The sequence below is a fragment of the Lemur catta genome, chromosome X, assembly GCF_020740605.2.
Source record: "Lemur catta isolate mLemCat1 chromosome X, mLemCat1.pri, whole genome shotgun sequence".
NCBI classification, from domain to species: Eukaryota; Metazoa; Chordata; class Mammalia; order Primates; family Lemuridae; genus Lemur; species Lemur catta.
This window is the reverse complement of record NC_059155.1, coordinates 33,944,436-34,045,500: the sequence shown is the minus strand read 5'-3', so window position 1 is coordinate 34,045,500 and position 101,065 is coordinate 33,944,436. Positions and strand designations below refer to the sequence as shown.

Here is a 101,065-nt window from a genome sequence, read left to right as displayed (position 1 = left end):
CTGTCGAGCCTCTGTCCTAAGCAATATGTTTTCTTTAATGCTTTCCCCCTCCATCCCCAGCACACTGGCTAGCTGCCCTAAGCTGTTTGGGTACATGGGATAGGTTGAAATGCTTAAGAACAACTCTTCCTTAAAGGGATATCTGGAAAGAACATCATATTTGAGGATAATGCCAAAATTCCAGCTCTCTGATCTGTAAACTTTCAGAAACTGCTTATCTTTTGTGCTTGCTTTCTAACTAAGAACATATGAGAACAGGGTCCAAGGAATTATTGCTTCCTGGTAATACTAAATCAATACTAAATATAGAACATAAGCCTATTGGGCTTAAGGATCAGGAACGTTTGAAAATAAGCCTTTGTGTTAAATTATCTGGCTAACCTCTGAAATAAAAAATAATAGCAGTCCCCATGAGTGCTGTAGTTCTAAGTTACAAATCTTTTTCAATAAAATACTTTGGCTAATGTTATAAATACTAATTAGCACAAAATGTGATTTTGAGAATTAGAAAAAACTAATTTTCATGTAGCATCAATTCATCTGACTATATTCAATGTATTCTTGATTTAGAAACACAGAAAATATCTGTGTTATTTTTTATCAACAATTTATTGTCAGATATGCAGGTAACTGTTGCTTGAAAATAAAAAAAAAATTCTAGCAAATGAGCTAAAATCATCAGGTCAGTCTTAGATTTTATTCATACAAGGACAAAATGACTAGTTCAGCAACAAAAAGTTCAGATGATTTTATCTTGTTTCACATAATTGACCAGTTGTTAGACACAGTTATAATATTGGGAATAAGGGCCATCACATGACAGATAAAGGTTATAGGAGTTCTGCAACAAAACCGTACGTGACCCCTTCAAGTGTACTGAACCAAGCTACATATGACCCTGGACACAAACAAGCAGGCCCATCTGGCAACAATGGACAGTAATGAGCAATCTCTTACTTTTCAGAAAGCAAGATGAAGGGAAATGATTCACAGATTACTATTGTTAATACATACAAAACCTTTTGATTTAACCTTTTCAAGAATGAAATATAGTGCTCAGTTTCCCAAAGATAATTCATAGGCTACTCTGAGCTATAGTATGTATCAGCTTCACAACAAAATCAAAACCCCATAGAATTTTCTCTACTGTATTTTTTTTAAAGGCGCCATACCTCTTTTCATTAAAAAGCACTGTTCTGGAGTGGAGAAGCAGGCAAGTTTAATCCCTGGAGTGGATGGCAATTTTTATCAAAACTTTATACATACCTACTATGGCTTAGCAGTTCCACTCTTGAAATTTAGCTTAAGAAACTACTTGGATAAGAACATGAGGATGTATGTGAGACTGGAAAGAACAATTCCAGTTCATCCATACACTGAAATACTATGGAGTTGCTAAAAAGAATGTGAGAATCTAGACGTACTGACACCTTGTAATGTTGTTCAAATGGAAAAGATGCAGAACTGTAGGTATAGCATTATCCTATATATGTTAAAAAAGAAAAGTGTACATGTTATATATGTACAGAAGCACTTAGAAGGATATACATCAAATACTTCTGGGGAGTAGGCTTGTGGAGAAGGGGGGATTTTCACGTTTTATTTTATATACCTTTATATTTTAATTTTATAAATGGACCACATATTACTTTTTTAAAAATCAAGGTAAAATTCACATAACCAAATATTCACCCTTTAAAATAGTATAATTCATGGTTTTTAGTATATTCGCAAAGTTGTGCAACCATCAACCACTACCCAATATTTCATCACCCCAAAAAGAAACCCTATACCTGGTTAACAGTCACTCGTCATTCTCCCATCTCAGCAGCCCGACAACCACTATTCTACATTCTACCTCTATGGATTTGCCTCTCTGGACATTCCATATAAATGGAATCATACAATATGTGACCTTTTGTGTCTGGCTTCTTAGCATGTTTTCAAGGTTCATCCACATTGTAGCATGTATCAGTAATTCATTCCTTTTTATGGCTATTACTTTTATAAATAAAAAATGTATAAACAGACATTATTTTAAAAATACCCAGAAACACCTCACCCTTCTGTACAAATCACTTTTTTTATGAAATGGAGTCTTGCTCTGTCACTCAAGCTGGAGTGTAGTGGTGCGATCACAGCTCTTTGCATCCTCGAGCTCCTGGACTTGAGTGACCCTCCTGCCTCAGCCTCCCGAGTAGCTAGGATTACAGGCGTGCACCACAGTGCCCAGCAAATTAAAAAAAAATTTTTTTTTGTAGAGACTAGGTCTTGCTATGTTGCCCAGGTGGTCTCAAACTCCCAATCTCAAGCAATCCTTCCAACCTTGGTCTCCCAAAGTGCTAGGATTACAGGCATGAGCTATTATGCTCAGCCACAAATCACTTTATAGAAACTCAATGACAACAGTTCTAACTCTAGTGTCCATATTAAAGCACAATTTATTTATGTCTCCCCACTACCACTCCCTTAAACATGTGGTCTCTCAAGTCCCATTTAAAAGGTTACCCCCTCAAACTGTATTCTTGTTTTCATTATGTCTCTTCATTGAAATATTCACACAGTAGACCTAGTTAGCTCTTTGCCCAGTGGCATTTTTTTTCTCTATCTCTCCACCACTGCCCCACCCCCAACATAAAAACACACTTACAGCCACAAGAGGTATAGGCAAAGGTATAATTTGGATGTTTATGGATCTGCTGTCTTTTGACAAGGATCCAGGTCTGGTTGATTGACTTTAATACTCTTGACCATATGCAGAACATGTCTGCTACAGTGAAACACTTTCAAATGCCATCATTAACTTTTATAGTAACTGGTATTTTACAGTTTTCATCTTCTGAATAAAAATCACGAACACATTTTTTGCTTCATGTCATTAATATCCGGTTACCTCATTATCTGAACAAGGCAACATTATGTAATATTGGTTGATGTATAAAGCAGCACTTTGCCTCCACAACTGAGGACTCTTAACATATAAATATAAAGGGGATTGTTTTTCTCTTAAAAAGATAGCCATTTGCTGGCCATAGAATTTTCCTAAGAAATTCAACCAGGTTTATGCTTTGGAGTGACTTCAGCAATTGCTGGTGACTGCAGCTGGAAAAACAAAACAAAGCAAAACAAAAAACCAGCTGTCGATGGTTTCAATAAGCTTAAAGAGACCACATAACTCCCCATCTCCATATTTTTATTGTGGCAATTAAAATGAGACTTAATGGATTTTAAACACACACAGGCATGCATGTGCTAGGCGCTACTAGGTAATATTTGCAGCCAAACACACCATCCCATGTCCCCGCATTAATCACAACCTGTTACTTGATTTTTTTTTCCTCTGAGTAGTAATGCAGGTTAGGAATTGTGTGTATGGAATGAGCATATTCTACTCATTAAAACTTTCATTTCTGCCATGGACATAACAAACCTCAATATATGAGCACTGTACGAGAAGTAAGCTGTCCGTGGTAATGGGAGTAAATTTAAATCTATAAAGTAGAATCCCTTTATGACAAGGATATTAATCCCTATTACCAGTCAGACAAATTGTACTAGGAGTTTCGGTTTACTTTCAAAATCACCTTCTAACTAGGTCCCAGAGGACCCAATTTAAGCCATAGGTAACTGAACTATATAATGAAAGAACCAAAATGTAATGCAGTTCTATTGTACTTAAGAGATTGCTATTTCTCTCCACGATAAAACCTTTATATAGTGAAACTCTGAACTGAGTTCAAATTCACATTTTTTCTCCCATATTTTTTGAATGACAAATTATTAAACAAACTAGGCATTTCACCTTGAAATAAAGCAAGATTAAAAAGAACACAGTACTATTGCTATTATCAAATCAGCTTCATTATACATTTTCACAAAAAAGACATACAAATAATGAAATTCATAACTCATTTATTGAATGAATAGTATATGCGAGAATACCAATAAAAGGAAACTAATACTACAAACTACAATTTTGAAAATAAAGCCAATATAACAGGAACAAAATATACATAACATGAGAGGAATGTTTGATTTTTGACCCATAATGCATTCCTTATCTTTACAATTAACCTAAATGTCTGTCAGAACAAAACCGTATACCTTGGTCTAACTTTAGCGCTTTTTAAAAAAGCAACAACACTCTAGAACACTTTTTCTTTTGCTTTGAGATATTTGAGATTCACACATTTGTTCAAGTACATAGATTCTGATTCAATAGTAGATCTACAGATTTCTTAATATCTTGAGTAGCATGTACTTCTGAGCAAGTACTATCTGAAATTCTAAAATTGCTGATCCTTAAAATAAAATTTATTTCAGTTGTGGGTTTTTAATTAATTGAGATGAAAGGAAAATTCACCCCCCTTCCCCCCTCCCCCCAGGAACAAAGAGTTCTTATTAAAGTATAGAAACTCAAGTCTATCTTTCTACTCTAAAGAACATTTCTTACTAACATTTCTGGTAAGGCAATAAAATGCTCCAGAATAATCTTCAATATACGCTTGCAAAGATTACACTGTTTAATATCAATAACAAAAAAAAAAACAAGAAAAAAAAAGAAAAAAGGAAAGAAAGAAAAGACATTTCAAAATTTCAGGCTAAAATATGCATAAAAGACAGTTATGGCAGTATTTTTTGAAATGATGTAAATGTTATATACTTATCAAATAAGGTCATGCTTATTAAAACTACAGGTAAGGACTTAAGAGATGTACAGTAAATACACTGCTGAGGTCCATTTTTCTAAATATTAATACCACAATGTAATTACTACCCACAAGATGATGATGCTACTTGGGAACTTAAGTACTGTACAATTTTTACATTGTAAGGCACTTTTACTCAGCATGTGATGAAAACATGATTAGAGAATCAAAATATTAGAGGTTTACAACCAAAAGCGATTTTTCGTGTGACTTTGATTTACATTTCAATTTTAAATGAAAGATTGTTTAGCCAATCACACCACAGTGAGAAAAACAGGTAGTCAGCCACTTATCTAGCCAACCAAAAGGTAAAGTGCTATTCTGGTTGGCAGTGGCAGAAAAAGGGCTGAAGAAACCCATACAAATTCATACATTTTACTACATAACAAATCCATCAACTGACAGCTATAGTATTTGAAGTCCTTTACATAATTATTGACTGGCCATGATTACCCCTGGCACCTTCCATTTTTCCTAAAAAAAAAAATGATTACAGTAGTTGTCCAAAAATGAAGGAGCTCTGTTGTCCCATGGGTAAGTCTATGGCACACAATGTAAAAAATGATCTAGACACAGTGATTTAAAGATTTTAAAAAATAATGATTTTCAAGCTGTTGTAAGGAAATAAAGTACAGATCCTTTGGAAAAGTCACATAGCTTGGTAAACAAACATCTAGATCTGTTCTTGCACTTCAAGTCATGATGAATTTTGAAAATTAATCACATACACACAAAAAACCCAATGTCATATTAAGAGCAAAAGGAGAAAACATATAGGGCAACTCATTACTAAAGCTAGTTTCCTTCTAAAAATAACAATAAAAAATGGTTAAAATAAAGCAAGTATTGAGTCCCTTGATTTAAGTAAATGTGTGAAAACACACTTGATAAACGTGATCATAAGGGACTAGCAATTACAAAATCAATAATTAATAAGCACAGTGTAATTTTCCACCTGTTACATTTTTAAAATGCTGTTCTATCAGCTGCAGAATATCTCAATGTATAGTTAATATGTTATTTCTTATTTGCAAATCTGCTTTATTGTGGTAGATTAACTAATAATTCAGAAATCAGAATCCCTCCCCTTGGTTTGAGGTGCTATGGTAATATTAGGCAGACCACAACTAAAGTTTTTTTGGTTTTGCCATAAAGAAATATATAAATGTGCTTCAGCAGGTAAGTGGAAGAAAACATCACTAGCTAGAAATGCCAGTGTGAAAATCCTCTCTAAAAAGCTGGGTTCTTAGGCTTTCAGAAACAATTCTGATGATCAATAAAACACTGAGCCCTACCAGAAGAAAAGCAGGGCACAAAAGCCTATTTTATAGGTAACCAAAGCAATGACTGAAAACATTTAAAATATTAAATATAGTTTCTAAAATAGTGGTCACAAAATTAAAAATAAATACTGTTTTATGCAAAGACTGTTTTTTACTCCTACAGCACACGAGACCTCCTTACATACTTTGGGCCAATATGTAAAGTGTTCCATACAACAGGGCACTTGAGAGGAACAGGTTTGGGACATGGTATCTAAAGTCCTTTAGTGAGTGGTAACCCTTTAAACCTTAAAGAGTTTTAATTTGCTGTTGCCAGTTGTTAGTTTAAACTTGAAAGGATTCAATCATTTTGCCAGAAGCCCTCTGTATGACATGGAAACAGAAGAGGTGTACTGTCATGAGAATTTTGGCATAAGCACTGGAGCTCATAGCTTATAATCACCAGTTGCAGTTGCCTGAGTCCATGCTGGTCAGTGAGAACAACTTTAAGAGGAACCAAATGAAAAGCTTTAGCATACTTCTTGGAAGAGAGTTTTAGCATGTGCTGTCAAAGCCAAGAGAAAAAGAAGGTTCTCTTCATTTCTAACCTCTATTACTTGAGTGTTAAAAAAAAAAAAAAACACAAATTACCATGTGTTGCCACCAGTGGCACGTTTGCATTGTAAAGTAAAATTTGCTTATGCTTTCCCTTGAGTATGATTCCACTAAACAAACTTAAACACTCTAAACAGAACTTTGTTCAGTCCAGAAATATAGCTTAATCCATTTCAATGTCTGCTTTAACTGTTGACACTATACACAGGGTTAATAGTGTTTCAATTGCTTCCCAGAAACTGCAAACTACAGCTACGTAATATCAACATGTCAAACTCAGCCTTCTAGTGAAGGCTCATAAAACAAACAAGACATTTTAGGCAGTTCAATGAAGGATCTAATAGTTGGGCAGTAAAAAGTTACAAACCCTTTTTGATTTTAGAAAACAGTGAAAAAAGAATAGTAGTTATGGATGTCTTATTCATTCTCAGTTTTCTAACTCTGTCCCATTGAACCTGTTTAAAAGATGATAAAAAAATGTAAAATATCATGCTTGAGGGGCACACAATCAATATAATGTTATTGAGGGGTGAGAATATCTTACAGATTCAACATTACAACTACATTTATTCATAAAGTGGATAGCTTGTTTTTACGATTACAAAATCAGCTAGTTTTAAAAAAAACTACTATGCAAGCCTACAAAATCCTCAGCATTCTAATAACATGCTCTTAATTAAGTATCATAGGATTAAAAAGCTTACTGCATACCATTACTTCAATGTGTATTTATCAGTGTGTATTGTATCCTGACAACAGATCCCATATAATTAACTTTCATACCTAGTTTCCATTAAGTTGCTGCTGAGTTAGTTGTTGCTGATCAATTTCTACTTTTCCCCGGCTTTTATTCTCTCGTTCCTCATCTTCTTCATCTCTCTCATCATTTCCACTATGATTTTTACAATACAGTCTACAATGATGAAAGACAAAAATCTCAAAATGCTTTGTCATTGTTGATGAGAATACATTCATGCCATTGTTAGTAGGTGAGGTTGGTGCCTGTTTAAAATATGGGTTTCCTCATCCATACTTAAAAATATTCCACAATTAGTTACAGGACTATGTCTATCTAAAATATAGGAAAACATACTATAACTGAGATAAAAGTTCATCTGAAATAAAACCTTTGGTTTAGGATGACAGTTATATGGCAATTCCTCATTTTGCTCAATGGAATTAAAAGTAAAGTTTTTGACCAACTTGAAAATAACAACTTTCAAGTATATGGATGAAATAATCAAATTCTATACATTTGTTTCACATATAGAATTTAAAATCACATTTTAGGAAATATATATTCTATATATACTGCTGCTTTCTGCTCACATTTCATGAAACAATTTTACTCAAACCCTTCAAATGCCTTTTCATAATTAGTGTTCTGGCTTTCACTAGAATACCTTTCATGAGTCACTCAACAGTTTTCTGGCACTGCATTTGGCTACATCTCTCTTAATCTAGACTGGTCCCTCCAGCTTCTTGTTTTCTCACGACACTGACTTCTTTGGATGCAATCAGGTCAGACAGCTTGTCAACTGTAGCACACTCTGGATTTGTCTAATTGTGATACTGTTTTATTTGGTTCTCTCTCACTCTGTATTTCCTATAAACTGGAAATAAGGTCTAAGGGCTTGGTTAGCATCAAGTTCAACATTTCTTTTTTTAGTCCACTTTTTAGGTGATCCTGATACTTCAGGAAGCATGCAATTTCAAACTGATGCTGTGCTTGATCATTTGGATAAGGTGGTGGTGATGGCCAGATTTCTCCATTGTAAAGGTAGCTTTTCCCTTTAAAACTAGATACTAATCCTCTGGGAGGCTGAGGCAGGTGGATCGTTTGAGCTCAGGAGTTTGAGACCAGCCTGAGCAAGAGCGAGACCCTGTCTCTACTAAAAATAGAAAGAAATTAGCTGGACAACTAAAAATATATAGAAAAAATTAGCCAGGCATGGTGGTGCATGCCTGTAATCCCAGCTACTCGGGAGGCTGAGGCAGATGGATCGCTTGAGCCCAGGAGTTTGAGGTTGCTGTGAGCAAGGCTGACACCATGACACTCTAGCCCAGGCAACAAAGTGAGGCTCTGTCTCAAAAAAATAAAAAAATAAAAACTACATAGTAATCCCTGGAGTGATACTTTGATACTATGCTGTTCCACAACCTTTTATTTGGGTATATACACTGTACATTTGAAAAACGATCCTCCTGCCTCAGCTAGGAGGTGGCATGCGCCACCAGACCTGGCTAATTTTTCTATATTTAGTAGTGACAGGGTCTTGCTCTTTTTAAGATTGGTCTTGGACTCCTGACCTCAAGCAATCCTCCTGCCTCAGCCTCCCAGAGTGCTAGGATTACAGGTGTGAGCCACCTTGCCTGGCCAAAATTCATTAAGTTTTTAATAAAAGCAGTAATGTAGGTGATTTGGGGCTAAGAAGGGTAGGCTGATCTGAGCTCAGTTTTAAGTCAATTATACACAAGATAATAATGAAAAAATGCTTAGAAAACATTCCCTGGATGCCCTTTGTGGTAACAAAAGATAAAAGATGATCATACAGGAATTTCACATGTCACAAATAGATGATCTAAACTAGGTCTAACATTTGAGTAGAATAAAAGGCAGGGGTGGGGTTGGGGGGCACAACAGTGGACAACAATAACAACCGACTTCAATCTAGTTTTGCTCATTATTTTTCTTTTTAGTCTTAACATATTTTCAATAGGGAGAATTTGTACTTTTCAGATGCTACACATTGGGAACTATCTCTCTGTTTTTAATCATATGGGACTTTTACAGGACAACTTATTGGCATTCTTCGACAAGTAGGGGGAGAAAGGAGGGAGTACAGTAGGAATTGCTCCATATTAAAATAGACTTAAAAGACATATCAAATGCAATCGATGAACCTTGTATGTATCCAGATTTGAAGAAATTAAGTCTAAAATGACATTTTCAAGACAATTGGGGAAACATGAAAATGGATTCAGTATAAGATGATACTAAGAAATAATTGTTAATTTTACAAACTGTGATGATGGGATAGTGACTAAGTAAGAAACAACCATACTTTTAAGAGATACATAAACTGAAGTATGTAGGGATAAAATGACAAGAGATCTGGGACTCTGCTTTGACATACTTCAGGAAATACAACAACAGCTAAAACAACTGTGGCAATAACTTGGTAACTGCTGATATGGGAAGCTGTTATACTATTCTATTTTTGTTCATATTTGAAAATCTTTTCAATAGAAAGTCTCCTCTAAAAGGACAAGTGCTTTGTTGTTAGAACAAATTTTAATCTTTGTATGTCATTATTTTTCATTTGTAGATTATTTCCCATAGGCCCTTATGTGCCCTTTACCAGTCTAGGCACCAAGTTCAGAGGTGTCAACCAGTCAAACAAGATCCCTTCTGTCACAGAACTCACTTTTCTATAGTGAGAGACTGACATTTAAGAAAAATTCATATTTAAATACTTTTAAAAGTACAATAAAGACAATGAGGGCCAGGCGTGGTGGCTCACGCCTGTAATCCTAGCACTCTGGAAGGCCGAGGCGGGCGGATTGTTTAAGCTCAGGAGTTCAAAACCAGCCTGAGCAAGACAAGAGCGAGACTCCGTCTCTACTAAAAAAATAGAAAGAAATTAGCTGGACAACTAAAAATATATATAGAAAAAATTAGCCGGGCATGGTGGTGCATGCCTGTAGTCCCAACTGCTTGGGAGGCTGAGGCAGGAGGATCACTTGAGCCCAGGAGTTTGAGGTTGCTATGAGCTAGGCTGACACCACAGCACTCTAGCCCGGGCAACAGAGTGAGACTCTGTCTCAAAAAAAAAAAAAAAAAAAGACAATGAAACAGGATAAATATAAATAAAAATCATTATATACTCCTCCCTTGCCTTTTGCATATGAATATAGGCAGGATCCAGAAAGGGCTGGTAAGCAACAAAAGCCGCATTTAGGAGAGGGGAAAGCCAATTCATTCAGAAATATTCCTCCTTGCATTTCCTCCTATTTTTTTTCATTCTTCTCTCCCCAAACTACCTGCATATGTACTCTTATTTGAACTCAATAGTCTCTGTCTGGAACTCATATTATAAGCAGATTTTAGAAACACCTTTCAATGTGAAAAAAATTTTTTGAAAAAGCAATTCAAACCATCATGGATCCCATGCAAATACTTTTGCTTAGAGAGAGTCACTGAAACATGGTTTTCTAATAGTTAGAAAGTAAAAACAGGTTGGGTGTGATGGCTCATGCTTGTAATGCTAGTGCTTTGGGAGGCTGAGGCAGGAGGAGGATCACTTGAACCTAGGAGTTCGAGACCAGCATGGGCAACACAACGAGACACTGTCTCTACAAAAAAATAGAAAAATTAGCAAGGTGTGGTGGCACACACCTGTAGTCCCAGCTACTTGGGAGGCTGAGGCAAGGGGATGGCTTGAGCCCAGGACTTTGAGGTTGCAGTGAGCTATGATACTGTCACTGCACTCTAGCCCAGGCAACAGAGTGAGACCTTGTCTCAAAAAAAAAAAAAGTAAAAACAACTTATATGTCTAAAAAAGAACCAATAAAACAAACTGATATACCCATATAATGGAATATTATACAATCATTAAAACAGACATAAAACTGTTTAATGTCAGAAACAAAGTCTCAGATAAAGTGGAAAAGAGATTATAAAACAGTAGATATAAGAAAACCTTGTTTTTATTAATATATACATATACACAATCATACAAACATCTAGAAGAAAATATTTCAAAAGATTTAAAATTGTTATCTCTCGGTGGTCGAATTGAGGTTGACATTAAGTTTTTTTTCTTATCTATATATTTTTTTCCAAAATAAAAATGGATAATTATTATAATAAAAATGTCTAAATAAAGTTAAAATTTAAATACAATAATTCTTCACATAATTTGATTTGGGATGTTTAAAATGGGCCTGTTATTTTAAAATGTTAATGGCTACTTTAAATAATAATATATGGCTCATGAAAATATTCAAATGTAACAGAAGTATATAATGGAGAATATAAAATTGCTTCTCCTCCTCCATCTCTATGCAACTAACGAGAGGTAATAACTGGTAAGTTTGCTGAATATGCTTCCAGAGAATTTTCTATGTATACAAAACATACACACACAATGTAGAAGGACACCCCAAGGTTGTATGAGCAGAAAGATGGTAACTTGGGCCCCTGAAGACACTGAAAAACTACGTACCACATCTGGACTGCTTTCCTCTGCACGTCTTTTAGGTGAAAAAACAACCCTCTATTTTGTTAAACTGCTGTTTTTTTCCTGTTATATAAGGTAAACCTAACCATTACAAATAGAATATTATATCACATTTACTCTTTTAGATAAAATTATCAAAAAAATTGGATTTGATTAAAATTACATTAAATTTATAGATTAATGTGGTGAGAACAGGTATCTTTTAATGCTGAGCTTTCCATCAAGGTACATAATATTATTTCACCATTCATCTGAATCCTTTGCAAAACGAATTTTTTTCTTTTTTTTTTTTTTGGAGACAGAATCTTGTTCCGTCACCCTGGCTATAGTGTGGTGGTGTCATTATAGCTCATAGGAACCTCAAACTCCTGGGCTCAAGCTATCCTCCTGCCTCAGCTTCCCGAGTAGCTGGGACTACAGGCACTCACCACCATGCCTGGCTATTTTTTCCTATTTTGAGTAGAGACAGGATCCTGCTCTTGCTCAGGCTAGTCTCAACCTCCTGACTTCAAGCAATCCTCCCACTTTGGCCTCCCAGAACATTAGGATTACGGGCGTGAGCCACTGCATCTGCCCAAAACGCAATTTTTTTTAAAGATATAAAAGGTTCACCTTTAGTGTGTGTATGTATGGGGGCTGGGAACGGTGGACATTTTTCCTTTACATTTTCTAACTAGTTATTACTGGAACTGTTTTTCTTAAAGTCATCTCATATTCAGCAACTTTACTGAGCTTTTGTTAATTTTAATAAATTCAGAGGTGATGCCTTTGGATTTTCTTGCTAGACAATGATATCAATAACAAAGATTGATCATTTTATTTATTATATGTTTTTCTTTCTTTTCTTGTTGTGCGAGCTTAACCCACCAGAAGAGCATTAAAAGTAATGCAAGTAGTTGGTGCCCTTGTCTTGTCCCTAACCTGAATGAGTGTATTTAGCGTAACGGTTCTCAATTACAGGTAAACATAAGAATCACCTGGGAGTCATCGAAATACACAGTTTGGGCCTCAACCCAGACCTACTGAATTTAAATCTCCATGGGTGGGGCTCAGGCATGAACATTTTAAAAGAGGGCTCTATCCAAGTCCAGGTGATTCTGTGGCTCACACCTGGTTAAGAACCATTGCTTATTTACTTTAACAACAATAAACAAACTATTTGCTGTTGTTTTCTCATAAACACCCTATTAAGATTCCTAGTTTACCAAGCATACTCTTGTTATCTTACTTTAAAATTCAGAAATTGATATTGAATGTTATCAAATGTATTTTCACCATCTATCAGGAAAGTGATAGGATTTTTCTTTATAAATATAATAAATCACATTAATGTATTTCCTAATTTTGAACAGTCTTTAAATTATTAGAATACAGAGCTGGATTTCATTTATTATTTTATTTAGGATTTGTATATATATACATATTTATAAAAGTGAGATTGGTCTACAGTTTGTTTTTCTTTTGATGTATCTTCATTAGGTTTGGTATCACAGTTATGCAAGCTTTACAGGATGAACCAAGTAGTTTTCCTTCTCTTGCTATGTGCTGGGCCTCTTTAAATAACATTGGAATGACCTGTTCTTTAAAGGCTTGACAGAACTCATTTGAAAAACATTTGTGCCTTTATTATTAAACAAAGTTTGGCAAATTTTATAATACAGCAGTAGTACCTTATGCAGGCACTCAAATGACTAGTGACTGCTTGTGTAAACTGCTTTTTACAAAGAATACTAGACTACTCTGAAGTCATTGATTTATTGCATACTGGGCACATGACAGTAAGGAAGTGCTTTATAACTCTGCAAGGCAAATCGAAAGTTCAGGGATCCCTACCAACTTATTCTACATTTAATTAAACAAATGGAACCATTATAGATATACACTGCCACCACTAGCCCAAGGCAGCACAGGTAAGCGGAAGACCTATAAAAAAGAGAGTGACACACAATCCCAAATCTCCAAAGCTGACTCTCTCATCATCTTTCCAAGAGAATCTTTTGGCTTCTATCTTCACAACTACATCTTATTTTAAGCTACCAACAATTCTCACCTGGACCATCAGCAATGGCTTCCTAACACATCTCCCCATTTCCACCCTTGCTCTGTCCCACTGGAGAGTCTCACATATGCTGTTCTTTCTGCCTAGACCACCCCCCACAATGTTCACTTTTGTCCTTCCTATCTCAGCTCAAGCACTATTTCCTTCAGAAAATTCTTAAACACTCCCCACTATATACTAGGTTAGCTCTTCCTTCTTATATGCTCTCATAGCACTTTGTAACTTCTTTAGAGCACTTATGTAGTCTGTAACTGTCTGGCCATTTAATTAATAGTCCTCTCCCAATAGACTGTAAGCTTCAATGAGGACACAGTCTCTGTCAGTTTTGATCACTAGTGTATGCCCGGCTCCTAGCACATTGCCTGGCACATAATAAACATAATCAACATTGGATGAATGAATACTAATCCAGGGATATGTAGTCAGAGGAAAATGCCAATTGCCGTACTCATTCCTTATATAATGTGCTCAGTATTCTACACTTGATTAAACACCACCTAAGACTACAGATCAAGTAAACTAATACCATCTATTTAAGGGCGGTTACTTACTGACATGTTTAGGGAAATGGACAATTGTTTTCTTACTTGTAAATTCCTCGTGACATATTTTCAATGTATTTAGCTTTGTCTTGTACTCCACAGTGGTAATGATAAGTCTTAACACAGGCTTTTATTTCACATCCAATAGTAGCACCGGGCTGACTGCAAAGTGTACATTTCTGTTTAAGAAAAGAAAGAATAATCATAAGCAGTATTTCAAAGTTCATGCAACCTTATTTATTCTATTTTAGTCATATTTTGCATAAACATTCTAGTTTACAAAGAAAACAGCAGCCATTTCCTGTTGAAAAAAGTACATTGAACTTATTATACAGCATATAATTAATGCTGCAACTTAAACTATACTTGAGAAACTTAACTAATATTAAGTGATCCCCTGATATTTCCATTATTTAATATTTGTAAACCACCAGCTTGTTAAAAAACTGTATTAACCATCGGGGGGTTGACATCCAAATATAGATAAGATGCACCATAATACCCAAATACACAAAAAGAATGAATACTTTAGTGGTTGACTTCTTTCTACCCTTAGATCAGATCCTTTTCTCTTATAATTGGGGAAAAGAATGAGAAATCAGGAAAGCAGTCCCCCCCCAGAGAGGAAAAACGACAGAAGAAAACTAACAGGACTAAAATCTCTTCAAGATTTCTCAATATGGCCTAGATCAGCCTTGCCTAAAGAACGTTCTGAGATTTAAAGGCACCTGTTGAAAAAGGATTTCACAGTCAAGTAAGTTTGAGAAATGGTAGGTTATGCAGATTGCTTTATTGCAGAACTTCTCACCACTGCCTGTTCTCCAGGAAGGGGGGTAAGGGTGCAGGAGGCATAATAAAGTTTCCTTGGTTATTGAACTCTAAATGCACTTTTATTTTTGGAGGAGTGGGGAGCATCTTGATGGACTAATTTCCTTTGGAGCACACATGGGGGAAATGCTAGGTTAGTGTTTATCCTAACCCTCAGTGGTGCAGAGGTAAACAATAAGGTGATCAAGAGAATTGAAGTGTTATCCTAGTCACCGATTTGGACTTTAGCTGTATGATACATCATGATATGATGAAGTAATTTTTCCCTATTTTTTTTTGGTACTGTGTGTTCTGTTAAGAGTTTCATTTTAAAAGAGAGTAATCAAAGCATCAATAAACTGAACTGGATCTAAATGGAACAGATAATATCAATAATTTTCACACCTTCAAATATGCAGTTCCATAAAGAAAGGGTCATTTCTAATGGATGCAGACAAGGATCATAAATATCTGAAACCATTACATGAAAGACTGAAGGGGAACTTCACAATGAAATCAGACTCACCACCTAAATCCAAGGATCAGACATTGTGACCTGTCTGATGTGAAACAATATGGATGATATAGTTCCAACAGTGAAGTATTCTCACCCCCCCAAAAAAGTTGAAACTGAATCTAACCAAGCCTGTACATATACCTACCACTTTAAAAGAAAATATGGCGGACAGAGGAACAAGTTAAATAGTATAATGAAAAAGCAAACAGACAAAAAATGTGGGACATTCTACAGGACAATTCATTTTCTTCAATAAGTCAATGGCATAGAAACAAAAACAAAAACAATGCAGAAAGGGAGAAGGGACTGCCCTAGATTACTTAAGGGATATATAAGAACCAAATGTAACATGTGGTCCTCTGTTGGATCTTGAGTCACATAAATCAACCCTCAGAGATAGTTTTGGGACAGTTGGGGAAATACAAATATGAACTGGGTATTAAATGACACTGAGGAATTATTGTTAATTTATAAGATGTAATGACATTGTGGTTAGGGAAGAAAATGTTCAATTATTAAGAGATACAGGCCAGGCATAGTGGCTCACGCCTGTAATCCTGGCACTCTGGGAGGCCGAGGCAGGTGGATCATTTGAGCTCAGGAGTTCGAGACCAGCCTGAGTAAGAGCGAGACCCCATCTCTACTAAAAAAATAGAAAGAAATTATATGAACAACTAAAAACATACACAGAAAAAATTAGCCGGGCATGGTGGCACGTGCCTGTAGTCACAGCTACTTGGGAGGCTGAGGCAGGAGGATTGCTTGAGCCCAGGAGTTTCAGGTTGCTGTGAGCTAGGCTGACGCCACGGCACTCTAGCCTGGGCAACAGAGTGAGACTCTGTCTCAAAAAAAATTAAAAAAAAATAAGAGATACATACTGAACTATGTAGAGGTGAAGTGATATGAAGTCTGAGCTCTGCTTTAAAATACTTCAAGCAACAAGAATAAAAGGCATACATGAAACGAGTGCCGCAAATTCTTGGTAACTAATGAATCAAGGTGATGGATAGATGCGTATTACTAGTCTTTCTAATTTTGATATGTTTGAAAATTTTCACAACAAAAACATTGAAAAATTAAAGTCATTCCAAGCGACAATTGCTGTCTTAAAGAAAAGACTTTGCATTCCACTGACATTTTATAATATTTAGAAGCTTTAAATGAGTAATTAATAAAAATGTCAATATTTCTTAAAGCTACTTATTAATAATTCAGTATGTTTAAAAACACGAGACTAAGGCACATTTTACATTATTTTACAAAGGAAACTTTAAAGCTATGATAAATGTTTTAAGGGACGTAACCATTTATATGCAATTTAAACAAAGTCTTGGAAAAAAATTAAGCAAGCTTACACAATATAACATTTTAAACTTAACAAAGTTTGTCACATTCATATCCTCATTTATTTTATTAAAGGGCTCCCAAATACCTTGAAATATAAATCTTCTCAGTATAATTCTCTTAAGTAATGAAGTTACACAGAAAGAAATAAGTGTCAGTAACATTAGCATCCTTTATCATATTACAAATAAGTTAAATATATAATTTTATTTAACATATGAATGACTTTATATTCAATTTTTTGATGACTGGATAAATTTGAGATATGTTCAAAATTTAAAGCAGAAAGTCAGGAGTAATGTTACATAACAAATATAAAAACCACAGACCATTCTTTTTCCTCGCTTGATCTCCTGAAGTACAGTTTTAATATCAAAATCTCCAAATTCTGCTCTTGATGTTGTTGTGAGCTGGACCGTGCCAGAGGAAAACAACTAGAGGAGAAAAATGCAGTAATATTAACACTCAGAATCCTTACGAGAAAAAGATTAAATAAAATAATAACAAATGTGTTATACTATTTTAATTTCCTGAGAAAGATGATTTTACCTCAATAATCAAGCACTAATTCAAATATTTTTAATATATTCACATGTCTGATTAAAATATAACCCCAAATATAGACACTGAAATCAAACTAAGATTGCCAGTGTGCAGCCAAGATTAAATAACCTGCTTGAAACAATGAAGATTTCATCCATGTCACCCTGTTGTCTCAACTGTTTTACATTTCCACAAAGTTTTAAAAAATAGCTTAAACTGGCAAATTTCATCCATAGATACAGATCAGAATCACCTGGGAATTTTTTCTTCCAAAATAGACAGGTCTAGATCTACTCCATGGGGTCCTAGGTGCAGATATTTTGGCAAAACCTCCCCAGGTAAATCTGATATGCACTCTGGTTAAGAACCTCTGATATAAATAACATAATTTTAAAAGCTAATCATAAATGGGATGAGTAATTCAATATAACCTAACTCAAAAACATTCATGTGTACCGCAAGTCAGGCCTGGATCTAAGGATGCTAAGATAAACACTTATCCTCATATTATTCTTATCTTCAAGAAATTTGAGAGTCTATTAGGGAAGATATGCTCATAAATGAATAATTGCAATACAGTATGTTAAGTACTAGAACAGAGATATTTATTAGGTTATAGTAGAGGCCTAAAATATGTTTCAGGACATGTTTATAAAGCTGAAATTTCACACTTATGAAATAATTAACTATGGATTATCTTGATTATGGTAACTATAATTAGAATTGCTTCAAATCCTACTAAAACATAAAAGCTATTATTTTTCAAAAGCTAAAGTTTACTAAGATTTGGGATTACCAGACATACTATTCATAACTCTAAAACATTAATGCTGGGGGTAAGTGCTATATCTGGTTACTAGCCAAATGATTTTCAAAAAACTTGGGCTTAAAAGAATATAACAAGAATCATGCTTACCATGCACTTATAATGTGCAGCTGCCTTCTTGGCATTAAATATATGCAGTTTTCCTCTTGCTTCATTTTCTTCCTCCCCTACATGACAAAATCCACATTTAGGCCTGGTGTCACTAGGGCTGCTTCTGTGTGGAGATCTATCTCTCTGCAAATATAAAAGAATAAAAGAACTTTAAAAAATCCACAAAAATATGCTATTAGTATTTCAAGTTTATTTAACATTTCAAATGATGAACTTTACCTATAGACACAGTTTAAATGAAATAGTCATAGTGCTACAAAAAGTAAGAATCCAACACTTTTCTACTTACATAGGAACTACTTTCCATTTCATCTGTTCCATGGGAGGATGTGGACCTGGTATCTTCCGACAGCCCTTTCAGATTAGTTTTTCTTGGCCTTCCTTTGCGACTTTTCTTTTTATTTTTAGGTGATGAGGGCTCCAGTTCATGTTCATTAAAACTTTCTTCTAAATCAGCTGCTTAAAAATGAACAAAAGCTTTTTATAGACCAATCTTAAAATGAACATTAGTTCCTGGGTCCTTAGCTTTATCCTTATAAACTGTCTCCAGAAATGAGGAGAAATGGTCTGTGGTATGTTCAATATAGCAACCTAATGTTTCAGATAAATGTAAAAAAAATCAAATCCAAAAAAACAGTTTAATAAATTAATATGTAGAACTAGCTCTTGTATTATTTCTTTTAACTACACGTTTCAAAGAGTTTTATATCACACTGTTGGTGAAATTAGAGAACTTACCTAGAATATAAACTTACTATAACTTGGAAAACTAAGTGAAAATAAAGTAGGTATATCTGCGCTAGCCAATCCAGTAGCCAATACTAATAAGTGGCTTTTAAGAATTTAAATCATGCCCGGTGTGGTGGTTCATACCTACAATCCCAGCACTTTGGGAAGCCAAGACGGGAAGATTGCTTGAGGCTAGGAGTTCAAGACCCCAACTCTTATCAAAAACAAAAAGTTAGCCACTGCTGTGTAGTCCTAGCTACTCAGGAGGCTGAGGCAGAAGGATCGCTTGAGCCCAGGGGTTTGTGTTTACAGTGAGTTGTGATCAGGCCATGCCACTGCACTCCAGCCTGGGTGACAGAGTAAGACCCTATCTTCAAAAAAATTTTTTTAAGTCAGTTATAATTAAATAAAATTAAGATTTCAGTTTCTCAGTCACACTGACCACATTTCAAGAGCTTATTAGCCATATGTGACTAGTTGCAACTCTATTAAATAAACAGCACAGATAAACACTTTCCACCATCGCAGAAAAGTTCTGGACAGCATAGCTCTTCAAACGAAAACTGAATGAACAGATTCAACAATGAAGTCATCTACAATTGAACTAACTGATCAAATAATTAAATAAATATTAAGCATAAAAGAAATTTCTAGCATAAGTAGTAAAAAGCTATATTGCAAGTTAGTTGTGTATACTTTAATGGATTAAACAAAATTCATGCAGAAATTTTAGAATTGCATTTATCAGAAATTTGAAAAGAATTTCTATCATTAATGGAAGGTGTTTCATTCAGTTATTCACTACAAATATTTTATTTATTGAGGGCATACTGTACCCAAAACAATGTATTTAGTGTTAAAAAAGGTATAAAAACCAAGTGTTCACTTGTCTTAGGGTCAAACTATAGAAAGTTTTAGGCATAGCTCTTCATTGTTTTTTCCTTTACCATGCTATTGATTATAATTCTAGAGACTAATTTCTCAATGAGAAAGCATATCAACTCCTATTCTCAGATGCTAATATCTTTCCTAATACTTTCAAGTTTTTTTTTTTTTTAGAAATAAACGCACATTTACTATGCTAAGAAAAGGGCAATTCAATTAGTATACTTGACTATATAAAAACTAAAGGAACTGCAAGTATTAGATTGCTTGTAAAAAAATCAATTTACATGAATGCAACTTCACGTAACTATGGCAGGATTTGAGAGGGTAAAGGGGAAAAGGTAAAAGTTACTGGATAGTGTTTTATAGGCAACAAAACAAATTCATGTGAATAACTCTTCCTGTGAAGACAGAGAAGTCAATTAAAGATGTTCTGACCTTAACACTATAGCAAATTTCATATCAGAACACACTAAATATATTAATATTCAAACTGACAATTTTTAAGACACAGAATTTCATTAAAGTAGTTATAATCACTTGCACTTGGCCAAAATTAAAAATTCTTAAAACAAAAAATCATAACCAAATGCCTCAATTATTCTGATATATATAAAACATTCAATTATATATATATAGATAGATAATATATTCAGTTATCTATAATAAAAGCCATACCACTAACACCATCATAACAATACATTATTAAACATCTATAAAGAAATTCCTTAAGAACTGATTCCATTATCAGGCGAACATGCTAGTTTTCCGCATGACATTATCCATCTGTCTTAAATATGGAATCATTCAGCATAAAATTTTACTTTAAAATTTTTTTATTTTTAATTATTACAGGTGCATAAGAATTGTAGAACAGCATAAAATTTTAAGGAACTTTAATAGCAATAGTAAAAGTCACAAAGGATTCATAGATTTAACTACATTAGACGTACAAACCTGAAAAGTAAAAAAGAAAAGTGGTAAATTAAAAGGCAAATAATAACTGGAAAAATATCTGCTGTACCTGTGACAAAGGATTAATATTCTTATGATATTGATAAGCTCATATAAAATTAAGACCAAAACAGAAAGATGGATCAAGGATATGAGATAATTCACAGAATATAAATAGTTAATAGACATACTTTAAAAATATTTAACTCTTCTAGAATCAAAGTACAAATTAAGTGACATATCATTTTCACCTATCAAAACAGAGCAGACTTTAAATAATTGTAAAAAGCTAAAAATTCAAAAAATGTGTTAGAAATAAAAATATCAAAGAAGTGTCCCTTAAATGGAGAGATAAACCATACTTCTGAATGAACAGGACTGATATTAGAAAATCAGTTCTCACTAACCTGACTTAGTAAAAATTCTGATAAAATGGGACTTAAAGTTGATTCTGTGGTTCTCTGGAAAAGTAAATGGACAAGAATACACAAGAATATCTTTAAAAAAAGATATCAAAATATACTATAAAGCAACAGCAGTTGAAATACTGGCACAAGAATAGACATATATCAGTGGACGAAAATAGCAAGTTTGAAAACAGACCCATATGCATGTGGAAATTTAGAGTATGATCATGGTGGTATTTCAGATGAGTGGGGAAAAGACATGATGGCACAAATGGCTATCCATTTTTTTAAATTTCAGCTTATTATGGGGGTACAAAAGTTTAGGTTATATATATTGCCCATGCCCCCTCATCCCCCCGAGTCTGAGCTTCAAGCGTGTCCATTCCCTAGACAGTGCACATCGCACTCATCATGTAGCTATACACCCATCCCCGCCCCCCAGCCCCCATCCCCCCGAGTCAGAACTTCAAGCATGTCCATTCCCTAGACAGTGCACATCGCACTCATCACGTAGGTATACACCCATCCCCTCCCCCCACCCCATCCCCCCGCAGTCATAACTTCAAGTGTGTCCATTCCCCAGACAGTGCGCATTGCACTCATCAAGTAGGTATACACACATCCCCTCCCCCCAGCCCCCACCTCTGTCCGATACCCAGTTGGTGTTATTCCCAAATGTGCACTTAGGTGATGATCAGGGAAACCAATTTGCTGGTGAGTACATGTGGTGCTTATTTTTCCATTCTTGGGATACTTCACTTAATAGAATGAGTTCCAACTCTTTCCAGGAGAACCAAAGAGATGCCACATCACCGTTATTTCTTATAGCTGAGTAATACTCCATGGTATACATATACCACATTTTACTAATCCATTCATGAATTGATGGGCATTTGGGTTGTGTTCACATCTTTACAATTGTGAATTGTGCTGCTATAAACATTCGGGTGCAGATGTTTTTGTTGTAGAATGACTTTTGTTCTTCTGGGTAGATGCCCAATAATGGGATTGCTGTTTCGAATGGTAGGTCTACTTGAATCTGTTTAAGGTATCTCCATATTGCTTTCCACAGGGGCTGTACTAGTTTACAGTCCCACCAACAGTGTATGAGTGTTCCTGTCTCTCCGCACCCACACCAGCATGTGTTGTTTTGGGACTTTTTGATAAAGGCCATTCTCACTGGAGTTAAGTGATATCTCATTGTGGTTTTGATTTGCATTTCCCTGATGATTAGAGATGCTGAGCATTTGTTCATATGTTTGTTAGCCATTCTTATATCTTCTTTTGAAAAATTTCTATTCATGTCCTTTGCCCACTTTTTGATAGGGTTGTTCGATTTTTTCTTACTGATTTTCCTGAGTTCTAAATAGATTCTAGTTATCAGTCCTTTATCGGATGTCTAGTATGTGAAAATTTTTTCCCATTCTGTAGGCTGTCTGTTTAACTCTCGTGACTGTTTCTTTGGCTGTGCAGAAGCTTTTTAATTTAATCAGGTCCCATTTACTTATTTTTTTTGTTGCTGTGACTGCCTTAGGGGACTTCTTCATAAATTGTTTGCCTAGGCCAATGTCTGTAAGAGTCTTTCCTACATTTTCTTCTAGAATTCTAATTGTTTCCCATTTAAGGTTTAAATCTGTTATCCACCGTGATTTGATTTTTGTGAGAGGTGAAATGTGTGGGTCCTGTTTCAGTCTTCTACATGTGGCTATCCAGTTTTCCCAGCACCATTTATTGAATAAGGAATCTTTTCCCCAGAGTATGTTTTTGTCTGCTTTGTCGAAGATTAGATGGCTACATGAGGATGGATTTATATTTAGATTTTCTGTTCTGTTCTACTGGTCTGTGTCCCTGCACTTGTGCCAATACCATGCAGTTTTAATAATCACAGCCTTGTAGTATAGTTTGAACTCTGGCAAATTAATACCTCCCATTTTGTTTTTGTTGCTTAAAATTGCTTTTGCTAAACGGGGTCTTCTCTGGTTCCATACAAAAGCGTAAAATTATTTTTTCTGTATCTGTGAAAAACGATGTTGGTAATTTAACAGGGATTGCATTGAATCTGTAGATCACTTTGGGCAGTCTAGACATTTTAACAATGTTGATTCTTCCGATCCACAAGCATGGTATGGTTTTCCACCTATTTACATGCTCTGTGATTTCCTTCCTCAGTGTTTCGTAGTTCTCCCTATAGAGGTCCTTTACCTCCTTAGGTAAATATATTCCTAGGTATTTTATTTTCTTTGTTGCTATTTTGAAGGGTATTGAGTCCTTAATTTGGTTCTCCGTTTGACTGTTACTGGCATATATGAATGCCTCTGATTTGTGTGTATTGATTTTGTATCCAGAGACTTTACTGAATTCATTGATCAATTCCAGGAGTCTCTTGGTTGACTCCTTGGGGTTTTCTAGATATAACATCATATCATCAGCAAAGAGTGAGAGTTTGATCTCTTCTTTCCTTATTTGGACTTCCTTGATTCTGCTCTCTTGCCTGATAGCTCTCACAAGGACTTCCAATACTATGTTGAAAAGTAATGGGGACAGTGGGCAGCCTTGTCTGGTTCCAGTTTGAAGTGGGAATGCTTTCAGTTTTTCCCCATTCAGTATGATGGTGGCTGTGGGTTTGTCATATATGGCTTGTATCATTTTTAGATAGGCCCCATCTATGCCTATTTTGTTCAGTGTTCTTATCATAAAAGGGTGTTGAATTTTGTCAAATGCTTTTTCTGCATCTATTGAGAGGATCATATGGTCTTTATTTTTGCTTCTATTTATGTGGTGAATTACGTTTATAGATTTGTGTATGTAAACCATCCCGGCATCTCTGGGATGAAGCCCACTTGGTCGTGATGGATTATTTTTTTGATAAGCACTTGGATTCGATTTGCTAGGATTTTATTGAGAATTTTTGCATCTATATTCATAAGGGATATTGGTCTGTCGTTTTCTTTTTGTGTTGCATCCTTTCCTGGTTTTGGTATCAAAATTATGTTGGCTTGGTAAAATGTGCTGGGGAGAATGCCATCCTTCTCGATGTTGGAGAATAGTTTATGTAGGATGGGCACCAGTTCTTCTTTGTAGGTATGGTAAAATTCGGGTGTCAACCCATCTGGTCCAGGGCTTTTCTTTTTGGAAAGGTTTTTTATTGCTGTTTTGATTTCAGATCTAGATATTGGTCTATTCAGGAATTCTATTTCTTCCTGGTTGAGCCTGGGAAGGCTGTGTGTTTCTAAAAGTTTGTCCATTTCCTCCACATTTTCCAATTTGTGTGCATAAAGATTTTTGTAGAATTCATAGATGATATCATGTATCTCTGTGGCATCGGTCGTGATTTCTCCTTTCATGTTCCTGATGGAGGTTATTAGAGATTTTTCTTTCCTGCTCTTGGTTAGTCTAGCCAGAGGTGTGTCTATTTTGTTTATCTTTTCAAACAACCAACTTTTTGATTTATTAATCTCCCTTCTGGTTTTTTTGTTGTCCTTTTCATTTAGTTCTGATTTGATCTTAATAATTTCTCTCCTTCTGCTGGGTTTAAACTGAGATTCCTTTCCTCATACTATGTAAAAAAATTAGAGCTGGATAAAAATCTAATCATAAACTATAAATGTAATAGAATAGATGAGAATATTTTTTATAATCTTGGGCTCAGGATACATTAAGAGGCCATAAAGGAAAAGATTGAGAGAGCTGATTAAAAACTAGTAATTTTTGTACAGCAAAAGGTACCATAAACTAAGCTAAAAATAAATTGGGAAATAATTTGCATATAGTGACAGTAAATTAATATCTATATATTATAGAGAGTACCTACAAATCAGTTTTAAAAAGACAAACCCCAAGAGAAAAATGCACAAAGGATAGGAACAGGCAATTCATAGAAGAAATATAAATCACTAAAAAAAACATGAACAGAAGCCCAACCTTACTAGTGATAGTGGAAGTGAAAATTAAATGAGATAATCAGATAGGCAAAAATTAAAGATTGACAATATCCAGCACAGGTATTAGAATTAGACACTGTTGGAGGGAGCATAAAGTGGGTAAGTGGTTTCATTAGCAAAGTGACAGTACTTATTCCCAATGTTAAATGCACAGACCTTTTGACTTGGCAACCCCATTTCTAGGACTTTATCCTATAGGGTCACTCTTATAAATACTTAAGTATATATATACAAGGAAGATTGCTGAAGTACTATTTGTAATCATGAAAAAAATAGACAGAACTAATTTTTATTAATAGACAAATCCTTCAATAAATTATGGTTCTATTTATTCTATGGAATATAACACAATTGTTAAAAAGAATGAGGTAGACGTGTAAGGGAAGGAGGTCTGTGATATATCACAGAATGAAAAGAGTAAGTTACATAACATTATGTGTATATATAGTATGATGCCACTGTATTTTTTAAAAGTATGCAAATGCATATATATGTAAGTTTATAGGTATGTAAAAGAGATTCTGGTAAGATATACACCAAACTGTTATTACTAGTTACTCCTAGAGAATGTGATTTGGGGGCGAGGAGAGGGCTTTTTAAACTACTTTAATTTTCATAGTACTTTTGTACTATTTAATTTTTAAAATAATGGGCAATATGCTACTTTTGTAATTAAAAGAATTTATAACATCCCAGGTAGTGAAAGGGAGGAAATCATCTACTGCTGATAGCAATTAACCTAGCATAATCTTTCTGGAAAGCAATATGGCAACGTGCATCAGGAACCTTAAAAAGTTTGTACCCTTAGGTCCAGTGATTTTAGTTATAGGAATTTAACCTAAAAAATAATTGAGAGCCAGGTGTAGGGGCACACACCTAAGTCCCAACTACTCAGTAGGTTGAGGTGGGAAGATCACTTGAGCCTAGGAGTTCAAGGCCAGCCTGGGCAACATAGAAAGATATAGCCTTTAAAAACAAATAATTGAAAATGTGAATACAAAGCTAGTCACAGCACCTATGTTTACATTTTCCATGGTTGCAACCCACTGCTTTTTTCCCCAACTTAAAATTGTGAAAATGTTTTACCATTTTAAAAAATTATTTTCCTTTTCTAATTATAAATGACTATTTGCATAAAAGAAGAATCTTCCCTTCACCTCTACTTCTACCTGCTCTGCACTGCCAGCTAGCTCCTTAGCCTCCTTCCTTCCTTCCTATGAGCTGTCCTCTCTTCCTCCCAGGTAATCATTATTGATTGCTACTTTTCTCAACCTCAGTGGTGAAGAGCCCGAGTTTGAATCTTGGATCTGCTATATACCAGGTGTCCTGGGACCTGAGACCTACCTCAGAGGGCTCTTGAATGAATCACATGAGTTAGTTCATGTACAGTACTTAGAATAGTGCCTGGCACATACAACACTCTCAATAAATGTTAACTATTATTTTCTCTGCATGTACAAATGTTTTTTAAAAGGATACACAAACAAGTGGCATTCTAAGCACACTATTCTGCAAGTTGCTTTTTCCACTTTAGCTTGACAACTTTCCATTTCAGTATATACAAATTCACCTCCTTCCTTGTAAGAGCTAATAATCTATTGTAACCAGGCCTCTGTTTTGTGATTTGTAAGTTTTCATTGTTTCTGCTACTATAAATGTGATAAGAATCTTTCTCCATTTATCTTTGCTTATTTGTGTGATATCTTAACAGCTTTCATTTGTAAATACATATACATATATGTAAGTTGGAAATATTCACAATAAGAGCTAACATTCAAGCTTTTGAGTTTTTACCATACCAGATTTGCTACACAGTTTATATGCATTATCTCAACTGAGCCTCACAACAACCCCATTAAGCTGTATCAGTCATCTTCCCAATGCTCCTGAAAAGACAGAAAGCTGAGTCACAAATGACTTGGAGTGTGCACAGCATATTCACCAGGAGTGGATTTCATCTCAAGAAACTACTTTGCTCATCCATAAGAAGAAACTCCTCATCTGTTCAAGTTTTATCATGAGATTGCAGCAATTCAGTCACATTTTCAGACTCTACTTCTTAATTCTAGTTCTCTTGCTATTTCCACTAGATCTACAGTTACTTCATCCACTGAAGTCTTGAACCCCTCAAAATCGTCCACAAGAGTTGGAAGAATCAACTTCTTAACTCCTGTTAATGTTGATATTTTGACCTCTTCCCTTGAATCATAAATGTTCTTAATGGCATCTAGAATGGTGAATCCTCTCCAGAAGTTTTTTTAAATTTACTTTTGCCCATATTCAACAGAGGAATCACTATCTGTGACAGCTATAGCCCTATGAAATGTATTTCTCAAATAATAAGACTTGAAAGTTGAAATTACTCCTTATCCATTGGCTACATAATGGATGTTGTGTTATCAGGCATACAAACATTAATCTCCTTGTACATCTCTATCAGAGGTCTTGTGTAACCAGGTGCACTGTCAATAAGCACCTTTGAAAGGAATCTTTTTTCTGAGCAATAGGTCTCAACAGCAGGCTTAAAATATTTGGTAAACCATGCTGTAAACAGATGTGCTATCATCCATTTATAGAGGATAAGCAGAGTAGATTCAGAATAATTCTTAAGGGCCCTAGGATTTTCAGAATGGTAAATGAGCATTGGCTTCAACTTAAAATCACCAGCTTAGGGTTACCATTAGTCCCTAACAAGAGAGACAGCCTTTGAAGCTTTGAAGCCAGGCACTGACTTCTCCTCTCTAGCTATGAAAAGTCCTAGATGGCATCTTCTTCCAGTAGAAGGCTGTTTTGTCTACATTGAAAACCTATTATTTAGTGTAGCCAAGTTTATCAAAGATCTTATCTAGTTCTTCTAGATAACCTGCTACAGTTTCTACATCAGCACTTGCTGCTTCATCTTGTACCTTTCTGCTATGGAGACATACTTCTTTCCTTAAAACTCACGAACCAACCTCTGCTAGCTTCAAACTTTTCTTCTGCAGTTTCCTTACTTCTCTCAGCCTTCACAGAATTGAAGAAGTTAGGGCCTTGTTCTGGATTAGGTTTTGGCTTAAGGGGATGCTGTGCAGCTGGTTTGATCTTCTATCCAGACTACTAAAACTTCCTCCACATCAGTAATAAGGCAGTTTCACTTTCTTAACATTCGTGTGTTCACTGGAGTAGCATTTTTAATTTCCTTCAAGAACTTTTCCTTTGTATTCACAACTTGGCTAACTGGAGCAATAGCAAAAGGCCTTTTGGCCTATCTCAGCTTTCAACATGCCTTCCTTACTAAGCTTAATCATCTCTATAATAGCTTTTGATTTAAAGTGAGAGAAGTATGATTCTTCCTTTCACTGGAATACTTAAGAGACCATTGTAGGGCTATTCATTGGCCTAATTTCAATTTCAATATTATTGTATCTCTGGGAATATGGAGGCGAGAGGAAGGAGACAGACAGGGAATTGGTTAGCTGGGGGAGCAGTCAGAACATACACAACATTTATCCATTAAGTTCGCTGTCTTCCCCTCAAAGCAGCTGCAATAGCAGCATCAAAGATAACTAATCACATATGACCATAACAGATAAAATAATAATGAAAAAGTATGAAATATTGTGAGAATTACCAAAATGTGACAGAGACATGAAGAAAGCACATTCTATTGGAAAAAATGGTACCAACAGCCTTGCTTGGCACAGCTAAGGTTGCCATACACCTTCAATTTGTAAAAAAAAAAAAAAAAAAAAAAAAAAAATGCAATATCTGAAAAGCACAATAAAATGAAGTACAATAAAACAAGGTATGCCTGTACTGAGCACTCACTATGTGCCAGGAACATTGTTAAGAGATTAACATGCATTATTTTATTTAATCCTTACAACAATCCTATGAGGTAGGTTTTTTAAAAATAATCACCCAAATTTACAGATGCAGTATCTAAGGCTCTCTTCTGGGAGATATCAAATAACTTGCCCAAGATCACATGATTAGAAGTGGCAGAGCTAAGATTCAAACACAGATCTCATTTCAAAGCCCATACTCTTAACCAGTGCACAATGCCGCCTTCCCAGTACTTCATAAATCTATTCAATGCTGCTAAACTTAAAGGTTTTTAAAGACTCTAATATCACATTAAAAGCTCCCTAAATTTCCATTTAATAAAAGTAACGAAGATTAGAAATTGTAAGCATATTCTAGAGAAACTGAACAAGGAAAAGAAAACACAAAATGAATTTTAAGCAGGCAAAGGCTTCAAATCTATATAAATTATAATACTCTTTCAATGTACTTCTAATATAACTATGGTGACCCTGTTTCCTGAAATATAAATAGAGTTTATATGATTGACAAGCAATCTCTAAAATAAAGTTTCAGAACTGTCCAGTAGGAAATCTACCAACTCCTGAACAAAATAAAAGATTATAGCCTCCTCCAAGGTTAGGCACAAAAGATTCCTCTACACAGTCTCAGAAAGCATGGGATTTTATGGTCACTGTAATTCTAGCACTTATCACCTATGCACCTTTTTAAGTAATTTCAGACTTACAAAAAACTTGTTTAAAAAATTCCTGTATACCCTTCACCCAGATTCCACAAATGTTAATATTTTATCACATTTGCTTTATCATTCATTCTCTGTATATGTACTTTTCTGAAAGGTTTAAGAGTAAGATGCAGACATGATATCCTTTTATCTCTAAATACTTCCATGTGTCACCATGGTATTTTAATCAGTTTTTCACATATCTGTCACTAGATTATGTCCTCCTCCATCCCCCCCAATGGAAATTATGTTTTGTTAATTCATCTCACTTTACTAAGACCCAGCAAAAGAGAAGCTACCAAAGGAGGAAGTGTCATCCCCAAATAAGTGACACATTAGCTACTGTGCTTAGTTTCAAGTCAAAGAAACTGAAGAGGTTACAAACATTTCCTGAGCACCCATCCCATGCAAGATATTCTATATTGGGTCATTTAAGAAAAATAATAAACCACAAGTTTTGTTCCTTAAAATTTCAAGAACCCTCTGACCTGAGGTTATGTTTGTGATCATGACTTACATTCTCTACATATTCTTGCTGTGGGTAATTAACACACAGCATCTACTCTAGATACCTTTTTCTATCTCATCAGAGATTATTTTCCTCAGTACAAATTATTAATACAAAGGCCATAACCTCTTGATGAAAATGATTTTAAATGAACCCCCTAATCACAGTTCCTTGCAGGCACTCAAATGTTTAGTGATGATAAGCTATCCTATTAAAGTACTTCTACAAAACAGAGACTACCATCAGTTAGAGCTATTTACTTTTACCAATTTTGGATATTTTTGAAATATTGCTTTAAAAAAGGTAAAGAATATAGTTACTACCTAGACACATGGAGAAAAATACAGAAGATATAAGATTTAATTCTGGCCATTCCTGCCCATTTTTAAAGTGTAAATTTCCTATTAAGAATAGGAAGGCAAGACACCATTTTAAGTACTCAATAACCACATGTGGCTAGTGGCTACCATATTAGGTGGTACAAATATAAAATATTTCCATTGTCCCAGAAAGTTCTACTAGACTGCACTGTTGAGCCATTATTTCTCTATCCTCTTGTAAAAAGCCCTGCTTCTTTGAGGTCCATGCTATTCAGCTAAACTACTGCTTCTCAAACTTTAAAGTGAATACAAACCATTGGGGATCTTGTTAAAATGGAGATTCCTATTTAGTAAGTCAAGAGTGAAGCTTGGGCTTAGCGATTTTTAACAAGCTCCCAGATGATGCCAATTCTGCTGGTCCACAGCCTACACTCTGAGTAGAAAGGAGCTATACTCACTCTTCCCCTCTTTGTTGCTAACAATTACCAACTTCCAATCATTCTACCTCATGCATCAGACTTTCTTTAGCATATAACTCACAGCCATTTCTCCATCCCACTCCTGCCATCATCCTGGGTGATTTCACCTGTTCACATGGGCAATCCAAGCAACACCTAGTCACTCAGTTCCTTGATCTTTAGTGATGTCCTCCATCAACTGCTGAATTCCTTTAATCACACCAAAACACTTTATTATCACCTAAAATGGTCTACCTCTGAAATCCCTATGGTACACTTTGGGACTACAAATCCTTTGTTTTCTAAGTACTTTCATTCTCATTGTTCTTCAACTTTATCAGCACCTCCAGTCCTTTGATGCCTTCCTGATTCTTCTTATTCTCCTGACTTCACTTCCCTCCCTATCTAGCTCACTCTTCTCTCTTGCAAATCCTAAACTCCCTTATCCCTTCACTTCTTCGTTGAACCCACTTGAAAAGATCCCAATTCTGATTTAACCAACCAGCCACTTTCTCTACACTACATTCAGGATCCTGAATTACTGAAGAAAAAGTCACACAACCTGGCTGATGGGTACTACCATATAAATTCATGGTTACAAACCACAACTGGGCCCTCAACCTAGTCTGGAAGCCTTACATTTCTCTAGGCAAACTTCCTCTCCCAGTTTTCACAGCTATTTTTCCAAACCTCTTTCCTTCAACTTCCAACCCTCACACTTCTCCCTACATTCTCCTTCACAGAGAAAACAGATTAGATAGGGGTCGCCTATCCTCTTCCTATCCTCCTGTTACAGTGGAAATGTCCTCCTATCACAGGCTAATTGTTATACCTGTGTGCTGAATCTACCTTCCTGTACCTTCAATCTCTTCCTGACCATAGCATCTTTTCTCATAGGGGTTTATGTATGAACTAATTCTCCCCCTTAAAAAAGGAAAAGCCAACTAAGTGAAATAAGCCAATCTGAAAAGGCTATATACTTTATGATTCCAAGTATATGACATTTTGGAAAAGGAAAAATTTTTCCTTTTCTCCATAGACAGTAAAACTATCAGTGGTTGCCAGAGGGTTTGGGGAAGGAAGGGATGAATAGGTGGAGCACAGGGGATTTTTAGGGCAGTGAAATTATTCTGTCTGACACTGTATAGTGGATACATGTCATTATACATGTGTCAAAAACCCACAGAATACACCACACCAAGAGTACCTTAATGTAAACTACAGACTTTAGGTGATAATGATGTGCCAATATTGGTTCATCCACTGTAACAAATGTACCACTCTGGTGTGGGATGTTGACAGTGGGGAGGCTGTGTGTGTTGTGTGTGTGTGTGTGTGTGTGTGTGTGTGTGTGTGTGTGTTAAGGGGGTTGCGGGGGGCAGGAGATATATGAGAACTCTGTACTTTCCACTCAATTTTGCTATGAACCTAAAATTTCTCTAAAAATAAAGTCTATTAAGGAAAAAAACTATCCTTTAACTTCCAACTATTCCCCTGCCCCTTTACAAGCACACATATTAGAAGGCTTACTTATGTCTCTTGTCTCCAATCCCTCACCTCCCATTTTCTCTGAGGGGCATATTAATGTGGCTTCTTCCCCTACTACTCTACCCAAACTATTCTCTAAGGTCACCAATGGCTCCACTGTCACTGAATCCAATGGATGCTTTTTTAACAACATACCAAGTTGACCACTTCATTCCTTCTGGTACTACTCTCTTCCTTCCTTTGGCTTCTAGGACTTAATGCTAACCTGACTTTCCCCTATCTCTCTAGCCATTCCTTCTCTCTCCCTTTGCAGACCCATCCTTCTATACCCAGCCTTTAATTATTAAAGTTCCTCAAGGTTCAGTCCTAAACCCTCTCCTCTTCTGAATTCTATCCTTAGGGGATTTTTCCTCCACTCACAAAGATACAATTATCTATATTCACACTTGGCAATTTTCTATCTCTAGCCAAGGTCTCTATCCTGAGAACAAGAACCATATACTCCATCTGCTTATCTGATACTTGGATAGCTCATAGTATCTCAAACTCAACCTTCCAAACTTAACTCATCAATTTTCCCCATAAGCATGCTCCAACTCTACCATTATTTAAGTAATGGCACCATTAGTCACCCATTTGCTAATGCCAGAAACCTTGAAGTCATCTCCAATACATCTTCTCCCTCATTCCCATAGCAGCAGATCCACTCCCTAAGTCCTATCAATTCTACTTTCAAATGCTCTCTCAAATCTGTCTATTTATGCTCACCCCATAGTTACAACTCTAGTCCAAGCCTTCTACTCACCAGGATTCCTGCAATAGGCCATTCTCCCCTGCTTAAAACCCTCAATTGCCTCCTGTTGTCTTTAGGATAATGTCCAAAGTCCTTACCAATCTGACCCACGCATTCTTCTCCCAATCTCATCATGTGCCACTCTATCTATCCTTTACTTTCATAGCTTTCTATTAATTCCTTGAAAGCATCAAGTTCCTTCCTGTCTCAGAGTTTTCAAAGATCCTGTTCCTTTTGCATCGAATGTTCCTCCTATCCTCTTTAGTCTTTTAAGAATTTAAATGAAATTTCCTTATAGGCCCCCCTAAAACATGTGCTCATAGTATCCTGTATTTCTCATTCATTTATTACAATTCTAACCAATTAACTGTGCAACTATTTTTTAAATGTGCATTTCTCAAATTAGACTTCAAGCTCTTTGGAAGTAGAGACCAATCTACTTCCTTATATCCCCAGTTACCTAACAGGCCTGGCACATGGTGGGTGAAATAAATTTATCAACTTCTGTATAATTCTACAGGGATCCTGTCCTCAGTTAGCTGCCACCATCAGTAGGGGAGATACTTTTATCAGAAATATTTTCTTGTATGTTTCAAATCATTTTTTTAGGCCATCATCACTAACAGGTAAATATATATAGTTCCTGGGACTGGCATTCTATAATAGTCTAGTGACATAGTGACATGGTGACTAGTGACATAGAGACAGCTCAAAACTTCATCCAAATGGCTTAAATACCTTGGGGTATAGATAAAAGAAAAAAATTGCTTCTGCAAACTCATAGTTCATGTTTTTTTTTCCTGAAGCGAAACTGATGGCATGGATTTTAGGCATTGAATATTCAATAATATTTTATTTATGATGTGAAAATTAAATTACCATATTATGCAATTATTCTCAAATTTAATATTTCAAAGCAGTTTATTTAACACAAAGCTAACAAGGCAAACTTAATTATATAGTTTTTATCATATTAAGTATTAGCAAAGTAAGTACTGGGCCACAGATGGCAAATCATCAAGAAATTGCCACAGGTATTAATTCCTCTTTGCTCTAGAGACTTGTGCAGTATAATTCTCTAAGACAGTTCCTTAAATGCAATCCTATAGCCCCCCATCATAAATCACAATCATAAAGTAGAACATATGTTTCCCATTAGAACAACAGAATAATTGGAAGTTCTGTTTCTGACAAATCACACTATATCAACTAAATTCCAGCTAAATGAATGTGATAAAAGCCAAAATTCAAAAAATATAAACCCTGTAATACTTTTAAATTGTAAAATTATGCTTCAGGTTGTACAATATGAGTGAGTACAAACACACTATACCTATCAATGATACAAGGAGCCCCAATGTTCTGTAGATGTTTACATTCAAGCCAAAATTCAAATAAATTGTATCAAAAATTTGAAGTTGTAGCAATGCTGTCAGTTACATCGAAAGAAAAGTTGTCTTGAAAAGTATGAATTTAGATCTAACTATGAAATTTTACAGAGCAAAAAGGTGGTCAAAATTATTCTACCTTACACAGTCTGCAGTGACTTGTCTCTACCACTAGATGGTACTATCAGCTTCAGAAATCTAAGGAATAAAATGGGAGTCGTCAATATTATACAGTATATATCAACCATCCTTCTTAAATATCTCAAATGTCCTGTCCCAGTATGCTCATATTCATCAGATCATGAGTCTCAGTCCTCAGCTTAACATATATGGTCACTACAATTAAAATCTGAAGTAATGAAAGGTACGAAAGCTTAATCTTTCAAAAAGGATTTTTTGATTCAATTCTAGAATTAAGTGTGGAAAAAGAAGAAAAGCACTATAAAGGTTTTTCAGTCATACTTTATCACCTCAAAAACATTCTGTTTTTATTATTTATCCAGTCTGTTTACCTTAAAGACTAGATGTTGCTAATGACTGTATTTTTAATCAGCACTTTAAAGTATTTGGATTAATCTGGAGTCCAGACATAGAAACAATACTATTTTGTATTATAAGAGCCAAGATCTAAGAGATCAAAAAGGGCCACCAATTTTAATATGCTAACGCAAATAATTAGGCAAGTTTTTATAAAAGCAAGAACTTCCTAAAACAACAGTGCTCAAACCATTCTAACTCTAAGCAACATGTTCTCAGAAGCTAACAAAAATTTTAAAGATCTCTAAATGAAGGGATAGAACAATCTCAGATTAAATCTAAGCCATTTTATATTGCTAGTAAAAGCATCAAAATCACCTGTTTGAAAAAGTTTGAAAAAAGTTAGAATTCAATTTGAAAACCTTCCCATATCTTTTAAAGACCAAGCACAACTTGGCTATGTATATATAAACGTATATAAACACGATTAACCTGGTTTTGTATAAATTTAAGTGGAAACAACTGTAAAATAATTTTAAAAGTTTCTATTTTCAATTTGGTTACTTTTTAACATGTCTGTATTTTTTTAAAAGTACTACAATGTGAATAAAAATTTAACAGAAAACCTGCTGATCACAAAATGTACTAGTATTCCCAAGTTCATATTATCTATAATATCTGACAGTATCAAGGATCTCAAATATTACCCTTACAGAAACATGTAACCACTAGCATCATTTCTTGCTAAAGTCAGATAAATTTTGAATGTATACCTTACAATAACTTTGGGGTAAAAATTTCCTTAAAAATTCAGATCTTGTTTCACTATGCATGTTAGTTTACCTTAACACTTTCCTCAATCATTCAATGTATTTAACATTGAGATATGTCTTATGATAAAAGTAACATAATATAATTCACTCATATTTTACTCAAATTTCTTCTTAGAACTGAAAAGTGGCTGAATGACGTACCTTCAGAATTATGTGCAGTTTTCTTGTGTTTCCGGCAATAAACCCTATAAAACATTAAGAATTAAAAAATTATCAAGCAAACTAAACTCATTTTTCAAATTAAGAAAACGAGCAGTACACTTTACCCCATTTACAAGCTAACTTCAAAAAATATTATTAAATGTCCTACACCATTTCTCTTAGTATTAAATTCCTTATCAAAATACCCTTTATGGGATGATGAAATGCTTTAAAACAGGAAAAATTTTTACAAAAGCCTAAATAAAGTATGACTGCTAAAAAAAACTTAAAGAGAAGTTAAATAATTACATGTAAATTCCTTGTGAAGGTTTCTCTCGTATTTGAGCTTTATCATGCAATGCACAGTGGTAGTGGTATGTCCTGTGACATGTTTTCACATCACAACCAATTGTTGCTCCAGGACAATGGCATAAAGAACACATCTACAGCAAAACAACAAAATAATATTATTAGCATGTGAGTTTCTAAGGCTGTGATATCAGGTTAGAGGCATATCAATTTCTGTCAAGGAAAACATTGGTTATTGAGAAATTTTGTAATTAATGTTATTTTTCTTGTTTTCTCTCTCAAAAATACTTTGAATAAAATTCTTTTGGGGGTATTTTTCCCATGTTTAACACTGGCAAAATTAACAGAATATTAATGTCTATTTTGTCATTGTGGTCAAGAGAAAATCTGAAATACTGCAAATCAGGAAAGTGAGATGTACACAACATTATAAAAGAGTTAGGCCTTTTTTACATCCAGATTTTCCTGGGTATAACTAACTAGGGAAAATGTCTCTTACCAGAAAAAAATTTTCCTTAAAATTTCCACTTAATCAATGAAAATCTTTGGGAAAAAAATCTCATATACTATTTGAGAACCTGATAAAATCAACTTAAAGTGAGGGAAGGAGAGATAATAAAAGAATTAGGTAGCTTTCTTTTTTTTTTTTTTTTTTTGCCCTCACTTCAGTTTGAGGGGAGGTAGTTTTTTTAATACCTCAAGCTCTGAGAATACTTTTTGATGTCAAGTTAATTATACTGTAAAAATATGCTCGTCTACTTCAATTTAATCTGTTACTTACCTCTCATGTTATGAATTCAGGCAAATAGATAAAAGAACAAATTCTTTCAACATATTTTAATATATCTTACCGTCTGTTTTTATTGGATAATTCATATGGGCTAACTATAGCTCATGCTCTAGATTTAGAAAAAAATTCTTTTAAAAGAAGTACATAATAATTGTTAGTGGTTTTGTTTAATATATCACAGTGTACTGTACTGAGTGAACTTTTAATGAGGCTATTTCCTAAGCTATAAAATGCCATGCCAAAATATCAATAGATTCACAATAAGTAAATCTTAACTTTTAATTTGTTCCTTGTTTGCTAGATATCTTTGTCTAAACTGTTCTCATTCCTCTTTATTAATTTGAACATAAAGAATACTTTCCATCCTAACTTTTAGATTACTTGGCCCCTAAGCAATTTTGGTATACCAAAAGACTAATATGAATTCCAATAAAATTTCTTATATTTCTCTAAACAAGTCAAACACTCAAACTCTCATTCAAGCTATCATTTAAAAAATACTCATATATAAGTCAGAAACAGAAACACTCTCAATACAGGTACTTCTCAGAAAATAGGAGGGCCAGTGCCCATAATTACTACTCAAGAAATACCCCACCACTTCCTTAAATAAATATAGAAACTTTAAAGTATTACTGTAAAAAGAAACACCGTGTCAAATTATCAAGCAGGGACAGCTTTTGGATGGCTTATAAATTCTTAAAGACGTAGAGCATTTGAACTGGAGCTTAATTATGAGGTTCTATTATTTTAGTAATTACATTTCTGATCAAAAAACATGGACTTATTACAGAAATTCTGGACAACACAAAAGAACACAAAGAAAATCTAAAAATCACTCATACCCATCACACCTATAAGCAGAGATGCCTTATAGTTTTACAATGCTTACATGAAAGTATTTTTCTACATGATTCTACATATACTATTTTGCAACCTAATTTTTTGACTTCATAAATTGAACATTACCCCACATCATTAAGAATTCTACTGCAAGTAGTTTATCTTAAAACTTACTCTAAAACAGATTTGGATTGGTACATTTTTCAAAAAATTACCGAATTCAATTAGCAAGCAAAAAACTAAAAGGAGAGGTGCTGTTAGAAATACTGTATTGAGCTCAACACTGGCAAAGACACAGTGAGATGGGCACTCTTGTATACTACTGGAAATTGGTACATGCTCTCTGGAAAGCTATTTGCCTTATTTATGAAAGGCTTTTTAAAAGTTTGTATTCTCTGATCCAGTAATTTTACTTCTATAAATCTAGTCTAAAAAATAATCAGACTCAAGCAATTAATGTACAAGCACGTTCACTGCAGAATTATTTAGAACAGTCTAAAATGTATAACCATTTATGGAAAACAACTCAAAAATGTTTAAATAAATTATGGTACACCCACGTGAAGAAATATTCTATAGTCACTCTTTTCAAAGAAACTGTAATAGCACAGAAAAGATTTATGTATAATGTTAAGGGAAAAAATGAGACAGGATACAAAACTATGTGAATTACGATCCCAAGTATGTTTATAACATTTATTCTTTAAAAATAGGTAGAAGTAAATACAGCAAAATGCTGAGTGGCTATCTCTGGGTAGCTGGTTTTCTTCACAATTCCCTATATTTTCTTATTTTTCTACAATGAGAAAAAGTACTTTTATATGCAAAAAAATTATTTAAAAAAACATACTGTGAATACTCTAGCAAATGATTCCAAAACCTCTCAGTTTGGTGAGAATGAGACAGAAACCAAAAGCCCAAAATACATCAAAATTGTTTGGGGCTGGTTATAAATTCAAATCTGCCCAAAGTAATACCTTTCAGGCTGCTATAGAGAAATAAATCCATTTTGCAAATAATCACTTAACTATAGCAACTTTGGACAGATAATTTCTTTTGAAAGCTTACTTATTTTTATTGTCAGTTTCACTCATGGAAGAAGAGAAGGAGGAAGACATACCAGTAAAAATATTTTCAGAGTCAAAAATTCTTTTCAAGGTTAGGAGTAGGAATTTTGCTAAATTAGAATTCATAGGATCTATTTTATGCAACATTCATATACAAGCAAATTTCTGGTTAAGATACTAACAAAAATAGCAAAAGGCATCCATAATAAAACCAAAATACAAAGTTTACATTTGCTTGTTTACTGATGAATGCAAAAAGGAAAAATAACTGCTGTGTTTAAGTCTACTATGCTAAATTCCTAAAATAATCCTTTTTACACGAACTCCTATGGGACTTAAGATACACAGTGTTCATTTTGGCTCTTGCCATTTTACTCCCTTATATGGCTAATTATCTTTATAAATGTATAGATTTTATCCATCAATTCCTTCTAGACTGTTTTGTTTTTGAACACTAACACTGTGCCTTATGAAGTAGTACTCAATACATCTATTGATTGTAATCTTACTGTTACTGAAGAATTTTTAATATGGCATGTTTTTCTCATTCATGTTTCTAATACTTGCAGATTTAACATAATTATTTTCGGGTACTTCTAAAAATATTTAAGCAGTCTGACCTAGGATTGGGAATGGTGAAATTGGGGAGAACAATCCAGTTGAAGGGGCACCGAGTGAGCAGTAGCAAGAATGTTTGGGGTAAAAGATCAGCGAGGCTGAGAACTAAGAAGAGATAAAAAGAAAAATTAAAGAAGCTGGGGAAGCCGGGAGCGGTGGCTCATGCCTGTAATCCTAGCACTCTGGGAGGCCGAGGCGGGCGGATTGTTTGAGCTCAGGAGTTCGAGACCAGCCTGAGCAAGAGCGAGACCCCATCTCTACTAAAAATAGAAAGAAATTATATGGACAACCAAAAATATACATATAGAAAAAATTAGCCAGGCATGGTGGCACATGCCTTTAGTCCCAGCTACTCGGGAGGCTGAGGCAGGAGGATAGCTTGAGTCCAGGAGTTTGAGGTTGCTGTGAGCTAGGCTGATGCCACGGCAATCACTCTAGCCCGGGCAACAGAGCAAGACTCTGTCTCAAAAAAAAAAAAAAAAAGCTGGGAAACCAGATAGGTGGCTAGCATGGGCTTTTTTTTTTAACATTATGGGAAATAAAACCAAAGGAAAGAGGCCTTCTCTTGAGAAAAGTAGAATGATTGGAAAATGGTCCTCCTTCTACCACTACCACCACCACCACCAAACACCAGTTGGCTGTACCCTAATAATGACATCCAGTATACCCCTTTACACAAAACATTTGCTCTCCGATTTGCCACAGTCCCTGATGGGCCCTCAGCAGAGTGACTGTCAGCTGCCATTTCTCATTATGTTTGCACTGTATCCATGGCTCCCTCAAAACGTGGGAGAATCAAAGTTAACCTGACAGGAACATGTCTTTCCAGAGCAATGGTAGACCTCCCTCACCCCCTAAAAAAAAAAGGCATGACCCACATATCGAATATTCTACTGAGTGCTAATTTCCCACCCCCAACTTAGGTATAAATGTTAATTCTCCGTGTATCCTGCTTGCATCCTGGTATCAAGTTATTGGTTTACATAAAGGTGAAAACTTCACAGATAATGATTTTTCTTTTATTTTTACTTCCCTATTCAGTTAGCTACATAGTAGACCAAGTAAACCTCAATAATTACTTACCAGCTCCAAACTGGGGAGATTTGGGAAAAAGGCCCTGTCCTATTACGGATATTTGCATGGCATCTCCACAGTAGTGTTAGAAAAGCTACACTAACTTAAGGTTAAGTTGTGCCACATAATCACAGTCTCAAGGAGCTGAGCCACAGATGAAAGAGGAACTAAGTCATGCATGAGAGGAGACACAAGGAACTAAAAGGACCATGACTTAGTTAAAGTCTGGCAGAAGCCAAAGTCTGGAACATACCTGCTCCTCAGTCAACTGAACTAAGCCAGGACTGAAATTCAGTTTGCAAAAAAAGCCGTAAAGAACAAAAGGGAAAATCCTGCTTTTTCAGTAGCTATAGGGGAGTAAAAAAAATGAGATTGCCAACTTCTATGATAGGCAGAAAGAGGAGGCTCTTGGGGAAAAGCTGGAACCTGAAGGTCAGATAAAGCCACAGGGAAGGGAGGGAGGAAGGGTTTTCTACAACTTAGCTTTGTCCAGCTTAATTGTTGCATATTTACTATGCATGCCATTAACTGACTAGCAGCATATACATACAAATACTCACTGCCAAGTAGTCACTACTCTCAAGAAACCTGTTACAAATGCAGAGAGAATGTAAGGAGGGTACAAAAAGAGGCCAGGTTCTTGAGCCTGTAGGCAAAGAAAAAAATGCCAAAAGCACTTGGTCCAGGGAACAGTGCACCAAGGATATTTTCACAGGAGATACAAACCAAAAATAAAGTGGGAGCAGCTCTCCTTACAAAGGTGTTTTGTTTTATTGCTTTGGTTTTAATAACAGATGGTTTTATTGTTTTGTTTTTAATAACAAATAATACTATCTCCAGTAAAAACTAGAAAGCAGGACAGTACAATTGGGGCAAGTTTTCAGAAACACCCCCAAAATGCTCCTTAACTCCACGTTCATTGCTTTGTTTATAGTAATACCTCACACATTCAAATAATTAGAGAATATAATAATGGCCTCTGAATTATCTGGTTAACTGTCAGAGCTGTCCAATTTATCTGTTAAAAATTCCTAAAAGGAATGCCACTTCATGGGAGGGTGGAACATGAACTGATAACTGTTTCTGTTTGATCCTACAGCTACTACTTTTTTTAATCTTTTTTTTCGGTCTAAGGTATTTGTTATAGCATTTTTTTTTAAATATAGCATTTTGACTGAGGTCTCATAAAAACACAAACACTACTTTAAGAGTCTAAATAGAAAGCTAGAAAGCAACAGTGAAATCTGAAAGCTGTAAAAGTCATTGAAAAGTGATAGGCTGCTTGAAAAATAGATTAGTGCCTTAAATTCCAGGTGCTTCTAAGAAATAGGGCCACTGAAAAGTACTTGTTAAGTTTTTACTAGAGTAACGGACTAAATCTAAGCAGTTACTGAATACATCATTTCAGACATCTTGGAAATTGGAGGGAAATGAACTAAGCCTATCAAGTTCTTAACCTAATCTCCTGAACTTGCTCTGAATATCACATACTCCAACTCCATCCAACTTTCTGAATCATGATTGATGAGCAATATAAATTCTCTTATTGGCACTCCTGAAGTTTCTTTTGTTTATCTGAAAGGTTCAGACAGACATTTTCTGAGCTCAGATCTTTATGTTTAGGCTCTTCTCAGGTATGGGTTTTTTCCAGCTGAGGGTATCCTAAACTGCCATGCTCCTTGTGATATTTTATCTGTGAAGAACACCAAATATACATCCATGCTCAAGTGCATACCAAGACATCCCCTAAAACCAAACGTAAGTTATTTTATGTTATTGGTTTTGGTTCTCCTCCATTAGCATAAATGAATGAGAATTATTAACATATAACATTTACAGTATTACCAATTACGAGAAAGTATTTAAAAACCATGCATTTAAAAAAATAAACTGATTCAGTAATAGCCAAAGACCCAATTTTCTCCACCATTACCCTTGAAGTTTCTACTTTTGACCTTACATCCATTCTACTTAATCACCTCTGACAGGTAAGATATCTGCATACATTAAAATTAATCTGCATGTCATAATTGGAGCTTTCTAAAAAAAATTCACATTTATCTGAATACATTCACAATGCATGTTCACCTAGTTACACAAATGACAGTGAAGCCACTGAGAAAATCTTCATGAAGAAAATTTACCTTTTTCCTCCAAAAATACCCTAAGGCAGTTATCCTGTGGGCCCAATTCAACCTGCTACTTGTTTTTGTAGATAGAGTTTTATTGCAACACAGCTACCCTCGTTTCTTTGTGTATTGTCTGTGAATGCAACCAAGATAATAAGGCTTGCAAAACCTTAAATATTATCTGGTCCTTTACAGAAAGTTTGCCAACCCCTGACCTAATGCAGTGGTCCATAACCAAGGGTGTTCATCAAAAATCACCTGGGAACCTTTTCCAAAAGACACCTGTCTGCAACCTCTACCCTCCACCCCTTTTTCTGATTTAGTAGAGTTAGTTAGGGACCACTGCTCTAAGGATTTATTAGCACCAATAGTCACCTGGCATCTTCTGCTTTTATGAACGCAGAAAGCAAAGTAGCAGCATTCTATATGCTGTGGGCACACCATTTTGCCCTTACTGGATGCTATATGAGCCACACTCTCTACTTCAGGTAGCACTGGCATTTAGTATTTATTTAATATTTTTGACCACTTCCTCCTCCTTGAAACTCTTCCCCCTTTGACTTTCACAGTACCACTCTCTTGGAACACATTTCAAATGTCACTTTCTATGGAGCCTTCTGACTTCTCAGAATTAATTGTGATCCTCTTTCCTAGATCTCCTATGGCATTCTTTACATACATCTAAGGCTAAACCATATTTATTCATGTTTACATTCAAAGTGGCTAGCATTATGCTTGGTACAAAGCTGGCATTCAATTAAGTATTTGATAAATAAACAGACAGATGAATTCTAGACTCTATATGACACGGGGGCCTTGACAAATATGCCTAAGGAAACAACAAAAATATTAGTAACACCATACTGGGAGACAGAAGGTTGAAGAAACATGAGAACCCTCATGTTTGAGGCATACACAGCTACACACCATCCAGAGGAAATATCCAACCTGATTTTTCCCTCTAGATTGCTCTCCTCCCTTTTCAACCTGCTAAAAGCTGCAAACAACACAAAAACTTTGATTAACCAAAACAGAGGAATTTTATGCTATGCCATGACTTCCCCAGTCAATTTACTAGCCCATTATTTAAGGCTTCACACTATTATTCAATTGAACCCCTTTCCATCTTCAAATTCAACCAAAAATGAGTGCCGACTTATTAGAATGCTTCTGAATGCAAGGGAGACACAAGCACCATGTTTTCCATGCGTTACCCCCACATAATCCTATGCCAGGCAAACAGAATACAGTCTTACTCTCCCAGAGTTCACAAAGCTATAGAGAAGAAAGAAAGGCTTGCGCATGTGTACCAAATACAATGCATATTGTGTTATACTGTATGACAGAGGCAAAGCATGAACTTTGAGCTGAACCCCCAAAAATGTTAAGCAGCAGCTAGGAAGAAAAGGGAATCACAAGCAGAGGTGAACATCAGTACATGCATAGCAGTGAGGACAAGCAGAGAGAGGATGTTGGGGAAACTGAAAGAAGAAAGAATGAGACAAGGATGGAAAAGGCAGGTTAATATAGGACTTGTGAATGGCAGGCTGAAGTCTCTGGATATTATTTTGTATGCAGTAAGGAATCATTAAAAGTTTTGAGTCAGGGGCCGGGCGCGGTGGCTCACGCCTGTAATCCTAGCACTCTGGGAGGCCAAGGCGGGTGGATTGCTTGAGCTCAGGAGTTCGAGATCAGCCTGAGCAAGAGCGAGACCCCGTCTCTACTAAAAATAGAAAGAAATTATCTGGCCAACTAAAATATATATATAGAAAAAATTAGCCGGGCATGGTGGCGCATGCTTGTAGTCCCAGCTACTCAGGAGGCTGAGGCAGAAGGATAGCTTGAGTCCAGGAGTTTGAGGTTGCTGTGAGCTAGGCTAACGCCACGGCACTCACTGTAGCCCGGGCAACAAAGCGAGACTCTGTCTCAAAAAAAAAAAAAAAAAGTTTTGAGTCAGGGAATGACATTAGCTTTTAAAAACAGAGATCAAGTAACTACCAGAAGTATGTTGGAAGGATGGGAAGAGGAAGACTGGATATAGGGTAGCATTAAGAAAGAAAAAAAAGCAGAGACATCCCAGAAATAGAATCAACATGACTGATATGGAAGGAGGAGGAATTGAAGGTAAAGGATGCAGAAAGAGAATCAAGTTCAGGGTGCAGAGGCGATGAATACTGGTTTAGACAGGTTGAGTTTAAGATGCCCACAGGACATCTATGTAGAGCAGACAAACATGCTGCCATCACACTTCATTTTTTACAGTGACTATTGTATATCACTTGTCTCCTGAAAAATCCTCCTTTTCCCTTCCCCATTCTCTCCTATCAGAGTTGAAATTCCCATCTAATGTTTAAAGATCCTACAATTATCCCACTTTACTCAACTCTAATCCATTACTGCCTATCTCAATGGCCCATTCTGGTATGGCTAACCTATTTCCTATACTCATTCAATTATTTATTTATTTTTATTTAATTTTAATTTTTTTAGAGAAAGGGTCTTGGCTCTGTCACCCAGGCTACAGTGCAGTGGTGTGATCACAGTTCACTGCAACCTTGAACCGGGCTTAAGCAATCCTCCTGCCTCAGTCTCCTGAGTATCTCGAACTACAGGCACATGGCCCACGTCCTGCTGATTTTTTTTAATTTAATTTTTTGTAGAGACGAGGTCTCACTGTGTTGCTCAGGCTGGTCTCGAACTCCTGGGCTCAAGCAATCCTCTAGCCTTGGCCTCCCAAACTGCTCGGATTATAGGCATGAGCCACCGTGATGGCCTCATTCCATTTTTGAAAACTTATCAGCTCTAGGAAGCCATCTTAACTTCGTAAATAGGCAAGACTCCTCTCAAACAGAATAAAAAGGTATATACTATGAATGTTTTATATGAAGACTCATGGCATGCCCAATATCTAGATCATAAAATTTCAGACATGCTGTTTCCTTGGGGTGCCAAGCACTCCACTTGTACTGAGTAAATAACAAGTCTACATAGAATTGGTCTTTTTATTTTCAGAGGCTACAAAAAATATCTTGAGGGTAATAATCAGAACATTCTTTCATAGGATGTGTACAGGATTTTTGTCCTAAAAATTAAAAAAATAATGCTATTAACAGAATATATCAATTAATGTTCTGATTCCTATCTGATTATGTCCTAAATTCGGCAATATTTTCATCTTTATTAGAAAACTACTTAGGCCTTAATCCCTATATTTTTTAAAAAGTGATTTTTGGGTTGGGTAGCTTAGAAGACAGTTTAGTATAACCTGGCAATGAGGAGTTCTGGCTTCGGAGTCAACTGGCCCGGGATTCAAATCCCAGCTCTGCCACTTACTAGCTATATGACCATAGTTGGGTTACTTAACTTCTTTAAGCCTCAGTTTTCTCACGTATAAGGTGAAAATGAATACTTTCCTATCTCACAGTATGATTGTGAGGTTTAAATAGGATCATGTATTTAAATTACTTAGTTTAGTCACTGGCACATATTAAGTATTAAGTGTTCAACAAATGTTAGTTATTTCTACTACTAGAAAAAATAGAAAAAAAATGTTCACAAAGTTTTGTAAGACACATAAGTAAAATTTAGTTTTAAAAAGGGTAAGTTTAGGAGGGACCTAAAGACAGTCATCAAGAAAGAAAAAAAGCCAAATATTTCTTTAAGGGAAGGAGACAGACCTAGAATAAATTTCTTTAAATTAAGAGAGATATTTGAATTATACAGAAGGATGAATTTCTCAATTCTGAAGAGTTACATATTACTGGTCCTGTTTCAGGTTACTTGGGTAGGAAACACAATTTCTATTTTTTTTTTTTTTTTGAGACAGAGTCTCACTTTGTTGCCCAGGCTAGAGTGAGTGCCATGGCATCAACTTAGCTCACAGCAACCTCAAACTCCTGGGCTTAAGCGATCCTACTGCCTCAGCCTCCTGAGTAGCTGGGACTACAGGCATGTGCCACCATGCCTGGCTAATTTTTTCTATATATATTTTTAGTTGTCCAGATAATTTTTATTTCTATTTTTAGTAGAGATGGGGTCTCACTCAGGCTGGTCTCGAACTCCTGACCTCAAGCAATCCACCCGCCTCGGCCTCCCAGAGGGCTAGGATTACAGGCGTGAGCCCGCTGCACCCGGCCAGAAACACAATTTCTTGACATATTTCAGGACAGGGCAGACAAAAATCTTATCTTGCATAGCTTGTAGGATCTTGCCTGAGGGTAAGGAAGGTGAACTAAATGGCTTTTTGAACTGTTTTTATAGTCTGATATGTATCTGCAAGTACCAATTAGAACAGTAACTATCCAAAGAAGATCCTCTTGGTGATCTCACCACCTATCTTTCATCCAGAAAGAGTATGTTCTTGAAATATACTCAAGTGTTTCCTTAAACAAATTCAAAAAAGCAATGATAATTCATAATTTTACTTGGAAATTTGCATTTTTTGGCTAGATGTCTGGAGAATGAGAATAGACAGTACAGATGTGGTGTCTCCATATGGATTCAGCAGGAACTGGAAATCATTCTGGAAAAATATATATCTGTCCAAACTGCAAAAACAGGGCCTCAAATGATAAATGCCTCACAGTACTCTGGCCAATTTTTCCTGGTCTATCTTGGTGCTATATATTAATACTCAAAGATGATATAAAAGAAATTAATATGTTCATGCAAAATGGCTTTCCTCCACTGATCTTTGTAGCTGATATGAAACCTTGGAAAATTGCCTATGGCAGCAAGAACACAAAAATCACACACCCACACCTCCTGCCCAGCCTCTCAAAACTCTGACCCACCTGGCCACCAACATACACTGGGCTTTTGCCTCAAGGCCCAGTCTCTTATCTCTCTGTTCTTTCCTTTGAGGGGAATGAGCAACTTTGGAGCCAATACCAGGTATAGACTGAAATCTGTCTTGAAAGCACTCAGGGGCCAGCACTACTATTTTCAATGATTTTCAATGATTATTCATGACCTACTTTTCACCCAGAAATCCAGATCAACAGGAGCCAGGGCAAACTGGCTCACAGGATAAAATGCCTTAAAAAGTCAATCAGGGAAGCTGATTATCTAGTTTATACATAGTTTATCTAGTTACATAAAGCTCATCACGTTTTTTTCTCCCCTCCTATTTGATTTATGGCCGTTTTATTGCTTAGACCAATCTATACAAGGAAAAGTAAAGAAGAACGATATAATGAAAGGAGCACCACTAAAGGAAAAAAGGAATCTTAAAAATTATTTTAAAGTTAAACATATAAATGCTGACCTCCTATTAAGTTATTTAAATTCTGACATTTTTGGGAAAGGCAAAGGAGCAAAGTAATATACCTAGGCCCGAAAGTTCTCCCCTTCTGCCACTATTCCTCAATGCTAGATGTCCACAGCCTCAAAAATGGCGTCTGAAACACCTTTTCTAAAGTAAGTCTTTGTATCTTTTATAGTACTTTTTAGTCCTGCGACATTACTGTTTAGTTATATAATGTGTTACATAGTGGCAGCTATTAAAAAAATAGGCCTCATGACTTCTTCGCCCAGCATGCTTTTCCTTAGCCTACAATGATATTAGCAAGGTCTTATTTTTATTTATAAACAGTAACTACAGTGCTGGCTACTATTTATCAAGTCCTAACTATGTCCCAAACACCAGGTTAAATCCTATATATTCTCTCTTTTAATTCTAGCAATAATTCTGGGAAGCAAGTACTGTCATTATCCTCTTTTTGCAAGGGAGAAAAACAGGGCGCAGAGAAGTAAATAACTTACTCAGGGTCACCCAGCTACTAGGTGACAGAGCTGAGATTCTGTTACTATAGCTTGTGTTCTCAACCCCCAATGTTGTTCCACTCCCTAGATCAAGGAACAAGTTTAGTTATTTATAATACACTGCATTCAGGGAACAAAATTCACTCCTTACACTATAACATTAAAAATTAATCAAAACAATTTATAACAGCGAAACCTGTATAAAGTTCTGATGTTTTCTTACCAAATAAGTCCAAATAAGTTAAATTTCCATTGACTTTAGCAATGCTGCCAGATGTATGCTGCTGCTTCATGTAACATGTAAAACTAGGCACTGCATTTGTTAATATTTCAACATTAGGGGCCCAAACTGCTCCTGTTCTGACTAGAGGAGCCATGTTAAGTGACAAAAATGCTAACAAGTCAGGATACAGAAGCATTTTCCAGGAATATTCAGAATGCCAAGGAATAAATAATGGGGTAATAAGGTTTACAGCACAACCACTTTCAAGTAAATAGCATTTTTTCTTTGTATCTACATTTGTTTTAAGGACTAGGAAATAAAAACATAGTGCTCTGGTTCTCAGAAATCAGCACACCACAGTAACATGAAGAAATCTAAAACCACCAAATAAAAATCACATTTTAAAAAATGAAGCTTTCTCTTAATATCTACAGTTCTGGGGGTGAGGAAGATAAACATTTTCACTATTAAGGTCTTACTACAACAAAAACAGTCTGACATCTGGATCCTCATTTGTACCAATACTGGTACTAGGATTTGAGACTAGTTATCCTAAAGCAAATCTCAAATGTTATCTTTGAACTTATATTTCTTCATATTGCTTTTTATCTAATATTAAAAGACTGACTACATTTCAGAATATATTACTCCTGATCATCAAAATGATAGCACCCATCTTCTCACGACCATTTCATCCAAAAACTACCATCTCAAATTCTTTGTGAAATAAGAGATTATTCAGTGACTAAGAACATAGATTTATGTTCTGTCAAACCCATATTTAAAATAATGGAACACTTAATAGTGAAGCTACTGAAGGTACATTTATGGATGTAATTTCAATAAAAAGTTCAAATGAGAAAACCAAATGAAAATAAATGTTTCCATTAATTGTTTCAAAGTAAACCATAGTGTGTCATAAATACCAATTGGGATGACACTACATTTCTAATAAAGCTTATGTATGATATCTTGCCAATCAGGTTACTGGTAGCAAAGACAAGAGGAACATTACTCTAGCACAGCTTCACAACAACTCCTGCAATATTCACTGAAAGTTGTCCAAAGTCATAAATGCTGTGTTATATAGCTCAATCACAGTAAAATACTTTGTTTAACAAGTACTAACATTTCCTCTTGAGATTGTACTCTCATCTTCATTTGTAATGACAGCAACTTTATGATAGATGAAAACATATCAGAATTATGAAAAGTATACTTGAATGAACACACAATATACTCAAATTAAGCAAACTGCTTGTTTTCTAATAAAGCTTCCAAGAAAATTTTAATTGTTTTTGAAAAAATGAATAATATTGATTCATTCCTTTTTGTTGAGTGATAAGTAAATTAAACCCAGCCTTGAATTTTGCTGGCTCAGAAAAAAAAAGCCTGCAATTTAAAATTAAACTCAGTTAATAATGCAATACACTCTAAAATAAGCAATTTCCTCCATAATGAGTTTAAAATAATTTTTATTCTCAAGAGGCAGAAATACCAACTTACCAGCTTCGTGCCTCTTTTAATTTCCTTTTGGACATCTTCAATAGAAAATCCACCAAGACTTTCATTATCAGAGTGTGATGATACCAAAGCAGATGAAAAGAGCTATAAATTACATTTAAAAACAATTAAGGTTCATATATAAGTTAATTACAGCAAAACAGTGAATAAGAAGTTAAATTTAAAAGGATATTTTCTAGTAAAAATGGCATAGTATTAGTGATAAACCATTGCTTAAAAATTTAACTGAGTTTTTTTTTTTTTTTTTTTTTTTTTTTAGTATTCCAGAATATTCACGTGTTATTAAGATTCTTGTGAATGGTTTCAAGGTCTCTTGGTTGCTGCCCGTATACTTACCATGCACTTATGGTGTGCTGCCACCTTCTGGTTTTCAGATATTAGTAACTGTCCACATTCCTTGTCTCTATTTGACTTACAAAAGCCACATTTGCGCTGTCTTGTAGGCCCTTTTTTCTGTTCAACTGAGCTTGACATGATTTTTAAATTGCCTTTAGAATGCCACTTTAAGCCTCAAGAAATGCTACAGAGAATAAAAAAGGCAACAAAATAGTTAATTTTCTTTCAAAATCCGTTTATACATATTCATGTAAGTTAATATTTGACCTAGGTTTTAATATACACATTTTAAAATGCCTATTTAGTATAGATAGATGAATCAATATTAAAACCTAAGATACTTCTATAATAAATACAAATAGATAACTAAATATAGTTTAGAGTAATTGAGAAAAATCAAACTGCTCCCAAATTAGGAGATATGTGAAATAATTAGAACTATTTCTATGGGGCTAAAAATGTACAATGTACAATGGTAAATCATCATCTGCTGGCATAATTAATGTAAGATATTTTTCATGTATAGCTACGTGCCCCTTCAAGGAGACAAAGAATTATATATCTAAGAACAGAGCAAAAACTACTAAGAAAACTACAAAATATTCAGAGGGAACAGAATTCTATAATTGCATGATTTCTTAAAGTTCATATGTTGATGCAACAATAAAATTAAAATGAATTTACTTAACTATGACACTTGGAACACTTATTTTTAAAACTGGAATTATTTCTGAGTTTTAAGAAATCATGTATATGTCTTTAATAAATTATTTTTTACAATTCTATTCCATCTTCAAGTAAAGAAAAAACTAAGCTTCTAACAGTCTATCCAAGAATGCAGGCTTTAGGATGCAATTATTTATAAAACATATTATATGAGTCTGAGATTTATTCCAAGTCTGCTTATTAATTAAAGTCACAAACTGATAATGGTCTTCTAAATGCAGTAACTTCCATACTTAAATTAGTAATATTGTGTACAGGAAGAAATGTTTTTCGGTCACATTTTAATTATAGACAGCACAGTATAGTCAGAAAAGGGAAGAAAAGCTCTAACACGAAGGTTTCAGATTTAGATCATCAATCTCAACATGGATTCTTCCGAACAATACCAAACAAATTTAAAATCAGTTATTTGATTTGTGTAGCTTTCCCAAACCAACAGAACTAAGCAGTTCAAGACCCACAAACAAAACACTTCACAATCAATAAAATTTCAAACTTTTGTCTTAAAATTAATTTACCAAATTCTTTCCATTTTTCTATATATTTGAACATTTTCATATTACTATGTTGAAAAAATTGACTACCACTACGTTGCAGCTTTCTGGAAGCATTTGCTCACCAACAAGAACCGTAGCAGCTGGATGCCAGCAAGGTAGTACGAACCATTCAGTGCTTTTCAATATAAAAATTCAGATACTAAATCAAAATTTAACATGAAGCCACAAAGAAAACATGTCTTCCCATCAATGTATATGTAGGATTTTCTTTTTAACAAAACTTCAAAGGCCCTGACAGTCTGCTTTGATGGGTTTAACAAACTCTTAATGCTATCTATAATTTTAAATACCTCAGTTTTCCAAATGGCATAGGATACTTTACAATAGTACTATATTCATAGCACTGGCTATAAACCGTGAAACTGATTGAAAACAGGCAGCAAATACTTTGAGGATTAAAGGGGGAAAAAGGACATAACAGAGAAACAAAAGAAACAAAAGGGGAAGTGTGTTTGCATTTGCTCAGGCAAGTATGTGTTCAGTTGCTTTATCAAGAATATAGCTGCCCAAATTTTTAGAATTAACTATGCAAAATACCAAAATTCACAAATAGCACCACAATTTGCTATTTGAGTTCTAAATTAGTTTTCCTGACTACTATGCAATGAATAGTAGGTACTCTGAAATCACTGTAATGTATTCAGCATTTCTCCCGGTCATCCTGGCCATTTGAAAGGATGGTACAGTATAAATCTAATCTGTACAGACACCTTTAATGTGTAATTTCTATACAATCGTAGCACTGGCTATAAAACTGGCTTAAGATAAAGAAAACTCCTAGAGTGGAAAAATCACTTGTTATTCTTAATATTAATTCTGAAATGGCATCCCCCAAATTCTATCCACATGAATTCTGCCTCTTTCAATTTATAAACAGGAAAATTTCTCATCCTAATTTTGAGAATCTACCCTTCTAGATACCGAAGACCTCAAAATCTAAAAAAGAAAAAAGGTACACTTTAGTTTGCATTCAAAAATATTCTACTGCATTTTTTCTACAATCAGTTTAAATGTAATTTGTAAAGTGAACAGAGCCACACAAAAAGTACAATAAACCAATTAAAAACTTTCCCCAATGTGCAATGACTAAATGGATTTTTCCACTAAAATTCAAATAATGCATCTGTGCATATCTTGGTAATTTTTTTTATAGCCTCCTTGTAAAACATGAAGTGGAGAACATCATGGAAACAATGACTCCTAGCAAAAATGTCTTTATCATAAAAATACAGATTTTTATCTAATGCTGTCACATTTTGTGGTCTCCAGTCAAGTAGAATAAGGGCATTCCAAGGACCAATACTAAGGGGTTTATAATGTTCCACAGCTATATGGCGTTTTAATTTTAGTCTAAAAGGATTATCAGGGCATGCACAAATCAAAGTTTGATGCTTTCACCCAATGAAACCTTTTCCTTAAAAGAAACATAACATGGAAAATGCTATAAAGCAGAAATAAAGAGGCAACAATAACAGCATGAAAAACATAATTTAAATGTCTGAAAAAAATAAAAGCCAGATTAGTTGGGCTGAAGAAATCAATGCATTTCTGATTTTCCAAGATGCTTTGAAGCACTAAGGTAGAAATAACCTGAAACATCAAAGAGAGTATTCAAGAACCAACTCGAGAGCTCATTCAACGCCTGGTATCTGAAAGAGCATTTTCACGGGGAGGGGACGCGGAGGGGGGGAACCAAAACAAAAACTGCAGTTCCGGAAGATTAAAACATTCCACACGCAAGCAAGTTGAAATATACAGATCAAAATATTAAACGTGATCCCCCAAAGAAACAGTATTTCTACCAGGAAAGTTACAGTTGACAGAAATAAACGAATAAAAGATGTACCGGAAGGGCACCTGAATTTGGTTGCACGATATTATTACATGCTTCGCACTGCTTTTTGCGGTTAATCAAAAGGAAACTAAAGGAATTTTCCAGTTGCTTCAAACCCAAGGGTAAAGAATTTGAACTGTATGAATAAGATCTGACATTACGTAGTAAGCCGATGAAAATGAAAGGTTTTTCAAAAACAAAAGATTTTTCAACTTCCACGCAGAATATCGAAACGAATGGAAATTGCAAAAGAATACCGTGCTGTTCGTCCATATGATAAAGGATGGTACACATAACATACCGATCCTCTCCGTTATTTATTCCCCAGTATACACTAGACTCCAAGAACTCCCTCTAATCAAGCGTTAGATAAAGTCGCACAACTATCTTCCTCTAAAACACTACAGCAGGTTCCTTTCAGTCGTTAAGTCAGGGTCCCCTAATTGTCCTTTTCCAATCCTCCCAAATCCAGGAAAATACCATGCTACCACTTTCTTTACGCCCTCTCCCCCAGGAGTTCGTCCTCTACCAGTCTTCGCGTTATACCTCAGTTTCACCCCTAATTCCCCCCACTCCAGAGTTTTTTTCTCATTCCGTAAGGCTAACCCTCTTGCCATCCTAACAATTCTTCCTCTTTCTCTTCCCAAACTGGGAGTCTCCCTCCTTCCCAAATATGTCCTAAGCAATGGCAAAGACTAAAAATTCCCAGTTTTTTTCCCTCCTCAAATGTTGCGCCCCCTCCCCCGAAGTCCAGGCTCAAGCCTAACCTCTCCTTCTGGACCTTCAAAGCACTTTCTCAGCAGCCTCTTCGCCAAGTGCCTACAATGAGCGGCGCTTCTGGGGTCCCTGACAATAAAGCGAGACCACCAAGAGTCCCCTTTAACAACGGGCAGGGGCGGCGGCCTGGCCACCGCCATCCTCCTTGTCTTCTCCCGCCGGGCAGAGAATGGGGGGCCCCAGGGTTCCGCGGGGACTCACCAGCGAGGCCCAGAGGCGGAAGGCAGGAGAGAAGCGCCAATGAGGGGAAAGAGAAAGAAGTCGGTATCGGTTCCCCGGCAGTGCCTAAGAGCGGGGCTCTGTCGCCAGAGGTTGTTTCCTTTCATTCGAGGAGAGACAGGCTCGCGGAGCGCCCTTACGTCGCCCCCCTCGCACGCACACGGCCCACACAGCGTTCATACGTCCTGAGCGTGCCGCGGGCCCTCATTGGCCCCAGAAAGGGGGCAGTTGAAGCCGCACAGCCACGACGCATGTGCAGGGACCACCCCCTGTATGGATCCAGGCCGCAGGCCCCGCCTCCTGCTCGCGCGCGTACCTTCTATTCTCCGCTCTGCCGCTCGGCCAAGTGTTTGCGGGCAGCATCCGAGCAGATAGAGAAAGACATTCAAAGATATCGATGTGGCTTGGGCGGACAAGGGGCAGGCTTGGGACTAGAAACCGTTGGACAGGGGCCCTGGGTAACTGGTTTTCAACGGTGATTCAAGTGGGTAGGCCTTATCCTTTGCACTTGTTCACTGAGGCCTTTTCACATCCATTATTTCATTGTACTCTCCTGGCATCCCTTTAAGGTCCCCGTTCGCCTCGATTTACTGCCAAGAAAGACTGAGAAGCTTGTAGTGGAGGCAGCCTGCCTGGATTTCAATCCTTGGGCGAAGCATTTTAATCTCTGTGCCTTAAAATTGTTTTGTCTTTAAAATGGGGATAAAAATAGTACCTCACAGGTTTATTGTGCAGAAGAAATGAAAGAATGCAACGAAAGCATGCATTAGCGTCTCTGGCATATAACAGGCTCTCAATAAATGCTGGGATTATCATAATCAGAAAAGATAAGTGATTTTCTTTGTAACCCATACAGGTAAACCAGACACCTAAACTAGTGCTTTCCTCTTTGGTGTACTGGAGCCAGATTGCTTGGGTTTGAATATCAGCTCCCCCACTTCTAGCTCTATGACCTTGATTACGTCGTATTACCTCCCCGTCCCTCAGTTTCATCCCATCCAAAATGGACATCATAATGGTATTCATCTCAAAAAATTGTTCTGAGAAATGAGTTAGTATATGTAAATCACACAGAATAATGCTTGAGCACATAGTATGCCCTATGTAAGGGTCAGCTTTTGTTATTTTCTACTGGTCTCACAGACTTAACAAAAAAAGCCCTAACAAATCTGAAAATTTAAAGATGCCCTTCAAGTAGGTGTTTTTCCTGCAGCGGGAGTGGATTTCCACTGTTTTGATCCAGTGCTGTTTCATCAATCTTTTTATTTGTCTCTGCAATGTCAACCTTAAAGTGTAATCCCCAAAAAAACAATGACCGTGGTGGTGTAACATTGATCCCTTCAAATAGGTACCTAACAGGAGTGAACAAACCAGCCGTTTAGCTGCAAGGAACCCTTAACTCTTTTACCCAAGGCCCTGTACTGTGAAAGGGAGTGGCTAATGATTTCCATAAGAAGATCCAGAATACATATTCCAAACATTTATAGTATATATGAAAACAGGTTCCCCAGAATAATTTTCTACCAGCTTTACACACTAACTGATGCCAGGATGAAACAGATGATGGATGTGTAAGTGACAAAATACAGTGCCTGTGCAGTGTGTCATCTTTTTACATTTTCCCCCTAAATCCTCACATTTTGCTATCTTGTATTCATTCTTTCATCCATGTATTTATTTCAACAAAATTTGATTTGATAAACATTTGTAAAACTACTAAGTTCCAAACAATGCAACTCAATCCCTACCTTTGAGCTCATGGTCTAAAAGAGGAGACAGACAAGCAAATGCAGTTTGATGTGATAAATTCTATATTAGATATGTGTGCCTGGTATAGACATCTGTCTATCACGTACAAAGCACTATGCTAAGGTACAACACAGTGGTGAATGAAACACAGCTCTTGCCTTCAACTGTTTACCATCTAGCAAGAAAAAGATAAATAATTACTATAGGAGATATACTGCCCTGAGTGCCTTAAAAGGTGGAAAGGAAGTGCAGAGAGAGTTCACAAGAGGCAGAGATCAGTGACTCCAGTTACTTTTAGGCCCCAGGTCTGGTAGCCAGTCCCAATTAGCATGACTGATAGATGCAGCCTGTTATTTCAAAGGCTACCGGAAAGGAGTCAAATTGTGATAACGTGCTCTTAATGCCTGGGGATATAGCATGGTATCTATTAATCTCTTATTGATTCACAAGTACACTCCCACCAACACTCTTCCAGTTTTTTTCTTCAGGTTTAAGGTCCCCCCCCCTTTTTTTTACCTCATTCTTAGCAAAGGTGTTAACTTCATGACTTATTTAGAAAAGGGTCATCTAAGCTAAGCTACTTTATCTTGTACACCCACCCTCTCACACTTCCTTCAGGGTCTCAGAGAAAAAGCTGTCCCTCCTGCTTCCTAAAGCTTTTTAAAAGCTGTGCTTTTAATCACGTCTCTTCCATACTCTGGAGGAACCGATTCTCTACTTATTCCCTGCTCTCATTTGCCTTCAAACTATAGGATTCATCTACTTTCACTGTCAGATTGTGCCCTTTGCCTCCACCTGCTCTTCAATCATTCATTCAGCAGGCATTTACAGATGTCTTCTATATGCCAAGTATTATACCAGACACTGGAGATTTGAAAAGGAACAAGACACAGCTTATCAAAACATCAGGTTGTGTACCTTAAATATGTACAATTTTTCTTTGGCCATTATATCTCAATAAAGCTGGGGAGAAAAAGATACAGCTTCTGCCTTCAAGGAATTTTCAGCCTAATGAGGAAGAAAAACAGTAAACAGAATTTTAATATAATAGGTGAACTGCTATAATGGAATTACATACCACAAGGATTAATGGACTCTGTCCAGTGGTGTCAGGAAGGCAATGTTTTGAGTTGGGGCTTGAAGAATGGGTCAGGGCCCATAAAAATCTGTATTTTATTGTCTTATCGTCACAACTTTACTAAAAATATGCTCAAAGGCCACTGTCTTTTTACCATATTCAACAGCTTTTTTTTTTTTTTTTTTTTTTTTTTTGAGACAGTTTCACTCTGTCGCCTGAGCTAGAATGCAGTGGCATCGTCATAGCTCACTGCAACCTCAAACTCCCGGGCTCAAGCGATCCTCCTGCCTCAGCCTTTTGATTAGCTGGAACTGCAGGCATGCACCACTGCGCCTGGCTGATTTTTTCTATTTTTAGTAGAGATGGGGTCTCGCTTTTGCTCAGGCTGGTCTTGAACTCTTGAACTCAAGGCATCCTCTCGCCTTGGCCTCCCAGAGTGCTAGGACTATAGGCGTGAGCCACCGCCCCCAGCCCTCTCCTCCCTCCCTCCCTCTCTTCCTTCCTTCCTTCCAACAGGTTCTTGCTTTGTTGCTCAGACTGGAGTACAGTGGTGCAATCATAGCTCACTGCAGCCTCCAACTCCCGGGCTCAAGCGATCCTACTGGCTCAGCCTCTCCAGTAGCTGGGACTAAAAGCATGCGCCACCATGCCTGGCTAATTTTTTGTAGAGATGGAGTCTTGCTCTGTTGCCCAGGCTGGTCTCAAACTCCTGGGGTTCAAGCAATCCTCCTGCCTCGGCCTCCCAAAATATTGGGATTATAGGCATGAGCCCCTTTGTCTGGCCCTGTACTCTTCATTCTGTTACATTTGACATTTTTGGCCATCTACTTGTTCTTAAACTTTCATCTCCCTTGGCTCATAACAGCAGTGCCCTGACTCTGGCTCTCTGGCTGCTATTTTGGTCTCCTCTGTAGGTTTCCCTTCTTCTTCTCACTTTATAATATAATGCTGACTCTTCCCCAGACACAGTCTTAGCCCCTGTGCTGGTCTATTGCTATTCCAGTTCGGGTAGTTCTGAAACTTTGGAAGTGAGAATTACCTGGAGAGCTTGTTAAAAATTCAGATGTTTTTGGACACCAACTCATGGAAATACTGAAGCTCTGGATCCAGGAATCTGCCTTGTTAAACTACCCAGGTATTCTGAGGTAGATCTGTTGAGGACCACACATTAAGAAACTGCCCTACATTTTTTTTTTTGAAGAATTGATACAATCTCTTGATTTTCACTACCCTGTAAACTACCTGATTAGCAATTGCACCTGCTCTTCCTGAATCAGTCCTGCCCTTAATCTCAAATCACCAACTCCAGTACAAGCAAATTCATCCTTTCCAGCAATTGGGAAATAACTTCTTTGCCAGAATTCAGTGTTTCCATATAAGATACCACTAGCGTTTCTGCTCCTGCCTAAACCAAGCACTAAATTCACCTACATGCCTATGACCTTTCTGGCTGTAATCAATACCAGTAGATCACTCATTCATTCATCAAATACATATTGATCACCTACTATGTGTTAGATAAAAACAGACATGGTCCATTTTGGTGTAGCAGGGGAGACAGATCTAAATCAAGTAATCACATAAACAAATGTAAAATTGCAAACATAACAAATGCAAAAAGAAGTGTCACTTATATAAAATTGAAGTCTACTTGCGTTTTGTATATTGAATACATTTTGTATTTCTTATTCTTTATTTTTAAAGTAGATGGATTAAGCATTTAAAATGTGTTCATGGAAAAATGCTATTAAATATTTATTTATATGAAAGGCCACATACGAATCAAAAGACCTGGGTTTGAATTGCTGGCCTGCCACTAACTAGCAGAGGTTACTTAGGCTATTCGTTTGCTACTCTTAGCCTTAATTTACACAGTGGTCAACAGAGAATGATATTACTTGAAAGGCTGCTATGGGACACAAGATAGATAATGATGCATGTGAATGTTCTTGTCTCAACAAATATGAAGGATAGTTGAGTTTTTTTTAATGTATCCCTTGACTGCCCTATCATCTGATTGATCTACCCACTAGTGTTGGCTCCCAGCATTTATCCCCTGTGCTGTTCTACTTAGGTTTTGTTGTTTATTTTCAAACTTCCACTTAGTGCACTGGTGAGGCTTTAACTCTGTCTAGACTATGGAACTACTCAGGTACCTCATTGAAAAGCTGGGGACCCTAGTGGACCTTGTTGTTAATATCTCTTCATTGTTTAGAAATTTGAGCCTGGGTGTGTGGTATAAATACTGCTCAGTAAACTAGCAACTGTGGCAGGGGAAAATGCTTAGAAACACATGGACATCCCTAAAACATTGCTTATTGAACATTGAATAAGCACAAAAGCTAAACTTAATTTAATATAGTGGTAGTAATAGTGGAGAAGTAACTAAACTTCACAGTACTGGTGTCTGCAAAATAATGAGTTAACTCTGACTGCAGACAATGTACCAGGCACTGTGCTAAGTACTTTATGTGCATTATCTTATTAGACCCTTACAACAGACTTGAGAGGTAGGGAATATTATTAGTTCCATTTTACAGAGAAAGATACTGTTGATAGACTGAGTAACTTACCCAAGGTCACACAACTAGGAAGAGGAAGAACCATGTCTCAAGCCCATACCTGTTTTAACTCCAGAGCCCAAGCTCTTAATCACTATGCTGCACTGCCTCTTATTTATTTGTTCATATGTTTATTTTCTGTCTCCCGACTAGAACCAAGCTCCATCAGGGCAGGGCTTTGTTTTGTCATGTTCTCTGGTCTACCCTCAGCCCATAGAACTCTGTGCATGGCCCATAGTAGACACTCAATAAATATTTAATGAAGTAAGGCCCTGGAGAATGGGAAAGAGAATGTAATGAAGAATGGGGAGAAGTGGAACTGCAATGGAATGAAATCATCTCAGGAATTTGTTAATAATATAGCAGCCCAAGCCCTACCCAAATGACTCTGGCATATGTATGGAATGAGGCCCAGCTATTATATATTTAAACAAGCTCTGCAGGTAAAACTGTGATATACACAAAAGTTTGAGAACCACTGACCTGCAGCCATCAAGGTGAAAAAAAGGAAAAAAAAAAAAAACATAACTTGTGTACTTTGTCAGTTACATTGACATGCCTGAGAGATTTTATCCTGCTTAATATCATTCTTAGGCATATATTTTAGCAAGGGCACACACTAATAACTAGTTTTGCGTCTTTGTTCCTTTTGGCCCTATTTTGGCTGTTTATTAAATAACATGATCAGACAGATTTACATTACTCTCAAGTATTATAGTAATAACAATAAGTCTAAAACTAGAGGACTTGGATATGCATAAGATTTGTGGGAAGTTAATATTCACAATAAGACATAATATAGACTGGGAGTCAAAGAACTAAATCGACCTGGTCACAAACCCTGGTTTCAGGTTAACGTCTCAGTGCCTTAATTTCCTCATCTTATTTTTATGAGGATGGTATGAGATAATCCACATAAAGCACTTAGCAGAGTTTCTGGCTCATGAAGCTCAGTAAATGTTAGCTACAAGAGCTAGCTTTATAGTCAGTGATACAGAGTAGTTTTTATCTTCTTCTACTCGGAGTAGCTAAGTTAATTGTTTCCAGTTTTTCTGATAAGTGGAATAGGAGATAAAAAGTCTTTGTTTCTTTATTCATGCTGTTCTTGCTTCCTAAAACTCTTTTTACAACTTTCTCAGATTGGTTAAGACCTATTGGCCTTCAAGACTCCGTTCGAGTGTCAGCCCATAGTGTCCCAGAAGCCTTATCTGATTAGGCAAAGCTCTGCTCTTCTTTGCTGCCATAGCACCCTGGCCAGATTTCTGTCTTCATCATTTACCATATTATACTGAAATTATATGCACTTCATTCTGTCTCTCCCATTAGACAGTGAGCTCTTCGGGAGAAGGGAGCACGCCTTATTCTTTTTATAGCCTTAGGCACCTAGCACAGGGCTGCCCAATAAATGTTTGCTGAACTTTCTCAAATGAACATGTCAGGAATCCGGATGGTTATTTTTCTTATCTAAGATTGTTGCCTTGTCTCCTGTACCTCCCTGTTGCACTTACAGTCATGCAGTGCAATTTAGCACTTAATTACATAGTGTACACTGTATATTATTCTTTAATTGCTTCATATGTTAATCCACCACTTTTTTCCCCTTCCTTCAGGCACTAAGAGAAGAAATGATTATAAATTGAAAGTGGATGATCCAGCTGCAAGCCATGCCCAGCTGTCAATCAACTCTGCTTACTGAATGCCCAGGGCATTATGAATACAACTATTATTCACCAGAGGTGAATGCCGATGAAAAAGTATCATGATTTATCACAGGTGCCTGAAACAGTACCTTCACATAGTAGGCACTCAAGAAATATTTATTGAATGAATGAATGAATTAGTGGAAAAGAGCAGTGCACTTGGTTAGGCTAGAGATCAAGAACTCTAACTTCTAATCAGATCTCTATCATTTCATTTTGAACTTGGAAAGTCACTTCATTTTTCTAGGACACACTTTTATGTTCTGTAAAATATGAAGGAATTAGACTGGATGATCTTTAAAGTCTCTTCCAATTTTAATATACAATGCTTCCTCCAAATAGTTTGAAAATTCCTCAAGAGTAAGCACAGATATATTGTTTACATATATCTCCCGGTGCTGAGCATACAGGAGGATTTGACAAATACCTGGAAAGTCAGAACCATCACCCTTCATAGTCACCCTGAACCAAAATTAAAACAAAACAAAACAAAACAACCAATAGACACCAAACTCTGCTGTGAAACCCGCCTTATCTCTAAAAAACTAAAGGAAAAGTAGGAGAAAACCTGGAGAGTTCTCCTAATTGTTGCATTTCAAAAATCTTTAAAACATTTGTGATTTAAAATTCTGACTTAGGTTCTAGTTTACAATCGAGTTATTTCATTAATCCAAGTGAAAATTGAGTGATCTTAGGCCCTCTCCTCTCTTTTCCTTGGTAATCATTCACACCTATCACTTTATTTACCACGTTTATTACCACTGGGATTGATGACACACTCATTTATCTCTCCAGCCAATATCTCTCTAGCCAACATCTCTCTGAATTCTAGGACCGTATATCTAATCGCCTATTTGAAATTGCTTAGTCATCTCAAAGGTATCTCAAACTCAATATGTCTGAAAGAGAACTCATGATATTCTTTCTATAAACATGGTACTGGTCCAAGGTTTCCTAACTCACTGAATAGCACCTCTATCCATCCAGTCCTGCAAGCTAAAGATCAAGGAGTCATCCTTGACATCATGCTATACTTGACTCTCCCCATTCATCTCCACTCCATCATTATTCATGGCAATTTTTCTTCTTGTCTCTTGAATCAGTTCACTTTTCATTATCTCCAGCATCTCTACCATCTCTAATCTGAACCATTCTACTAGCTTACTAACTAGCCTATCCCAGTTTGATTTTTCCCTTCTCTAATCTATTCTCCACATTTATGTGTCATTAATTTATTTATTCATAAAAATATGTATTAAGTGCCTACTATGTATCAAGTACAGAGAATACAGCAGTGAACAAAACAAAGATCCCTATTGTCATGGGGTTTACATTTTAGTGAGACAGAGAGAAACACTAAAAATAATATGTAAAATACATAATATCAGAGATTCACTTCCACCCAGCATGATGAATTAAGGAAGGTAACAAGTCTTCCCCAAAAGCAACTACTATAAAGCTGGACAAAACTGTCAAAATCCTTTCAGTGCTCTGGAAAGCTAGGATGACCAATCATCCTGATTTCCTTGGCACTATCACAGTTTTAGTCCTGAAAATCCTGCATCCCAGGAAATTCCTCCTGGCAGGATGCAAAAAGTCTAATTTTTCAGCAATGGTTGCTCAAGTTTTAGGGGAAAGGTACTAAACCCATATTATGTCTCCCAAAATACAGGCTGAAAGCAACACCATTTTTAGCATTAAGTGGATGTGGCATAGATTATCCATAGTCACTGTCGCTGTTTGGAACCCTGACCACTTATGTTGGCAACCATGATTTGCAGTTCACAGTCAGAGATCATATATTGTTGCATCACTCTGAGGGATGCAACATTTTACTGCATTGCAATCATGAGCCATAACATTCTGTCCTTGACTTTGCCTGTGGATTAACTGTTGTGATTTGTATGGAGATAGTGCCACTTTAATTTTTAACATTATGAATATTGTAACCATGCGTTCTAAGTGTTCAGATAAAAAAGGAGAATGATTATAGTACTAACTCTAGCTTGACTCAGAAATCACAAAAAAAGGAAAGCTAAATGATCATGTTATTTTAATGACAGATAGAAAGACGTATACAACTGGATTAGGGAGATAAACAACCAAAACAGAGCATACTGGATAAGCAAAAAACAATTTGGGACTGGGCATGGCAGAGACAGAGATGTGAAAACACATATGGAAACTGAATATCACAGGTGCAGGATGAGATGGATAAGTACTCATAAATCAATCAAAAGTTTTTGGTCTCCTCAAAAGACACTAATGTTCAGCTGAAATTGGTGGCCACTGATTTAGCCTAGGTATGCCACATGAACAAACATGCATCATTGTATCATTCCCTTGATTGTTCTATGAAACTGAATAAAGTTACATATCCTGATTAAGAAGTTTCAGCTAAAATGTCCTGTGGGTGAACGTAAGGGGAAATTTGGGTAGGAGATGAGTTGGCCTCTTACAGTGTAGAGCTGATTCTGTCAGATCTTACCAGAGATCATGCTTTCTACAATATATCAAGTGATGTGTCAAATCAGCTTCTCCTACCTTTTAGGGACTTTGATTTGAAAAGTAGGGTTTCAAATCACCTTCTTGATTTCTGTGGCAATCATAATGAAACTGCAAAAAATATAAAACAAAAAAGATTGTTGATATCTTGTCTAAATACAAACTAAACTTTGTTCATCTATTTGCATATTCAGTAGACAGTACAAATGTAAATTTTGAAAATCAGACAGCTTTAGAACTCAAAATAAAATGTCATTAGAAAAGGGCAGTCAAGTTAAACAGGACTTTCTTAATTTCTTCACTAAAACTGTAACTTATTTGGAATCTAATTTTGATTTCACAATTTCAAGTTACTTCTGTATTTTAAAGCCATTTTTCTCTGAGAAAGAGAGGCTTAACTTATGATGACATCCAATGTGCTTTGTAGTGTTTAAAAATGGCGGATATTCCAGACATGGATAAGCCTATAATGATGAATTTATAGATGCAAAGGATCTGATTGGAAAACAGCTAGTCTACCAAAAGTAGCCTGAAGATACAAAGTGAATGGACATTTTTCAAGAGCTGGAAATGAATTTCTACGAGCCTAAAAATCTGATATTTTTACTTAATAAAATCTGTATATTCTATGCTCAAACACATTTGAGGGGATATTTTAGCTCTTACATTTAGGTCTTTGATAAATATGGGTTAACTTTTGTATTTAGTGGGATGTAGGGGTATCATTTTATTCTTTTGCATGTGGATATCCAGTTGTCCCAGCACCATTTGTTGAAAACACCATTCCTTCCCCCATTGAATTGTCTTGGCACCCTTGCTGAAAATCAGTTGACCGTAAGTGTGAGAGTATTTCTGGACTCTCAATGCTATTCTATTGATTAGTATGTTTGTCCTTATACCAGTACCACACTGTCTTGATTACCATTGTTTTGTAGTAAGTTTTGAAATGAGGAAGTGTGAATCCTCCAACTTGTTCTTCTTTTTCAAGATTGTTTTGGCTATTGTAGGTCCTTTGAATTTACAGATAAATTTTAGGATTAGCTTGTCAAATTCTACAACAAAGTCAGATGGGATTTTGATAAAAAATGGGGTTGAACCTGTAGATCAATATGTGGAGTGTTGCCACCTTAACAATATTAAGTCTTCTGATCCATGGTGGATGCTTTTTCATTTTTTTAGGTCTTTAATTTCTTTCAACAATATTTTGTAATTTTCAGTGTATAAATCTGCACTTGTTTTGTCAATTTTATTCCTAAGTATTTTATTCTTCTTATGCTACTGTAAATGGAATAATTTTCTTAATTTCATTTTTGATGTGTTCATTGCTAGAAATATATAGAAATCCTGTGTCCACAACCTCACCGAACTCATTTATAGGTTCTAGTAGATAGTTCGTGTATTCCTTAGGATTTTCTATATACTAGCTCATGTTATCTCCAAACAGAGATAGTTTTATTCCTCATTTCCAACCTGGAAGCCTTTTTTTCCTTGCCAAAGCCCAATGTTGAATAGGAGATCAGACATCCATGTCTAATTTTTCACCATTAAGTATGATGTTAGCTGTGTTTTTCTTTTCACAATTGTCCTTCATCAGGTTGACAAAGTTTCTACAATTCTTAGTTTGTTGAGTGCTTTTATAAGTAAAGGTGGTGAATTTTGTCAAATACTTTTTCCATATCCGTTAAGATGATCATGTGGCTTTTGTCTCTTATTCTATTAATATGGTATATTACATTAATTGATTTTTTGATATTAATTTTTGTTTCTATTTTCATAGAGGATTTTGTCTTTAATTTGCTTGCTATGACTTAATCTGGTTTTGGTGTCAGAGTAAAACTGGCTTCATAAAATGAATTAGGAAGTGTTCCTTCTTCTTCTGTTTTTGGGAAGAGTTTGTGAAGGATTGCTATTAATTCTTCTTTAAGTATTTGGTAGAATTCACCAGTGCAGCCTTTTTTGTGTGGGGGTAGTTTTAAAATTACTATTTTAACTTCTTATTTTAGGTATATTCAGATTTTTTCTTGCATCAGTTATAGTTTGTGTCTTTCTAGTAATTTGTCCATTTTATCTGAGCTATCTAATTTGTTGGCATACAGCTGTTCATAGTATTTCCTTATAATCCTTTTTATATTTGCAAAGTTGGTAGTAATGTCCTCTCTTTAATTCTTTTTTTTAGTAAATTGAATTTTCTTTCTTTTTTTCTTGGCCAATCTAGCTAAATACTTCTCAATTGTCTTGAGCTTTTCAAAGAACCAATTTTTGGTTTCACTGATTTTTTTTCTATTCTTTTTCTATTCTCTATTGCATTAATTTCTACTCTATTATTTTCTTCTACTTGCTTTGAGTTTGGCTTGCTCTTCTTTTCTAATTTCTTAAGATGGAAAATTACGTTGTTGATTTGAATATTCTTTTTTAATGTAGATGTTTACAGCTATAAATTTCCCTCTAACCACTATTTTAACTGCATTCCATAAATTTTGATAGGCTGTTGTCTACATTTTCATTCATCTCAAAGTATTTTGCAATTTCCTTTGTGATTTCTTCTTTGGCTCATTGTGAGTTTTTTGTTTGTTTGTTTTAGAGACCAGTGTCACTATGTTGTCCAGGCTGGAGTGCAGTGGCTATTCACATGCACTGTCATAGTGCAAGGCAGCCTTGGAATCCTGGCCTCAACTGACCCTCCTGCCTCAGCCTCCCAAGTAGCTGGGACTACAGGCATGCACCACCATGCCAGGCTTTTGGCCCATTGTGTATTTAGGAATATGTTGTTTAATTTCCACATATTTGTGAATTTCCCAGTTTCTTTATGTTATTAATTTCTAATTTTACTCCATTGTGATGAGAGAACATACTTTGCATGGTTTTAATCCTTTTAAATGTATTGAGGTTTGTTTTATTGCCCAACCTATTGTCTATCCTGGAGAATGTTCCATGTGCACTTGAAAAGATATATGTGCTTTTGTTGTGTGGAGTGTTTTCCTCTGCCAGGAACTCTGCTGCTTAGTTGAGTGAGGGAGAGCCACACTGCGTTTTGGCTCATGCAGGTAGGTGCCCACTATGGTGTTGCTGGCAATTTGGATTGGTTGGACCTCTGATCCCTGGGAAAGTGTTCAGGTGCCATTGGTAGTGGACTAGGTTAGGTAATTCCCATTTCCCAGGCCCCTGGATGGTGTGCTTGAGTCCTGGGGGGACCAAATGAAGACTGGGCTGGCAAACTTGTTCTCAAGCCTTCCTGAGTTCAGGCCTTGGCTGTGATAGTGAGGGGTGGAGTGATCTCCAGAAGAATGCTCAGGCAGGAGAAGGGCAGATGCACTGTGAGCCTGGAACAGGAGGCGTGGGCCTCTCTTGATAAGATTAGTAGTGGCAGGCAGTTGTGGGACACACAAGCTGTTCACACCTCCCTCTCTTGGTGGTGACAGTGATATCTGTCCTCTGGGGGGCACAAAAGTGCTCAGATTCCCAGTTCCCACCCTGACCCAGCTGAAGCAGAGGTGGTGGAGGCAGCTCAATCTTCTGTGTGTAGGGCCACCAGACTGGCTGTGAGCTGTGGCTGAAATGCTCCAGTGGGGGAAGTGGTTGTGCCAGGGACTTACCTCCAGGGGAGGGTAGGCTCCTCCCAGAAGGGATAGGCACCTCGGGAAGAGGACTGCTAGCTCCACCCTCCCTCAGAGGAGGTAGTAGCTTTTGTCCTTGGGACACACAAAAGGGACTGCTTCAGCTTTTTAGAGATAAAGTAGTGATCCCCAAGCTCTGGGGCATCCTGAGTGTGACAGGCACCCTGTCAGAAGTGGGGCAGCTATTCTCAAGTGCAGTGGCTTAGTTGTCCTCTGTGGAACCCTTATCAGTCCCAAGCAGAAATAGCCAAGGCCATCTCAGTAGTGGTGGGTGGGGGAAGGGAGTAAGAGGAGAAGGCCTCAAATGGTGGGGAGGTGGTGCCCTGGTCCCCTGTGTCCTAAGGGGCCCTGTGATGTGCCACAGTCTCCTCTTAGCTGAAAGTGGCCCACCCTGAATTCCCAAGCTCTGGGAGACTCACAGTCTTCCCAGGACACGCTGGTCCCCTAAGGCTTTTGTGGTCTGAGTGGGTGCTAGGGGGCGTTGGCTGTAGAGACCCAGTGGCTGAGTTTCTTGGGTTGGGAAAGCTGTAAAATCATTGCCTATCTGTGAAGGGAGGGAAAGGAGCTGTACTCTCCATGCAGAACCTGGGTGCAGTGAGCAGAGTACTATTGGGGGCATACCCCACCACAAACCTAGAACTGGCTCACTGTCCTGCAGCTCACCCACACCAAAAGCTCATACTTGGGAGCAGAGATGACTACGTCTGCAGCATTATGTGGTTTGAGAAGGGGAGTTCCCCATGTCCATGTCCCTTCCCAGGCTGTCCAGCTTTAAACTCCCAAAATGGCACCTTGCACCTATGACCTGAGAGCATGGGGCCTCTTCCAGACAAACAGTGTGAGCAAAATGCTGGGAGGAGTGTGGTCTGTTTGCATCTCCATCTCACTGCAGCCCATAGCAGGGCAGTGGGAATTGTCCAAGGTATGTGTAGGAGAGCTTGGGCTTCCATGTCCTTCCTTAGCTGGGCAGGGCTGTGGCTTCATCAGCCCAAATTTAGCCTGAGGGTGGGGTGCTGCCCAGTTCCAAAATCCCAAAGTGGTACCCTGGGCCTGTGAGCAGAGGAGCAGGGCCTTTCTCATGCATGTTGCACTGGGAGGAACTGTGGGGAATGTAGTTTGCTCAAGGATCAGTCCTACAGCAGCTGGCTACGGGATGGTGGGCACTGTCCCACATTTGTGCTGGAAAGTCTGGTTTCTCTGCCCCTCCCCAGTCATGCGGGGCCCGTAGCCACGTCAAGCCCACACTCAACCTGAAGGCGGGATATAGCTCAGTGTCAAATCCTCAAAATATTGGCTTGGACCTGCTACCAGAAAGGCTAGGGGCCCACCACCCAGGTAGTCAGCACAGGTGAGAAACTGTAGAAAATCCTGTCCACCCATGTCTCAGTCTCAAAATCAGTGCCTAGCAGGGTGGTGGTGACCTTCCCAGGGGTGCATGAGAGTGCCTGGGCTCCTCTATCACTCCTTGGAGCTATGCAGTGGCTACAGGCATGCCCATGTTTCCCCGGTGTCCAGGTTTTTAGAATGGCCTGGTTCAAGCTGCTCTCAGCTCAGATGCCTGTGGGATGCCATGCAAGTTCCTTTTCTGGAGCAATGTCTCTGCTGCACAAGCTCCAAGCAGTTCCCTATAGTAGGCCCAAGATGTTTGTGGGTCAGAGAGTTCTCTTGTAGCCAAAATTATAAATGCTTGTCTCGGAAAGTAGAGCCCAGAGGGCTTCTGTCTTACCATTTCACTGCATCCAGGAGCTTCTCCTGGCTATTAGCCAGCCCCTGGCCAGGTAAGTTGCCCCAAACCCTCTTCTTAACTATTTTTGGTGCTTCCTGTTGCTTCCCTGGTGAATCCTAGCATTTTCTCCTAGGTGATATGTTCAAAGTATGAGAATCTGTTTACCATTCTGGTTCCTCTCCATAGAGGAGGTATTAATACGTACTACCTGTGTTTAGTCAGCCATCTTGATCCTTCTGCTTGCTTTTATTGTGGTGAGAGAACATACTCTGAATGATTTGAATCCTTTGAAATTCGCAGGGGCTTGCTTTATGATCCAGTATATGGTCAATTTTGGTAAATGTTACATTTTCATTTGAAAAGAATACATATTCTGTTGTTGGGTAGACTGCTTTTTATATATGTGCATGCATATATATATATATATATATATATATATATATATGTATAAATGAAATTAACAAATTTCTCTCTCTCTTTATCTCTCTGTCTCTCTTATTCCATATACAGACATATATCACTGAACAACAAGGATACTTTCTGAGAAATGTGCTGGTAGGTAATTTTGTCATTGTGCAAACATCATAGAGTGTACTTACACAAACCTAGAAGACATAGCCTACTACACACCTAAGCTAAATGGCATAGTAGGGAACCTGCAGCCTTAAGGCAACTGTGGCCTTCTAGGTCCTTAAGAGTAGCCTTTTGGCTGCATCCAAATTTTACAGAACAAATTCTTTTATTAAAAGGGATACAGCAGAGAAAAAGATGAAGCTTTTCTTGCCTCCTTTGGTGCTTAAAAAAGAACAATCTTGGCTGGGCGTGGTGGCTCACGCCTGTAATCCTAGCACTCTGGGAGGCCAAGGCGGGTGGATCGCTCGAGGTCAGGAGTTCGAGACCAGCCTGAGCAAGAGTGAGACCCCATTTCTACTAAAAATAGAAACAAATTATCTGGACAACTAAAAATATATATAGAAAAAATAAGCTGGGCATGGTGGCGCATGCCTGTAGTCCCGGCTACTCTGGAGGCTGAGGCAGTAGGATCGCTTAAGCCCAGGAGTTTGAGGTTGCTGTGAGCTAGGCTGATGCCACGGCACTCACTCTAGCCAGGGCAACAAAGCGAGACTCTGTCTCAAAAAAAAAAAAAAAAGAACACTCTTGAAATCGCAAGGCTGCAGGTTCCCCACTCTTGGCATAGCACTTCACTGTACTGAATACTGTAGGCAATTTTAACACAATGGTAAGTGTTTGTTTATCTGCACATAGAAAAGGTACAGTAAAGATATGATACAAAAGAAAAAAATGCTATACATGTATAAAGCACTTACTATGAATGGAGCTTGCAGGACTGTAAGTTGCTTTGAATGAGTCAGTGAGTAAGGGGTGAGTGAATGTGAAGGCCTAGGACATTACTATACGCTACTGTAGACTTTATAAACACTATATACTTAGGCTGAACTAAATTTATTTAAAATTGTAACTGTGCTACGATGTTATGACAGCTATGTCATTAGATGAAAGAAATTTTTCAGCTCCATTTCAATCTTAGGGGACCACTGTCATATACGTGGTTCATCATTGACTGAAATGTCATTATGCAGAGCATGATTCGCGCTCTCTCTTTCTCTCTCTCTCTCTCTGTCTCTCTCTCTCTATATATATATATACACACACACACATACACACACATATTCTCTCTCTATATATGTATACATACTTCAAATATGTATGGAATGAGAGAGAGAGCGAGAGAGCTATTTTTTGGTTTGTTGATTTTGTTATTTAGATCTTCTATCATCTTACTGATTTTTTGTTTCCTTGTTCTATCAGCTGCTAAAAGATGTGTGTTCAAACTTCCTACAATGGTTGTGGATTTGTCTATTTCTCCTTTTAATTCTATTAATTTTTCTTTATATCTGTTATGGGTGCATATAGCTTTAAAATTTGTTATATTCCCCTGGTTGGTTGATTTTTTAATCACTTCTTTAACTTTTATTTATTTCTTTTTACTATTTCATTATAGAAAATTTCAAACATATACAAAAGTAGAGACTGATTTAATGAACCTCATGTACTGATCACTTGGCTTTAACAATTATCAACTCACTGACAATTTTGTTGTCATCCCTACTTCTATCCACTACCTCTTCCCCTGGTAGGATTGGTTTGAAGCACATTCCAGATATCACATAATCTTGTCCTTATATATGTCAGTATATATTTCTAAAAGAGGATTTTTAAAAATAAACACAATGTCATTCTTACACATTAAAAATTAACAATAATGTCTTAATATCAAGTATCAAACCACAATTCAAATTTCTTTAATTATCTCATTTTTTTTAACAGTTGGTTGGTTGTAACCAGAATTCAAACAAGGTCCACTATTGCATTTGGTTAATTTGTCTCTTAGCCTCTTTGAATCTATAGGTTCCCTTTTCCTCTATTTTTTCTTAGAATTTATTTATAGATGAAACTGGGTCCTGGAGAATTTTCCACATTCTGGATTTGGCAGTTTGCCTCTCTGTAAGGTCATTAACATGTTCCTCTGTCCCTTAATTTTCTGTAAGATAATGGTTAGGTTTAGGGGCTCAATCAGATTAATGTGGGATGATTTTGGTGGATGTATCTCATGGTGGTGATGTGTGTTCTGTTGCATCATATCAGAAGATTGTCTCTCTCTTTTTGTGCTACTGAAACTGGCTTATGAGATGTTCCCATTGCAGATCAGATGCAGTAATCACACTGTACTCTGGCTTTCCCACTGAATGCAGCTTTTAAAACCTTGCTAGAATACATTCAGCTGCTATTTTTAGATTCTGAAAAGTAATTTGGAGCAGACCAAATGGGGAAGAAGACCAAAATTCGAACTTTCACCAAAATGGTGGTGAGTTTACCAAATTTTTCCCCTCCTGGAGCCCTAGGAAACCACAGAGATTGAAAAGAGAGAGAAACTCAAGAAAGCAATCCCATAAAGTTGTTTATGAACTCCTGTGGGGATCCCCAAGCTGCACAGGCATGGACTAGATCCTAATCAATACATCAAAGATGTTGAGAATTGAACTCACAGAAAGATCACTGGGAGGTCCACAAGCAGGACAGAACCAAACAGCACTGCAAAAACAGTTTGAAAACTATTGCAACTACAGCTCACGGAAGGCTGGTAGAAATTTGTGCCTGACCCAATCAGGCCTTTTGCCTGCTAAAACACAAATATAAGCATTGTTATTAGGATTTAAATGAGACTCAGAATGTCATATATAATAATCAAAATACCCAGAATATAATCCATAGCTACTTGCCATATGAAAGAACCAAGAAAATCTCAACTTGCATGGCTTAAGGCAATCAACAAACATCAATGTGATTGATGATTTTCTTATCATGGAATATTCTTCTCTATCTGTTGTCATGTTTTGTTTGATATTAGTACAGCTACTACTGCTTTCTTGGCGTTAGTATTTGCAAGCTATATCTTTCTCCATTCTTCTACTGTCAACCTTTTTACACATCTAATTAAAGTGTCTCAGTCTTCACCAGGAAATAGAGATGATGATGTGCTTATACTGGGGGAATGAGAAACATCAGCTCTGACATTTTCTCCGTTTGTTTGTGCTTGCATCATTATCATTCACGTCAACCCATGGATTCTTTGAAAAGATCCTCTCAAACCATTTTTACGTATTAGGGTTAGTTTAGCTAAAATTAGATAATATTATTCATAAATACATTTAACCTTTATCTTAGTCTGTGCTGCTATAATTAAATACCCAAGACTGTGTAATTTATAAAGAATAGAAATTTATTTGTCACAGTTCTGGAGTTTGAAACTCCTAGATCAAGGTGCTGACAGGTTTGGTGTATGGTGAGGGCCCAATCTCTGCTTCCAAGATGGTGCCCTGTTGCTGCATCCTCTGGAGGCAAGTAACTCTGTGTCCTCACATAGCAGAAGGTGGAAGGGCAAGAGAATACTCCCTTCAACCTCAAGCCTTTTTATAAGGATGCTAATCTCATTTGTGAGGGTGGAGCTCTCATAACTTAATCACCTCCCAAAGGCCACACCTCTTAATACTGTTACATTGGGGATTAAGTTTCAACATGAATTTTGAAAGGGACACCATTATTCAAACCACAGCAACCCCTTCACAGGTGAACTGCAAAACTAAAAGCCAAGGAGTGGGGGAGAATACCATTGGCAAGCCATCTGCTTTGCGAAACTCCCCCTCTTACCCAAGAATCCTCTAGGCTTTGTGTGTGACCATCTGATATATGGATCCAGGGAAGGTACTGATGTAAATTTGCACATTAAACATTAGTAAAGCTGACTCTTAAGGTTTTCTTTGGATTATAAAAATTATAGGTAGAAGTTTTAATATTTTCTTATAGCACCAAATGGAGCATCTTGCATCTCCCCGAGGTGTACAAACCCCATTTTGGGGATCATTACTATCCACTCTGCTGAAATGATGACCTATAAATAGGGGAGAGGAACCTCACCACATATAGTCAGACAAAATGACAGTCTGTTTCCCTCTTCCTTCTTCCTGTCACAATGTTAAAGTCCTCACTCTAGATAAGAGGGAAGGGAGAGCAAGAGAGAAGGAAATTCCCTATTCTGCTCTAGACCCAGGTTGGGGGCTCTTCCCTGCCCTGAGAAAATAGAGCTTTGGGTGAAATCAAAGACTAAAGCTTAGAAATCAGCATGACTGAATCTTAATCACTAAACTGAGGCTGTGTTACCTTACTGAAGGGGACTGAAAACTTGTGGGAATGGACTGAGATGTCATTGAGACAGCGCAAAGTAGGAAAGGAAAGTTCAGCACAGAAGTAACCACATTAAAAAACAAAATCACAGGAAATGTCATGTTTTGAGACTTCAGGAGCAAGTACAAAGAGCAGAGGGTGAAGAAACCATGGAGAAAACTGGGTCAGGTTAATGGAGGGAGACATGGAAGTAATGTCCTGTGGAGTATAACACAGGTCTTCAGATGGACTGTGTGGACAGGCCTGCCAAGGGTCATGGCCAACCTGGCATGCAGGCAAGTGGTAGGGGTCATCTAACAATCCAAGCACAAACTTCAAAGTCAGGTACATATTGGTTTGAATCTGGGCTCTGCCACTTTAAGCATGTTACTTAACCACCTTGAGCCTCAGTTTCCCCAAATGTAAAATGAAAATGATAATCATACTTGTTTAATAGGGCTGCTGTTAGGGGTAAAAAAGGTAAATTGGCACACAGTGGGTACTCTAATAAATGGTACTTAGTATCATCGTTGTCATCGTCATCAGCATCATCCTCTTCATTATCAGATATATGGTGGAAGTTGCTTCTTTTTCTGCTGAAAGTGAAAGCAGAAAACTCTTCACTTGCTCTGCTAAAAATTTTACATCTTAAAAGAAGATATTGGGAGACTGCATGTGTAGGAGGAGGGGGTATATGGGAAATTGCTATACTTTCCTCTCAATTTTGCTGTAAATCTAAAACTTCTGTTAAAAAATAGTCTTTAAAAAGCAAAACAGGCCAGGCGTCGTGGCTCACGCCTGTAATCCTAGCACTCTGGGAGGCCGAGGCGGGTGGATCGCTCGAGGTCAGGAGTTCGAGACCAGCCTGAGCAAGAGTGAGACCCCTGTCTCTACTAAAAATAGAAAGAAATTATCTGGCCAACTAAAATATATATAGAAAAAATTAGCTGGGCATGATGGCGCATGCCTGTAGTCCCAGCTACTCAGGAGGCTGAGGCAGAAGGATTGCTTAAGCCCAGGAGTTTGAGGTTGCTGTGAGCTAGGCTGACGCCACAGCACTCACTCTAGCCCAGGCAACAGAGACAGATTCTATCTCCAAAATAAATAAATAAATAAATAACAAGAAAAAGAAAAAGAAAAACAAAAAAGAAGATACGGGCTGCCTTTATAGAACTCCTACATCATAATGGGTACTGTGCTAAAGCATTCCTCATGGAATTGCCACACTAACCCTACAAGGGGGACTCTGTCTACATTTTACAGATGAGAAACATCACTGAGGTTTAGAGAGGCTGACCAACTTGCTCAAGGTCACACAACTTGTTAGAGGCAGAGCTATGCTATTTCCACCATACCGTGATGCCTCCCACTGAGTATGGATCTCATTCAGGAGAACCTGTTGATAATACGCAAGTATAGATAGCACTGAAAGAAAATGACTGGGTTGACAGTAAGTTGGAATTATAATGAGAAGAACTAAAGGCAATCATAAATATATCCTTGATTTTAGGTGAGTACGTTTTAAAATGTTCAGAGATGGGGTGGGGAAGTTAGTTTTAAGACTTATTTTGCTTTCTAGAAGGTAGTTTGTCCTTTTTCCTGTGGCTACTTTTAAGATTTTATCTTTGATCTTCAGCAGTTTTACTATGACATGCTTGTATGTGTCTTTGTGTGTGTGTGTGTGTGTGTGTGTGTGTGTGTGTGTGCGTGTGTGCGTGCGTGCATGTATTTATGCTGTATGTGGTTCACGGAATTCCTTGGACATCTATATTCAGTTTAGGAAAATGCTCATCCATAATTTCATCAGATATTACTTCTGACCCATTTCTCTCTTCTCCTTCTGGGACTTAAATTACATATACATTAGACATTTTCAATGTGTCTCACATGTTTGTTTGTTCTTTTCTCTATTTTTTATTCTTTTTCCTCTTTGTGCTTTGATTTGGATGCTATGTATTTAACTGTCTTCCAATACACTTATCCTGTCTTCTATCAGGTCTATTTTGTTGTTATATTTAGTTCTTAATTTCAGATATTAGTGCCAGTTCTAGAATTTTCATTTGATCATTTTTTGTAGATTCCAGTTTTCTGGTAAAATTTTCCATCTTATTATCTATTTTCTCCATTTTCTCTACTCTCTTCAACACATTAATCATCATTATTTTAAAGTCCTTGTCTGTTAACTCAAATTTATGGATCCTGTGGATCTGTGTCTACAGTTGGTCTTTTTCTTGTGGCACAACTGGTAATTTTTAATTAAACATTAGACATTGTTTATAAAAACAGTAAAGACTCTGACTCCTCCTTATGTTCTTTTCCTTCAGAAAGTGTTAATCCTTTTCTCAGAACTTTTCTCCGCTAGCGGATAGAGTGGGTGATCCATCCTCCTAACTCAGTCAGAGGCTGAGCTAGTTAAGGTTGGGTTGCAGTTTGGTCATGCTTGGGCTGGTTTGGTTCTCTCTTGTCCCCAGAGCAGAGCTTTCCAGAGCCTGCAACAGTTACCAGGGCCCTCCCCCAGAGAGTCCTTAACACTGCTCTTTGCCTCTTCAGTATCAGAAGACTCTAGAAAACTCTTCTTTGATTTTCAGAGGTTTTTCTCTTAGGTTTTTAGTCTCCCATGCTTTATAGCATCTTCTTCACTGGTCTTGATACTTTCATTCTTCATATTCCAACCCAATTCCTTCTCTACTCTGCTTTCAGATTGACTCAAAAATAATACATTTACCTCATCATGCTAGTCCTCTGACTAAAATCAATCAAATACTTCCTATAACCTTCAGGATAAAGTCCAATCACTTTAGCATAGTTTATGAGGTTCTGCATGATTTCAACCCGTATTACTTTTTTTGCCTCCAACAAAGGTACTCCTCTGCTTTCATCCTACAGTCCAGCATACCACATTATTCCTATTCCCTGAAGTCAGCCAGCTCTCTTTTCCTTCCTCCATGCTGGGCCCTCTGCTGTAAATCCCTTTCCCTGTCCCCTCCCCTAGGCCTACTACTAATCCTTTTCAATTCACTTCATATGTCATTTTCTAGATTTCCACGATGCTGCCTTACTTCCTTTCACTTATCCCACCATGCATCTTTAATGGGGTTAAGGTTAGGTTTCGCTCCGCTGAGCTTTCATAGAACATAGTACTTTACCTTTATCATAGCACTTTTCACGTTGTAATGTAAATGTCTTCTCAACTGTCTTTCTCACTAGACTATAAACTCCATGAGGACAGGAACCAACTTCATCATGCCAACCACCATACCCTCATTACCTAACCCATATGGTACTCAGTTAACGTTTTCTGATTGAATGAATGAGTGAATGAAAACAAGAAGGCAAAGACATATAAGCAAGGACAAATAAATAGAGGGTGGCATAGCTAATTATGAACAGTGACAAGAAAGAGCTCTAAATGATCTGAGACTTGCAACAAATCCTGAGCACCAAAAAAGACTCTTAGGGAATTTATATTTAGAGCAGCAGGAGGAAGAAGATTAAGAAAGATATTTACATGGTGCTTTGGGATGATGATGTAATTTGATGGATGACATAGAGAAGGAATAACTCTTCAACCCTTAGTGTGCTTCTTTTGTCTCTGATTGAGAAACTATGGAGAAAAGAGATGTCCTGCAGAAGTGGAAGTAGGCAAAGGAGCTTGGAGGAGTAAAAAAAGACATTAGAAGTAGACAACATTGTGATGAATCCTGGCTCTGACACTATTGTGTGTGGCTTTGATTAAGTCACATAAATAATTCTCTGAGCCTCAGTTTTTCCCATGTGTAAAATGAGGATATACCTAATGTGCAAGGTAAGGATTTGAATAATGAATGGTAGGTGGCTGATATTTAATATACTGTAGATTTTTTTTCCCTAAAGAGAATAAGGTAGATTTAAAAAAAATACTTCATGTTGATACAAAGTAAGATTCTTATAAGCATTAATAAAATGTTTATACTTTTGTTTTTGAGACAGAGTCTCACTTTGTCACACTGGGTAGAATGCAGTGGTGTCATCATAGCTCACTGCAGCCTCAAACTCCTGGGCTCAAGTGATCCTCCTGCCTCAGCCTCCCGAATAGCTGGGATTACTGGCACATGCCACCATGCCTGGCTAATTTTTCTATTTTTTGTAGAGGCGGGGTCTTGCTCTTGCTCAGGCTGGTCTTGAACTCCTGACTTCAAGCAAACCTCCAGCCTTGCCTGGGTCTTCCAGAGTGCTGGTATTATAGGTGTGAGCCACTGCACCCAGCCATAAAATGTTTTTAAGTACTTGGATAAAGAAGGGACCAACTGGACTCTCTCTCTCTCTCTCTACACACACACACACACACACACACACACACACACACACACACACACATATCCCAAACTAACTTCATTTCTTTCTTTGATAGGGTAATTTAGGCAGGTTGGATTAGATTATCAAACCATTAACAGTTGATCATAAAATGTATACATAGTGCCTCTGGACTTCAGTAAGGCATTTGACAAGTGGAGAAATATGGGTCAACTGTATTTTTTTTTAATTAATGCGTTGAGTTGACTGTTTTAAAAATAATGTTAAAATATACATAACATAATATTTACCATTCTAACATGTACAATTCAGTGGTATTAAGTACATTCATGATGTTGTGAAACCATAACTACTATCTATTTCCATAACTTTTTCATCATCCCAAACAGAAAATCTGTACCCATTAAACAATGAATAACTCATTATTTCTTCCTATCCCTAGCCCCTAATAACCTCTATTCTACTGTCTCTATGAATTTGACTAATCTAGGTATGTCATATAAGTGGAATCATACAATATTTGTCCTTTTGTGATTGGTTTACTTCACTTGGCATGTTTTCAAGGTTTATCCATATTGTAGCATGTATCAGAATTTCATTCCTTTTTCAAAGGCTGAATAATATTCCATTTTATGCATATACCACATTTTACTTATCCATTCATCTGTTGATGGACACTTGGGTTACTTTCACTTTTCAGCTATTGTGAATAATGCTGCTATGAAAGGGCTGACTGTTTAACTAATTTGATAAATTGACAACTGGTTGAATGTGCCCAAAGGATGCTGATAAGTGAAATGGTGGTCCTCTGGAAGGAAGTTTTTAGTGGTTTGCCACAGGGGTCTTCCTGAAGCCTTCTCCCACTCATTAGTCTTCTCAAGGAGATATATAAACTACGATTCGCTTATTTGTATTGCAGTCAACACAAACATGGAGGAATGATAGCCATATTAGATAGCAAGATTAGAACTGAAAGAGATTGAAAAGTTAGACTGACTGAATCAAGGAAGATGATTTCACAGGGACAAAATGTATGGTCATATACTTGAGTTCAAAAAGCCAACTGCATGAGTACAGTTTGAGAATGTTGTCATTTTAAAAGAGTAAACTGAATATGTGCCAATAATGCTAATTGTCCCCCTAAACATTAAATTGATGTTAGGCTATATTAGTGGAAATGCAATATCTAAAAAAAAGATGATAGTCCTACTTTACTGTGTTCCACATCCTAGGTATTGGTGTTCATTTCCAAGCCACACTTTTCAGAATGCCAAACAGCGTAATATGAACCTTATTGTCACACTGCCCTACTTCAATTTCCAGTTTCATCATTTCTAAGTCTATGATTTGGTCAAGTGACTTGACCTCTCTATGTCTCAGTTTCCTCACCTGTAAAATAGAGATAATAACAGGGATTTTGTCAATATTAAATGAAGTAACACATGGTAAGTACTCCATAAATATTAGTTTTAAAAATGATGTAGACAAACTTGAATATATTCAAAGAAGAGTAACTACTTATTCGTTCATTCTGCAAATATTTATTAAGCACCACCACTGTCATAAGCACCACAGTTGAAGAAACTAGGGGTATCAAGACTAGTGATGCCATAATGTGTAGGATATGAGAGCTGTCTTCCAATATTTGTGGAAGAGGCACTAGTCTTTTTCTGAGTGGCTTCATGGAATAGAACTGGAATTAATGGATGGAAGCCATAGATTTTATAGATTTATGTAAGAAACATTGAATTGGCTTCATTAACTGTCATTGGAGATGTCTAAGCAGATACTAGACAAAGATTTTGTGAGAGTGTTTTAAGGAGATTATAGCACAGATGAGTAATTTGAGTAGATGATTTCTAAGGGTCTTTAATTATTCCAGATGGGAAGATTCTATGATGATATAAAAATGCTTTTGATCTTTCCTACTTTGAGAGATTGTATAAGGTATATACACCTCCTACCTGCTTCCAATTTCCTCATCAAACCACATTTGGAGGTAAATAGAATAAATTGGAGTCAAACAGGTTGGCTTGGAAAATTTTACTTGTTTTTTTTTTCATCTATTTAGTTTGCAAGTGACTCTTTTGTAAGCAGATTACTCAGAGATCTCTAACCTCTACTCCAACTCCTCAGTATAATTACTGAGCAAAATGTTGCCCTGGACTTCCTGGTTTACAGAAGGCTGAGAGAAGTCTGATGAATTATAAAAAAATATTCTTAAATGTTCCTAAGTGCTTCTTAAAATGTGTCATTTTGGGGGAAAAAGTAAACTGAAAATTTTAATCTTAATTTAGGAGTAGCAGCTGAGAACAAAATGTAACCAAATTACTCAGAGATCTCTAACCTCTACTCCAACACCTCAGTATAATTACTGAGCAAAATGTTGCCCTGGACTTCCTGGTTTACAGAAGGCTGAGAGAAGTCTGATGAATTATAAAAGAAAATTTTGAAATGTTCCTAAGTGCTTCTTAAAATGTGTCATTTTGAGGAAAAAAGTAAACTTAAAACTTTAACCTTAATTTAGGAGTAGCAGCTGAGAACAAAATGTAACCAAATTACTCAGAGATCCCTAACCTCTATTCCAACACCTCAGTATAATTATTGAGCAAAATATTGGCCTGGACTTCCTGTTATGCAGAAGGCTGAGAGAAATCTGATGAATTATAAAAGAAAATTTTGAAATGTTCCTAAGTGCTTCTTAAAACAAGTGTCATTTTGGGGGAAAAAGTAAACTCAAAATTTTAGTAATGTTCTTCAGAGATTGGGGGGTTGGGGTGGGTAAACTCACAACTAATGGATGTGGTGAGCATTGTGGGGGGGGGAAAGGCATGCCTCAAATCATGGTTTGGGTGTGGCAAAGTCATAACATGTAACCAAAATGTTTGTACCCCTGTAATATCCTAAAATAAACAAATAAAAAAATTTGATCTTAATTCAGGAGTGGCAGCTGAGAATAAAATGTAAGGTTTGGTAGAGTTTTTAGAAGAGTCTAGAATGAATAATAAAGCTTTCTACTTTTATAGATTTTTATAGGCTAGCGCTTAGGAATTCATAGACTATACCTGCTGTACTGAGAAAGTTTGAGTCAGGGAAGTTTGACTTAGTAAATGACCCAAACATCCCTTTTCTTGGTCATTTGAAATAAAATGTAAAACAGAATGAACCAAAACAGAAAGTTTGATAAAAAAAAATGTATTACACTTTATTTTTTATTACTTCCTAAAAAAGTAAGGATACCTGCTATGGTTTGAATATGGATTGTCTTCACCAAAACTCTTGTGGAAGCTTGGTCCCAGTGCAGCTATGTTGGCAGGTAGGACCTTTAAGAGGTGGGACCTAATGAGAGGCATTTGGGTCATGGGAACTCTGGCTTTATGGGTTGATTGGTGTGCCATTCTCACAATAGTGAGTTCTCATTCTTACAGGACTGGATTAGCTCTTGGGGGACTGTGTTAGTTCTCATGAGAGTGGGTTGTTATAAAGCAGGTAAGCTTCTTTTGTCCCCTCTCCCTTTTACACACCTGCTTCCCCTTGAACTTCCTAGCCTGAAGAACCATGAGCTAAATGAACCTCTTCCTTTTTAAATTACCCAGGCTCAGATATTCTGTTATAGTAATAGAAAACTGTCTAAGACAATGCCCTAGAGAAAAAGTGCACTATGCAAATCTACTAAATGAATGAATAAATTGTAACTAGACTATGTCCTTTAGAGGGGACAGCTAGACTACAGTCATGCACTGCATAATGACATTTCAGTTAATAATGGACTGCATATACAATGGTGGTCCCATAACATTATAATGGAACTGAAAAATTCCTATTGCCTAGTAAGATTGTAGCCATTGTTACATAGCACAACATATTATTCAAGTGTTTGTGGTGATGCTGGTGTAAAAAAACCTACTATGCTGCCAGTTGTATAAAAGTACAGTGCATACAATTATGTACAGTACATAATACTTGATAATGATGCTAAATGACTATGTTACTAGTTTCTGTATTTACTATACTATATTTTATAAGTTATTTTAGAGTATATACCTTCTACTTATAAAATAAAGTTGAATGTAAAACAGCCCCCGGCAAGTCCTTCAAAAGGTATTCCAGAAGAAGGCATTGTTATCATAGATGACAGCTCCATGCATGTTATTGCCCCTGAAGATCTTCCAGCGGGACAAAATGTGGAGGTGGAAGGCAGTGACATTGATGATCCTGACCCTGCATAGGCCTAGAGTAATGTGTGTTTGTGTCTTAGATTTTGACAAAAAGTTTAAAAAGTAAAAAAATAAAAATAAAAATTTAAAAATAGAAAAAAGATTATAGCATGAGGATATAAAGAAAGAAAATATTTTTGGTATGGCTGTACAATGTGTTTATGTTTTAAGCTAAGTGTTAATATAAAAGTTAAGAAATTAAAAGTTTATAAAGTAAAAACGTTACAGTAAGCTAATGTTAATTTATTATTGAAGAAAGAAAACAACTTTTTATAAATTTAGTGTCGTTTACATGTACAGTGTTTATAAAGTCTACAGTAGTGTACAGCAAAATCCTAGCACTTCACAGTCACTCACACTCACTCACGCTCACTCACTGACTCACCCAGAGAAAAATTCCTGTCCTGTAAGCTCCATTCATTGTAAGTGCCCTATACAGGTGGACTATTTAAAAATCTCTTATTCTGTATACTGTACATTATACTGTACCTTATACTGCACTTTTTCTATGTTTACATACTTATACCTTATACCATACCTTTTCTATGTTTAGATATGTTTACATATGGAAGTACTTACCATTGTGTTACAATTGCCTACAGTGTTCAGTACCATGCTGTACTTTGTAGCCTAAAAGAAATGCCACATAGCCTAAGTGTGAAGTAGTCTATACCATGTAGGTTTGTGCAAGTACACTCTACAATTCCTACAATGATGAAATCACCTAATGACACATTTCTCAGAGTGTATTCCCATTGTTAAGTGACGCATGACTGTGCACAAAATATATAAATAACCAGGCAATTTAAATGATTCTATGGCATAGATTAGTCTCAAACACATAGAAAAAGAGGTTGAGTGGCAATGAACTTTCTTAGCTTTTGTTTGGGAAAGTATTTATCTCTCCATTTTTGAAGGACAGTTTTTCTTAACTCATTCAAAAAATTGAAGAGCAGGGGGCACTTTCAAACCCATTTTGTAAGGCCAGCCTTACTCTGATACCAAAGCCAGAAAAAAACACCACAAGAAAGGAAAATCACATGCCAATATCTTCAATGAGCATAAGTACAAAAAAACTTAACAAAATGCCAATAAATTGAATCCAACACACATTAAAGAATCATACACCACGACAAAGTGAGATTTATCTCTGGGATGCAAGGATAGTTAACATATGAAAATCAATAAAAATGATACATCACATTAAAAGAATGAGGGACAAAAACCATATGATAATCTCAATAGACGCAGAAAAAGCATTCGACAAAATTCAACATCCTTTCGTGACTAAAAAAGCCTCTCAACAAATTAGGTATAGAAGGAACATACCTCAGCATAATAAAGGTCATGTATGACAAACTCACAGCTAACATCACATCAATGGTCAAAAACTGAAAACTGTTTCTCTAAGATAAGGAACAAGACAAAGATGCCTCCTTGCACCAGTCCTAGCCAGAGCAATTGGGTGAGAAAAAAATACCATCCAAACTGGAAAGAATGATGTTAAATTGAACTTATTTGTAGACTACAGAGTCATATATATATATAGAAAACCATGAAGACTCTCCGAAAAACTGTTATAACTAATAAACAAATTCAGTAAAGTTTCAGGATACAAAGTCAACATACAGAAATCAGTAGTATTTCTATACACTAACAAGGAACTATCTGAAAAATAAACAAAGAAAAAACCCTACTTATAATAGGTATAAAAATTTAAAACACTGAGGAATAAATTTAATTTTGGAGGTGAAAGATCTATATGCTGAAAACTATAAAACATTGATGAAATAATTAAATATACAAATAAATGGAAAGGTGTCCAGCATTTGTGGAGTAGAAGCATTAACATTGTTAAAATGTCTATCCTACTCAAAGCAATTTACAGATTCAATGCAATCCCTATCAAAATTCCAATGACATTTTTCACAGAAATAGAAAAAAAAAATCCTAAAATTCGTGTGGAATCACAGAAGATCCAGAATAGCCAAAGCAATCTTGAGCAAAAAGAATAAAGTGGGAGGAGATATCATGCTACCTTACTTCAAAATATACTACAAAACTATAGCAATCAAAACAGCATGGTACTGGCATAAAAATACACACATCAACTAATGGAACAGAATATAGAGCCCAGAAATAAGCCTACATATTTACAGTCAATCTGACAAAGATGCCAAGAACATACAATGGAGAAAGGGTAGTCTCTGTAATAAACAGTGGTGGGAAAACTAGATATCCACAAACAGAAAAATGAAATTGGACACTTACACAATATACAAAAATCAACTAAAATGGATTAAAGACTTAAACATAAGATCTGAAATTGTAAAACTCTTAGAACAAAACATAGGGGAAAATCTCTATGACATTAATCTGGGCAATGATTTTTTGGATATGACCCCCAAAGCACAGAAAACAAAAGTAAAAATAGATAAAATGGTAGTGCATCAAACTAAAGAGCTTCTGCACAGCAAAGGAAACAATTAACAGACTAAAGAGACAGCCCACAGAGTGGAAAAAAGTATTTGCAAACCATTTGGTTTAATATCCACAATATATAAGAAAGTCAAACAACTTAATAGCAAGAAAACAAATAATCTGATTTAAAAATGGTCAAAGGACTTAAATAGACATTTCTAAAGAGGCCAACAGAGTCATGAACAAATGTTCTAAAGGTTTATGAAAAATTCTCAACATCATTAGTCATCCAGGGAAATGCAAATTAAAATCACAATGAGATGTCACCTCACTCTTATTATTAAAAATCAGAAGGTAATAAGTGTTGGTGAAGTTGTAAAGAAAATTAACAAGTACTGGGAAGGATATGTCCATGTTTGGTAGGAATGTAAATTAGTACAGTCATTATGGAGAACATTATGGAGATTCCTCAAAAAACTAAAAATAGAACTACAATATGATCCAACAATACCACTTCTGGGTATATATCCAAAAGAATTGAAATCAGTATGTTGAAGAGATGCCTACATTCCCACATTTGTTGCAGCATTATTCACAGTAGCCAAGATATGGAATCAGCCTGAGTATCCATCAACAGATGAATGGATAAAGAAAATGTATATATACATGATAGAATACTATTCAGTCTTAAAAAAGAAGAAAATCCTGTGATTTGTGACAGCATGGATGAACCCAGAGGACATTATGTTAAGCGAAATAAGCCAGGCACAGAAAGACAAATACTGCATGGTGTAACTTATATGTGGAATCTAAAAAAAGTTAAAGCAGAGAGTAGAATGGTGGTTACCAGCGACTAGGAATAGGGAGTGGGAAATAAGGAGATGTTGATCAAAGGGTACAAACTTTCTGTTAGACAGGAGGAATAAATTTTTTAGATCTATTGCATAGCATGGTGACCAAAGTTATTAATAATGTATTGCATACATATTTCACAATTGCTAAAAGAATAGATTTTAAATGTTCTCACTATGAAAAAATATGTATGTGAGGTGAGGGATATGTTAATTAGCTTGATATAATCATTCCATAATGTATATGTATGTCAAAACATTACATTGTACCCCATAAAATATATAGTTATTTGTCAATTAAAATAAAAACTCAAATTAAAAAAATGAAGTAGTGATACATGCTGCAATGTGGACGAACCTTGAAAGCATTATGCTGAGTGGAAGAAACCAGCCATAAAAGGTTACATGTTCTATGATTTCATTTATATGAAATACTCAGAAAAGGCAAATTCATAGAGACAGAAAATAGATTAGTGTTTACCGAGTACTAAGGTGGGGTGGTGGAAAGATGGAATGGGGAATGACTGCTTAATGGGCACAGGCTTTCTTTTTGTGGTAATAAAAATATTTTGGAACTACATAGAAGTGTGGTTGCACAATACTGTGAAAGTGCTAAATGCCATTGAATTGTACATTTTAAAATGGCTAATTTAAATTGTATAAACTGGCCGGGCGCGGTGGCTCACTTCTGTAATCCTAGCACTCTGGGAGGCCAAAGTGGGAGGATCACTTCAGCTCAGGAGTTCAAGACCAGCCTGAGCAAGAGTGAGACTCAGAGTCTCTCCTAATTTGTATGAATTTTACCTCAATAAAAAAGAGAATGAAGAAAAAGAAAATAAGTAATAAAATGGAAGACTTAAGCCCTATTATATTAATATTTTATTAAATGTAAATGTAAGTAAATCTATTGAAAGACAGAGATTGGCAGAGTGGATAAATTAACATGGTTCGAGCATATGCTCTCTACAAAAACTCATTTAAATATACTGATATAGGGAGGTTAAAAGCAAAAGAATGGAAAAAATATATTATGCAAACATCAACAAAAAAAGCAAGAGTGGCTATATTAAAACAGATAAAGTAGACTTCGGAACAAATATTACCAGGGATAAAGAGGGACACTGCATAATGACAAAAGGTGCAATACACTAAGAAGACATAGTGATCCTATATGTGTACATCAGAGAGCAGCACTTCAAAATATATGAAGCAAAAACTGATAGAACAGAAAGGAGAAAAAGACAAATTCACAATTACAGTTGGAGACTTTAAGAGAAAGAATTCTGAGAATTCTGTAAAACTACTGATTAGGAAACGATCCTTAAAAGTTGTTTACAGAATAACTAGCAATTTGACTAAGTGCTCCTGCTTTTATTCTTTTTTTATTTTTTATTCTTTACTTTTTAAATCTCCTTTCATTTTTGAAACAATATATGGTTTCATACTCCTCTTATGTTAGAAGCAGTGTGGCATATCAGTTAACAGAATTTATTTTAAGTCAGCCTCTGTTTAAATCCCAGCATTTCCACTATTAGCTATGCTATGTGGTCTCAATCTAGTTATTTAATATCTCTGGACCTTGAATATTTGATCTTTAAAATGAAAGTAATAGTTATATTACTTGTAGGAACACATACACACACACCCTCACAGATAATTCCTTGAGGGGTGCCCAGTAGAGAGTCGGGCATACTGTAGATTCTCAATATCCGATAGGTATTATTATTGCATGCAATTATTATTATGGAATGATACAAGTCATATATTTATGATATATTGTTTCTTCCACAAAAAAGAAAATAAATAGGGCTTAGTGCCTAATTCAGTTACCCAGATTAGATAATCACATAACTTATCTGTTCTCATGACACATATTGATAAGCATTCTGGGAAGTCATAAGTAAAATGTCAAAATATTTTAAAATTGTACTATAAATCTTTCACTTGGAGAGGAGTTCATGATAAGAAATATCTATTTTGGACTTTTAGTCAGGATGGTTTAATTACTACATCTTTTGAACTTGTTCCTTTGACCTAACTGAAAATTTTGTATCCTTTGACCAACATCTACCCAATCCCCACCCCTAGCACCTGATAACCACCGTTCTATTCTCTGCTTCTGCAAGTTTGACTATTTTAGATTGCAAATATAAGTGAGATCATGTATAATTTGTATCCATGTGCCTGGCATATTTCAGTTAACAGCATGTCCTTCAGGTTCAACTATGTTGTTGCAAGTGACAAGAGTCCCTTCTTTTTTAAGGATGAATAATATTCCATTGTGTATACATACCACAGTTTCTTTATCCATTCATCCATTGTTGGACACTTAGGTTGATTCCATAGCTTGGCTATTGTGAATAATGCTGCAGTGAACATGTGAGTGCAGATGTCTCTTCAACATATTTATTTCATTTCCTTTGGATATATACCAAGTAGTGAGATTGCTAGATCATATGGTAGTTCTATTTTTAAGTTTTAGAGAAATCTCCATACTGTTTTCCATAACGGCTGCACTAATTTACATTCCCAAAACAGTGTGCAAGGGTTCCCTTGTTTCCATATCCTCTCCAATACTTGTTATCTTTCATCTTTTTGATAATTGTTATTCTGACAAGTGTGAGGTGATATCTCATTTTGATTTTAATTTGCTTTTCCCTTGCATGATTGGTTATATTGAGCATTTTTTCATTTATCTGTTGGCCATTTGTACATCTTCTCTTGAGAAATGTCTGTTTAGGTCCTGTGCCTGTTTTTAATTTTTTAAATTTTATTTATTTATTTAAGACAGCGTCTCACTCTGTTGCCCAGGCTAAAGTGTCATGGTGTCAGCCTAGCTCACAGCAACCTCAAACTCCTGGGCTCAAGGGATCCTTCTGCCTCAGCCTCCTGAGTAGCTGGGACTACAGGTGCATGCCACCCCGCCCAGCTAATTTTTTCTATTTTTAGTAGAGACGGGGTCTCGCTCTTGCTCAGGCTGGTCTCTAACACCTAAGCTCAAGCGATCCTCCTGCCTTGGCCACCCAGAGCGCTAGGATTACAAGTATGAGCCGCTGTGCCTGGCCTTGCCTGTTTTTAAATTGTATTATGTGCTTCCTTGCTATTGAGTTGAGTTCCTTTTATATTTTGCATATTGGATGTATGGTTTGAGGATATTTTCTCCCATTCCATAGATTATCTCTTCACCCTGTTGATTCCTTTACTGTGGAGAATCTTTTTAGTTTGATGTAATTCCATCTGTCGAATTTTGCTTTTGTTGCTTGTGTTTTTGGGGTCATATCCAAAAAGTCATTATCTAGACCAATGTCATGGAGATTTTCCTCTATGTTTTCTTCTAGGACTTAAACAGTTTCAGGTCTTACGTTTAAGTCTTTAATCCATTTTTAGTTGATTTTGCATATTGTGTGAGATAAGCATCCAATTTTATTCTTCTGCACATGGATATCAAATTTTCCCAGTACCATTTATTAAAGAGACTGCCTTTTCCCTATTATGTGTTTTTGGCACCTTTTCCAAAAATCAATTGATCAGAAATGTGAAAGTTCTATTAGGGGCTCTATTTTGTTCCATTGGTCAATGTGTCTCTGTTTTTATGCCAGTACCATGCTATTTTGATTACTATAGCTTTGAAATATATTTTGAAGTCAGGTAGTATGATATCTCCAGTTTTGTTCTTTTTGCTTAAAATTGTTTTGGTTATTCTGTATCTTTTGTGGCTCCATACACATTTTAGGATTGCTTTTCTATTTCTGTGAAAAATGTCATTGGAATTTTGATAGGGATTGCATTGAATCTGTAGATCACTTTGGGTAGGATGGGCATTTTAACAATATTAATTCTTCCACTCCATGAACACAGGCTATCTTTCTATTTATTTGTATCTTCTTCAATTTTTTTCATCAATATTTTATAGTTTTCAGCATATAGATTATTCATTTCTATGGCTAAATTTATTTCTAATTTTTCATAGCTATTGTAAACAGGATTGTTTTCTTTATTTATTTTTCAAATTTTTCGAATAGTTACTTGTTAGTGTATAGAAATGCTGCTGATTTTTGTATGTTGATTTTGCATCGTGAAACTTTACTGAATTTGTTTATCAGTTTGAATAGTTTTTGGTGGAGTCTTTAGGATTTCCTATACATATGATCATGTCATCTGCAGACAGAGACAAACTTCTTTCTTTCCAATTTTGATGCCTTATTTTTCTGGCCTAATTGCTCTGGCTAGGACTTCCAGAACTATGGAGAATAAGTGGTGGAATGAGGCGTTTTTGTCTTGTTCCTGATATTATAGAAAAAGCTTTCAACTTTTTATCTTTGAATATGATGTTAGCTATGGGCTTGTCGTATATGGCCTTTATTGTGTTGAGGTACATTCCTTCTATACATAGGTTTTTGAGAGCTTTTTAAATCACAAAAGCGTGTAAATTTTGTCAAATACTTTTTCTGCATTTATTGAGATTATCACAAGGGTTTTATCCTTTATTCTATTAATGTGGTGTATCACATTTCTAGATTTGCATATGTTGAAACATCCTTGCATCTGAGGGATAAATCTCACTTGGTCATGGTGAATGACTGTTTAAATGTGCCATTGAATTCAGTTCAATCAGTGATGTTGGCCTGTAATTTTCTTTTCTTACAGTGTCCTTCTCTGGCATTGCTATCAATGTAATGCTGGACTCATAAAATGAGTTTGGAAGTGCTCTTTACTCTTCAATCTTTGGGGAAAGTTTGATAAAAATTGGTATTAGTTCTTCTTTAAATGTATGGCAGAATTCAGATGTGAAGCCATCTGGTCCTAGACTTTGATTAGAGACATTTTAATACAAATTCAATCTCCTTATTCATTGTAGATCTGCTCAGATTTTCTATTTCTTCATGATTTAGTCTTGGTAAATTGCATGTGTCTAGGAATTTATCCATTTCTTCTAGGTTACCCAATTTGTTGTTGTATAATTGTTCATAGTAGTTTCTTATGTTCCTTTTAATTTCTGTGGTATCAGTTGTATGTCTCCTTTTTAATTTCTGATTTTATTTGAGTCTTCTCTTGATTTACATAACACCATTACAGTATTCTGAATATGACTATGTATTACCTATACATCAAATTTTGTACTTTAATATGTTTTTATGATACTAATTAATGTCCTTTCTGCTTGAAGAACTCCCTTTTGCATTTCTTGTAAGACAGGATGATGGTGTTGAACTCCTTCGGCTTTTGCTTTTTTCTGGGAATGTCTTTATCTCTCCTTTATTTCTGAAGGAGAGATTTTCTACGTACAGTATTTTTGGTTTTCAGGGTTTTTTTCTTTCTGCACTTTGAATATATTATCCCACTCTCTCCTGGCCTGCAGAGTTTCTGATGAGAAATTGCTGAAAGACATATTATGGCTCCCTTTTATATAATGTTTCATATATCTTGATGTTTTCAGAATTCATTCTTTGATTTTTGATAGTTTAATTATGTTGTGTCTTGTTGAACTCCTCTTTGGGTTGTACTTTATTGGAGGCCTCTAGGCTTGAACTAGTATGTTAGCATTTCTCCCCAGATGTGAGAAGTTTTCAGCCATTATTTTTTAAAGTAGGCTTTTTGACCCTTTTCTCTCTCGTTTCATGAAAATCCTATTATTATATATAAGTTAACTCTATTGATGGTGTTCCATAATTCTCATAGGCTTTCTTAATTCTTTGACATTTTCTTGGTCAATTTTTGTCATTCTTTTTCGTGTCTTTTCTTTTTGGTACTCTGACTGATAATTTAAAATGTCCTGTCATCAAGCTCACAGATTCTTTCTTTTGCTTGATTTAGTCTGCTATTGAAATTTCCATTAAACTTTTCAGTTCAGTCATTGTATTCTTCATCCCTAGGATTTCTATGTGGATTTTTATAAAATTGTTTCTATTTCTTTGTCAAACTTCTTATTTTGTTTGTGTATTGTTTTCCAAATTTCACTTAATTTTTTGTCCATATTTTCTTATAGTTCACTGATCTTTAAGAGGATTATTTTGAATTCTTTGTCAGTCACTTCATAGATATCTATTTATTTAGAATTTATTATTGATTCTTTATTAATTTCCTTTGGTGATGTCATAACTCCCTGATTCTTCATCATACTTGTGTCCTTGTGTTGGTGTCTGTGCATTTGAGGAAATGGCCACCTGTTCCTGCCTTTACAGGTGTTTTGGCAGGTATAGACCTTCCCTATTTAGTCTAGCCTGGGATTCTGGATGAGCCAATTGATAACATCCATGAGCAGGCAGAGTTTGCTGTTTGGTTCTCTAGTTGGGCTGGGTCACTGCCTGTGCTATGAGGTTAGGAGATACTGCTGGCTGGGCTCTACTATATGAAAAGACCACTGGATGGGCTCTAAGATCAGGCAGAACTGGTGCCAGGGCACTGCAGTTGCCTCTAACCAGGCAGACTCACAGTCTGTATTCCTTGACTAAACAGTACTATTATTTGTTTTCTGTAGTTGGGCAGGGCTGTAGACTGGGCTGCAAGGTTGGGTATGATCACTGCTTGGCTGCTTAGGATGGGTAGGACCGGAGGTTCTGCTCTACAGAAATGCATGGTTGAGGCTTACCTCTCTGCCTGGGTGGATCCTTTTCCTGTGCTTTGAGGCTGGGGCTAGTTACTATTTGGACTCCTGGGTCAGGCAGGGCCAGAGGCTATCCTCTACAGAAATGTGCAGTCTCTGCTTATCTCCCCACCCTGGGGAGCCTTATGCTGTGCTTTGAGGCTGGGCCAAGTCTTTGTTTAGATTCCAGGGTCAGAGTCAGCAGCCATGCTCTGCAAAAATATATAGTGGTGGGTCTCTCTCTGCTTGTGCAGAGCCACGGGGTGAACTTAGAGACTGAGCTGAGTCTCTGTTTGAACTCCTGGGTTGGGCTGGGCTGGCAGCTATGCACCACAGTAGTGCATGGTGGCAGGTGTCTCCCTGCCTAGGTGGAGCCTCAAGGTGATCGTAGAGGCTCAGCTAAGTTTCTGTTCAGACTTCTGGGTTAGACAGGGCCAGCAGCTATGCTCTGCAGATGGGCATGGTGATGGATGTTACCCTGTGTGGAGCTTAGAGGCTAGTTGAAGTCTTTGTTCAGACTCCTGGATTGGATGGGGCCAGTGGCTGTACTCTACAGAAAGAGACTCTGGTGGTTGTCTTCCTGCCTGGTTGGACCCCTGGGGTGGGCTCTGAGGCTGGGTAGGATGGCTGGCTAGGGATTCAAGCCACATAGAACTGACAACCATCCTTCTGGGAATGACTAGATTTGCTTTGTGTGTGGGCTGTGCTGTTGACTGGTATCTCTGATTGGACACCACCACTGGCAGGAACACAGAGCTACCACCAAGATCTGCACGCTGGTCACTGTAATCCCTGACTCCTTTCTTTGTTTCTAGCTAACCCCAGGTAGTCTGTCCATGCTGTTATCTCAGCGTACTCCATGAGGTGAGACAGAAATGGGCCTCTTGGGAAGCATCACAGAATGATGAGGAAGTTGGATGTCTACCCTAGGCTTTGTTTTCTCCACTGTAGAAACCATAGGCCTGGGGGAATCATCTCTGTGTGGTGTTGTGCCAGCATGGGTTGGGGGAGGACACAGTTAAAGTGAGACCATTTCTCTTACTCTTAAAATGTCTGGGTTTTTTTTTTTTGTTTGTTTGTTTCTGTGGTCCACAAAGGGGTGTCAGTCTCATTCCAAAGTTTTGGGATTTTCACAAAGCTGTTTTTGTCTGTGGATAGTTGTTAGTTGGACTTTCTGTGGCGGAACTGAAGCCTGAGACCTCCTATTCTACCATCTTGCTGACCAGTTCATTCCTTTTTATAGCTTAGTAAAATCCCATTGTATGGATGTACCACATTTTGCTTATTCATTCAGCATTTTATGGATTTGAATTATTTTCAACTTTTGGCTCTTTGTTGTGAATAGTGCTGCTACGAACATTTGTGTACAAGTATTAGTTTTAGTACTTGCTTTCAATTCTTTTGGGCATATTCCTGGGAGTGGTATTTCTGAATCATATGGTGATTCAATATTTAATATTTTGAGAAATTTAGAGATTGTTTCCAACATGGCTACCCCATTTACATACCCACTGTGAATGCATGAGTGTTTCAGTTTCTCTACTTCCTCATTGACACTTGCTATTATCTGTCATTTTTATTATAGTCCTCTTGGTAGACATGAAATTAGTATGAACCACATCCCCTTGTGGATTTGATTGCATTTTCTGGACAAATAATTTTCTTGGATATCTTTTTATGTGCTTATTGGCCATTTGTTTATCTAGTTAGGAGAAATGTCTATTTAGATCCTTTGACCATTTTATTTTATTTTATTTTAAGACAGAGTCTCACTCTGTTGCTAGAGTGCTGCAGCATCAGCCTAGCTCACAGCAACCTCAGACTCCTGGGCTCAAGTGATTCTTCTGCCTCAGCCTCCCGAGTAGCTGGGACTACAGGCATGCACCACCATGCCCGGCTAATTTTTTCTATATAGTTTTAGTTGTCCAGCTAATTTCTGTCTATCTTTAGTAGAGACAGGGTCTGGCTCTTGTTCAGGCTGGTCTCGAACTCCTGACCTCGAGCGATCCTCCCGCCTCGGCCTCCCAGAGTGCTAGGATTACAGGTGTGAGCCACTGCGCCCGGCCTCCTTTGACCATTTTAAAATTGGATTTTTTGCCTTTGTTGTTCAGTTGGAGGAGTTCTTTATATACTCTGGATACATATGATATCAGATGTATGATCTACACTTTAAATCCTATTTCTTTTTTGCCTTCTTGGTCTTTGAGAGAAATCAGATATTAATATCATTGAGGATTCCTTATATGTGATGAATGGCTTCTTTCTTGCTACTTTCAATATTTCCTCTTTGGTTTTGCCTTTCAACAATTTGACTGTCTTAGTCCATTTAGCATTGCTATAAAGGAAAACCTGAAGCTGGGTAATTTATAAAGAAAAAAGGTTTATTTAGCTCATGGTTCTGTAGGCTATACAAAAATCATGGCATTGCCATCTGCTTCTGGTGAGGGCTTCAACCTGTTTCCACTCATGATGGAAGGTGAAGGGGAGTGGGCATGTGCAGAGATCACATGGAGAGAGAGGAAGAGAGAGTAAGAGGGGAAGTACCTAGCTCTTTTTTAAAAACTAGCTCTGATGCTTCCCAGGAAGTCATTGTCTATTAAACAACAACAACAGCAACAAAAAGAAAAACAAAACAAAAAAACTAGCTCTTGAGGGAACTCCTAGAGTGAACACTCACTCACACCCCCTTCCCCAGGGAGGGCATTAATCTATTCATGAGAGATTCACCCCTATGACCCAAACACCTCCCTTTAGGCCCCACTTCCAACATTGGGGATCAAATATCAACGTGAGATTTGGAGGGAAAAACATTCAAACTATAGCAATGACTACAACGTATTTTATGTGACTCTTTTGAATTTATCCCAATTAGAATTTGCTGAACTTCTTGGATGTATAGATTCATGTATTTCATCAAATTTGGAAAGTTTTTTGCCACTATTTCTTCAAATATTCTTTCTGTCCTTTTCTCTTCTCTCCCTCTAGAACTCCCATTATGTGTATATTAGTATGCTTGATGGGATCACATAGGTTTTAGGCTCTGTTCATTTTTCTTCATTCTTTTCTCATTCTGCTCCCTTAGACTGGATACTTTTAATTGACCTGTTTTCAAGGTCACTGGTTCTTCTTTTTCTTTTGCCATTTCAAATCTGCTGTTGAACCCATGTGGTGAATTTTTCATTTCATTTACTGTACTTTTCAGCTCCAGAATTTCCATTTGGTTCCTTCCTAAATTTTTTTACCTCTTTACTGACACTTCCTATTTTTTTTTTTTTTTTTTGAGACAGAGTCTCGCTCTGTTGCCCGGGCTAGAGTGAGTGCCGTGGCATCAGCCTGGCTCACAGCAACCTCAGACTCCTGGGCTTAAGCGATCCTACTGCCTCAGCCTCCCGAGTAGCTGGGACTACAGGCATGAGCCACCATGCCCGGCTAATTTTTTGTATATATATTTTTAGTTGGCCAGATAATTTCTTTCTATTTTTAGTAGAGACGGGGTCTCACTCTTGCTCAGGCTGGTCTCGAACTCCTGACCTCGAGCGATCCACCCGCCTCGGCCTCCCAGAGCTAGGATTACAGGCGTGAGCCACCGCGCCCGGCCACTTCCTATTTTTTGAGACATCATTGTCCTGGTTTCCTTTAGTTCTTTGTATTGCTACTTGTGGGTTGTTGTTGTTAGCTTGTTTAGTGACTTTTCTAAACTATTTTTGTAAAGTCTACATTTTTTGTCATATGTTGCCACTGAAGTCATAAAAAAAGAAAGAAAGAAATAGGTAAAAGGAAAAAGAAGTAAAAAAGTGGAAAAAGAAAAAAAATACTATTCTAATCTTTGCAGGTTTGCTTTTTGTTGTTGTTGTGGCACACTTTTAAAGCTTAGCCAGACTGTTTAAAATTCTGCTTTAATGTTCACTTCCTGCTCATGTAGAGACTGAAAGCCAGTCAGAGGTGAAATATTAGGGTCTTCTCAGGCCTATCCTAAGCATGTGTCCAGCCTTGGGCATGGCTGTGGATTTCTCTATTTTACATTTTATGCAGTATCGTTTAAAAACCCTTATTTTCACACGTATCTCCTTTATCAATATCCACCTTCCTTAGCTTTTTGATCTGTCTATTCACTGTTGTCCCTTGACCCAGGTTACTGAAGACAGTATCTGTGCTTTAACTGATTTCATCAAAAATCACATGAGGCCAGATGTGGTGGCTCACCCCTATAATCCTAGGCCTTTGGGAGGCTGAGGTGGGAGGATTGCTTGAGGCCAGGAGTTCAAAACTAGCCTGAGCAAGAGAGAGACCCCATCTTTACAAAACACGGAAAAATTAGCTGGGTGTGGTGGCGCATGCCTATAGTCTCAGCTACTCAGGACACTGAGGCAGGAGGATTGCTTGAGCCCAGGAGTTTAATGTTTACAGTGAGCTATGATGACGCCACTGCACTCTAGCCTGGGCGACAGAGAAACACCCTATCTCAAAAGAAAAAAAAAAGTCACATGAGAATCTGCTCCAGCCCTCGGAATGTTGTGAGTCAAGCAAAACAAAGGCAAACTTTGTGCTAGTCCTTGAGGGAGCTGCCAGACAGGTTGAGACCCACAACTACAATTCTTTGAGAAGAAGGTCTACGTTGCTTCCTCTGGCACTGGGAACTTGCACTAGGAGTGCAGGTTGCCATCCTCACTGCTACCACCATCTAGGATGTGGGGGGTGGTAGGCAGGCAATTTAAAATACCACATCACTCTCTTACTACAGAGATGCAGTTTTTTAAAAAATTAGCCTTTACCCTGGTTATAGCAATTTTTTTCACTATATTCCAGAGTTGTGCGAAAGTTGATTCTGACAGTTTTTGCCAACTGATTAGGTGCTTTGGGGGTGTGATGGAGCCCTGGCTTTACCTACACTGCCATTTTTGGTGTCATCTTGTGTATTCTGTTTTTGTTCCTCTGTTTTCCTCTTCATACATTCCTGTGATATATTTGAACACTTTTACAGTTAAATTTTTATATCTATAGTGTTTTTGAGCATAAACCTTTATATAGTTTTTAAAGGGTTATTCTAGTCATACAATATATTACATATATTTAATATATAACAGTATACCACTTTGAGTGAACATTGTATCATTTTCAATTAAATATAGAAATCTTATCCTCATTTAGGTTTGTTTACTGCCCCTCCCCCTTTAAGATAGAGTTGTGTTAAATGTTTACTTTGCATACATTGAATATCACAGGAGAGAGACTATGCTTTAATTTTTGGCTCAACCATAAAAAATAATTTTAAAACCTCAGGAGCAGAAAGAAGTATAGTCTATTATAATAGCCCACACATTTTCCATTCTGCTACTCTTTCTTCATTCTTTTTTTTTTTTTGAGACAGAGTCTCGCTCTGTTGCCCAGGCTAGAGTGAGTGCCGTGGCGTCAGCCTAGCTCACAGCAACCTCAAACTCCTGGGCTCAAGCGATCCTACTGCCTCAGCCTCCCGAGTAGCTGGGACTACAGGCATGCGCCACCATGCCCAGCTAATTTTTTCTATATATATTTTTAGTTGTTCAGATAATTTTTTTATTTCTATTTTTAGTAGAGACGGGGGGTCTTGCTCAGGCTGGTCTCGAACTCCTGACCTCGAGCGATCCACCCACCTCAGCCTCCCAGGGGGCTAGGATTACAGGCGTGAGCCACCACGCCCGGCCTTTCTTCATTCTTGATGCTCCAAGTTTCCTCTTGTTATCATTACTTTGTGTGAATAATTTCCTTTACATTATTTTAGGGAAGATGTGCTGGCAACAAATTTTCTTCTTTTTCCTTCATCTGAAATTGTCTTTATTTCACCTTCAGTCTGGTGGATTTTTTTTTTTTTTTTTTTTTGCTGGACATAGATTTTGTGTTCACAGTTCTTTTCTTCAGTATTTGAAAAATGTTGTGCCATTTTCTGCTGGCCTCCATAGTTTCTGATGAAAAATCTGCTGCCATTTGAATAATTTTATCACCTATAGATAATATGTTGTTCTCTTTAGTAGCTTTCAAAAACATTTTTTTCTTTCATCTTCACAAGCTTCATTAATGATATGTTTGGCATGAGTTTATTTGGGTTTATCCTGTTTGGATTCTCTATAGGTTTGTAGGTTTAAGTCTTTTGCTGAACTTGGGAAATATTTAACATTTTTTTTACAATGGTCATGCAGAGATGAAGATGACAAAAATTTCCAACCTCACAAAGAGCAGTCTGGAGGTTTTATAGTAATCTTTGTACTTATTCCATTCCATGTTCCCAATTTTCGTTTTAAGAAAAATTATGGTAAAATATACATAATATAAAATTTATCATCTATTGAGATGATCATGTGGTTTTTGTACTTTATTCTTTTCATATGGTATATTACATCAATTTTCAAATGTGAAAATGATTTTTCACTCCTAGGGTAAATCCTATGTAATATTTTTGTTTTTCTGCATTTGGTTTTCTAATACTTTGTTAAGAATGTTTGTGTACACATTCATGGTTGATATTGGTGTGTGATTTTCCTATGGACTTCCTTGTCTGGCTTTGGTATCAGGTTCTTACTGGCCTCCTATAATGAGTTAAGAAAAGTTCTTTCCTCTATTTTCTTTCTTTTTCTTTTTTTTTTCTTTCGAGACAGAGTCTCACTCTTTTGCCTGGGCTACAGTGCCATGGCATCAGCCTAACTTACAGCAACCTCAAACTCCTGGGCTCAAGCCATCTTCCTGCCTCAGCCTCCTGAGTAGCTGGAACTACAGGCCTGTGCCAATAGGCCTGGCTAATTTTTCTATTTTCAGTAGAGACGGGGTCTCACTCTTGCTGAGGCTGGTCTCAAACTCCTGAGCTCAAGCATTCCTCTGACCTCAGCCTCCCAGAGTGCTACCATTATAGGTGTGACCCACTGCACCTGGCCCCTTTCTTCCATTTTCTGAAAGTGTTTTTGTATGGTTGATATTTGTTATTTAAATGTTTTATAGAATTCACTATTGAAGCTATCTGGGCATATATTTTTTTTGTGTAACTATGTTAGTAGACAAATTTTAGGTTCCCAGCAAAATTGAGAGGAAAATACAGAAATATCCCATAAACCTGCTGCCCCATCACATGCATATCCTGCCCCATTATCATGGAGGTGGTTGGAGGTATCGGCTCTGGATTGGTTGGTTTGCATTTGGTAGGCACACTCTTGGTGAGTTGTTTACTATTTCTTGGAATTAGCTAACCCTGGGTAGGGCAGTCTCTCTAGTCTCAGCAGGGCCCCAGATATCAAAGCATCAAAATATGGAAAATAAAAAATGGATAATATAGGTATTTATACAAAGATAACCAGAATAGATCAGTGGGACAGAATAGAGAATCCAGAAACCAATAAATATTCAGCCTCCTGATTTTTTTTTTTTTTTGAGACAAGAATCTCGCTCTGTTGCCCTGGCAAGAGTGCCGTGGCATCAGTCTAGCTCACAGCAACCTCAAACTCCTAGGTTAAAGCAATCCTTCTGCCTCAGCCTCCCAAGTAGCTGGGACTACAGGCATGTGCCACCATGCCCAGCTAATTATTTCTACATATTTTTAGTTGTCCAGATAATTTATTTCTATTTTTAGTAGAGACAGGGGTCTCGCTCTTGCTCAGGCTGGTCTCGAACTTCTGACCTCGAGCAATCCTCCCGCCTCGGCCTCTCAGAGTGTTAGTATTACAGGTGTGAGCCACCACGCCCAGCCCAGCCTCCTGAGTTTTGACACAGGTGGTATTGTACTTGGGTGGAAGAAATAATGATTTTTTTCAATAAAGAGTATCTTACCTGGGATCCGTATGGAAAA

General features: G+C 36.8%; 1 protein-coding gene across 2 annotated transcripts; it reads right to left on the bottom strand.

The window, feature by feature from the left end:
* Positions 1 to 3,895: 3,895 nt before the first annotated feature.
* PHF6 (PHD finger protein 6) lies at positions 3,896 to 55,384 on the bottom strand. Of its 2 annotated transcripts, none has more exons than XM_045538805.1 (11): positions 55,200 to 55,384; positions 51,105 to 51,288; positions 50,751 to 50,852; positions 36,738 to 36,871; positions 36,429 to 36,472; positions 18,868 to 19,034; positions 18,558 to 18,701; positions 17,428 to 17,532; positions 14,476 to 14,609; positions 7,370 to 7,499; positions 3,896 to 7,041 (listed from the first exon to the last, which is right to left on the bottom strand). In XM_045538805.1, exons 2-10 carry the CDS (start codon positions 51,240 to 51,242, stop codon positions 7,370 to 7,372), a joined length of 1,098 nt encoding a protein of 365 aa, XP_045394761.1. In that variant the 5' UTR covers positions 51,243 to 51,288; positions 55,200 to 55,384; the 3' UTR covers positions 3,896 to 7,041. The 2 variants fall into 2 exon arrangements, with proteins under 2 accessions (XP_045394761.1, XP_045394762.1); XM_045538806.1 differs by lacking the exon at positions 55,200 to 55,384 and adding an exon at positions 54,989 to 55,176.
* Between the last annotated feature and the right edge of the window lie 45,681 nt (positions 55,385 to 101,065).

Coding starts and splice junctions, on each gene's coding strand:
- PHF6 (XM_045538805.1), bottom strand. CDS start 51,242: ATGTCAAGCTCAGTTGAACAGAAAAAAGGGCCTACAAGACAGCGCAAA. Junction 50,853..51,104: donor CAGCACACCATAAGTGCATG/GTAAGTATACGG, acceptor TGTAATTTATAG/CTCTTTTCATCTGCTTTGGT. Junction 18,702..18,867: donor AAATGGAAAGTAGTTCCTAT/GTAAGTAGAAAA, acceptor TTATATTTGCAG/AGAGATAGATCTCCACACAG.